At 44.3% G+C, this 144,179-nt stretch overlaps 2 protein-coding genes across 4 annotated transcripts; one reads left to right on the top strand and one right to left on the bottom strand.

The window, feature by feature from the left end:
• Nucleotides 1-9,361: 9,361 nt before the first annotated feature.
• TRAF6 (TNF receptor associated factor 6) lies at nt 9,362-34,059 on the top strand. Its single transcript, XM_061203251.1, has 8 exons — nt 9,362-9,441; nt 13,360-13,566; nt 14,988-15,308; nt 19,063-19,213; nt 20,141-20,299; nt 21,630-21,701; nt 31,157-31,234; nt 32,587-34,059. Exons 2-8 carry the CDS (start codon nt 13,532-13,534, stop codon nt 33,454-33,456), a joined length of 1,686 nt encoding a protein of 561 aa, XP_061059234.1. The 5' UTR covers nt 9,362-9,441; nt 13,360-13,531; the 3' UTR covers nt 33,457-34,059.
• Nucleotides 34,060-43,628: 9,569 nt separating this feature from the next.
• On the bottom strand, nt 43,629-124,381 carry PRR5L (proline rich 5 like). Of its 3 annotated transcripts, none has more exons than XM_061203250.1 (9): nt 124,222-124,381; nt 105,053-105,340; nt 103,274-103,354; nt 88,817-88,865; nt 77,033-77,090; nt 71,754-71,845; nt 67,900-68,040; nt 63,531-63,657; nt 43,629-43,912 (listed from the first exon to the last, which is right to left on the bottom strand). In XM_061203250.1, the coding sequence occupies exons 2-9, from the start codon at nt 105,214-105,216 to the stop codon at nt 43,905-43,907; spliced, it is 720 nt and encodes a 239-aa protein (XP_061059233.1). In that variant the 5' UTR covers nt 105,217-105,340; nt 124,222-124,381; the 3' UTR covers nt 43,629-43,904. The 3 variants fall into 3 exon arrangements, with proteins under 3 accessions (XP_061059233.1, XP_061059231.1, XP_061059232.1); XM_061203248.1 differs by lacking the exon at nt 43,629-43,912 and adding an exon at nt 53,388-55,192; XM_061203249.1 differs by lacking the exons at nt 43,629-43,912; nt 71,754-71,845; nt 77,033-77,090 and adding an exon at nt 53,388-55,192.
• Between the last annotated feature and the right edge of the window lie 19,798 nt (nt 124,382-144,179).

Raw genomic sequence — 144,179 nt, 5'->3', positions numbered from 1 at the left:
TAGTCTTTCACCATTAAGTATGTTAGATGTAGGTTCTTGGGAACACTCTATCAAGTTGAAAAAGTCCAAAGTGCTGATGAAAGAAATCATAGAAGATGTAAATAGAGACATACTATGTTCATTAATTGAAAGATTCAACATAATAAAGATGTCAGTTCTCCCACAAATTGAAGCATAGGTTTAACACAATTCCTATCAAAATCCCAGTAAAATATTTTGCAGATAGGCAATATTATTCTAAAATTTATATGGAAAATCAAGGGAACTAGAATAGCTAAAGCAATTTTTAAAACGAAATCAAAAGTAGGAGGAACTCATCTATTTGATTTCATGACAATAAATAACTACAATAATCAAGACTCTGTGGTATTATTGGAGAGATAGACATACAGATCAATGGGATAGAATAAAGGAACCAAAAATAGACCCACACAAATATACCCAACTCATTTATTTTACAAAGGTGCAAAAACAATTCAATGGAGGAAAGATAGCCTTTTAAACAAGTGATGGTGGAGTAATTGGACATCCAAAGGCAAGAAAAGAAAGTAGCAAGAAATGGAAGGGGAGGAGAGAGGAAAGAAGAAAAGAAGAAAGAAAGGAAGGAAGGCAGGAAGGAAAGAAGGAAACCTAGTCTCACACTTTATACAAAAACTAATTCAAAATGGATCACAGTAAAAAGACTAAGAATATAATTAGAAAATAAGCAAAAGACATGGAGAGACATTTTGCCAAAGAGAATGTACAGGTGGCAATAAGCACATGGAAAGGTGCTACACATCATCAGCCATTAAGGGAGTGAAAATTACAACCACAGTAATATATCACTACACATCTATCAGAAAGGCTAATACAATAAACGTGAATCACACATACATTGTTGGTGAGAATGTATAATGATAGAGCCACTCTGGAAAACTATTTGGCAGTTTCTTAAAAAGCTAAAATACAAATACCATATGACTCAGTGATTGTACTCCTGGACATTTGACCCAGATAAATTAAAATTTATGTTCACACAAAAAACCTTATAGGAATGTTTATAACCAATTCCAATGCAAAAGTTTCCATACTATGTGATTCAATTCATGTGACATTCTTGAAATGGTAAAATTATAGAAATGGAGAACAGATTAGTGGTTCCCAGGGTATAAGGAGGGTACAAGGAGGAGGGAACTAGGTATGGCTATAAAAGGGCAACATGGGGGATTCTCGTGGTGATGGAAATGTTCAGTATCTTGACTGGATCAATATCAAGATATTGCGATATTGTGCTATAGTTGTACAAGATGTTATCATTGGTGGAAATTGGGTAAAGGGTAAATGAGATTTCTCTGTATTATATCTCACAATTGCATATGAATCTACAATCATCTCAAAATTAAAGTTTATTTTTTTAAAGATTATATAATGACAAGCAAATGTAATTGCAAACTTCGGCTGGACCCTGGATGGAAAATCAAACCAAAGTAACAGCTCTAAAGGATTATTGGGGTAGAACTGAGGAGATTTAAATATGGTTGTATGTTAGATAATATTTATTGTACAAGTTAAATTTCTGAGTGTGATAATAGCGTTGTGGTTATATAGGAACCTATATAACTGTCCTTGTTCTTAGTACACTGAATTATTTAGGGACAATATGATAATATGCAACTAGTTCTCAAGTAATTCATAAATAAGTTTTTTTGAAAACTCTCAAATAATTAAGGGGGGGGGGAGAAGGAGGGAAAAAGAGAGTGAGCAAGCCAGCCAGCCAACATGGAACATTCCTGAAAAATAAGCAAATAGGCAAGAGTGATGATGAGGGAAACAGCCTCCATAATCAGTAGTTATGAACTCTGTCCCATACTAAGAATCTTTAATGTCCTATTTGCCTAGACAGACACCATCTCCTTTTCTAGTCCTTTAGATAAATGCTGTAAACTTTTTATAAATCTTAAACATTTTACTGATCAGCTACTGTGACCTGTTTCAGTACCTTTAAATAGGCTTTTTCAAGTTTGCCAACTTATGTCTCCAAAGCATACCTTCCCCTCCTGTCTGGATGTCCTGGGGTCTCATCTTCCCCAGTGGAATGTCAGTAAGCTGCTAGGCAATTCCTAAAGGTGGCTTTAGATTGTACTCGTTAAAGTGTTGTGACGTTGATGAATGCAGGGATTGGGGTGTAGTGGTCCCCAGATCTGAGCAATAAGCACTCTCCTCCTTCCAGAATGTAGTCATATAAATAGCAAGGCCACATTTAAAAACTTTGTTAGTCATTTTTTTTCCTTCACAGTGGTTTCTTCAGGAAAGTAGAAGTGAGTTTCAAAACTGTAAAAGGGGACATTTTTTGTTTTATATTTTTTACCTTCTGTAATGAATATTTTATCTTGTATGTGAGTTTTAATTTCTTTTTAGAGTTATTGGGGTATGTGGTATATGTGTGTGTGTTCATTTGTTTTTTAAAATAATACACTAACCTAGAATCCTAGGGAGAATGAGTAAGATACATACCAAGAACTAGATGGAACAAAAATTGACAGTCGTTCTGGGAAGTCATTTGAAACAGAAGTCATAAATATCCATAGCCTTTGACCTACCAATTTCCATTGAAGAAACCCATCTTAAAGTCGTAATATGAGATGTGGGCAAAGATTCATCCACAAAAGTTCACTGACACGTTATAAAAGCAAATACCATAATAGAAATAATCTGATATTCAAACTTAGAGGAATAGTTAATTTATTACAGATGCAGGCATTTAGATAGGAAACTGCACATTTTTTAATATTATCTTGAGGCATTTTTAATTAATTAGGAAATGCTTGATGTAAGAAGTGAGATAAATATAAACTATTTTATGGGCTACAGAACTAAAGCTGATGAATCATTTCCAGTTTCCAATTGTGTTCCAATTTCTAATACTTTGTTTCCTCTTTGGAGTCTGTTATTTGGCACTTTCCTAATTTAGTTTTGAGGAATTTCCTATCAGAAAACAATGCCTCTCTGGTCATGGGCAAAATTATCTCTCGTTTATTGATTTCTAGGGTTGACCCTTTATATCCCTAGTTCACTGGTGCAGAAAACAAAAAATGCAAATGACCCTTAATAAATGCCTTGAGAGGAAATTACCACCACCATCCTCAAGAAACCATTTTGGAAATCTTCCAATGTGCACATGTAGAATCTTCAAAGATCATTATTAGTTTAACAGAATTCTTACATGTTGTACCCCCTACAGAAACCCCTTCAGGAAAGCCTAGAGGATTAGCTATCATTCAGAACATGAAAATTACTTTGTTGTAAGAAAGTAGTCAGTCCCATGTTATTCATCAAAGCAATGTTTTATTTAGAAAATCCAGAAAGAAATATATTCTGTTCTGGCAGAAACTGAGGTGAAAGTATGATATTTTTGGTGGATGAAATGCTGAAAGTTCAATTTGAAACTGAAAATTGTTTTGTCTTAACAATCACAAGCCATTAACAACGGCACCATATGAAAAGGGTAAACGTGGGCAAAGGCTTCAGGAACCTGGAATGTGTCCTACTCTATGTGATGAAAAACTTAGTGTGACAGCATTAACCCCCAAGCACACACACACCTTCCATTCCCTTTCATAGTAAAGCAGCTTTTAATTTACTTAATTTTGTCATTGTAATAATCCTCATTTAGGCTGTTTCCAACCTATGAAAGAATTGTATATTCTCCCCAAAGCATTTTTATTGAGTTATTTGCAACAAACTACATATCCTATAAAAACAATATTATTAATTGGGACTGGCTTTCCCTCTCCCCACCGCTGTCTGCTCCACAAAAGACTATTTGACTCATACTGTATCTGAAAAAATGTTTGCAATGAAAGAGATACAATTACGGAAAATAATACTGTTGCATAAAAGACACATTATTTCAACTTCAATTGTGGACAATTCAGGGAAACTAAACATTTATTTATTTAACTGTCTTTTGGGGAAATTATATTATAAAATCTAATGAGGAACACTGGAAATATATCTCCTGTTCTTCCCACCAAGCAAGCTCACACCACAGTTCTGAACACTTCCTCTTTCGTGCCTCAGATTTTCTCTGCTTTCCGCTGCCTCTGTGAGAGTTTCTACACCTGGCAACGAGCAGGAACTCACACACAAGAGACTTTTGAACTCAAGAGCCTTCCTGAATGGTAATCCTCTATTTGTTTCAAAATATAAATAAGCCAAACGCTTAAGTATACATTTTTGATTTTGTGTTCCAGTGCCATGATTAAGGTTTTTGTTTTGTTTTGTTTTTTAAGGATCCTAATGTCCTGAAAGGTTTAACATTCTTCCATTCAAACATCAACCATGCAAAAATCTGACTGAGAAATTCATTCAATATGCAGATGTTGTATAGAAGCAGAGTTAAGCAGGAATGTTATAATGTTAAAGCATAATTTTCAAAAACTTCAACACAAGACTGCCACAGAAATTGAGAATGAACACATTCTAAGATTTTATTCAGCCCATTAATTAATGAGAGAATTAGTAAGATGATAAAGCTGGTCCAGAGGAAGTTTGGAGAAACAGAGATATTAAAGTCAGTCAAAGGAATGCTGAAATTTACCAGCTTAATAGATACAAATTAGTTAATATCCCATAGTGCATTAACCTCAGGGGGTATGTTTTTTTACTGGATGGAAATCTATGAGTTAATGTATAACTTCAGTGTCTGGTCTCTAATCAAATAGTAAATAGCAAAGTCAAACAGGAGAATTCTCAGACATAGATAATTAATTATTAGGCGAACATGTTAAACAATGACACTGTTGCCTTCCTCTTACTTTATTTCAGGTTTTGGATGATTTTTCTTCATAGTAATGCTTTTTAAAGTGTTTAGAAGAGACTGTACCAAGAGAAATCATAAGGTATTGTTTACCTTGGTGAAATACTCTGACCCTTAGCTCTGTAAGTTCAAAAGCTGATTTTTTTCCCACCCAGTGTGCCTATACACTAACTCAGCTCACAGGAAGCAAATCTACAAATCAGACAAAAGCAATTTGTTTTCATTAAAAATATAACTCATGAATAGATCAGATTCTTCTATTCTATGGCTGGTACATTCTTTCCCCCAAGGAAAGCAGTAAATTGGGTCCACTTACCATCTCAATGTTGCTTGATGATCTCTGGTGAAACTAGCTAGGAAAATCTAGCTGCAATGCTGTGGAAATGTCCCCACCCTCCTCATTTTCCCAAATGAAGGGGGGAAAAAGATCTCCTCCTTTCTCCAAGAGCAGGAAAAAATGAGTATGGCCACAAAAAGTCTAGGTTCTTGCTTGGGATTTGGGAAGAGGGTGGAGAGGAATGGTGAGTACTTTTACTCCTTGCCAGTGGATAGGCTTTACCAGAGAAAACTCTGCTATGGACAATAGTGGGAAATTCCATAGATTCCAAGGTAGGTTCCAAAACTAAGCTTCTGCCTCCTAGTGGCTCAGAGTCTTGCTCTCAACCTAGACAGTGAAATGAGCCAAGGGCATAGTCCCAAATCCTGTTATTAGTGTCTGCAGTCTCCCCAGGAGCCTCCCCATACACACCCACATGTCCACAGGCCTCACTCATCTTCCTTTACTGCCCATCTCCTTCATTTCTCATCACCCATGCCCTCCTCTTCTCTGAGAACTTTCCCTTATTTTGGTGGAGTGGGGTGGGAGGAGAGAGGGAGAAACGGTGGAGGAGGCTACCCTGAAACTTATTGTACTTGGAGTATATTCCAAGACCGGAACCCTCTGTTGGGTAACCTTCCTTCCTGTGCTCCTCTGGCTTCACTTAGCTACTGTTAGTGACCATGAAATCATTCAATAGGTAAATTGTTTTTGCAACTCAATGATTAATGACATCAGGACATCTCCAAAACTCCTGCCTTTGAACATGGATAGCTAAGGGGAGATTTTGATCCAGGACACTTCCTCCCCCAAACTGAATGTACATGGAAGATGCCAGACTGGATCTCTTTGACCTTTTCTAGGTTCCATCATATCTAATGCCTCCTCTGACTGACTCAGTCTTTCTTGGTCTGTAATTTTATCCAAGGTTAACATATTCACTTTCTTGCTCTTCCTGCTTCTGGTGTGAGAAAGTTTCTGACTCTAAAGTGCTTTTGTAAGATGATATATTCCATTGCATACTCTTAGGTTGGCACGTGTAAATTTTTTTATGATAAGTTTAAATAATTGCGAAAGATGTAATTCTACCATACTGTATATTTTACAAGTCTGTACATATTTTTTGACAAAACTCTGCACATTTAGCTCATTCAAGTCTCATTCCGTTTATGAGGGAAATCTACTACACAACCTAATTAATAAAGCCAGTCCTTATTGACAAACCATTTCAACCAATCAGATTCACTCTCCATCAGTTTTCAATCAAAATAAATCTAATAATATGCATCATGAAAACCATCTCATTTATGAATTTTAACTCTAAAATAGACATATCAGATATCCACATAGATGGGTGGATAGACAAATGGCTGGATGTGAAAGAAAGGAAGGAAGGAAGGAAGGAAGGAAAGGAGAGAGAAATGATAGAGCACTGAGACTTGTTTTGAGTTTGTTACCTAAATAAAATAAGATGGAATCACTTAGAATATTTCTTACTGAATCTGTCCTTGATCACGAAGAAATTCTCCCTTGCCAGCTATGAATTATTTAATTGGTTCCTTTGAAACGCTGGAGACAACCTAGCCTAGGAAGTCACATTCTGTCATTTTCACAGCATCCTATTGGTTGCACCCTGTTCATTGTGCAAGGGGATCACATATGGGCATAAATAGCATCTTCAAGGCTGACTGCCACACACACATGATGGTTGTTCAATAAATATGGTTTGAACTAAAGAACTGTGTTCTACTTTTATCATTTAAAACTTAGAGAGCCGTCTTATTTCTAAATGGGGGACAATCTCTCACCCTCCCACCCCTACCTGGGACAGTCTACAAGGTGAATCTTATTTCAGTTTTCAAATAGAGTGTGAAAAACAGCAACCCAGAAATGATACCGTGATGATATTTTTGCCCACTTTGAAGACTTATATAGGACACTGGAAAATATTTTAAACTAGTGACAATTTCAGGAAAACTAGGTACTGTGGCTGCTGTACATATCAGATAACCCTACTGATCAGAATATTCAGTTCCTTCCGCCTGTATAGAGCTTCCTAGTTTACAAAGAGTTTTCACATGTATGATCTCATTTGAACTAATAAAGTCTCTGAGAAGGAGGCAGGATGGATTTTATTCCAACTTTACAGATGAGGATACTTGACCAGGTCCAATTTTAATAAGAGGCAGAGCCAAGAGGAAAACTTTGTTTTCTGATTCCTAGTCCAGTAGGGGTGTGAACAATCAGAAGAGACTTTAAGGAGGAATTTGCATAGGATAGGCTGGGTTGTGCTGCAGAAAAGACAACCCTAACATCTCAATGGCTCGAAACAACAGAGATTTGTTTCCTGCTCATGTAAGTCCAATGAAGGTGGATTGACTTTCCAAGGCAACTTGCCCTCCATACAGCAATTTAGCCAGCCAGCCTCTTACAGCTGCCCCATGGTTGTCACGTGGGGAAGAGGGTCTTTCAATGAAAATCAAATGCTTTGGTCTTAAAATGACACACACCCCTTCCCCTGAACAGCCTGTGGGTCAGAACTAGTCATATGGCGCCGTCTGACTGCAAGGGGACAGGGTAGTGTAAATCTCCTGTGTGCCCAGGGCGTGGGTGAGCACTAACACTCTCTACCAGTATAAACAGGGAAGAATAAATAGGATCTGTAGAAGTAGGAGGAAGCCCCTCAAGGACACGTGTGAAAATGGTGAAATACACGCACAATAACTAATCTTTCTGAAAGCCCAGTGCTGGGTTCTCTCACGTACATTTTTATTAGTTGATGCTGACAACAGCCTGGAAGGTAAATATTATCCCCTAGTTTATGGTTTAGGAAACTGAAGTTCATAGAAGTTACAAAACTTGCCCCAGAGCACATATTAATACGTGGAGGAAAGTCTACCTCCCTTGTTCTTCTTTTTCTCCATCTCTCAGTTTTATATAATGATCTCTTCACCATCACATAGGGAATTTATTTTTACAGGGCCCTGGGAATCAGTGGGGAGGGATGCACAAGAGCTGGCAATTCTACTGGCAATGTTTTATTTATTGAGCTGGGTGGTGAGCACACAGATGTGTGTATAATTCTTTTTATGTCTTAACTATTTCAAAACACTTTTAAAAAAGGGGGGAGGGCAGAGTGAGTTTGAAAACTTGTGACAGTTTTTTATCTTAAAAACATAAGTATTTTTTATGAATATCAGCAGCCAGAAAGCAGGAAATACAGTATTGTTAACATTTATTGAGCACATACTATGTCCTAGTTTTAAATAACTTATTAACATGTACTAACTTATGTTACCCTTCCAACAATGCTACCAGTGAGGTAGGTACTATCATTATCCTTATTTTAATGAGATGAAAAAATTGAAGTCAGATTAAGTAAATTATTTAAAGTCAAATAATTTATAAAGGGGAAAAACTAGATTGGAATGAAGCACTCTGGTTTCAGGACATGTACATATGAAACCCAACACCCTGTAATACCTCCCCCAAGAGGTGAAGGATGAGTCAGATTTGCAGAGGTGGGCCAAAATCTTTCACGCATCTTCTTGTTACATTCCTTAGAGGTTTACATGCAGTTAAACAGGGAATTAAAAGTAGCTTTCTTGTGACGTTGACAGAAAAAGAGATGATGTGTTTGGCAGCAGTTTCAAAGAAATATTTAAATATATGGGTTTGACTCCCTTGGACTGGTTGAAGGGGAAGGACCAGGTGATAACAGAGGGCTCTACGTATCATGTAAACTTCCTTGGCAAGGAGGGTGGAGTTAGGGAAGGAGTGAAGACTTTCCGAAGGTCAAGTCATCTCGCCGAGTTGGGGTTTTTCTCCTGCTTGGATTGGGAAACTATAAAAACACGGTTTGGGATTACTGCTGTTGCTGCTGCTCACTAGATCACAGTTACTCCGGGACAGATCTCAGTTCAGGATTGCTGGGTAAGGAATTCCCAGGTGGGATTCGCGCCCAAGCGAGGCGGAAGCGCAGCGGGAGAGCTCTAGATTGACAGCTGGACCTACCCACCCCTGCGCCGCAGCGTGCTCCCGTGGAGGACCGCCGCCAGGGGGCGCCAACGCCCGGATGGGCCGCTCTGTCTCGTCCCCTGCCTGCTCCCCGCCCCTCGCTCCCCCGGGCGAGCAGAGAAGGCGGAAGTAGGGGCGTCCGCGGTTGGGTCTCGGGCTCCCGGGGGACGCAGTAACGGCGGCCTTCAGGTCAAGAGACTGGCGTCCTGGCCCACTCGGCTTGGAATGCGGTGCCTTTCTCGCCTGGCACCTTGGCTGAGTGGAGTTCTGCGGCCGGGCGTAGTCGGCGGCCCAGCGGACCGGAGCGGTGAGTCTCCTTCTGACGGCTCCCGGCGGTGGCGGCCTCTCTCCCCACGGGCTGGGATGCCTCCTCCTCTCCTGTTTCTCACTTGGGGACGCCGCCCCTGGCCCCTAGCTTCCCACGGGTTGGGGACGCCGCCTCCTCTCCCCTGGGTTCCCACAGGTTGGGGACGCCGCCCCCTGTCTCCTCACCTCTGCTCCGCCGGCCCGTGGGGACCACCTCCCCGGCTCACTCCATCCCCCAGCTGGAATCTCGCGCCAACTTTCTCGGCCCGACTTCCTCCACCCCGCGCATTCCCCTTCCCAGAAAAGGAAATCGCCTCCTGTATTTTCCCGTCGCTCGGATGTTACCGGCTTAAAAAAAAAAAAAAAAAAATCCCCTTTAGGATTTCAGCGACTCCCTCTGTCACTGTCATGGGAGAGCTATTTTTGGGTTCTCTGTTGAACTCGGTAGACGTCCCAGGCAGCAAGTTTTTTTTTTTTTAAAGAAAAGGTTCAGCTGACACGAATGTTTCCTCCCCCGCCCCTGCACGCGGGAGTTCTAGCGATTGTTCCAGACGCTGGGTTGATAAAGCTGTTCCTAGTATTTGGCTTCAGGGGAACTCCAGCTGAGTTACGACTGTCTTGAATGTGAACAGAAAGCACCTACAAATTTTAGGAGCTTCATTCAACGTATAGTATTTGCGTGTTTTCTCTGGTTTCTTGGGAGTGTAAATCACTAAATGTCTTGCTACACAGGCATAGAAACAAGAAAAACTTGAAATTCTGAGTGTTGGCCTTGTGAACCTGGCCACTGGTATTTTATCCACTCCCCTGTGATTACTCGGGAAGGGAGAAGGGGCTTTTCTGATGTTGATGTGGGAGTGGGGTGAGGACGCTGTGGCTTCTTTTGTGACTCAAGGAAGGAATGTGTCTCAGGCCCTTGTTGCCCATGTGATGATCAGAGTTTCAACCTGCACGCACTATATACATTACAGTATTTAAGAATTGTAACTTGAAGTCTTTTCTGTGACAAATTTGGATACGTGATGCTGATAAATTTTTGGCCACTTAGATTTTGAAAGAAGTTCAAATCTTTGCCTCCTGGAGGAGAACAAATCATGCCTAGGAAGGGGAATGTCCCCTCAAATTTGTGTTCAAAAATCAGGCATAGCAGTTGACTCTTTTGCAGCACCTTGGCCCTTGCAGCCCTTTTGCAGGTCTTTGCAATTTTAAGAATAGATCTTAAGGATTTGGTAAATAGTTCTTGTTTCTAAAGCTAGTAGCAAATTAAAGGTAATTTCTCAGTGTTTTGTATTATGTGGTTTTACTTTAAAACTTAAAATTGACCAGTTGAAGACATAACTTACTGATTTCTTTAGCTTGGTACGTTTCTCTCATTAGTATCTGTTGATCTTAAAGGAACAAAGTTTTGTGTATCGCCCTACTCCCCCTCCCACAAGATATTTAACAGTATACTCTTTGGAGCATAATATATAACCCCATACTAATAGGTGAATTTAAGCCATGATTTCTTATAAGGTTATTTTTGATATTCATTTTGCAGTCAAAATAAGTTGGCAGTGGTTACATCCCACAATATTTAATTAAGGCAGTGCTTACTGTACTAGACTCACAATTACAAAGAGGGAATTACAGTCAGGAAGCTCTTAACGTACTAAGGAACCATTTAACCTTTGTGCTGTCTCTTCTGTTAATTCATATAGAAAGCCACATGAATTCTGAATGTTAGAATAGAAAAGAGGCCAAAGAAATCTTTATTTGAAGGTAAGAATATCTGTTCACTCTTATTTATTTTAGCTTATGTAAAGCCAAGCGTACCTCTGTAGCATCTCATGAAGTGGATACCTAAGGCACCATATGAGGTTTAAAAAAAAAGGTACTAATAGAGCATAGTATTTTCTACACGGTTGCCAGATCATCATCTTCTTTTTTTTTTTTAATAAATTTATTTATTTATTTATTTATTTTTGGCTGCGTTGGGTCTTTGTTGCTGCACGCGGGCTTTCTCTAGTTGCAGCGAGCGGGGGCTATTCTTCCTTGCGGTGGCTTCTCTTATTGCCAAGCATGGGCTCTAGGTGCGCAGGCTTCAGTAGTTGTGGCTCGTGGGCTAAATAGTTGTGGCTTGCGGGCTCTAGAGCGCAGGCTCAGTGGTTGTGGCCCATGGGCTTAGTTGCTCCGCAGCATTTGGGATCTTCCCTGACCAACGCTCGAACCCGTGTCCCCTGCATTGGCAGGTGGATTCTCAACCACTGCGCCACCAGGGAAGCCCCCAGATCATCTTCTATAGCTGACTCTAAGCACTTTTTGGGTTTTTTTCTTGGTGTTAATTAAAATAGTTACTCACTGTAGTTAAGAAAGTGATTTTCAATTAAGTCATCACAGTCCCTAAAAGTAAAGGGAAAAAATGTTTTAACTTGCCAAAAAGAAAGAGTAAACCTAAAAATACTGAATGGCACTCAGAATACTGCTTTAGCTTAATTTTGCCTTTGCAGTATAGTTACATGGGACTACATACTGTAGACAGAGTGACTACCTAAAAAAGTTTATTTGAAAGATGTAAAGCTTCTGTATTACTTCTTAAAGCATGAAAAATAATGGCATCTATATTTTTAAGAGTGCTCACTTTCATGTCTTGACACTGCATTCCTGCAGTGGAATTCCTTTTAAGGAATTGTGACTGATTAGACAGATTTTCTTAGTAACACATTTGCTATAAAAGGTCTCTAAATCTAAAGACCTTCAAGTCTTTTGGACTGGATAGCAAGAGGGCAGTGTATCAACTATCCAATAAACTGAATTTTAACTGGACATTTGGGGAGAAAAGGTAGACTTAGCTCAGGGACTTCTGCTTTTGTCTCCTGGCTAGCATTTTGATATATGCTGTACAACCAAACAAATATTAATTTCTCAAAAGTGATTTTACTCTAAAAAAATAAAATGGTTAAAGTTTCAAAAGGTAACTATACCTGGAATTATCAAAGGTATATAAAATGTGTTCTCTCATACTTACTCTGCTTTTGGGAGTGGGAATTATAAAGCCTTTGATATTGGATATCAAAACATATCATATTGGATAACCAGCATCTATCAGAAACTATACAAAATTATATACTTTTTGACCTAATAATTCTACTTCTAAGAAATTTAACTAAGGTAGTAATTGAACACAAAAATGTATATGGGAAGAAAAATAACAAAGGATATAAACCCTAGTATAGCATTACAGTGTTATCTATCAACAGATTTGGAGGGTATAACAGGGGCCTTATACCCCATCCTGGAGCACAGGCATAATAACTAGTTCTGCTGTTTGCCAGTATCTTGCCATCCCTTCCTTTTTATCAACTTGTACTGAGTCTTCCACGGGATTCTGTATTAGTTATAACAAGGCTTTGCAAACTGTTTTTAACTTTTCAAAAATACTATATCGAAACTAAAAAAGTAAAACAAAACGCCAGTTTTTCTTTACTGATTTTTTGGAATTCTGTCAACCCAACCTGATAACACTGGACAGCTCATGTTTAACAGAAGCTGTGGTCAGCATCTTAGTCTAGTATAATAAAAATAAATGGAAAGAAATTTTAAATTCAGCTTTATAGACAAAGTTGTCAAAACATAGACAAACATAGGATAGTACAAATTGCACAGGCTCTGGGGGGAAGTAGTCTTGGGTTCTGATTCTAACTCTGTTTCTTATTAGTTGGGTAATCCTTGGCAAGTTACTTAGCCTTTTAAAGCTTCAGAGTTTCCACTTTGATAATGGGGTGGGAGGGCAATAAAATGGTTAAATAACTCTGTAGAGCTACACATAATAACAACTCATTTTTACTTCCAGGCACAGTTCTAAGTGCTTTGCACATATTAACACATTTAATCCTCTCGGTAATTCTGAGGTGGATTCTTTTGTTACCCCCATTTACAGATGAGGAAACTGAAGCACAGAAAGGTTATATAGTTTGCCCAGGTCATACACCAAATGATGGAGACAAGAGTTAAACCCAGATCATCCGATTCCAGCATCTAAGCTCTTCACCACTTCATGATATTGCCTCTCCAGCCAGAACAGTGCCTCATCCTTTGTAGGTGGCCATCAAATGCTACTCAAAATCTTTTTGAGAAGAAGAAAAAGGTATCTATAGTGGTAAAAAATAGAGGATTACTGTCTTAACCCACTATTTGACATGGTGGCAGCCAGGATTTTTATATAAAAATGAGACAGGCGGGGGATACATTGTCTACCATATTGGCTGGAGGCTTACATTCTATTTTCTAGAACTCTGGTTGACGCTTGAACAACATAGGTTTGAACTGCATGAGTCCACTTATACGTGGATTTTTTCCAATAAATACTACAGCACTACATTATCAGAGGTTGGTTGAATCAGTGGATATAGAACCACAGACACAGAGGGCAAACTGTAACGTTATTTGTGGATTTTTGAGTGCTTGGGTGTCGGCACCCCTAACCCCTGTGTTCAAGGGTCAACTGTATATCTGGCACATAGTGGGAATTTTCCTTACGTGTAATTACCTGCAAGAGAGACCTGGTTAATTAGGCTGTGAATTGCTTTTAGACCTTAGCTTCTCACTTGTAAATTCTGGTAATGGTTTAGAATTTGAAAGCATCCCACCTACCATGAAAGCAATAGTTTTCCATAGGCAAACAAAACCTCACTTGTTTTTCCAGTCATTAGTAATGAAACATAGTCACTTGACACGACTGAAGGCACGAGGACATACAGATATACTTTTTCAATTCCGTTCTTTCTGCGTAATAGAAATTGCCACACTGAACATTTGGAGGTACAGTTGACCCCTTGAACAACACAGGTTTGAACTACACAGGTCCACTTAAACGCAGATTTTTTTCAGTAAAGGATCTGTGGTTATTGCCTCCGAGGATGTGGACCTTTGGGAACAGAGGACCAACTCGGATTTTCTATTGCGTGGGGGTCGGCATCCCTAACACCTGCCTTGTTCAGGGCTCAACTGTAGTCAATAGAGTTTTAGATCTAGAAGAAGAAACTGAGATCCAAATGGTTAGTTGCCCAAAATCACACATCTAATAGTTTCTCAGGATCATCTGATCCCTTGTGCATTGCTCGTCCTCGCACTGCCTGCTGGCCGTGCTGTTCTCTTCAGCTCTGGATACTTGAAGGAAGTTCAGCAGCATAATTAAGTTCTTCAGCAGCTGCCTAATGAACACCTGTTAGGCGAAAGAGCTCGTGCTGAGTACTGAGGAAATGAAAATTCTTGAAACTCCAGTCATAGAAAACAGACATTTAAACAGATAATTATGCTAATTATTACAGTTGAGGTATCTTTCTTCTTTTAACCTTATATTCCATCCTTCTACTAGATCATGAACTCCTTAACTTGTAAAATAGTAGTCATGAAGCAAAGCTGAAAAAACTTTGAAAGTTTTCTGTAAATAATATTAACAGAGCTAATGTTTGTCAACTAGAAGGTGGCTTGCATAGATAGCTATGATATATGTGTGTGTGTGTGTGTGTATATGTGAAGGCACTTTTTGTCTTGCTATTTCTTCAGAGCAGTCGATAATCACGTTACTATGAGTCTGCTACACTGTGAAAACAGCTGTGGATCCAGCCAGTCTGAGAGCGGCTGCTGTGCTGCCATGGCCGCCAGCTCCTGTGGTGCTGCTGCAAAAGATGACAGTGTGAGTGGAACGGCCAGCACAGGGAATCTTTCCAGCTCTTTTATGGAAGAGATCCAGGGGTATGACGTGGAATTTGACCCACCCCTGGAAAGCAAGTATGAATGCCCCATCTGCTTGATGGCATTACGGGAAGCAGTGCAAACACCATGCGGCCACAGGTTCTGCAAAGCCTGCATCATCAAATCAATAAGGTACGTGAGCATAAGAATGAACCTGTAACAACCAAATAGAACATTATTACATAGAACACAGGGCATCCCAAGAATAGTCTTATACATAAAAAGCTACTTCAGGAAAAAGAACACTGGACAGAAAACTGAGAAATTTACATTCTTATTCCAGTTCCTGCTGTAGTATGAAAGGTAATTACTATGTCCTCTCCTCCTTTGACCCTCAGATAAATAAACAATAAGTAGCTACTTCTACTTAAAGCAGTTGTATTGTAGACTAGAGTGTGTCTCTAAGCTTTAAGAAAATAATTTAAAATAATGTACCTTAAATGATGATCCTACTAGAATACGATAATCTCAACCATACAAATAATGCTGACTTTATGAGTAATCATTATTCTCATTTTAGCCACATTAAATTTTGTCTGCTACCTGCTGCCTATGGACAGCTGTAAAATAACCAGTATTTTTAAAGAAAGTATTGATTGATGGCTCTGCCTTCATAATATATCCAAAATTCAATGCCTGCCTCACCCTGTTCTGAATCACCATCAGCTCTCTCACAGGCCCCCCTACTTCCACCCTTGCCTTCTTCCAGGCTGTTCTCAATATAGCAGCCAGAATGAACCTGGTAAAATAAGTAAGATGATGTCATCTCTGCTCAGAGCATTGCAGCAGGTCATCTGGGAGTAAAAGCCAAAGCCCTTGTAAGGCCTTATATGATAGGTCCATAAATTTTCTGATCATTTCTCTATTAAGCTCCCCTCCCCTCTACCAATTCACTTTTTGCTGTTCCTTGAACTTGTCAAGCATGCTCTTGGGGAGTTGGCTTCAGCTGTTCTCTCTGCATCTTACTTCAGCTAACTGCTTAGTCAGTGCCCTTTACTCCCTCCAGTGTGGCTCAGATCTCACCTTCTCGTAGGTACCTTGGCTACCCTGTTTATACCGCAGCGTGCCTTCCCCCACCTCTCCCCACACTCTCTATCTCCCTTACCTACCTTTTTTTCTTTAACACTTTTCATATTTAAAAATACAGATAATTTGTGTGTTTATTGTCTGCTTGCTCACCTGGAGTATAAGCTCCTTGAGAGCAGGGGTTGAGATCTATTTTAGTTCTTGATATTTCCTAAGTGCTGGGAATAGCACCTGATACCTAGTAGGTGCTCAGTAAATCACGATTGCATCAACTGAATGAAAGTATATGGGGTTTCCACAAATGATTAAAATTCATCTCCTAAGAAATAGATACATTTTACTATAATTCAAAAGTTAGATGGGAATATTTTTAGGTGACTGAGGAGTTCTATACAGGACAAAAAAATGGAACAAGTGGGGGAATTTTAGGTTCTTCAACTAATAAGCATCTAGTCATATTGGTGAAATCATTTTTAAGTAGGTTAGCTGGCTATTCACTCATCTTGTAAGTTTTTTTTCTTTCGACTTTTAAATTAACTTTTTTTTTTTTCCTTGTGGCATCTTTGTCTGGTTTGGTATCAGGGTAATGCTGGCCTCATAAAATGAGTTTGGAAGTGTTCCTTCCTCTTCTGTTTTTTAGAAGAGTTTGAGAAGGATTGGTATTAATTCTTCTTTAAATGTTTGATAGAATTCACCGGTGAAGCCATCTGGTTCTGGACTTTTGTTTGTTGGGAGGTTTTTGATTACTGATTCACTCTCCTTGCTAGTAATGTAGTCTGTTCAGATTTTCTGTTTCTTTATGGTTCAGTCTTGGTAGGTTGTATGTTTCTGGGAATTTATCCATTGCTTTTAGGTTGTCAAATCTGTTGCCATATAACTGTTCATAGTAGTCTCTTTTGATCCTTTGTATCTGTGGTATCAGTTGTGATGTCTCCTCTTTCATTTCTGATTTTATTTGAGTCCTCTCTTTTTTTTTTCTTGTTAGTCTAGCTAAACTTTTCTATAAAATTTGAATTTGTGGTAACTACATCCATACCTGGGAATTGGCTTAATTTAAGTTACAAGGGAGCATGTGTCTTGTTTCAGTTTGGGGGAAAGATATGTTACCCAGTGGTGAATTGGCAATATCTCTTTAGGGTTGGTTTTCTCATCCTCCACACTATTGGCATTTTGAGCCAGATGCTTCTTTGTTGTGGAAGAATGTCCAGGTGTTGTAGGGTGCTTAACAGCATTCCTGGCCTCTGCTCACTGGATGGTGAGCAGTTGTGAGACCCAGAGCAGTTGTGAGACCCAGAGTGTCTCCAGACGTTGCCAGATGTCCCCTGGAGTCAAAATTGCCCTAGTTGAGACCACTGGTTTAGGGTATACATGAGAGCAGTGTTAAAGGCTCACCTTTTTTTTCTGTTTATAATGATTTTCAGTTTATATTGTATTTAGGTAGAAATAGGACCATATTATGGATCGTTGATTTTCCTGTAGGTGGAGGTGTACAGAAAAACCCAAGTGTCACCCATGCCCAGGAAGGTAGCTAATCTTTAGCAGTTTTTTAATAGCAAGATAATTCATGAAAGTAGTGGAACAGTGGTCTGAAAAGGAAGTAAAACCTACAAAAGGAAGTGTGAGGCTTTTTTTTTTTTCTATCTCCCTCTAAGCTAGAAATGACCACTTACTTCAACTTTAACGTTCTTAAAGGAATGGCTCGGAAATTTCTCATCGGTTATAGTCATTCAGAGAATCAAAAGGCAGCATCTCAATCCAATTCCATTTTCCTTTGGAGTGATTGCTAATGCGGTGGATAATGGTTTCCAGTTTACTTTGAAAGGTTCTTATTTTCTCTTAGATATCCATCACTTACGTTTGGGGAATATATTTCAATAAACTTGTTTACGTCCCTGGTTCTCAAAAAATATTCGACAGTAGAATAATAACATCATGCAGTGTGAGAGAGGCCCTATAAAGATTGACTGTGTCGGTCATCTTTTGTAGTTCTAAGGCATTTGACAGCAGACTCCCATTTTCAGCACCTTTACGTGCACAAGAACCACCACTGTTGCTTTACACGTAGGAGGTGTGCAACAAATGTTTGAGTGATTGACGCTCTGTAGCCTATCTGACCTGCCACATTTCGTGAGTGAAGATGGAAACATCCCAAAAAGTTAAAGGGGAATGACAGACACCCAAGCTTCCTGGGGATAGTTTTTCCCATCGTAAGATGGAATAAACCATTGGGAAGCAGGACATAGAGGTCCTTTAACTCCTGATTGCATTGTATGTACCCTAGACATAAAAATAAAGGAAACCTTTGTTGCCCATGAGCCAGTGTTGATGACTGTTCAAAGTAAACCTTAAAATGTGGCCTCGTGGGGCTACGTACTGCCAATTGGTTCATTTTTACTTATGACTAATAACTATAGACATGTTATTAGTGTATTCTGAGCAGCATATAATTAGTTACATCTCCCTAGTATGTTGAATAGCTGCTGATAGAACAGAGGCCTGCTAGACTGCCAAAATTCCCATCCTTAACTTTCACTTCATTTGTGGTGTTCAAAATATGATTTTATTCAATTAATTTCTCATTTTTTGGTTGGAATCTATCCCACAATCTAAAATCCCATACTGGTTTTTGATAGATAATCCATATGGTGCTAGTTGTATCCATTTCATAAAAGAATGGTTCATAAACTGTCTATAAAAGGACAGTTTATTTTAGTGATATTATACAATATAACATGTTAATTTATTTTCTATAGGAAATAAGTGGAGAATTTATATGTGGTGAATTAAAGTTGTGTGTATTTTCTAATGTGAATGTTTGTTTAAATCTACCAAATATATGTATTTTATTTGTTTCTTTTAGAGATGCAGGTCACAAATGTCCAGTTGACAATGAAATACTGCTGGAAAATCAACTATTTCCTGACAATTTTGCAAAACGAGAGATTCTTTCTCTGATGGTGAAGTGTCCAAATGAAGGTTGTCTGCACAAGATGGAACTGAGGCATCTTGAGGTATTAAAGTTATTTTCTAGCTGTTAGCATATAGGCAGGGAAGTTCCTAGAGGATAGGAATTTTGCTGTGTCCATCTGGATATTGCCAGTGCCTAGCATATAGTGATTGGTTAGCAAATTCTTGCTGAATTAATACCAACCCTTTCCCTTTCATTATTGAGTATAAATATAAGTAGAAACCAGAAATTTCTTTTTCCGTCTACTCTGGCTTTGCCCCAGTGATGATAAAAAATAAATCAGTATTCTATAAGTTTTTTGGGTGAGCATTATCTGCAGTAAAACTGAAGAGCATTTTAAATACAAGTGTCACATTTTAATTCCATAGCTTCATTTCTCTCAGTTTGAAATAAGCAGCAAGTCCCATGTAGCCATCATCTTAGCGCCTTCGTCTTAGCACCCTCATACTTTTTTCTTTGGTTTTCTAAATTATTCATTTTATTATGAACTATAATATAGTTCTCCTATAGCTTGAGATTAACTGAGGCCACGAGATAAAAGAATTTGCTTTTAAATTAATCAATCCTTAGTGTGGTGGTTTTACAAGAAGTTAAATATTGCTTATGTTCCATTTGAAATTAAGCATTTAAAATATATTTGTAACTTGCCCCCTTTACTTAGCTCCTTTTGGAGGAGCGGCCTTTTCGACACTACTAAATTGATAATGAGAAAATCTGACTTCTTTCCAACTCTCTTCCCTAATTGGATACATGAACCTGAAAAGTCACATCCTTTGTATAAACTTTCAATTCACAACCATTCTTTGAAAAAAACCCATTAAGGCCTTCATATTGTGGTTCTGTGGTATGTACTAGACAAAGTAGGTTCAGTGGACAGTTCTATAGAAGAGAACAGTATATTCTTAGAAGAGATTATATTTAGATATCTTAAGGATTGGCAAATACTAATTGATAATTTTTTTCATCATAGGATCATCAAGCACATTGTGAGTTTGCTCTTATGAATTGTCCCCAATGCCAACGTCCCTTCCAAAAATGCCAACTTAATATTCACATTGTCAAGGAGTGTCCAAGGAGACAGGTTTCTTGTGTAAACTGTGCTGTATCGATGGCATTTGAAGATAAAGAGGCATGTACTAACTTGGATTTGTTAATTCCACTACTATTTTTTTTTAATGTTCAGTGGAGGGGGTTAGCAGTAGATGGAGATGTTTATCCAGTTCTGAGTCCGTATTATAAGTTGTGAGAAGACTGATTTTTAAGAAAGTAAGTTCAATAAACCATTCTAGTAAATGAGTGTAGAGTTTACATTTTCATCTCTTTCTGAGAAAGCATTGTTTCTGCTGTTTACCACAGTAGTAGATCTACAAGTAACAAAAGTTTTTAGGAAAGGTATATGCTGATCTGTTTCCCTATGTGATATTTTAATGACCAGTCTTGGATTAGAGACAAATAAATAAAATAATTACTGTGTAAGACTTATATTTTTCTCTTTAAAAAAGAGAATGAGTTGTTAAAACTTTTAGGAGATTAAATTAAATCCTACAAAGTGTGTTCCTTTGGTGATAATTCATCAAACACACATATGAATTCACTTTTCTGTACTTATGTTATACTTCAATTAAAACATTTATTTTTAAAAAGAAACTTCATGGCACTTGACAGCAGCATGATCATAGAATATTTTTCCCATTTATAAACTGGGATGTAGAGAGATTAAGAGATAAATTTTATATTAATATTATCAATGGCAAAGCTAGCACTGAGATCCTAGATCCTGGATCCGTATCCTATGTCCTTTTTACTAAAATAGTGTACATACAATTTATGTTCTTTTGTAACTATTAAGATACTTCCTTCAACTGTATTTTTTACAAGTTTATCTTGTTAATTTTCCCTACTTTCTTAAGAGATCAAGCATATTATGCTCATTAAGTTGATGAATTATTCAAAAAAATGTCAGCTAACTTGCTAGAAAGTCTGAGGCATAATTAGAGCAAATTGGTGTCTTCTTAAACTTCAGTAAATTAAATGGATCTAACCAGAAGAGTTAATTATTTCTTAAATTTTTTGTATTCTAGAAAACAAGGCTCATCTTTCTGGGGCCTTTGAGAACATGGGCCTCCTGCCCTAATCATGCTTCTGTTCTTTACCCTCCTGATAAGAGTTTTAATTGAATCATGCTGCTGCTGGAAGTTTTTGGAAAGGTGTCTTTGGAGAATTATAATGTTGTTAAATGATGCCCAAACAGTCACAGATGCATCTTTTGTATACTGTCATATTCTTTTAAAGAGCTGGAGGGTGAGATGAATCTCATTACTACACTGGCAAAGGGAGAGAAAATAACCTTTATAGATTATTCTCACATTTTTGTTTTACACACATCAAAAAAAAATAGGTTGGTTTTACCTTTTCAGGTTTTCTCACTTTTTTTCTTATATTTCTTTAATAAAATTTAGATTCATGACCAGAACTGTCCTTTGGCAAATGTCATCTGTGAATACTGCAACACCATGCTCATCAGAGAACAGGTACAATGATTCCCTTTCATAAATCAGTATTTCCATAAATAGGTTAAAGAAGTGAATTAGGTTTTTAATTGAAAACTTAAATCAATAAGGCAAAATGAACACAGGTTGAAGAAGAATTAAAACTGTGAATTTTAAATGCAAATCAGAATCACAATGAGGTATCACCTCACACACTATCATCAAGAAGTCTACAAATAACATTCTGGAGAGGGTGTGAGGAAAAGAGAACCCTCCTTCACTGTTGGTGGGAATGTAAATTGGTGCAGCCACTATGGAAAACAGTATGAAGTTTCCTTAAAAAACTAAAAATAGAACTACCATATGATCCAGCAATCTCACTCATGGGCGTATATCCCCAAAAGATGAAAACTCTTAATTGAAAAGGTACACGGGGAATTCCCTGGCGGTCTGGTGGTTAGGACTCTGTGCTTTCACTGCCGAGGGCAAGGTTCAGTTCCTGGTCGGGGAACTAAGCTCCTGCAATCTGCACGGCATGGCCAAAAAAAAAGCAAAGGTACATGCACCCCAGTGTTTATAGCAGCATTATTTATAATAGCCAAGACTTCGAAACAACCGATTGGTTTAAGAAGATGTGATATATATAGATAATAGAATATTACTCAGCCATAAAAAAGAATGAAATACTTCCATTTGCAGCAACATGGATGGACCTAGAGAATATTATACTAAGTGAAGTAAGTCAAAGACAATTGCTTTATGTTACCACTTATATATGGAATCGAAAAAATACAAATGAATCTTATATACAAAACAAATAGACTCACAGACATAGAAAACAAACTTAGGGTTACTAAAGGGGAAAGGGAAGTGTGGAGGGATAAATTAGTATAGATTAACAGATACCAACTACTATACATAAAATAGATAAGCAACAAGGATATACATAGCACAGTAGGGAACTATATTCAATACCTTGTAACAACCTATAATGGAAAGTAATCTGAAAAATATAAATATATACATAGCTGAATCACTTTGCTATATACTTGAAACTAACACAGTATTGTAAATCTATATTTCAATTTTAAGAAAACTGAATTTTTTCAAATAATTTAATATAATGAATAATTTCAGAAAGAACAAAATACTCAGCCCTTGAGTACTTAAAATTCCTAAGTCATTAACATAATACCTGTGTTTATGTATATTCATAGAAGTTCCAAAGCCAAGTAATTTTTAGATAAAAATAATTTAAAATGCTCATTTAAACACCAAAAACTTTATAAGAAATATCAGTACGTCTTTAGACTCTGTGAAATAAGGATCTTAGGTATCCAGAAACCAGTTGAAAGAGTAAGAACAATGAAATAGAAGGAAACAAGTCTATTCAGTAGCAGGACGTTATTTGTAGCCGTGTCCCTGAGGCATGTTGGGAGATTTTGAGATTTCCAGGATCTGTAGCCCCTCTGTTCAGTTGCCTGTAGACCACTGATGGGGCATCATCAGAAGTAGTAGTTATATTAGAAAACTATTCATTTTTTTTATTAATAGAGAAAGGAAGATTCCATGTGATTGCTATCTTCTGACATTTGGAGGGTTTACCCACAAAATATGAATATTAGTCACTAAATATTTATACACTCATGAAATCTGCAAACCCAGAGATCATAATTGATTCCCTTACTAAGTAGGAACAAGCAAAACCTGTCCCTCAACTAAACTTTTCCATTCATTTGTTAACAGAGTCCTTTAGTTTTTTTTCCAACAGGGCCTTAATTTGAAGGTGTAAGTAACTTTTTGCTTGTGAAGTCTCACCTCCCGGGTTTTTCTTTTTGCTCTGTTTTAATACTTAAAGGAAACCACAGAGCACATCTAAAATCCAGCAAAAGTAAAACTTAATGTAGGAAAAAAACCCTAGGTTTAGAGTCAGAAAACCTAGATTTTAACCCTGACTGTGCCACTAACTTGCCCAGTGATCTCTGACAAGAAAGTGGACATTCTAGATCAGGGATCAGCAAACCAGCCCACCAGCCAAATCTGGCTGCTGCCTGCTTTTTTAAATAAGTTTTATTGGAACACAGCCATGCCCATGTGTTGTATGTGGCTGGTTTTGTGCCACAATGGTAGAGCTGAGTACTTGGGACAGAGTCCATAGGGCTTACAAGGCTGAAAGTATTTACTATATGACCCTTCACAAAAAATTTTGTTGACCACTATTCTAGATTATGCAAAATGAAGGATTGGATTAAATGGTCTCTGATGTTGTTTCTGCCTGAAATATCTATGATTACAGCTAAACTAAATTTCTAAAGGAAATTTAGTACCATTTTCAAAGAACATGATTCTACATAATGGATCTTACCTTAAAGAATGTTTTTTTAGAGTCCCCAAATCAAAGCCTGAGACTTTCTTTAAAACTTTTATTAAAGTGCTTAAAATATCCTCTAACATCTGAGTCTCCCCATTGTAGTCAAAGCATGCACAGGTTAACAAAAAGTAAGAAGATTTATGAAAGGTGGTCATGAGGGAAAGACAGGGTGCAGTCAGTGGCTCTAACGTATACAGTTTACTGAATAGGGATTCAGTGGCCTGGACCACAGTGAGAGTCTTAGTTGGGTCATGGTTGACATCAGAAGGTACTTTTTCTTTAAAATGCCGCTAGAGGGTGCCAGTTCCCCGGCAATAGGAATAAATTCATTTTCTTGAAATGAATTTTGAGTGATTTGGGGGCATGGTATGAGACGTTGATATTTCCTTTCTTTGTGACTTTTGGAAATAAATAGCATTTTTTTTAAGTTGATAAAATACATTTTATGTTGATGCAAAGCCAGTCTAAATCAGCTAAGTCTAAATTATAAAATAAGCTTAACAGCTGCAAAACAACTTTTATATATATGCATTAGCCAATCTAAATTAATCCAGCCAGGTATTGCTTTGAAGAGGCCCTTGGATACCTGGAGTTAATTTGAAAATGAAGAAAAAATTGCTTAAGAACATCATATTGCAGTTCCTGTTCAACACAGCTATGTATTGGATTGGCCAAAAAGTTCGTTCGGGTTTTCCATAAAATGGTCAGAAAAACCCGAACGAACTTTTTGGCCAACCCAATGTGATACCTGTGAATTCACCTCCTCCCAAGAGTCTACAGCTACACATGGAACAACTTCCTCTTATAAAAACCTGAAGGCTGGCTGAGTAATAACTACACATTAGGCAAATGAGAAGAAAATCACATCAAAGTGGGTAGGAAAGGCTAGGAAACAATCTCACCATATACCCACAAGCAGGAGGGAACTCAAACCCTGGAGCTTCTCCCTGAGGACTGAAGGGTCCAAACCCACTCCTCAGGCATTTCAACTATTAAGACATACACTGGAGAGATAAGCTCCCCAAATATCTAACTCTGAAAACCAACAGGGCTCATGTTCCTAGACCCACCAGACTCTAGTGATCTTGGAAGCTGCTCTTTTTTTTTTTCTTTTTAACATCTTTATTAGAGTATAATTGCTTTACAATGGTGTGTTAGTTTCTGCTTTGTAACAAAGTGAATGAGCTATACATATACATATATCCCCATATCTCCTCCCTCTTGCGTGTCCCTCCCACCTTCCCTATCCCACCCCTCTAGGTGGTCACAAAGCACTGAGCTGATCTCCCTGTGCTATGCAGCTGCTTCCCACTAGCTATCTATTTTACATTTGGTAGTGTGTATATATCAGTGCTACTCTCTCACTTTGTCCCAGCTTACCCTTCCCCCTCCCCGTGTCCTCAAGTCCATTCTCTGTGTCTGCATCTTTATTCTTGTCCTGCCCCTAGGTTCTTCAGAACCTTTTTTTTTTTTTTAATTCCATGTATATGTGTTAGCATATGGTATTTGTTTTTCACTTTCTGACTTCACTCTGTATGACAGACTCTAGGTCCATCCACCTCACTACAAATAACTCAATTTTGTTTCTTTTTATGGCTGAGCAATATTCCATTGTATATATGTGCCACATCTTCTTTATCCATTCATCTGTCAATGGACACAGGTAGCTTCCACATCCTGGCTATTGTAAATAGAGCTGCAATGAACATTGTGGTACATGAGTCTTTCTGAATTACGGTTTTCTCAGGATATATGCCCAGTAGTGGGATTGCTGGGTCGTATGGTAGTTCTATTTTTAGTTTTTTAAGGAACCTCCATACTGTTCTCCATAGTGGCTGTATCAATTTACATTCCCACCAACAGTGCAAGAGAGTTCCCTTTTCTCCGCACCCTTTCCAGCATTTATCGTTTCCAGATTTTTTGATGATGGCTATTCTGACAGGTGTGAGGTGATACCTCATTGTAGTTTTGATTTGCATTTCTCTAATGATTAGTGATGTTGAGCATCCTTTCATGTGTTTGTTGGCAATCTGTATATCTTCTTTGGAGAAATGTCCATTTAGGACTTCTGCCCATTTTTGGATTGGGTTGTTTGTTTCTTTGATACTGAGCTGCATGAGCTGCTTGTAAATTTTGGAGATTAATCCTTTGTCAGTTGCTTCATTTGCAAATATTTTCTCCCATTCTGACGGTTGTCTTTTCATCTTGTTTATGGTTTCCTTTGCTGTGCAAAAGCTTTTAAGTTTCATTAGGTCCCGTTTGTTTATTTTTGTTTTTATTTCCATTTCTCTAGGAGGTGGGTCAAGAAGGATCTTGCTGTGACTTATGTCATAGAGTGTTCTGCCTATGTTTTCCTCTAAGAGTTTTATAGTGTCTGGCCTTACATTTAGGTCTTTAATCCATTTTGAGTTTATTTTTGTGTATGGTGTTAGGGAGTGTTCTAATTTCATTCTTTTACATATAGCTGTCCAGTTTTCCCAGCACCACTTATTGAATAGGCTGTTTTTTCTCCCTTGTGTATCCTTGCCTCCTTTATCAGAAATAAGGTGACCATGTGTGCGTGGGTTTATCTCTGGGCTTTCGATCCTGTTCCACTGATCTATATTTCTGTTTTTGTGCCAGTACCATACTGTCTTGATTACTGTAGCTTTGTAGTATAGTTTGAAGTCAGGGAACCTGATTCCTCCAGCTCCGATTTTCTTTCTCAAGATTACTTTGGCTCTTTGGGTTCTTTAGTGTATCCATACAAATTGAAATTTTTTGTTCTAGTTCTGTGAAAAATGCCATTGGTAGTTTGATAGGGATTGCATTAAATCTGTAGATTGCTTTGGGTAGTATAGTCATTTTCACAATGTTGATTCTTCCAATCTAAGAACATGGTACATCTCTCCATCTGTTTGTATCATTTTTAATTTCTTTCATCAGTGTCTTACAGTTTTCTGCATACAGGTCTTTTGTCTCCTTAGGTAGGTTTATTCCTAGGTATTTTATTCTTTTTTGTTGCAGTGGTAAATGGGAGTGTTTCCTTAATTTCTCTTTCAGATTTTTCATCATTAGCGTATAGGAATGCAAGAGATTTCTGTGCGTTAATTTTGTATCCTGCTACTTTACCAAATTCATTTATTAGCTCTAGTGTTTTCTGGTAGCATCTTTAGGATTCTCTGTGTATACTATCATGTCATCTGCAAACAGTGACAGCTTTACTTCTTCTTTTCCAATTTGGATTCCTCTTCTTTCTTTTTCTTCTCTGATTGCTGTGGCTAAAACTTCCATAACTATGTTGAATAATAGTGGTGAGAATGGACAACCTTGTCTTGTTCTGGATCTCAGAGGGAGTGGTTTCAGTTTTTCCCCATTGAGAACGATGTTGGCTGTGGGTTTGTCATATATGGCCTTTATAGTGTTGAGGTAGGTTCCCTCTGTGCCTACTTTCTGGAGAGTTTTTGTCATAAATGGGTGTTGAATTTTGTCACAAGCTTCTTCTGCATCTATTGAAATGATTATATGGTTTTTATCCTTCAGTTTGTTAATATGGTTTATCACATTGATTGATTTGTGTATACTGAAGAATCCTTGCATTCCTGGGATAAACCCCTCTTGATCATGGTGTATGTCCTTTTAATGTGTTGTTGGATTCTGTCTGCTAGTATTTTGTTGAGGATTTTTGCATCTATGTTCATCAGTGATATTGGCCTGTAGTTTTCTTTCTTTGTGACATCTTTGTCTGGTTTTGGTATCAGGGTGCTGGTGGCCTCGTAGAATGAGTTTGGGAGTGTTCCTCCCTCTGCTATATTTTGGAAGAGTTTGAGAAGGATAGGTGTTAGCTCTTCTCTAAATTGATAGAATTCTCCTGTGAAGCCATCTGGTCCTGGGCTTTTGTTTGTTGGAAGAGTTTTAATCACAGTCTCAATTTCAGTGCTTGTGATTGGTCTGTTTATAATTTCTGTTTCTTCCTGGTTCAGTCTCGGAAGTTTGTGCTTTTCTAAGAATTTGTCCATTTCTTCCAGTTTGTCCATTTTATTGGCATATAGTTGCTTGTAGTAATCTCTCATGATGCTTTGTGTTTCTGCAGTGTCAGTTGTTACTTCTTTTTCATTTCTAATTCTGTTGATTTGAGTCTTCTCCCTTTTTTTCTTGATGAGTCTGGCTAATGGTTTATCAATTTCATTTATTTTTCTCAAAGAACCAGCTTTTAGTTTTATTGATCTTTGCTATTGTTTCCTTCATTTCTTTTTCGTTTACGTCTGATCTAATCTTTATGATTTCTTTCCTTCTGCTAACTTTGGGGTTTTTTGGTTCTTCTTTCTCTAATTGCTTTAGGTGTAAGGTTAAGTTGTTTATTTGAGATGTTTCTTGTTTCTTGAGGAAGGATTGTATTGCTATAAACTTCCCTCTCAGAGCTGCTTTTGCTGCATCCCATAGGTTTTGGGTCCTCGTGTTTTCATTGTCACTTGTTTCTAGGTATTTTTTGATTTCCTCTTTGATTTCTTCAGTGATCTGTTGGTTATTAAGTAGTGTACTGTTTAACCTCCATGTGTTTGTATTTTTTACAGATTTTTTCCTGTAATTGATATCTAATCTCATAGTGTTGTGGTCGGAAAAGATACTTGATATGATTTCAGTTTTTTTAAATTTACCAAGGCTTGATTTGTGACCCAAGATAATGATCAATCCTGGAGAATGTTCCATGAGCACTTGAAAAGAAAGTGTATTCTGTTGTTTTTGAATGGAATGTCCTATAAATATCAATTAAGTCCATCTTGTTTAATGTGTCATTTAAAGCTTGTGTTTCCTTATTTATTTTCATTTTGGATGATCTGTCCATTGGTGAAAGTGGGGTGTTAAAGTCCCCTACTGTGATTGTGTTACTGCCAGTTTCCTCTTTTATGGCTGTTAGCATTTGCCTTATGTATTGAGGTGCTCCTGTGTTGGGTGCATAAATATTTACAATTGTTATATCTTCTTCTTGGATTGATCCCTTGATCATTATGTAGTGTCCTTCTTTGTCTCTTCTAACAGTCTTTATTTTAAAATCTATTTTGTCTGATAAGAGAATTGCTGCTCCAGCTTTCTTTTGATTTCCATTTGCGTGGAATATCTTTTTCCCTCCCCTCACTTTCAGTTTGTATGTGTCCCTAGGTCTGAAGTGGGTCTCTCGTAGACAGCATATATACGGGTCTTCTTTTTGTATCCATTCAGCCAGTCTGTGTCTTTTGGTTGGAGTATTCAGTCCATTTACATTTAAGGTAGTTATCGATATGTATGTTCCTGTTACCATTTTCTTAATTGTTTTGGGTTTGTTATTGTAGGTCTTTTCCTTCTCTTGTGTTTCCCGCCTAGAGAAGTTCCTTTAGCATTTGTTGTAAAGCTGGTTGGTGGTGCTGAATTCTCTTAGGTTTTGCTTGTCTGTAAAGGTTTTAATATCTCTGTCGAATCTGAATGAGATCCTTGCTGGGTAGAGTAATCTTGTTTGTAGGTTTTTCCCTTTCATCACTTCAAATACGTCCTGCCACTCCCTTCTGGCTTGCAGAGTTTCTGCTGAAAGATCAGCTGTTAACCTTATGGGGATTCCCTTGTATGTTATTTGTTGTTTTCCCTTGCTGCTTTTAATATTTTTTCTTTGTATTTAATTTTTGATAGTTCGAGTAATACGTGTCTTGGCGTGTTTCTCCTTGGATTTATCCTGTATGGGACTCTCTGCGCTTCCTGGACTTGATTAACTATTTCCTTTCCCATATTATGGAAGTTTTCAACTATAATCTCTTCAAATATTTTCTCAGTCCCTTTCTCTTTCTCTACTTCTTCTGGGACCCCTATAATTCGAATGTTGGTGTGTTTAATGTTGTCCCAGAGGTCTCTAAGACCATCCTCAATTCTTTTCATTCTTTTTTTATTCTGATCTGCAGTAGTTATTTCCACTCTTTTATCTTCCAGGTCACTTATCCGTTCTTCTGCCTCAGTTATTCTGCTATTGATTCCTTCTAGAGAATTTTTAATTTCATTTATTGTGTTGTTCATCATTGTTTGTTTGCTCTTTAGTTCTTCTAGGTCTTTGTTAAACCTTTCTTGTATTTTCTCCATTCTATTTCCAAGATTTTGGATCATCTTTACTATCATTACTCTGAATTCTTTTTCAGGTAGACTGTCTATTTCCTCTTCATTTGTTTGGTCTGGTGGGTTTTTACCTTGCTCCTTCATCTGCTGTGTGTTCCTCTGTCTTCTCATTTTGCTTAACTAACTGTGTTTGGGGTCTCCTTTTCAGCGGCTGCAGGTTTGTAGTTCCCGTTGTTTTTGGTGTCTGTCCCCAGTGGCTAAGGTTGGTTCAGTGGGTTGTGTAGGCTTCCTGGTGGAGGGGACTAGTGCCTGTGTTCTGGTGGATGAGGCTAGATCTTGTCTTTCTGGTGGGCAGGACCGCGTCCGGGGGTGTGTTTTGGGCTTCCTGTGACCTTATTATGATTTTAGGCAGCCTCTCTTCTAATGGGTGGGGTTGTGTTCCTGTCTTGCTAGTTGTTTGGCATGGGGTGTCGAGCACTGTAGCTTGCTGGTCATTGAATGGAGCTGGGTCTTAGCATTGAGATGGAGATCCCTGGGAGAGCTTTCGCCATTTGATGTGACGTGGAGCTGGGAGGTCTCTGGTGGACCAGTGTCCTGAACTCGGCTTTCCCACCTCAGAGACACAGGCCTGACACCCGGCCCGAGCACTAAGACCCTGTCAGCCACACAGCTGTTCTCCCAGGTACCAAGCTGATCCTCTCACAATCATTTTACACTGAATCAGGCTTTTTCAAATGCCAATCTGATCATCTCATTCTTCAGCTGCAGATATTTCAATGACATCTTATTGTTCCTAATTATTCTTTCCAGTGGTGGACCAACAGTGGGGCAGGGAGAGTGGTTTGTCCAAGCTAAAATCCAGCTGGAGGATGTCCGTAAATATCATTTTAATCTTTGTGGGCTAACTGGTTTCTGTTGCAACTATTCACTCAGCCATTGTAACAGAATCAGCCACAGACAGTATATGATTTTGTTTAGATGAAGTGTAACTCTTCATTTCAAGTGTGATCTTGTCAAACTAGACTATGATATGCAGGGGAAAACATTTTTCAACCTTTGTTTTGGTTTTCAGATGCCTAATCATTATGATCTAGACTGTCCTACAGCCCCAGTTCCATGCACATTCAGTGCTTTTGGTTGCCATGAAAAGGTAAGGTTTTTTTTTTCCTTTTAATTCTTGAATATAGATCAAGAACATTAAGTTATATAGTGTAGTGGAGGATACCAGTGGGATTGGAGATGGCCAACACACATTGTTTATGTGGTCTTAAGCTCCAAGAAATTGGGACTCAGAATATTGATTTGGGGAAGTAGTTGGTGATGATAATGGGAGGTGTGATTGTGATCATATAGAGTGTACAGGAAAGAGAAGTAGACCAGGAAAGGAGCTATGAATGAACAGTCTCAGACATTGTTGAAACAGGCAAGGAGAAGATATTGTTATGATCTCCAAAATTAGTTTCAAGACCTAGTGATCAGTTGTGTCAAATGTCTGAGAAGGGAGCATTGTTTATGATAAGTTGATCTTTCTGGAGAGTGCGATTACACTTCGGCTTTTCCACTGTGCCTTTTTATCTGACTTTTTTTACAGTAAGTATGTGTTTAATAATTAAAAAAATAAAATGAGCAAATAGTGTATAGTATGGTTACACTTTGTGAGAAAATTCTGTATTGTTTGTGTGCGTAGAGACAAAGACTTAAAGGAAATGTATCAAAATGTTAATGGTAGTTAGGTGAGATGATAGGTAACTTATTTTCTTTTTGATCATCTACACTTTCTATTTTTCTATAATATACATGAATTACCCTTACAATAAAAATTGTTATATGATTTTTTTTTTCATATAACAGGCTATTCTTGATGATCTTAGAGGAGTATGAAGACAGGGAAGATTCCACTTTGCAAGAGATTTGTAAAAATAAGTGAGGGATTGGGGGCAGGCAGTGCAGGTGGACTCCTCTTGGTTATAAAAGGAAAAGGGAGAAAATGATATTAGCTAGAGGGAGATACAAGATCAATAGAGAGGTTTGCCCCTTTTTTTAAACAGGAAAGACTTTACTAATTCTATTCTGAGGGGAAGGGTTAAGAGGAGAGAATGTTTGAAGATAAAGGAGAAAGGGGATAGCTAAGCAAAATCTCTGAGGTGTTGAAAAGGGGCAGGTGCCAGTTAGAGCCCAGGTGAAGCATTAATCTAGGACAAGAGGAGAGTCAGCTCTGAATCAGAAAAGAAGGACGAGTATAGATCCTGATACTTTTACAGGTGGGAGGGAGGTTTTTTCTGAGTCCCTGAACGAGTATTCAGCAGATAGCCTCTCGGTTTTTCAGGGAATTAGGAGGCAAGATCATCTTACTGGATCGAGAATCTGATGAAGTCAAAGAAGGTTGTAGGGGATTGAGGGAAGTGATGACATGACTTAAAAACCTTTTATTTGGCTTGGCTAGGTCCCTTTCCTGGTGCTCACGTCTCTGTTCCTAACCTAAGGCCTGTGCTTGATTTTCAGATGCAGAGGAATCACTTGGCACGCCACCTGCAAGAGGATACCCAGTCGCACATGAGAATGATGGCCCAGGCTGTTCAGACTTTAAGCCTTGCGATAGCTCCCGCACCTCAGCGTGGCATGCTGCCATGTGATTCTACCTCTCTGCCCCGGGTTTCCTCTGGGTGTCACTCAGAGGTCCAGAATTTCCAAGAAACCATTCAACAGTTAGAGGGTCGCCTTGTAAGACAAGACCATCAAATCCGGGAGCTGACCGCAAAAATGGAAACTCAGAGCACGTATGTAAGTGAGCTAAAACGAACTATTCGAACCCTTGAGGACAAAGTTGCTGAAATAGAAGCACAGCAGTGCAATGGAATTTACATCTGGAAGATTGGCAACTTTGGGATGCACTTGAAATCTCAAGAAGAGGAGAAACCTGTTGTCATTCACAGCCCCGGATTCTACACAGGCAAACCTGGCTACAAACTATGCATGCGCCTGCACCTGCAGCTACCGACTGCACAGCGCTGTGCCAACTACATATCCCTCTTTGTCCATACAATGCAAGGAGAGTATGACAGCCACCTCCCTTGGCCCTTCCAGGGTACGATACGCCTTACCATCCTTGATCAGTCTGAAGCACCTGTAAGGCAAAACCATGAAGAGATAATGGATGCCAAACCAGAGCTGCTTGCCTTCCAGAGACCCACAATCCCACGGAACCCCAAAGGGTTTGGCTATGTGACTTTTATGCATCTGGAAGCCCTAAGACAAAGAACCTTCATCAAGGACGACACGTTATTAGTACGCTGTGAGGTCTCCACCCGCTTCGACATGGGCAGTCTTCGGAGGGAGGGTTTTCAGCCACGAAGTACTGACTTGGGGATATAGCATCCCCTGATTTGTTTAAGAAACAAAAAACAGAAAAAACATGTGGAGAAAACTTGCCCTGTTTTCAATAACATACAAACAAAAAAAGCAATGGGGAAGATATTATACCCACCAGTGAATGTGGTTAGAGAGGCCACTTACCACTTTCCTGTTAAAAATATCTGAAGCAGTTTTCTCAGGAATGTAGTGTTCCATGCCTTTTCAAAATTGTTACACTCAAAGTGCCTGTGGCCTACTGCAGCAGTTGTTTGTCTAGTAGGATATCTCTTTGTTTTATTTTCATGGGCTCTTGCTCCAGGGGGGTTTATTGTCAAACCCAGGGTTGGAATAGTAAAGCTCAAACCTTTTAATAATAATGGAAGTTCCATAAAATTTCCACGTATTTTTATAGTGTTAGATGCAATATATTAAACTTGAGAATCACTACCGCCTCGTGCTGGTGCCAGCAAGAAGAATTACTACTCTTGAGTTCTCATTTTATTTGACCTCCTATAGATTTCAGAGGATTTGAACCATAATCCTTGGAAAGTTTAAGTTCTCATTAACCCTGTTTTTTCCGCCTGCAGGGTGTTATTAAGGATATTCAGGGACTAGTTTAAACCCTAAATATAACCTTACTAAGTGTGGATGTGTTGTTTGTTGAATAATTCTTGTTTAATTGTTTCATTGTACCTTGCTTACTTATTTCCTTGAGGCTACAAAGTAGCATCTTGTCCAGAGTTGAGAACTCTGAGAACCATATGGAAACCGGCTGCTGGGTGTTATGCTATAAATCCCTTTTGTCTAGTCCAGGCAGAGTGAATTCCACAGCCCTACCTATGTTCTCTGTTGCCTAATGGTGTAGGACAGGGAGATGCACACACATAATCACCAACATAAAAATTTTAAATGGCTCAAGTAGTCAACCAATAGGGCAGCTCATTGGTGGTGAGAAAAGCTATTTGAGCCAGAAATTTTCAGCTCTTTTGAACACCTTCTGGTTTAGTTCAATTAATGGAAGAAAATTGCTGTCCTAAACGCAGAATTTCTTAATACTTGGGAGATCATTGGTGTACCTGAGAGGTCACCAAGCCAAGGTTGGAAGTCATAGTGATTATATCAGGACTTGGCTGGAGTGGGTGGCTTTAGTCCAACAGTTCATACCTGAGGAGGATCATGTGGAATGTATTGAAGTGGCCAATTGTTACGAATAGGGAGAGATGGTTTTTGTGCCACTATATATTTGTTAAAAGCCTATAGATGTTAAAGATTATGGTGAAATGTAGTTCTCAGGGAGTCCCACAACTAGTATAGGCTCTTATAAAGAATCTGAGAGGACCCATACACCATGCTGTTTACACAAGATTGTTTAAAGTTGTCTGAGGTAGTCCTGCAACTCCAGAGAGGCCAAATCAGAGCCCCTGACCGGTGTTCAAGATCAGCCTTCATTTCAAGAGGAAGCCAAGAGACCGTGCAAAAGAATGGTCTCGGTTCCGGGCAGACCCAGCAAGTGTCACTCTGACCTTTCCCTTTACTTTTCTTTCTACTCTCCTTACCCACCCCACATCCAGGCTCCTGCTCTGGTGGGTTTATTCTATAAAGTGGAACAAAAAAAGGTCATACAGGGACCCTGTTCCCAGTGCCACCATCAGTGGCACATACCCGTCACTAGCTCACAGTTTGCTTGCTGGCAGTTTGTTCCATGGCTACTGAGCTCTCCAACCAGCTCCTGAGAATCACTGCAGCACGACCCTCTAGGTGAGGAACCCGGCACCGCTGCTGTTCCTGTGATTGTTTTCCAAAAATAAATAACTGTCGAGTTCCATGTAAAAAATAAATGGCAGTTACTCTTGTATAGAAAAAAAAAGCCTGAAGGAAATATACTAAACTCTTTTTGATGACTTATTTTCTTCTTTGTGCTTTCTTACATGTTTTACAATAAACATGTCCTTTTCTCGGAGAAAAAAATGTTGCCACAAAACATTCAACCCTAACAGAGAAGGAAATATTATTTAAAAGCTTCCTGGTCAAATTTCTATTAAAAGCATGGCTGTGCATTAGGTACTGAGGTGAGCCATTTCCTGCTTTGGTTATGTTATTTTTTTCTACTAACTTGGGAGCCTTAATCCAAACAAAAACAGTTTTTTGCCTCACTTCAACTTTTAGCTTCAGGTTTCCCTGAAGGAGTTGGATTAGCTGTTTCTAAGGTCCATGCCAACCATAAAATTTTGTTTTAAGAAATGAAGTGCTAACCAGCAGAAAGTTGGCAATATTTACAAGAGGATTTTGCCAGTAGAAAAATTGCTTTAACTTATTTTTTTTGCTGACATAATACTTCAATTTAGTATCAATTTAGGGTCTCCTTTTAATTTGAACAATTTTTTTAACCCCCAACATTTGGCATTTTGTAATAAACCTGCCACTTATTTTATACTGGTCGTTCATTGTGAATATAGAATAAAAGTAATGGTCAAACTATCTTTCCACATAGAAACTTTTGGTGACTTCAACTCAGAATCAACTCTTAGCTGCAAAGTGGCTCTCTTCCCTTCATTTTTCAAACCTCCTGCCCCACTCTGAAACATGCTGGTTTCTTTCACCCAGTTGGCTAACAAGTATTCGAGCTGTGTATTTATGTTTTATTAACCTTTTAACATTTATCTTTGGACATTGCTTTTAGACATTGTTAAATTAAAAATAAATTGTTTTTTCTTTTCCCAGAGATGTCCAACCCAATGTTGGATGAAACTTGCTGCAGGTCATACCCTTTGTTATTGGAAAACAGAGGATGTTGTGGTAGTTTGGTAGTTTTTTACTGTCCGTTAGCGGTTGCAGCAATGACAGTTTCTGGCTATACTACAAAATGATTAAACTTTTATTGGGGGGAATAAAAATAGAATAGAAAAAAGTGAAATAGGATGAAAATTGAGGGTTTTTTCCCCTAAAAGATGGACTAACATAGAGATGTTGAATGATCTCTAGCAATTAGTTTTTGTGGCAGGTATAAAATTATAAAATTGTCCCCCATTGCTGTTTTTATACCATAAGTCTTAGATAAACTAAGAGCATGTTTATGAATTATGCATGCAGTTAAGAGTACATTCTCATCAAAAAGGAGCAGTTGCTTGTCATTCCTTTATCCAGGGAATCCTCAAGTCTCTGGTGACCAGAAAACATTTTTAATTATTAGAGAGGTTTTTCTAACTTAAGGCTTTGAAATAGCTTTCCTTAATTCAGTTACTGCTGTTCTTGTTTTGCCTCAGTTAAATTCTACTCACTGTTTTATGAGAAATACCATCAGGTGTTTTTGTGATGCCTAGTTCCATAGAACCTAAGCAGTGCAGTGCCTTGAGGAAATGAAAAAGGGACAATAAATAGTCATTTGTGTTTTTCCTTTGAAATACATTTTAAAAAAATTCCCGGGTGCATATATATGATAAGCTGTAGTTAGTTTCACAGTTGCTATTGTAGAGTCTGTAGAATGGAGTTGGCACTTCCAAATTCCTAGTATCCAAAAAGGTGATCTGATGAAATCAAATCAGATGCATCTCTGCAGATCATGATGTTCAGTCACAGCCCTCACTTTTAGTCAAAGGCAAACACCTGCAAGGAGATGCCCAGTTGCTTCGCTAAGATGCGGTCTCTCAAAGGGAGAACCTCCTCTTGATAGAGCTTCCCTGTCTCTGCTGATGAATTGCATTTATCCCAGCTTTCTCCCAGATAGATTTCAGGATAAAAGCTAAATAGAACGCCACTGGGAAGAAGGGCAGATGGATTTCTGTATTCCAAGAAAGAGATGCTATCAGTGACCCTGAGGGGAACATCAGCTGTGAGCGGCAGGGGCAAGGTTCTGTCCATAGCTGAAACCCCAGACTTAGCACAGCGCCTGGCACACAGCACACACTCAAATATTAACAATGAACATTTAGTGAAAATACTGGTTGAGGTGCACCACTTTTTGGCAGGTTATTTGTCATGTAAGTTTTCGGTGATACGGAATAAATGTTACTTTTATTTTGCTTTTTTCCCCCAGCATTTTATTATGAAATTTTTCAAACATGCAGAATTGTTGCAAGAGTTGTACAATGGCCATCTACCACCTGGAATCCACAAATAGCATTTTGTTACATTTGCCTTATCACTTCAGAGATGCTCCTTTTAATGAGACTTCTTAAGGTGGGTTCTCTTTAAAAATCGCACTGCTAAGATAATTGAACACCTTTAATTGAGTTGCCTTAAGCTCGGGGAAACATGATATTTGCATTATAGCTAAAATTGTAGTCCTTACTTTAAGCTAGTTTTAAACTTGTAAATCTGTCATGCTGAATTTCAATCTTATTTATTTTGCCTGAAGGGATGTTTTTTATAATAGAATTATTTGAAAGTCCTTGATCAATTGTACAGAATATTCTAATGTTATTTCCACACTTGATTAATTATCCAATTAATTTCTCTGGTGAGAGTGCAATTTTGGCCCCATTTTGCTTATACAGCGTTCCAGGATTATGTTCCCAGAGGGCTTGAAGAGGCAGGGTTATTTAGCGTATAAACCAGTAAATTAGGAGCTAAGAGATTTAGATTTTATTCCTGACTGACCACAGGTAAATCACTTCTCTTCGTGTCCATTTATCTACTTGTAAAGTGGGGAGTAGTATTTGAAATTTAGATATTATTAAGTAATGGGTAACATTTATTAATGCTTGGATCTATTAAGAAAGACACTTTACTTAAAAAAAAAAAAAAGAAAGAAAAAATACACTGTGAATCCGGGGAGGCTCTCATAATTCTCTAACTGTATGACAAGCTACGGAATGAACTCTGACTTTTGAAAAATTGAAGCATGGGAAACGGTCAAAGTGTCTTATCAAAAACCCACTGTTGCTTAGAACTTACTATTGCCACAGAATTTGTGAGTGTTTTCCTAATCCATCTGAACTCTGAAAATAATGTGTTTTGTGTTTGGTGGGGGGGGGGGGTTGGTGAATACAAAGATGGGAGGAGGCGGACATTCAACACAGAAAGATAGAAAATCAGTGTTCAGTTTAAGAACAGGTTGTGTGGAAGGGCCGGGCTTAACGCAGTCGTCCCGATTCACTGCCACACCCTCCTCTGCTCCCCGAGCATCAACCCACACTGCACACAGCACCAGCCCTGCTCCTGCCAGCCCGGCCTCAGGTGGCCTCCATCAGGTCGATGCGATGAAATTACAGGGTCGGCCAAGGGCTAAGCAGGGTCTCTGTTCTCCATTTAGCAGATAAGTGTGCTCTGTTCTTTCTAAGCCCAGGTGATGAATGTAGATTCACGTTTATCTCCAAAGGCACTTAGAGTTTTTACCTTAGATAGCATCGTAGTAGTGGTTGCAAAGATATGACCAAAACAGTGCTCCTTGATTGGGATCTTGCTGAATATTAATTTAGATGAAAACAAATGCCAGACTGACACACCTAACCCCTCCTGTCTATTGTTACAATGCAGCTTATCTAGTGTGGAGACAATGCTTATTCTTCACAGTCATTGGTTCCAATATTAGAATTTTCTTAAATGAAAGGAAATTGGTTAGTGGTTACTTCATGTCAATTTTGGGGAACAATTTAAGTTTTGCTTATGATTTTCAGAGGCATAAGCAAGAAGTGACTCAGGTCAAGTTAGCCTTGCTTGTCTTGCAAAATAAGCTAAATTAAGCTTTTCTTGTATGACCAAACTGGTTGTGTCTGCTCAGGGAGTTTTCAAGTGTGGTCTTCATTTGTGTTTAACAACGCATCTGTCTTCTAGTCCATTCTTACGGATGTCAGTTACGCTGTTGTCACATTTTCAAAATTAACTTTTGTAATCAAGGGACCAGCAGGAGTAGGATTGCTTTCTAAAGTGACAGCTGTAGCCGTGGCAGAAAATGATGCATAATCACAAAATGTTTGCTTGGTCTGGGGAGGGATTTGTACATTTTAATATAAAAGTGGGTCAGCAAGTCTGATCTTCACAGAATTTATACTGCTGAAAGATAAATAATAAAACTGCACTGAAAAGTAGATCTCAAAATCCTGAAAAATAATCCTTCCCCTCCTTACCCCACCTTCCTCCTGGCTGCTCTATCCTGACTGGCAGGGGTTGATGTAAAAATAGTGAGCTTCTGTCTGAGGAGGTCTGGCCTCTTTGTCTCAATCCCAGGTTCCTTTCCCCCGGCTGGTCATTTCTCTTGAGGTGTCTAGCTAAAGTAGACGAAGCCCCACCAAAAGTGCTTAAAGATGGTAACTAGTCGTTCCCTTTAGACTAGTTAGGAGCCTGAAAGTAAAATTTTTTCCAATCTAATCTGAAATTCCTTTGGAGCCATTGTGAAAGAAGAGGAAAGAAGGCAGGTTTATTGACTACAACTAGACCGATAGAACAGAAATCGACTGTTTATTAATGCTTTTAGGATCAGTTTTGCAATCTTTTTTTTCTCACTACCCACAGTAAATTAGATAGATAGAGATAAATGAATAAATAATATGTACACCTATTCACCTGACACGAAAGGTTTCTGAAACACTTGCTTTTACTACACCTGATCCGTTCTGACATTTTCTGTTCTTCCTTCACTTTTAAAATGTAGCCCCCAGAACACAAACGACTTTAACAGAATGCAGCTTGCCTCATGAGTCAAGATCTGAGGGTTTTAAATAGCCCAGAAGGCTAGAGGCCAAATCCATTCACACACACACACACACGCACACAAGTGTCCACTGGGGTTAGCGGGGCCTTCCAGCCTGTGCCTTGCTCTTGTTCCATCCATCCCAACCCTGCAGCCTCGCCTCTCAGGGCCTGGTCCTGTTGCTCCTGCCTCTCTCTCCTTCTCTCAGCCTGAGGGAACCTCATGGTTCCGTAGAAGGAAAGCTCCATTTCCTGTTTCTCCAAGATTCAGGTCCTCTCCTGCTCCACTGCTCCTCTAAATTCTATGGACTGAAGCTTTAGTAAAACAAAACCCAGAAAGATTTACAAAATCCTTAGTTGTTTCGTTTTGTTTTGCTTTTGCCATATACCTCCCTCCCCTGAGGCAAAGAGGTGGCATGCTACCTGAAAGAGGCAGGTGGGGTACAGGGAGAGGAGGGGAGGATTTCTTAATATCTCAAAGAGTTGCTGGCAACACTGAGTGTCTTCTGAATTAGACTATGAGCTTTCAAGGAAAGGAATCAGATGGGAATCAGAGATCTCTAATATGATCCTGGCCTTTGTTAAAGGATAATTTTCAAAAAAGAGTCAAATTACAGTTCTCATACAGATATCAAATGAGCATGTGTTAAAGATTTTCTCTAACTCTTAATGAGGGAATCAGGCAGATGCTATAACCGTCCAAATGAGAACCCAAAGAACAGACACACCTAGAGACCAGGAATATTTACATGAATGTCCAAATGGAAGCAAACCCAGCTTCTTCCTTGGTGTGGGGCGGGGGGGGGGGGGGTGGGGCAAGTCAAGCAAATCTCTCCCCACAGGACATAATTTCTGTTTCTAGAAACAAGAATCATTTTGCATTGCTCTCGGTTATCTACAGGACAGCTGTAAAGTGGCTTCCTTAGAATGAGACTCTGATAACCGTGAAGGGTGTGCTTTGGACTAGACAATGCATAGTGTTCCATCAAAGCACAAAATGCCCCTGCACCCTGCACTAACAAGAATTCCCTGCAGTGTGTGAATGATGATTAAACACATCTGTGGGGCCCATTCCTGCCTAGAATTGGACTACTCCAACTGGTGTGAGATGACAGCAGGTTCTAGCTTCTACAAAACTCCAAACTGGGAGACAGGCCTGAGTAGAGCAAAGCCAGCTGGAGCCTCATTTGGCAGTAGGGGGCAGCAGAGCTTCATCCCTAAAGCAAGCAACCTTCAGAAGGAAATCTGTAAAATAGGATTAACCTGGAGTCCTTGCACTTTTAAGGAGTCCATAAATTCCCCTAGATTATATGCAAAAAGGTGTACTTTGTGGCTTTTTAGGGGAAGAGAGTCCTTAATTTTTTTTGCTTTAAGTCTGATGAATGCTACAAAGCACTTTCCCCCATATTAGAAATTACACACCCCAACTATCATATTCACAGTTTGGTTGCCAAATTAGCTTCAAATTAGAAACACCTGAGGAATTATTAGGTCGACCCATACAAAATCACCTTTTTTGTAAGGTCGATAAAGAGTTGAGTATCAGCAATTTCTCGAGGTTCAACTTATGTATTCAGATTCCTGGTCACCCCCACTCCTCTGCCCCTGTTCTGATACAGCCAATGCGTGGATGAACATTTGAGATCAACTGCCATCTCCAAGTTGAAGTTTAGGAAAATGGACTGTTGGACTCCAGCACATCCCAAGGCCTCAACCTTTAAGCCCGGTCATCTCTGTCCTCGCTGAACAGTGAGAATCAAGTCAGCATTAGTACCATCGCCACCACACAGTTCACTGGGGGCTTTCACAAGGTGTCTGGTCTGAGGACCATCAGCCTCAGAATCTTCTGGGGTGCTTATTAAAATGCATATCATTGGGCCCTGGCCAAACCCCCAGAATTAGACTTTTTGAGTGGTGGGCTGGGGAATCTGCATTCTAAACAGGCTCTCCAGGTGACTCTTCACAGGAGATGGAAGGAGAGCGTATGATCTGAGGTCTACCAGCTAAATCAAAGTATAATTGTTAAGATGGTAAAATCATGGCTCTCATTCAAATATAGAATATGTCAAAGGTTTTGTTCAGCTCATTAATTTATGACAGAACCATTAGATGGTAAAGCTGATTCCAAGAGCATCTGGGTAAAAAGAGTTTATGTAATCTACCAGGAAAAGCATTTTCAAAACAACAGAAAAAGAATGTTAGAATAAAATGGCTAGGTTACAGAAGAAACTGGTTAATGTCTTGCAAGCTAATAAAGCCATAACCTTTGGGGTTATCTTTCCTACCAAATAGAAAAATACAAATTAACATGTAACTTTGCAGTATCTGGGCTATGATCAAATAATAAATAGCAAAGTCAAACAGAGAAATATTCTCCCAGAAAATTAAATAATCCTCAGGCAACTTGTTAAATAATTCCCCAGTGTGACTCTGAAAGGACATACAGCCCAACTTTTTGCCTTATTTTCAAGTTTCGGTTAATTCTTTCTTGCAGTGAATAAAGACAGCTGAACATAGAACGTGTGGACTCCACACCTCTGGGTGAAAAAATTCAGGCTGGAGCAGATATATTCAAAAACAAGAACCAGTTAATTCAAGGGAGGAGAAAACTGACAGATACTCAGAATTCATGTGTAACCTCCTTGGATTTATTTTATTTATTTATTTATTTATTTTAGACATTAGCTACAATCACTTCCTCCTGCTTTGAAAGTGATTTGTCATTTTTGTAGTTACTTGGCTTACAAACTAGTCATTCCCTAATAATTTCTCTTAGAAGTTTATCTTATAAGTTGACTGAGGTTTTCAACATTGTTCTTTTGTTCTTCATCTAAAATTTCAGGTACTTAATTTTTTTAAACATCAGAAATATCCTCTGATTTTTATGAAACAGTTGTCCATCTGGGAGATTAAACTTTGACCATTAAGAAACATGAACTGAAATAGAAAAACCGTGGGTCCCAACCCAACCTCAATATTTTCTCATAACTTTTTTTTTTGCCTTTAGAGAGAGAGTTTAGGAATGAATCTCTCTGTTCTAGATAAACATCTGAAGTTCAGCAACTTCTTCATTTCAGTTCAGTTCAGTTCCTTCTACTAATTTCAAGTAAAACTAAAATTTGGTAGTTCTTGTAAAGTAGTCTTTCAACGGTTTATCTCCAAGTGAGATTACAGATTTTTTTTCTTTTTTGTACTTTTCTGTATTTTTCCTTTTTCTAAACTATATCTTTTTTATTAAATTAATTTTATTTTTAAAAACTCACTTCATTGATCAAATTTGCCACTCTAAGTTATTGATATAACAGCATCTACCATTTATTGGCTCTTTAAATTTTGGAAAAAGAAGTTTTATTTTAAAATAACTTAATTGAGATATGTTTTACTTATCACAAACCCTACCAGTTTCTAGATATTTACACAGCAATATTCATAGCAGTATTATTCACAATAGTCAAAAGATGGAAATAACACAAATGTCCATTAAGGGATTAATGAATAAACAAAATGTGGTACATACATACACTGGAATATTTCTCAGCCTTAAAAAGGAAGGACATTTTGACACATGCTACAACATAGATGAACTTTGAAAACATTATCCTGAGCAAAATAAGCCAGTCACAAAAGGACAAAGATTGTATGATTCCACTTACATCAGGAGCCTAGAACAGTCAAATTCATAGAGATAGAAAGTAGAGTGGTGGCTGCCAGGGGCTGGGGGAGGGAAATGGGGAATAATTGTTTAATGGGGACAGAGTTTCAGCTGGGGAAGATGAAAATGGTCCGGAGATGGATGCTGGTGATGGTTGTACAACAGTGTGAAGGTACTTAATGCCACTGATCTATACACCTAAAAAAGATTAAAATAACAAACTTTATGTATATTTTACCACAATAAAAAAAAAAGAAAAATGCAGTTTCAGGTGTGCAGTTCAAACAACTTTTAGTAACTTTACCAAGTGGTGCAACCATCATCATAAATCAGTTTTAGGACATTTTCCTCCCTGCAGTAAGACCCCTGATGCCCGTTTATCGTTAATCCCCACTCCGATTCCCCACCCCAGGCAACCATTAATCTGCCTTCTGTCTATATAAATGTGCCTTTTCTGGACATTTCATATAAATGAAATCATACAGTGTATGGTCTCCTATGTCTGTCTCTTTCACTTAGCATGACATTTTTGAAGTCTGTCCATGATGTAGCATGTGTCAGTAGTTTATTCCTTTTTTGTTGCCAAGTAGAACTTCACTGTGTGGATATATCTCGTTTTGTCTTGCCATTCATCAATCGACAGATGTTTTGGTTTCCAGTTTTTGGCCATTACACAGAAGGCTGCTATGAACACTCATGATTTTACCTAACCCGGAGACAGCCTGGACCTTTTCTATGCCATCTGTATGCATGCATGTGTGTGTATGTTAAGTATGTATATATGTGTGTATATGTGTGTGCATGCACATATATATTTTTTTTCTCTAATCTTGCAAGATAGGCATAATTAGTTGCATTTTGTGGAAGAAAAGAGAGGTTAAGTAATTTGTCAAAGGTCACCAGCTAGTTTTGCTGGGCATAGAAAAAGGTCTGTCTGCAGTGGAGCAGGACAGAGGAGAAAGAGAATGAAACTACAGATAGTGGCCCTGGTTTCCCTGTGGCGTTAATTCTCTTCCTGTGCTCACCGGCTCTCTGGGGGCAATTTGGGGGGCCGAGCCTCAGGGCAGCTCTCACACACTGGTGGGGAGCCTCAAGAGGGAATTTCCCTCCAGTGGAACAACTTCCCTGTGGAAAATCAGGGGCTTTGAGGGGCCACCCAGCAAGCTCTCACTTTTCTCAATGACTGTAATTTGGTTTAGTAATTTAGATTACATTTTCCAAAGAGTGGAAGAAGAGTTTATCATAGTGGTTAAAAGCAAGGCCTCTGGAGCTGGACTACCCTAGATCCACATTCTGGTGTGGCCCCTTATTAGCTCTGCCACCCATCCTCCCTTCCAGGCATCTTAGCATCTGGGGGAAGACCAGTGCTAGAATTGAGTTGGGAAGGATTATCTGGGGTTTTCCTGCTCTGGTTCCCACTACCCACATATGCATGGATTCAGAGACGAGTCTCTCCTTTTCCCTGAGAACTGCTGAACCTCCCCTTAAATTCCAAGGGAAGGATTTAACAGAGTTAAATCTGAAACCCTGGGAGATGGCACTCCTTAGCAGCAGCCTATTGACTGAATCAAGGATGGATACATGATTCTTGAACTAGACCAGATTCTTGAGAATTTGGACTGAGAAATTCAAAGAAGTCAGGCCACAGTAGTCCATGAACTGGAAGGTCTCTGTACCTTTCAGGGATCATGTGTATAGAAGAGTAGAACATTTATACAGAAGTGTGTGTGTGTGTGTGTGTGTGTGTAAGAGTCGAACAGACTATCTTAGGATCTTAGTTCTTGAAGGGTTCCCAGTCCAGAATTCCAGGGATCCCCACAGAATTATCTTCCCCTTAGGTTACAATGTACTCCTGTGCTTTCAGGGGCCTCTCCAACTGGTTCAAGTGAGCATACCACAAGCAATATGGTGCTTAGAAAGCAGAGCAGTGATTAAAATCTCTTTGGCAAGAGGTCAGACCAAACTAGATTTAAATCTTGTCTCTCTGATTTTCTGGTTATGTGATCTTAGGAAAATTGCTCAATCCTCTGAGCTTCAATTTCCTCATCTAATGAGGATGATAAATTTTATTTCATAAAATTTCTCAGAGGATTACACAAAACAACGAATGTAAAATACTTAGGCTGGTGCATGGCATATAGTTGGTGACCAATAAATGATAACTTATGTATTATAATATATATCTTTCTTTTGAATTGACCTTTTATCATTATGAAATTTGCACAATTCTAAATTAGCAAGGCCAGATTTCTTTTGCTAACATTTATGTGGTATATGCTTCCAACCTTTTATTTTCAATCATTCTCTGTTCTAAGATTTAAAGTGTGTCTCTTATAAACAGCATATTGTTACTTTTTAATCTGGTCTGACCTTCTCTGCCTTTTCACTGGCGTGTTTAGTTCATTTACATTTGATGTAATTTCTGATATCATTGTAGTTTAGTCTACCATCTTGCTACTGGGCATGACCCTTACTCCCAGAATGTGGCCTTTCTTGGGCCTCAACCAAAAGCCTAGGATGTTTGCCAAAGCCCCTCCACTTTGGTGGGACTTGAACCTCTGTCTCCTCAGCATTCTGCAACAGCTGAAATCTGTTCAGCTCTTTAGGGTCCCAGTTGCTGTTTTCTGCTGGGTTTCTTGGAGATCTCACTGCATGCTCAACTTAGGAGTGAGCCAACAACTTGAGGGGACCTAGTATGCAGATTTCCCATTTAGTCCTCTCCATCATTCTCCCTTCAAGTTCCAGCTACTCTGGCAACGTGAACCTCTGATCTCAGCACAGTAAGACTGCTGCTTGCTGCTGTCACCCACTCCCTCTCACTCCCACCTCTATCAGAGATTTTGGGAAAAACCCTTGGAAAAACCAGGATGAATGTGAAGTTTTGCCTCATTTGTTTCCCTTCTCTTAGGGATCGTAGCAGTTCAGATCCTGCCTGCACTGGGTGCTGTCCAATTCCTTTGAACAGTTGCTTTATATATTTTATCCAGGTTTTATAATTATTTTGGCAAAAAGATTCATCTGATACAAGCCATTCCCCTATGGCCAGAACCAGAAGCCGTATCTTATTTCCACCTATTGAGCCCTTCTTCTCAAAACTGCCTTGGAGTGGGCAGCAAAAGTTTCTGTTGGCAGGCAATTGACTTGATCCTAGTTCAGTTTACAGAGAATGGAATGACCTCATAACTTGGACCCCAGACAAAGCTATCTGAGATATATAACTGATATCAGACTGAAGTTAGGTATTTGTTAAAAGTTATGTGTTCCTGAGAAGATGAAAGAATTCAGGAGACTGTTAGGTTCAAGATACTTACATTGCTTAGTATTCTTCTCAAAGGTGATTAGACTTAGGCCAGAAAAACGAGGGAAATTAAGAACCAATTTAATGAGTGACTTGGTGAGAAGGGCATACTTCTGAAGGTAGACTGAAGAAGTAGGCAATTGTCTTATACTTCTTTTAGGTTTTGAAGTCATTGACTAAACAATCATAAATAGCACCCAGTGTCTCTTGGGGATGCTGACAAGAATCTAGTACACTTAGCTCATAATTTCAAGAATGCTGAGGAACAATCACCAAAATTACTTGAAATACTACGGTTTCCTTAGGTGGAGGTGAGAAGAATCACTCTGAATGTCTGCAGGTCTGAGTCTCACGTCCAAAGGAAATTTCTGGTAATGCATAACCTTGGTTAACTGGGATGGTTACTGTCTTCTTTAGCAGGCGTGTAGTTTTCAAACCTGGTTCATCAGTCTGGGTCTAGTCAGGGGCAAAAGCCACATCCATCATTTTAACAGAGAGCATTTAATAGAAAGAATTATTAATCAGGTATTGAACAAGTAAAACGGCGAAGAGTGGACACCGAGGAATCACAGAAGTAACTGCAGGAGGCAACGACCACCCTTAGAAGGAAGAGCTGGGGATGACTGAGATGTAAAGGGTTGGAGGATGGCCGCTGAGAGCTGGGCTGCAGACGTCTGAGGGGGGCCCAGGCCAGTGGTGCTGCTGTCTCTGAGCAGGAATGTTGAGGCGGGTTCTGGTGGGGAGGAAAACCTGCAAACTGGAGGTAGCTACTGCCACTGGACCCAACTGTCAGTGCAATGCTGACAGGACAGGAAGCGGAGACTCCACCAGCCTCCCAGGCTCCCTCTAGCGTCCCCCACTGTCAGAGCTAACAGGGACCCAGCTAACAATCAGATGTGTGATGTGCAGGATCCCAGCCCCAGAATCCCCAAATATAGAAAAGTCTCGAAGCTGAGACAATAGCTTAACAACCACCACACCAGGAAGATTGAGGCTTAAGTGGAGAAAGATTTAAAAGAAAAAACTATAGCTCTAATATTTTTATGTTAGAAAGCAAACTGCATATTTGGTATTTTAGACACGTGATATTTAAGAGAATAAGGTCCGTTAGAATGACAGTTTTATAATTCCACTTTAAAATGTATAATTGAGTAATTAATTTAGACTTGCGATTTTTTTATGGTGACATCTAAAAGTTTAAGTAGAGTATGAAAACATTTAAAGTTTCCCTTATTTATAAGTTTAATTTATTAGTTTCTATAAGAATTTAGGATTGGGGAACATTTTGCATGCAGTCAGAAAAACTGAAGTACTTTAAAAAGAAATTAATATATTAAATTTATAAATGCATTTAAAAGCGTTTCAAGTGCTGAGCTAAGCTTGTAAATAGGACCAAGCATTATGCAGAAGGCTCCTCCAAAGTTATTGCTACAATCTGCTAGACTTATAAATAGAATAATAAAATTTGTAGGATAATAAAATTAAAAGCCTGAAAAAGTTTAACTTGTATCTTAAATTGAATATTGATTCTAAAGACAAAATTATTAATTGTATTACTTATTAAATGATTACTAATTATTAAACTTATTAAAATAGTATTTTAAAGCCAAAATTAAACTCATTAATAAAAATATCCATTGAAATCTTTCCTACATAAGAAATCCACTTTCCTGGGCCCCCCTCCCCACTCTCTGCTCTCAGGTTTTCTAGAAATAGCTACAGAAGACCAAGAGAGGCAGCTTTGTTTCTCTGCTTTTCTGGAAACCCTGAAACCAACTCACCTTGCAGCAGGCAAAGGAGATTATGCCCCTGGCTTATCTGTTTTGCTTTCTCATTGTCTAAAGCTGGGATACCCCCATGGAATAGATAGGGATGACCAGTGGATTTGAGGTGAAAGAACCTGGGGTTGAGTCCCAGCTCCACTGCTTAAAGAACCCAAGCCTCAGTTTCCCCATCTGCAAAATGAGGGGACACCTGCCTTGCAAGGTTGCCACGAGGATCAGCACGGTGTGGGGCACACCAGGGTGGCAGCACTGGAACCTCCCCTGTGCTGGATCCTGAGGGCAGGGGGCTTAGGACAAGGAGGTTCTTGCCTGAGCACAGGGGCCTAGGCCGCTCCTTCTTACTTTGTGGCAGGAGGGTTTCTTCAAGGAGATGGCCCTGCGACAAACAAGGGCTTTCTCTCTCCCTCAGGCACAAGGTCCAGGCTCCAAAGGAATTTCTCACCACAGACAGAAAGGGGAAAGGCCAAGAAAGAGGTGGCTGGCTCAGGAGCAAGGTAGCAGCCCTGTGGACAGAGGTAGCTGTCAGCAGGGCCACGGCAGCCACTGGCTGGAGCAGGAGGGGGCAGGGATACAGGGACGAACTCAGACCTGCCTCCAGCCCCTGCCTTGCTCACAGGGTCACCTGGCCGCGCAGCCTCAGTTGGAACATCCCTAGAGAGCATCATGGGGAAGGTCCCCACGGAGGAAGAAAGGAAAGGGGATGAAGGTGCTTTCTATAAATGCCTGGGAGGGAGGGGGTAGAGATCAGAATTATCACCACCCCATTAATTCATTCAATGCGCAAGACTTGGATCTCTCTCTGTATTGCTAGGCTCCAGGCATGCAAACAGAAATCCTACACATCCTCACCTTCCTAGGACAGTACCTGAGAGTGTGCAGAGGCTTCTACCTGGATGAGGGAGAAGGAGCAGCAGGGGCACGGCGGAGGGTGTGGAGGTGGGAGGCAGCTTCCTGGGATAACAGACAGGGAGCAATGAAGGAGGCGGGAAAGGCAGGTGGGGATCAGCTTGGGAAGTCAAGTTCAGGTGTGTGGATTTTATTGGGAGAAGTTTTAAGCAGGGACTGCATTTTAGAAAGATCAGTTGGGGGGTGTCCATAGGGTGAAATGGAATCTGGAGACCAATACAGGGAGTACCAAGTCATAGAAGTGCATTCAAGGGATGATGTGGGCCTGACAGGCATATGAGATGGGAAATAAGATTTGAGTGAGGGACTCCAGAATCATGGTCACCATGGGAGTCTGGGCCAGTGGGTAGAAATCAGGCTTAAAGGCCCCTGGGCTAGGCGGGCCAGTCTCCCTGGAGACCAGCACCCACCCGCCCGACGCAGCCTCATCTTCTCGGGGTCTCCAGCATACCAGGTGGCTGGCCTTTCTCCCACTGAGACATCAGCAGAGGGGGCAGGAGAGGCCTTGCCCACAGAAATCTTGAGATAAAGATTATCCAGGTGGGCCCAATGGAATCACAAGTGTCTTTAAAAGTGGAAGAGGGAGGGGCTTCCCTGGTGGAGCAGTGGTTGAGAATCTGCCTGCCAATGCAGGGGACATGGGTTCGAGCCCTGGTCTGGGAAGATCCCACATGCCGTGGAGCAGCTAGGTCTGTGAGCCACAACTACTGAGCCTGCGCGTCTGGATCCTGTGCCCCACAACAAGAGAGGCCGCGACAGTGAAAGGCCCGCGCACCGCGATGAAGAGTGACCCCCGCTTGCCGCAACTAGAGAAAGCCCTCGCACAGAAATAAAGACTCAACACAGCCAAAAATTAAAAAAAAAAAAAAAAAAGTGGAAGAGGGAAGCAGAATGGACGCTGGCATGAGGGATTCAACCCATTGTTGCTGGTGTTGAAGATGTAGAGGCCACGAGCCAAGGAATATGGGTGGCCTCTAGAAGCAGGTGAAGGCGAGGAAATGGATTCTCCCTCAGAGCCTCCAGAAAGGAATGCAGCCCTGCCAACACCTTGACTTTTAGCCCAGTGAGACCCAGGTCAGACTTCCAGCCTACACAACTGTGAGATTATAAGTGTTTGCTGTTTTAAGCCACTTATTCGTGGTAATTTATTATGGCAGTGAGCGGGAACAAAAGCAGGTTGTAAAGCCGGCTCCAATTTTAGAGAGACCTTCTCTAGCCACCTGACCTAGGGTCACCTTCGCATCACCCTCTAGTCACTGCATTTTGCCATTTTATGTCATCCAGTGTTGTTCATTTTTTGAAATGCCTGTGTTGACCCGATTGCCAGCCTTCCCGCATTCAGTGGTAAGCTCCAAGAGAGCAGGCACGCAGGTTATCCACCCATCACTGCATCCCCAGCACACACAAGTGCCTACAAAGCAGTGGCAGTTCCACAAATGTTTGGCCGGAAGATGAGTGGCTGGCTGAGTGAATACAGGTGGTGCGCCAATGGCATGAAATCTACCAAGGCAGAACGCTCAGTGTTCATAGTTAATACTTCCAGCCTCTGAAGGCACAATAAAAAATGTGAACGCTCTCCTTGACCTCCTCCAGGATCTTCAATCAGTTCAGGTCACACCTCTCTGAAGCCTCTTACAAAGCCTTCAGAGGTCTCAAGCTAACACTGCTGCAGCCCTCCCAGGAAAATACTGGGTTGGCCAAAAAGTTCGTTCAGGTTTTTCCATAGGCTCGTATGGAAAAACCCGAATGAACTTTTTGGCCAAACCAATATACGTGGAGAGCAAAATATTATAAATTGCCTCTGCGGGATATATGTATATGTATAATTGATTCACTTTGCTGTACACCTGAAACTAACACAACATTGTAAATCAACTATACTCCAATAAAAATTTAAAAAATAAATAAATAAATTGCCTCTGCCCAACAGAACCGAAGGGGCACATACGAGGAGATGGTTCACGAGTAAATACGGTAAGTGCTCCCTCCAGGTCAAACACTCAGGAAAGAGACCAAGCTGGCTTCAGAAGAGGCCTTGCCTTCTCAGACTTTGTTCGGTGTTTTCCAAGCTCCTTTGCAGACAGGCTGTTCCTCCAGGAAATGACTTGCCAATCCAGACAAGGATGGCAAGCCAAGCCCAGGGGAGACTGGCTGAGGTCAGGCTGCTGCCTAACCCTGGGGTGGGGGCAACAGGAAACGGAACATGGCGCCAGGGAAGGCAGGCTCCTCACAGGAGGCAGAAAAGATCTAACGGACGCTCTGCGCTTGCAAATTCAATCAAGACACGCAGCCTGGGAACAGGGCAGCATGTACAAAATGATGTTTATTGACTCCATTTTGGAAACAGACAGCATGAAAGGCTTTTGGTTTCTGAGCCCACTCGGAGTTTAAGAGTCGTGATCATTTCCTGTCATTAAACCTCAGCCACCGGAAGATGCTAGCTTAAATAACGAAAACTAATCTTCATCTTGTGAAGGGGAGAAAAAGTGGTTAAAAACACTACGGTTGGACTTCCCTGGTGGCGCAGTGGTTAAGAATCCGCCTGCCAATGCAGGGGACACAGGTTCAAGCCCTGGTCTGGGAAGATCCCACATGCCGTGCAGCAACTAAGCCCGTGCGCCACAGCTACTGAGCCTGCGTGCCACAACTATTGAAACCGGCGCACCTAGAGCCCGTGCTCCACAACAAGAGAAGCCACCGCAATGAGAAGCCCGCACACCGCAACGAAGAGTAGCCCCCGCTCGCCACAACTAGAGAAAGCCCGTGCGCAGCAACAAAGACCCAACGCAGCCAAAAATAATAATAAAATTTTTTAAAAAACAAAAAAACAAAAAACAACACTACGGTTGTCGCTCTTGCAATAGCTCTGATGGCTAGAATGCTCATAGACATCAGCACAATTTTTGTATGTACAGTGTGAAATACTGTACAAATATCAGGTGTGTACATCAAAGGTAAAGTTGTAAACTGGCTAACATTCATTAGCAATTAAGTACACTGGGTCTGTACTGACACTCCCATTCTCAACCTAAGAGCTTACATATTTAACTGATGACTGCTGTCCCCATCAGGGGCATTTAGTGTGTGGAAAAAGCATTTAAAGACATATATATCATTCAGGTTGTAAACTAAAAAAGCAAACCCAAGCATGACTAACTACTTTGCCTGGATCAATAAATACTAGTCCCAAGTGCTAAGTGTACCAATAAGGACAGAAGCCATCAGTTAAATAAATCATCATGTTGTTACCTACTGATACCTGTTAGTGAATTTGTGGACTTTATCCAACGCATACACAGATTATTTTTTGTTTGAAATTCTCAGAAGATCTCCTTTGGACATTTCTCTTCCATCAATCTCTTAAAAGGATGAAAACGAAACAACTTTTTAAACAAAATTTCCAAATCAAAAGCCATCAAAAGCATGACTCTAGTCATATTTCAAATCTTCACCCAGAAGGGAAATGCTGTCAAGGTTTAGATGAGCTTAGAAGGTTTCCTCCTCTGCTGGCAGCTTAAACTGTCCTCATTCTCTCCCGGCCACCTCCTGCCATATTGGAAGCCAAACTGGCTCATGTCTCTGACATTTCATAAACAAAGTTTCCAAAGATTAACAGGATACCTAGAAGGTGCCAGAAGGGCCCAGAGGCCTTCTCTTTTTTCTGGAGCTGTTATCAGTGGGGCCAACAGGCAAATACAAAAAGAACAGGGAGGTCAAAGGAGATAAAAAGCCCAGACCTGGATGGAGGGAGGAGTGCTGAGGATATATATAGCACAGTACCAAAGCCTGCTGCCCCAAAAAACATTTCAAGGCCCCACAGGTTATACATTCCAGGCACTTCTTTAATCACAGGGAATGGACATCTCTCCAAAAGGTCCTGCCCACATCTTTCCCAGCTTCCTGCACTGTAGAGTGCTGAGACATCCCATTTGCTAGAACTCTCTGCTCATGTGGCAAGCTGAGTCTCTCTATCTCAATGCAGCTTTTCCTATAAGCCACAACACTCACAAACACAGGCCACACTGGATTCAAGTCCAGCTGCTTCCAGAGCTCTGTGGCCTCTGAGCCCTGCCCACCACGGATCACTTTCACCCTGGACCACTTCCAGTCTCCTTTCCTAGGGGGTTTGCTATTTTTCAGTTTGAAGACACACCCCATTGGAAATGAGCGGTGCAAGATCCTACGTGCAAATACTTGCAAGCAATTTATTTTTGAAACGATGCACATTTAAAAAATTCAAGTCAAATCCAGGAACAGACTGGTTGGTTGGTATCAGCTGGCCCCTTCCCCACAATAGGAAAAGGGGAGGTTTCTGAAATGAGAAAGGGAGGAAGGCACCAGCTACTCCACCGGGAAGGTTAGTTCCTTGAGTCGGGGAGGAAGCCTGAGAGGGGAATGCTGAGGCTTAATCAAAGACGGGGTTCCACCAGCACTGTGGCCCTCCTGGGCCAAAAGCCAAAGGCAGCACATAGGGTCTGGATATAGATGAGGATGGACCCTCACCCACCAGTGGGGCCACTCTTTCCCAGTAATTCTGAAACTGAAATGAAAGCTGCAGTCCCAGAGTCAGGCTTGGGAAGGGCTGCAGTCTACTTTTACTCCAGACAAGACGGAGAGAAGAGGTACCTCTCTATTGCCTCTTTTCACCCATCGGCCTCTGTATCACAAGGACCCTCAGGGGGAATGCCACATGCTAACACATCCTTGCTGGCTGTGTGTGTGGGTCGGACGACTTCCTGCTATAGGAATGCCAGGGGCACTGCGATATAGGGCTGGGAGGATCAGATAGTCCAATATCTGAGGGGAAAAGCCCAGAGAGGAGGATTTGAGTTGAGTCAGGCAGGCAAGGCTGAAAGTCAGAAGGTGAACATTAGGCAGTTGGATCTGTGTGGCCGCCAAGAAGTAGGTGGTCACAGTCCCGAAAATGGAGAGGCTCACGACGGGGATTTGCCCTAGGGCGCTCAGACTAGCCTGTACCTGGAAAGGCATAAGGCGGCATTGCCCAAAGGAAGAGCTCCGCTCGGCGGTCCTCGGGGATGAAGCCGCCCTCATCCTGGTGGCCAGGCAGGAGCTGGGAGGTCCCAGAGGCGGGCATTCAGCTGAGGGATGCACAGTTCAGCTCTGAGTCCTCCTGGCTGCCCGCTGTCACCTGCTCCGGCTCATCGGGGCCGTCAGTGATGTTGGGCTCACTGGAGCACTGCCGGTGGGGCGGCGGGAAGCTGGGTGGCAGAAGCAGGCACTTGTCCTCGCCGCCAGGCTCCTCCCCTAAGCCCGAGTGCATCCTGGTGGCCATGGCCAGCAGCTGGATGTCCGAGTGGGCATTGGCCACCGTGTGTCGCCGGACACTGCCACACTTCTCTAGGTAGGCCTCCCCCTCTTGCTCCGTCAGAGGGGTCAGGGCCATCTCGTTCAGGGGCCGGCTGACGGTGGTCATCGGGGAGGCGTAGTTCAAGAGCGTGACCTTGGGCCGGGCCCTGGAGTGGCGCCTGGCTGCAAGAGAAAGACCAGCGAAGGTTGTGATTGCAGAGGGGATAGTGGGAGTCAAAAGCTCCTAATGAATTTGGGGGAAGAGGGAGGTGGTGGCTCCACCTTCAGAGAGAGCTTTAGATGAAGCCCTGAAACGTAAGGGAAGAACTGGGCTACGTCTAAAGCCTTCTGTTGTAACTTTGCTTGTTTATGCCTGATACTGCCCCCCACAGTAGGGGTCACCAAAGGACTTTCCATGATTGATTAGGTCCAAGGGAGTCTCCCCCGCTTTCCCCGCTGCTGCCTGAGCTTCACTGGATTTGCCCTCAATTCCCTTTCAACCGGTCTCCTCTGAAGACCCGGGACCAGCTGCCAAAAGAAGCCCTCGGCTCTATTCAGCATGACGTGCCCTCTGCAGTGTCAGCAGAGGAAGTGGAAAAGGCCTCATAAGCTTAAGTCCAGAGGAACAGGTAATTGGGGGGGGGGGGGCTCGGCTCGGCTATCAAAGTGAGGGCAGTGGGACGTCCTCCAGATCGTCCTGAAGCAGGACTATCAACGCTCCCAGCAGGTCAGTGTTCTGGATTCAACCAGCCTTTCACAGCACCAAAGAATGGGTGACGCTCCGTGGATGGCCCCACTGAGGAAGACAGAGAGAGGGCTGGACAGGAATTATTATAAATTATTATTTATTATTAAATTATTATAAAACTGCTGCTTCTTGAATTCTCACCACATTCTAGAAAATATGCTCAACCTCGACATGCTTTTGTCTTTTGAATCCTCCTTAAACTGAACCTAAGTTATGATCGTTTTCTCATCTGTAAAGTGGGAGACAATATGAATATCAGAGAGGTAGTAACTAGCCTACGCTCACACGGAAAGAATGTAGTAAAGCTGGGATGCAAACAAGGTCTGTCTCACTCCAGACCTCACTCTTGCAAGCTGCCCACGCAAAGTACACACAGTGATAGTAGACTGAGCATCTCGTGGGAAGGACAAGCCAAGTACGTGGGGTTCAAATCCAGGGAGAAGAGTCCAAAGGAGGAAGCACGTGTACCAGCAACACCCAGTTCTGAGGGCCTCTCATCTCTCGCCTTCACAAGGACCAGGCCAGTCCAGAGACCAACAGTGTGGCCGGAGTAGGGACCAGGGTAAGCCTGCATCCCCAAGGTCCCAGGGAAGCCTCCTCTGCAGGCACTGTCCTCTTCTCCCGCCCAGGCACTGCGTCTGCATCACGAACTGGATGAAAGACCCCAGCGAGGCAGAGGAGGTGAGGATGGAGGGCTGAGGTACAGTGGGTTCTGGTCAAAGCCTTTTCTCCTTTTCTTTGGCCCTCTTCCTGCCAGTACACACGTCTCCCAGCCTTCCAACCACCCACCCCATTGCGTGTGTCACTGCTTTCCCCAGCTCCCTCATCCCTGGGACCCCAAAGACCCCTAACACATCCCTCTCTCAGCAGGGGATGCCGTGGGGAGAAATGAAGAAGGGCTGACCGCGCTGGTGCTCCCACCATCCCTGACAGGATCACAGAGGGGGAGGGGGAAACAAGTCTCTAAAGGGAGACCAGACAGTGCTCGCTGGTCACACACTGGCCTTGGGGACACTCGGCCCATGCTGCTCTAGTTTACTCTTAGTTCTCCCCATGGATCTGGAGGCCCTGATACATGCTCTCAGCACGTGCGCCTAGATGGGCATCGCAGTGAGGCTGCCATGTCCAGCTGCAAAGCTCTCAGCAGTTCCCATCACTGGACGATTTTCCATGTCCATATATGCACATATGTATTTACGTATATGTGCATATGTATATACATACGTGTGTCTATATGTATACATATATATATATATACACACACACACACACACACATAGGTATAAACAATGACAAGAGAATGAAATCCTAACCCTTAGGACTAAGTTCACCAAGACTACTGGCTCAGAGCCCCAAGGGAGCTGTTTGGTGCTAACAGCAATTACTGATATTTCTCAAAACCAAATAATAATACATAGAGTTTAGAGCTTACTGAGTGTGTTCCCATCTGCCGTCTCACTGTTGAGTCCCAATCTCCCTCTGAAACACTAGGACGGCTCTCATCATCCCCATTGCTCGGATGAGGAAGACTGAGACTTGGCCCAACCCTCTGAGGCTCTAAATGGCAGTGCCCAGACGTTCCCCACTACACACTACTGCCTCTCAGGGCTCCGCCGCTGCCCTTGAGCCGGCCCACTCTCTGAAGTCAGGTAACAGCAAACACGGCCTCCAGTAGAGCCAGACAGAGGCTGCGTCATCAGCCCCTTCTCTGGGGAAGAATGAATAGGAGACAGAATGCCAAGGAGCCACCAGGACAGAAGAATCGATGCCAGACGTCGGCAGAGGTCTTCTCTGAAGCATGGGTGCCCGTACGTGCCAAGCCACACATTTCTATAATGTTCCCACATTTTTACAATAACCATGTATTACTTTTATGATCACAAAAATCGATAACTATAAAGCAGAAGCACCGGAAGAGTTCAAAGAAGCAAGGACCTCATTAAAGAACCATCCTTTAAAAAATGCCCTTGAAAACAATTCATTTCTCTCCTGCTGCTGTTAAAAGCAAGCACACTCTAGGTTGGCAGTGGCAAAACCCAGGTTGTGGCCCTACAACCAGCCTGGCAGGAGACTGGGCTGGACTGTTCGGTGAGCATTTACTACGTGCAGATCCAGGAAGAGGAAAAAGCTAGGACAAAGCCCAGGCCCAGGACATGGGATGAGGTGAGGGCCTGGGGGACAGATGTGCATGGTGGACACACACAGAAGCTCTGGGGGAAAGAATTCGTTTGATGATTTCCATAGTAGAACGAGCTAGCAAGGTGTCTCAGATGGGGGCTTGGGCATTGTCCATCTCTCTCACACCGTTAGTTCAGCACCCCAAAGGCCCTGGAGGGTTCAACAGGCAGCAAACTGACAGGAGAGGCCACTTGGGCTGCTGCGGAGAGACAGAGCCAGAGGGAGGGCGGCCAGCCTGGAGGAGGGGGTCCCCATGACATCTGCCCCCTCTTTCAGCAAACACATCTTGAACTTTGTGCAAGATGCTGTGCGCACTGCTGAGAGCAAGAGAAATGTAAATCTGATATGGGGCCTGCACAGGGGCTGGAGCGCAGCGGGTGTGTGCGTTGGAGAGGTGTAGGGTCTCAGGCGCAATCATTAACTGAGCATCTACTCTTCACTGTATCAAAAAAGGAGAAGCTTCACTGACATGATCTCCTGCTAACTATTCTGCAGAAAAGAAACCTGAGGTTGAGATGCTAAATCATTTTACAGTTACGATTGGTGATGAAGCTGGGATTCAAACCCAAGGCTGACAGCACAGCCCTTGCTCCTGACCTCTGGGAGGCCTGCACGCAAATCAGTGTCAAGTGGCAGGGAAGGGCTACAGACAGAGCACTCTGGGGATTCAGAGGAGGAGGAGTCATGAAGAGGGGTCCTTCTAGATGGGCCTGCTCCTTTGAGAGGGATGGACAGACTGCACCCCAGCTGGCGGTTCATTTATTCCCTCCCTCGGAGGAGAGGTCTATGCCAGGCCTGGGATACAGGTAAGCCACATGCAACGAGCTCCCGGTCTAAGGGGGAGACCAACAAATAATCAGGCCATGACTACACACCATGGCAAGGGCCAGAATGTGGTCTGGGGTCCAGAGAAGGGAAGGGGAGGCACACACAACTCCTCACCTGGGGTGATTCCACAGGCCCCAGGCCATCCTATCTGGGGCCCATAATACAGCAGGTGGCAGCTCTGCCTGGGCCCTGCCCTGAGACAGGGCGTCTTCTTCCTCCTCTGTGCTCGGCCCTCTGCAGCTCAGAGACCTTAAGTAACTTACTCCAGGGCACACAGCTGAAGCCCAGCCCTTGTGGTTTCCAGGGCCCTGCTCCTTCTGCGGCTGGCCTCACCTCTCTCCGTAGGGCTGTTCCCTGACGCTGACTGAGAGGCCTCCAGCTCTTCCTCCTGCTTTCTGGGTGGAATGTTTTGGCTCCTAAGACTGGGTGTGGGCACAGCCGAGACCACAGTGGCCGCTGGGCTGTGTGAGTCCCCTGGGCAGACAGTGTGTCCTTACAAAGCTCCCACCAGATTCCAGAGCCAACCCCAGGACAAGTATACGCCAAGCTGTGTCCCCGGCGAGGTCAGACCCCGCTAGGGCCCCTTGGGAGGCCTTAAAACTGAAGCGTAGGCCTGGAGCTGATAGTGGCCTCCCCACACTGTGGCTGCTTGCTCTCTTTTCCCTCTTTTTCTTATTTGCATCAGGGAAAGCTGGGCCCTGCCACTCAGAGAAGGAAATTTCCATTAAGGGACTGACTAAGCTGTGGATCTCCTGCTGGGGCCTAAAAACTGGTCCCTCCCCTGCAAGGGGGCCCTTGGAGCAGGGAGAGGGGCTGGGCCCTGCCACCTCCTGTACCCACTTCCAGGCCTCCTCCTGCCTGTCACATGGGGTATGGCGAGGGGAGCCTTTGTTCCCTCCTCACTCCCCAGGCGTCCCGCTGAGCCCTGGCATTCATCCGCCTGCTCCGGAGCCAGCCATGGCAGCTCCTTTCAACCCCCCAGAGAGAAGCAAAGCCTGGAGGAGGCGGTCCTTTCTTGGGGACTCAGTTCCCAGGCCTTTGATCTCCCAGGCTCGCCGGCCGGGCCTCACCGGAGTGGCCCCCACTGGACGTGATCCCTGCCCACCACGTCCACAGTGGGCATCCCTCTTCAGGCCCCGGCACCTGAAAGCCCATGAATGCCTACTGGTCACGGGGACAAGTTACAGTATGTTGAGGAAAAGGGCCCTCCCCCTGAGGGAGGACACAATGGAGAGACATGGGTGGGAGGCCAGGCTTCCATGTGGGAGAAACCGCGCACTACCCAGGCCAGGGCAGCAGCCTGGAAACTTGGGAAACCAGAAAGGTAGAAACATGGGCCTGGCCTCTGACAAATCAGCCTGGTTTTTTTTGTTTTCTTGGTTTTTTTTAAGATTTCATTATCTTCCTCCTCATCCCCACACTCCGTCTGCCCGAGAAAAGTGACAGCTTTGGCAGGGAGGACACACACACACACACACACTCACTCCATCAAGGCCTTGGGCTCATCTTTTCTCTCTGAAGCAAGCCTTGCACATCTGCAGGGAGAGGCTTAACTCTCAGACCCATCGGCCTGGCCAGTAGGAAGAGGGCCTGCCCTTGAGTCCCCAGATCAACCTGTGTGGGCACGTGGGTGCAGTGGGGAGCCCCCTGGAAAACCACTTCTCTGGCTCTGGTCACCTACCCCATGTGACCCAGGGGACGTTTCTTACCAACGCTGAGTCTGAGGTCACGAGAGCAGGCACCCTCGCAGCAGTCCGTGAGGATGATTACATGCCAAGCCCTTGCTCAGGGCCTGGAAGGTGACGAGCACTTGATAAGGGGTGGCTTTGGAGATGACGGTCCCAGCTGCCCTTGACCCCTCCCACCGAGTCAGGCCCAGAGCGGACATGGCAAAGCCCTCCCGAGGGTCCAGGGATCTCTCACGTCCACTCCATCTCCTCAGTCTCTACCTCAGCCGGTCGTCATAACAGGCAGCTGCCTCTTCCACAGGCAGGAGATATGTCATTGCCTCCAACTGACTGAGGCCCAGAGACTCCCCTCTTTATCTAGAAAGGGGTGTCCTCGATAAGGAAGGGCACCTTCGTGGCCGTGTGAGCTTTCTGGTATCCAGGGGTTTGGGATGACATGTCGGCCTTGGATACCTCTTGGGCTAAGGAGTGTGTGGACAAAGAATGTTGCCTGCGTGTCAGTAAACAAAGGGGTTGTGGCCATCAAGCCATCAGCCACAGAAGCTGCCCCCTGAGGGGATTCAGGATGGAGAAGAGCAGGATACTGGCCCTAGAGAGTTAAGGTGGGTATCAAAGGAATGATTTCAATGAGCCCAGACTCTTGCATCTTCCCATATGCAGAAAAGCGCAAAATTCACTGACTTGAGATGTTTGTTTTCCTTTAACAGTATTCTTTCAATGTTCCGACTACCTGGTCTTTGTTGCTAAAACTTCTACATATCCTGGCTCCTCCCTGACCTCATTGGAACAGTCCCTCAGAGCTCTCGAGAGGCTGTCTTCTGCACGTGAGTCCTCAGTTTGTCCGTCGAATAAAACATAATTCTCAACTTTTAGGTTGTATATATTTTTCAGTCGACAACAGAGAGGGAAGGACCAGCTCCTCTGCTGTCCCTCAGTGAAATCAGTCACCTCCTAGGAGTTGACGGGGTGGGTGGGGTGCGGGCGGAGTGTGGGGAAAAGCTGGTAAAGTGCAAACAGCTCGGGGCCTTGGAAGCCTGTCTCCACTAGCCAAGCGACCTTGACCTTCATTTGTGCGTGGGAAGGTGGTATCCAGCCCACCCGCACAGTGCCCAGGATGTGGTCTGTGTCCCGGGGCTTCCCCTGCCATCACCCACTCTGAAACTCTAAGGCCATCTCAGTTCCTCCAATGCTTCACCCTCCTGCTCCCCGCCCTCTTCCCCCCAACTCCAAAACCCTCCCAAAGATCCTTCCCTTTGCCTGGGACAGTCTTCCTTTCCCGTTTACTCAGCTAACTTATATTCATCCTCCAGGTCCCATTGCAGATACCACTTCCTCCAGGGAGTCCTCCCTGATTTCCCAGTCCAGGTGAAGTCCCCCTGCCGTGGGCCCTGGACTTCCCCACTCAGAGCACTCGTACACTGATGAGTCATCATCTATTGTTTGTGACTTCCTCACCAGACCCTGCATCCCAGAGGGCAGGGGTGGGTCAGTTTTGTCACAGATATACCTGCAGCACCTCACAAGGCGCCAGGGACAGGGTCTCAGTATACATTTCCTGAAATAATAATATAATAAAAAAATAATCAAAAGAAGGTCATTTCCTTCCCTCTCTGCCCCTACTGTGACAACGCCCCAGAGCAAAGGATTGTCCTTGGTATAAGAATAAAACCTCAGGCCTTTGGTTTATAATTTGATGAAAGTATGTTTTAGTCTTATTGTAGCCGAAAAGTTGAAGGTATCCCTTCTTAGAGCAAGTCCTCACTGAACAAACTTCCAAATCTATTCTTGTTCCCGGCTCTAGGCCCAGTGGATGGTGGGCTCCGTGCCATGGCCTGGCTAACCCGCTGGCATCTTGACATCTGCCCGAAAAACTCAGGGGCCAGTTGCCGGGCCAAAGCAGGAAGGTGGCGCCCAGGCCTCCTCACAGGGAGGGCAGGGGACTGTTTTCCTTCAGCCGGGTGGAATGAGGGAGGGAGGGAGAGAAGGAGGGAGTGTGAAGGTCCAGGCTCGGGCCAGCACCCTCCGATCTGTGGTGGCTGTGGTTATACTGGTGTCTCCAGAGAAGCATAAAGGGGCCCTGAAAACTGTGGCCGGCCCTGCCTTTTTTCTGCAGTCCTGAGGCCCAGGAAGGGGCAGGAAGCCTGCTGGAGGCTGCTCCTCCCCCCTTTTCTTTGAAGCTCAGCTAGGTCTCCATTCAAGCAAGAAGAGGGGGCAAAAGGTTCCAGATTTGGGGAATCCCTTTCCACCTCTGCACCTGTCTGTGGGTGCTGGTCACCCCAGCCCCAGGTACAGATGCCGCCCATCCATCTAACAAATATTTTTTTTTCAGTGCCTACTGTATGCCAGGCACCATTCTGGATGCTGGAGATAGAACCACAAACCAAAAGTTCATGCATTTGGGGGATTTTCATTTCAGAGGGTAACTGAGCCATATCGTTTATGATATTCTGTAGCTATTTTCCCATCTAGGCTGTGGTCTCACTGAGAGAAGGAACAGACCCAATTCATCTCTAGATTCGCTAGCGTGACTAGTACAGAGCCTGAATGCTAGCTTTACAGCCACTGAAAAAGGCCACAACGGGATCTGTCCCCCAGTCCAGGAGCCCCTGTCCTTGGTGTGAAGGCCCTGGCGGTAACTATAGAAATGTAGTGGGCAGCCAGCAGCTGTATCTCCAGCCACACACACAATGAGCTGGCTTCACATTCTGAGCTGCTTTCACAGGGAAATTCATCACTGGTGGTTTTTCCACTCATGGGGGGATGGGGTGCAGTAAGGCAGTTTCTGGTATGAGATATAGGAAAATTAACATCGCAGACACCGAAAAAGATCAAAGCCACCGATCAAAGATGCGGATCAAACAAGCGCCACCACGGAGGTGTGGTAACAGCGCCTTGGGAGGAATTGCCAAGAGGGGAGGTTACCGAGACACAGGCCAGCGGGAAACATGAGCGATGGACATGCAGAGATTTGCACGACCCACATGGGAAGCAAAGGGCTTGGGGTATAATCGGGGCTCGGTAAAACAGCTGGTACCATTGCCACGGAGGCTCCTGGCGGCTTGAGAGCCGTGCCCCTTACCCAGTGTGTACGTGGGGCCTGAGACGCTGCGGTCCTCGCTGATGCCGAGGAAAGGAGAAACCACCTGCTTCACCAGCTCCTCCAGCTGCAAATAACCCTCGCTTGGGCCTGTGGGCTCGTGAACACTCTGGAAATAAACACCCAAGAGAGACAAAGGTCAGTCAAAGTCACGATGCCCAGCTGATTCTGACTGCCCTCCTACTATATTCAAGGCAGGCCGCATCCTTGTGGCTGAAATGAAGGACAGCCAGGACTGAAGCCTCAGGCCCTTGTCATGGGTGGCGGTGACCGGCACTGCGCACGGAGAGCACCGTGGCCTCTGCGGTTGGATCCCACCCCGATGCTGGGCCCGTGGGAACTGTCCCCACCCCAGCTCCGATGCCGGGCCGTGGGAACTGTCCCCACCCCAGCTCCGGGGCTGAGGTCGGAATGGCTCCAACCACAGCACTCTCACCCTCCCTGTCACAATGACTGTTTCACACCTGGCACACAGGTGCTTTAGATAAGCACTTCACGTGTATCAGAGCACAGAGGCCTCCCGACAACCCTCATCATCTGCCTTTTACACATGAGGAAAGTAAGACCCAGAAAGCTCATGTAACTTGCCCAGGGAAACACAGCTGGAAAGTGGCAAAAACCTGGGACTGGAACACAAGCTGCCTGGCTCCAAGCCCATCTTACTGCCCCTTATTAATTAGCTAGAAAAGAAAGGGGGACAGAATATGGAGAAGTCCAGAAGAGTAGAAGAAAGGGAGTGTCATTGTGGAACTAGACACCCATTTAGCACCAAGATGAAGGATCAGTTCAAAAGCCCAGCGCGACAGGAGTCCTCAGAGCTAAAAGGAGCCAGAAAGTCACCAAGGTTTTCTAGAAAACCAGCAGACTCCAAGGGAATTCAATTTCTCGCTGGAAAGGCCTAGAAGCCACGTGCTCATGTTGAGGGGCTGCAGGGGAGCAGAGACAAGGCTCTGCGGGGCCTATGCTCAGCCCAAAGGGTTGTCCCATCAAATTCTCAACACGGAATAGATTTTATACCACCCTCACTTGAAAAGCGAAAACTCTCCACTGCACTGGAGTTTTGGAGGCTGGGCCATGAATAGGGAAGGGCCAGTCCTACAGGCTGGAGATCGCTGGGTGAAGGGTAAGCCCCCAAGGAAACTGGCTGACGTGGTCCCTCGTCAGCTCCATCACTGTGCGAAGGAGGTGGCTGGGGGCAGTGGGAGGGAGGGGGAAGCTTAAGGAAACACAGAGGAGGCTGAGGAGGGGGCTATGGTGCAGAAGACTTGGAAGTTAGGGCTGGGAAGGGCTTGGAAAAGAAATGAAGAGAAAATGCGAATGGGGCTGCCTGGCGCTTGAAGGGGGTGATGATGGGGAGACGACTTGGTGGTTTTTCACGCCCCCAGGTTCCAATACTGCTTAGCAGGAGCTGAAGCATTGGGAAAGGCCAGCAGTGGAAATAAGATGCTTCACACACAAATCTGCCCAAATGGAAGGGGATCCTCCAGGCAGTAGAAGGGAGAGGGGAGCCGTATTCATGCACCCAGAGACCCACCCCTGGCCTCAAAAGTGGACCAGTTTCAGCCCCAAAACCACCTTGGTTGGGTTTCAGAGCTGAGGAAACTTTTTGTTCTCATTTTTTTATGCCTTGATATTTCTCATCTGCCTTCTCTCCCTAAGCCTCTCCCCCTCTACAATTCCTAAGCACTAAACAGAGAGGGATGACAGAATAAGGAAAAGAGGAAGGAGGTGGGAAGAAAATGTTTAACTAACAAATGCATTGATTCGGAGCTGGATGGTTTTCTCCCTGGGCTGAGAACTTGACTTGCACACAGCCCTCTAGGAGGCAGCTGCCCTCAGCCCTTGGCCTGGCTGCTGGACCGGCTACGTATCTGCAAGGCCCAGTGCAAGAGGAAAATGTGGGGTTCCTTGTTCAAAAATTGTTAAGAGTTTCCCGACGGCGACAGGAGAGAATTAAACCAAGCACGGGGCCCTGCTGAGACTGGGGGATGGCCCGGCAGGGAGCACACCTGCTTGGCTTGGCAGGTCCCCTAGGAAGGGACCATTCTAGGATGGTCTCAGACCTGTCTGCCCCTGCCAGGGGGAACCAGATCTCCACCGTGGTCAAAATCTCTGGCTCAGCCTCTTCCTGGACAGCCTAAGGACAGGAGCTCATGGCCCACAGCAGGAAAGTTTGAACCCCTTATATATTTTGGGGAGGGGGGGGTTTGTTCAGGGACATTTTGGAAAAGCACTGGAAAAGGGAGAGATGGCCTGAGAAATGGCTCTTTTCTCCATATGAGTAGGCAGGGAAAAACCAGCCCCAGATCTCATGGCGCTGTGGAAAGTAGGGGCCCAGGGAGAGAGCAGAGCAATTCTAACTACTGGGGCCTAAACTTCCTGCAGCGGGGATGGTCCCAGGGTAGTACAGCCTGCACGTTCCATTCAGATCCAGAAGCTGCCGCCCCTGCCACCCGAGGAGCTGGATCTGGACTGGGGAAAAACCTGCCTTTGTCACTGTCACACTTGCGCCTCTGGCTTCCTAGCTCCCAGAGTGTAGAAGAACATGGACCAGGGAACCAGTCCCAGGAGGCCCTCGGGGAAATGATGCCAAATGTCCTGTGTTAAAGAGACCATCTCAGAAGCTCATGGGGCGGCTCCAAGTACCCTGGGAGACTGCGGGAGGGGAGGCAGTGGCAGCCGGGAAAGGCTAGGTGGGAAGGTAGAAACAGCAAGAGCTGAGGAATGGGTGACAAATCCAGCTCTCTCACAAATCAGTACGTGACCTTGAGTTAGTTTGCCAACCTCTCTGAACCTCCATCTCATCTGTGAAATGGGAAAACAGGACTGTTTCCTTGCCCGACTTCCCAGAATATAAATGGAAATGGAAGTGTGGAAGCCCAACTTTCCTTTCCTATCTTCCTCTCCGAATCACAAAGGGCTCCTTTTCTAGACTCCTTCTTCAGGACCCAAGCCCTATTTTATGCTTCACAGACCTGAGCTGCATACACATACTCTTCTATCCCCATTCCTTCTCCTTCCTTTTCATAAAAATACTTGACCTGGTATTCTAGCCAATGACACCCCCTCTCGTTCTGTTAGGTAACTCTTCCTCCTCTCTGACCTCAGGAAAGGGGGAGACGGCCCAGAAGGACGGCCCAGCTAGAGAACCAGAAGAAAACAGCAGCTGGTGGGGAGGGAGAGATCAGGGGTTCCACGCCTGACGTTCCACCCCTGCCGAGACGGCAGCCAGGGATCCTCACCAGCCGGATCAAGAATGAAACTGTCTTCCCTGAGGACGGGCTCAGAGCTGAGGCTGCAGCATCTGAACTTGGTACAGAGGTCGGAGAGGCACAGTAGCCACCTTTTTGGGGATGTCCTTAGGCCACAGGCTTTGTTTCTTGGAATTGTGCACCCCTATCCATAGAACTGGGCTTACGGAGGCCATGTTTATTCTATGTGATCCTACTCAAGGTCATAGCCGATTGCGCAAAGGGGAGTCATGTGGCCCAAGCTGGGCCAATCAGTCTTTCCCCTGAATGTACACAGTTCTAAATCTTACTACCTTGTGCTGCGGGACCTCAGGCAAACACATAAACTTCCTGGGTTTCAGTCTCCTCATCTGTAAGATGGCACTGACAACAGTGTCCAGCTCGTAAGGTTTGGATTATTTGATTCAGAAAGCAACACACTTTAAGTCCTTGGCCCATGCCTGGCAGGTAGCCGGGAGCCAGCCAGGGTTAGCTCATCTTCCTGTCGTTGATTTAGAATTGAGATTAAGAGATGCTAGGAATCATCTGGGTCATCTCCTGGTGGAAACATGCAAGCCGTGGGATGCCACGTTTATCGGTGCAAACCAAAGCACTGAACGCAACTCTGCAAAGAGGGAGAGAGAGAGAGAGACCAAGTCCAAGAGGGCCAGGAGAGGCAGCGTCAGAGAGAAACCAGGTGGACCACCAGATACGAGTAGAGACCAGTAAGTGGAGAGAGGCTGGCAGCTTTGTGGCCTGACGTGGTCTCACTTGTGGCTGTAGCCCCTGAGGACCTTTCCTGTGGGTTCCTGGTCTGGCTTGAGCTGGGATGCAGTGGGTTCTGGTCATAACTTACAACTCGAGGCTCCCTGACGTGACCGGATGGGGGAGAGGGGTATCCACTCCCTGAAGGACGAGACAGCGCTCCCCTTACTCCCCCCGGGATCCCAGCACCCAGCACAGCGCCAGGGACCCTGACGGTGCACCGTGGACACACAGCAAATGGACAACTGAACTGGAACGTGACCGATGACACTAAAGGACACTAAACTGAGCCAGGGTGCTCTGGCCACAGGGCCCTTTCCCCCTCAACCTGAGGTGATGTCTCCGCCCGTTCTCACCTGCAGGATGAGCAACATCTGGACGATGGACGAGGGCAGCTGGGGCTGGGCCAGCAGCAGCAAGTCATCCAGCTTCACCTTCAGCAGGACCAGGTCGCGGAAGCCCAGCAGGGAGATCTGGCGGATGGTCAGCTCCTGGCCCTGGCAGGAGAGAGGCAGCAGCGTCGGGAGGTGAGAGCTGGCGGGATCTGCCACCAACCACATGGGGGCCAGCAAAACAAATGGATGGTTGGAGGGAACGAGGTGTCTGCAAGGCCCAGGGGGGCTGTCAAACAGTCAAAGCCTTGGCCCCTGTCCTTCAGAACAAAAGCTTCATTTACGATAAGGTGTGACTCGCTGATTCGAAAAGATCCATGCACCCCAATGTTCATAGCAGCATTATTTACAATAGCCAAGATGTGAACACAACCTAAATGTCATAGACAGATCGCTGGATAAAGAAGGTGTGGTATGTGTATATAAATACACACACACACACACACACACACACACACACACACACACACACACACAAAGGAATACTACTCAGCCATAAAAAGGAATGAAATTTTGCCATTTGTAACAACATGGATGAAACTGGAGGGTATTACGCTTAGTGAAATAAGTCAGACAGATAAAGACAAATGTTGTACCTTATCACTTATATGTGGAATCTAAAAAATAAAACAAACTAATGAATATAACAAAACAGAAACGGACTCATAGATACAGAGAACAAAGTAGTGGTTACCAGTGCGGAGAGGGAAGAGGGCAGGGGTAACACAGGGGTAGGGGATGAAGAGGTACAAACTACTAGGTATAAAATAAATAAGATACAAGGATATATTGTACAGCATAGGGAATATAGCCAATATTTTACGATAACTTTACATGGAGTATAATCTATAAAAACATTGAATCACTGTGCTGTACAACACTGTAAACTAATATTGTAAATCAATTATGCTTCAGATAAGGTGTGACTCAACCTGCCTAGATGACCCAAAGATGATACGAGACACGTACAGTGGGGGCCGTGGTGTGCTAGTGGTCAGGAAGGAGGAAGATGAGGAGAAACGAGAGGGGAGATCAACAGCACCTCCCTACAGTCAAGGCTGCTTCCTCAGCTTCACCCATTCAATATTTGCTCAACTATCATATGCCAGGCAAAGATGGAAATATAGGACCTGTTAGACTCTTCTGTAAATGCAAGAAATACAGGAAGAAAAATCACTGGGAAAGTAGAAGAAAGGGACTTGTTCAACCATGTAGGCTGGGGGCAGAGGATGAAAACAGTAACTAATCATCGTAAGAGCTGACCCTTACTAAGCTCTGACCATGTGCTAGGCTTGATTCTCAATATCCTAGATGTAAATGGCACATTTAATCCTCACGACCACCTCTGAGATAGATACTATTCTAAAACCCGCTCCACAGATGAAAAACCCTACACCCAGAGTGACAGGAATTTACCCAAGATAGAGCTGGATCTCAAACCTAAACTATTTGATTTTAGAGCTCCTAAAGTTTCCCAAAACAGAAAGGGAAAGGAGGGCCCATTTCCTGGACTCTCCTTTGCACATATACATACAGCACACAACAAAAATCACCTTGGTAGAGGTGAGGTATCACTAGGGTCTCCTCCCAAAGACGACATAGCTTCCCATCCCTCAAGTTAACCAAGGTTTAAGGAAGTTTTGCAATTCCTGCAACTCCTTAGGGTTTTACAGAAACATGGGCAAGAGTGGTTTTGCCATCCCCGCATCCCCCTACCCTCCAGTCCTAAGAGATACACACCACCCATGCTTCACAGGCTCAGTTTAACCACTCCTTGATTGCCTTCCCCAACCAGCTCCAATGACAGTGGTCCCCCCACTTTTCCCAAGGTCCTACAGTGTCTATTCTTTGCACCACATCCCAGCACTCGGCACTGACTTTCTATCATCTCGTAGGTATCTGTGCCCTCGCTTCATCGCCAGGACTCCTTTCACTTTACAAGACAGAAAAAGGCAGGCAAAGTTCCACACCCTTGAACACAGTGGGCACGCAAACACATTGTCCAGTGAGGAAGCAGGTCTCACACAGACACTTACACAGCAAGTTGTGAGAAGGACCTAGCTGGACTAACAGACACCTCTGGGGGTGTTACTACCAGTAGTAAGAGTCCCTAACTCAGGGGTTCTCAGAGTGGGGTGTCTGGACCAGCAGCAGCACTTGGGAAATTGTGGGGGGGGGAGGGGCAGACAGGGGCAATAGCAACTCTTGCCAGATCTTAGAATTTTTCAAGAGAAGCAGGACAGTATCATCCTCAGACTCATGCAGCTGGGCTCCTGCCTGGATTTGAGGCTAAGAGGGCCCCTCTTGGCCCTCCAATGACTGTACGGGGCCATGCCCACTCAGATCCCTCCCTCCCATTCTAAATCCATCCGGGTATCCGCACCTTGGAGTTTCCTGCCTAAATGGTCCTAAGGGGGACCTAGGTCTACACCCCCTCTCCAGTAGGACTGCCAAATAAAGCAGAGGCTGTCCAGTTAAATTTGAATCGTTTTTTAGCATAAGTATATCCCAAATACTGCATTATTCATTGTTTATCTGAAATTTAACTCAGCATCCTGTATTTTGATTTGGGAAATCTGGCAACCCTACCTCCCTGGTGTGTCTTCTTAAGACCCACTATTGGCCGAGGAGTGAGTATTGCAGAGAAGGGAGAAGTCTGTGGACACAGGGAGTGAACCATCCACATAAATGCTTCAAATCCTCTCACAGGGGTGCAGGGTGGAGCTGAGGATGGGATGAGAAGAGCAGTGTGCTGCAGGCCAGACGCTTCTACTGGAATTGTTAGGGGCAAACCTGAATTGGGAAATGGACTCTGAAGGCACAACCTCCCAATTTTTAACTATTTGACATGTATTTAAAAGAATTCCAACTTCCTTTAAAATACCACTCAGAGCAAACAAAGCACGTGGGCCCTTACCTCTGGTACAAGGTAATTCCTACCTTTGCTAATGGCTGTATTATTGCAGCGCCCACGCCTGCACTTCAACAAACCTGATTAGATATGATGTCTTAACCGCAGTGGGAGGAGCGCTCATGAGCACATAGCAGCATAAGCGTGTGACAGAGACATGTATTTTGGAGAAGAATATTTATTGGTCAGTCTGCCTGAGGGGCTGTCCATTCTGACCCGGCACTGACCAGTCCTGCTAGTAGCCCCTTCAAGAAGGTAGAGGGAAACCAACGCAGGTGGTAGAATGAGCTGAGCTCACAGAATAAGAAGCATAAGAGATGCTACTCGGTTTTACTCTAAATTCTTCATTCTGCAGGAGATGAAACAGAGCTGTGCCTAGAAACAGGAAATGAGTTTGCCCAAACCCAGCTACTGATTCCAGGTCCACAGTTCTTCCTGCGACATCATGGGCCTTCTCGTATTCAGGAATCCCTTACAAAGGGCAAGGAACACTGTCCCTTTCCCACAATTTGGGAGCCACAGAAAACGTGCCGGAAAATTGTGCTTCAAGGAAGGGGGGGTGGAGAAAAGAAAGAAAAGGAAAGAAAAAGTCTCCTTCCCCCATCTTCCCTACTTCTGAAAAGTAAGAAGAAACAAACCACTCCAAGAATATACAGACATACTCAAAACCAGGAGCGAAGAGAGCGCCTACAAATTGCTAGGTATGCAGGCACTGTTCGTTGCTTGAGGTTAGATGCTGAATATAGAACAGAGTGGCCTTCCAAAGATGTCCGAGGTCCTGAGCCAGCTCAGGCAGCGCCCAATCCCCTGGCTTTCCCCCATTCGCTGGCAGGCCCCAGGGGGCAAAGGCCAAGGAATAAGACAGACTGCCCAGGCCGGCAGGAGGATGTTCCCCAGTAAGACTGACCTGAACTGGATAGAATATTGCCTGCAGGGTGGGGAGAGTCTCAGTGAAGAAGTGGTCCCAGACTTCAGCCAGAACCTCAATGCGATTTTCACCTACATGAGGGCGAGAAGATGGGAGGGGAGAAAGAAAGAAAAGAACTTGGTCATTACTTGCAGGAGAGGCCAGGAGACAGTTCCATGTCAAATGGAGCATGGGATGGTCGTGAGAGGAAGCTCATTACCTACTTTTGATCCAGAAGTGTTACTACAGTAAACATGGGATTGGATGGGAAAACTCGACCGAAAATATGCAAATATGCCTTCTCTCCCTTAATCCAGAAAAGGGAGCTGAATTTTGAAAAGCACGCCATAACTGCTATCATCACAAGAATGGTTACAACATTATCAGGCCCTCTCCTAGATTATTTATCTATAAGCTATCTCATGAGTAGATGCTATTACCCCATTTTACAGCTCAGACAGGCCAGGTATCTGGGCTCAAAGTCACACAGGTAGAAGGCCAAGCTGGGATTCCAGAACCCGTGCTCTTGCCCATATAATCCAGAAAGATCATGTGCACAGTTATAAATTATTTTGTTTTTCATAATCACTAAGACACTGGCTTTTCAGTCTAGATTTGAGCTGTCACTTGAGAGAGACGGAAAGAGGGCTCAGAAACTATCACCTCCACCCACTGTAACCGGCAGGGCATTATTCTCTGAACAGTCACCTGCAAAACACGGGACCCACCTCCTGACGCTGTGCCTACCCTCATCCCCCGGATCAGGAAGCCCGAGCCCTGGCCAAGCGCCACCCCCAGGCTAGATGGACATAGGTCACCCAACGCCACAGGAAGGCTGTTCGAGGGACTTTGCACCTGCAGGAAAGGCAGGCACTGGCAGGGCAGAGCTTGCACGGTGGCTGCTGTTTAATGACCTAGATAACAGAGCTGACTGGGCACTATCTCTGCTCAGCTGAGGCAGGGAAACTGGGTCAGCCAAGATTAGACCCTGAGAGATGCGTTTGGCAATGCACGGCCAGTTCCACTGAATTGATCTTGAAAGATTCGTTTAGTGTTGTCCATCTATTAATTTAATGGACAACAATAGCAGTGGCTGGGAGAGAAAACAGAATGAGGGCATGACTAGTAGCTAGCGGGGCCAAAGCTGTGCAGATTTTGAAAGGTCAGAGTGAAATACACTGGAGAGAAATGCAAATCCACAGCAGCCTCTACTTTCCCTCACCGCGTGCTAATTACGCGTTGTTGGAATCGCTCATTTACTTCTTTCTCTGTCTCCTCCACTAGAATGGGAGTGAGGGCCCTGGCCCTGTCTGTCCTGCTCACCATTCTATTTCTAGCACTTAGCTAGACACATCAGTAAATCAATGTTTGGCAATCTTTAAATGAATGAATGGCAAGTATTGAGTGCATAGGTTTTTGCAGATGCTAGGGCTGGTGAGTGGAAGGAGGTTACCTTTTAACCCAGATATGGGACAGGACAGAGCAGGACTTAATAGCTAGCTCCAACACTTTCCTTTGCTCTTAGATAAAGAAACCACAGCATAGGCAGCCTGGCTGGGGAGACTCTGCTTCCTTCTTCTGTGTCTTCATCCTCTTCTGTATTCCCCTTGTATGTAACTTTTATTTCAGCCCCTCATGCTCACCATGCCCCCCTCCATGCCACAGGGCCTTTGCATGTGCTAGTTCCTTTGGCTAGACTGTTCTCGCTCTCCTCTCTTTGCCTAACATACATCTGTTTATCTTAATATTTTCAACTCCAGCATTACTTCCACAAGAAAGTCTCCCCCACTGGCCAAATCCCCCTGTTATGGATTGTATTCTTAGTACTTGTCCCAGTTGGGGTTTTATATCTGATGGTGATTTGATTAATACCTGTCTCCACTACCAGGTAGTGAGGGCCTCGAGGACCTGTAATCCTATGAAGTTTTGTTCACCACTGTGTCCTCAGCACCTAGCAAAGTACCTGGTAAACAGTAGATAATCAGGGACTTCCCTGGTGGTGCAGTGGTTAAGAATCCACCTGCCAATGCAGGGTATACGGGTTCGAGCCCTGGTCCGGGAAGATCCCACATGCCATGGAGCAACTAAGCCCATGCACCACAACTACTGAGCCTGTGCTCTAGAGCCCGCGAGCCACAACTACTGAGCCCGTGTGCCACAACTACTGAAGCCCGCGCGCCTAGAGTCCGTGCTCTGCAACAAGAGAAGCCATTGCAATGAGAAGCCCGTGCACCACAATGAAGAGTAGCCCCCGCTTGCCGCAACTAGAGAAAGCCCGCGCACAGCAATGAAGACCCAACACAGCCAAAAAAAAAAAAAAAAAAATAGTAGATAATCAATAAATGTTTGAATGAATGCATCAATCACCATTCTCTTTTCAAAGGTAGGCTAGTTCACTGCAGGGAGGAGGTCAGGAAGTCAAGAGGATGGTCTGAAATGTTAGGGCATCCTGGTGCCTAAAACCAAGGTGAATCCCAACACCTGGAGAGTGTATCTCAAAGGAGAAAAGGCTCTGCCAGCTCCTTCATTGATGGCCCTTATCCTAAGTCTTCCATCACAAAGACAAGCAGAGGCCCTCCCAACTGGCAGGAAGTGACAGAGAAGCCTGATGCTCAGTGCTGGTGCCTACTTACTCCCCTTCACCTCCAAGATGGACTACTCATCAGCAATGAAGTCATCCTTCAACCTGGCAGCAGGAAGGCGCCTCTCCTGGGAGCCTGGGTCTAACTGCCTGCTGCAAATTTCAGAGAGGAGTGGAGGTTTTGGAAAGTGTTCAGAGAAGAACATCAGAGAGACACAGGCTAACAAAGCAGAGTAGCCCCGGGAAGAAAGAGTTAAAGGAAGGAGGTGACTCCATCTCCAAGAACAGCCCACGAGTCAAGGCCTTAGCCCCCTGCAAAGATGAAAGGGGTTTGGATGGGAGGTTCTAGATGACTGTCCTATAAAAACTGTCCTCTAGTTGCCACAGAAGTTTAGATCACCAGAGAGGTATATAGAATAGGTATGAGAAACTTCTTTAAAGCCAAGGTCACTAAAGCTCTAGAAAAGATTACGGAAAGTAACAAGGCATATTCTGTCCACGAAAGTGTACCACATAATGAGGGGCTACCTCTGCCCCTTCTGCAGCCGTCAGGTAGAGTGGCTATGTACAAGCCAGGTCAATAAAGTAAAGGTTGTTCAGTGATAGGATGGATCCAAAACTCTATTTTATAGCCAAAGAATCCTTTTACCCAAATAAAATCTTTCTTGGAGTTATAACACACAAAATGAAAAAGTAGAGATGTTCTGGTTGAAGATGTGAAAGACCCTTACAGGTTCCCACCTGCCCCTTCACTGTGCAGAAAGAACCTTGCCACCCAGACCCCAGGACAAGAAGAGACCCAGCAAGAGCATTCCGGCCCACTGCTCTCTAGTCGTGCTTTGGGGCAGAAACACAGAACCTTGGATGCCCTTTGTTTATCCTGTCTAGCTCTGTGCCTGAGTTTTCACTCTGAACGTAGCTATGTTAAGTGTCACTTGGATGACAGACAGCCAGCTTTCCCTTTTAAAGGTCCTTGACGCTCTGGTTTTGCTCAGCATCTCTTTCATAATGCTGGCTTTCCGCATTTCCAGGAGCACGGAATAACTCCAAATGACTTACTACGATGTGGCCGGAGACCGGGGAGGCAGCCACCTTTCACACTGGTGTACTAGCCTCACCCCAACATGCAAAAGGGCCACGAAGCTCTTGTCAAAGCCAGTCGCTCAAAAATAAGGCCTCGGGTTACCGGGTGTTTCTAAGGTTGAAAAAATCTCAACGTAGTTGCATTTGAGGGAAACAAGGCTGCAGGTTCAGTCAGTTCTTGAATAGACAGAGGTTAATTTCAAACCTCTCATTTTCCAAAGGTGTGGTGAGCACTCACTGTGTGCTGGGCACTGGGACCTTCCAGTGTCAATTTCTCATTTTTCTTCCTACTTTGTCTTTCTAGGAGACCCTTCACTGGACACAAGTGTCTCTCCCAGGGAAGGGGAAGAAAAAAGGAATGACCTACTGCCTGATGAGTCTGAATCTAGAAGTAAACTTGACCTACAGATGGAGGTCTCTAGGCTGGAATAGGAAAAAAAAAAAAAAAAAGAAGGAACCAGTTTGCTTACCTACTATGTGCCAGGTATGGAGCTACGCCAGTTATACTCCTTTTACTCCCTACGATCCCTAGTCCCATTTTATCATTTTAAACATTATTTTAGGGCTTCCCTGGTGGCGCAGTGGTTAAGAATCCGCCTGCCAATGCAGGGGACACGGGTTCGAGCCCTGGTCCGGGAAGATCCCACATGCCGCGGAGCAACTAAGCTCATGTGCCACAACTACTGAGCCTGCGCTCTAGAGCCCATGAGCCACAACTACTGAGCCTGCGCTCTAGAGCCCATGAGCCACAACTACTGAAGCCCATGCACCCTAGAGCCCGTGCTCTGCAACAAGAGAAGCCACCACAATGAGAAGCCCGCACTGCAATGAAGAGTAGCCCCCGCTTGCCACAACTAGAGAGAGCCCGCGCACAGCAACAAAGACCCAACGTAGCCAAAAATAAGTAAATAAAATAAATAAATTTTTTTTTTAATTATTTTAAAAAAACCAAGGCTCAAAGAAACGAGAAACTTGCCAAAAGTCAGCCAAGAAGTAGGTGGTAAGCTGCATCAGGATCCACAATGGTGGGAGCTGAGATTAGCCGTTGGTGGAGTCACGGGGTCGGCCGACTCTTGCCCTTGGCCACCTCCCAGATCCATTCAGTGCCTTTCTATCCTGTCAGCTCGACTCTAACATCTTCTAAGGCTGGGACATTTTTCTTTGTTTATTAAATCAGCCCCATTGAGCAGGTGCCTGCCTAGCCTTCTGTCCCTCAAGTGGGTTGGCCTCCTGACATGCACCACCTCAAGAAACAGTATTATACAAAGGCCAGTAGGAAATAGCCTGGATCAAACCAGAGGGAACAGCACGGCAGGATCTGCGGTATAAGTTGTCCCTTCAAAGGAGACCACCAGCATGCATCCCATGAAAACCCCCCTTAACGGGGTCTCCAAAGAGGCCACCCTAATTCCCCCTCAGTTCTCAAAACACAGTCCGACTTGCACCGCTGGGAGTGGCTAACTCAGGCGGAAGTGCTGCCCCCCTAGCTGGAGAAGGGGCGGCCGGGGCGACGCACGCGCTTGGAGCCTGCCTCTCTGGGACAGAAGCATTCCAGCTGTCCAAGCATCAAAGGCTGAGTCAGAGGCCCGCTGGACAGGGGCTGCCTTGTACTTGCCTTCACACAGCTTAATCTTCTCCTCCACAAACAGCAGTCCTTTTGCTAGAAGCTGGTTCTGCCGAAAGAGAACAAAGGACACAAGAGTTGGGCTACTTCACCGCGTGACAAACCCAGGTCCACTCCCAGTGGGTGAGGGCACAGGGTTCCAGGCACTTGGGCACTGCTCATGCCTCCAGGCTGAAGAAGCCTTCTATCCTCTAGGAAGGCCGAGGCTTCTGGAGGCATCAGTGAGACAGCCCGAAGCAAAGGAAGGAGATGAGAGCCAAACCCAAGTGCCATCCCCATCCCTCCGACCAGGGAATGGGCTGCCCCAAGCTTGGCTGAATTCTCTGGAAGGACTAGGGTAGACACCCAATGTCCTTCAAGCCCTTCATGTAAAACTCAGAAAAGGGAGCATGGAGGCAATGGGAAATTATGCAGAAATAATGGATTTTTTTTTATAAAAATGATTTTTTATAAAAACGATAAATCTCTCACACTAGCGTGAAAGAGACTGCCTGCAAGATTTTAAGCAGCAGTGAGTGTGTGTCCGTCAATGAGCGTGTGCGTGGGAAAGTTGTGGAAAGAGGGAGTAAGAGGAAGTCCCTTTGCAATTACAACTAACAACCGCTGAGTGTTTTGCATGTATCAGAGGGTTTATATTCTTCAGCTTATCTAATTCTGACCCTCCCAATAGTCTGGTCAAGTTGGTGCCATTACCCTGACTTTACTGATGGTCGGGGAAGAGGCTGGAACACAGGACACAGAGCTGGTCTTCCTGGCTCCACAAGCCATGTTCTGTCCACTCTGCTTTGCTGCCTTCCAGCAAGTCTTCCCACCCAGACCCCTCCTTCCCTCAGAAGGCTACAGCTGGTCCCACACGACACGGGCAGCCTCTCCAAAGGCCACAGAAGCTCAGAGAGTAAGGATGCCTCCCCCACTCACCTCACATCCCTAGATTAGCGAAGGCCTATGCTTATAGGGTAGGGGACACACAGGGGTATATATCCTACCCAAAACCTAATGCGTTTCTTAGTACTCTCTTTTATAAAACCCTAAAACCCTGTTACAATGATGGTGAGAGCACACATGGCAGAGAAGAAAGAACCTGGACATCAGACAGGGGTTCAAGTCCCAGCTCAGCTACTTTCTAGCTGTGTGATCTTGGACTTCATTTCCCTGAGTTTGAGTCCCTTATCTACAAAATGGCATCACAACAGCAATAGCATAAAGTTCTTATAATAATTAATCATTATAAATACACACACACACACACAAACACACATGGTATTTTATGTTCCCAGTAATCAGTGGAAATGGGTAGTGATGACAAGAGTTGCTCTTTTAGCCCAACTATCTTCACAAAAGGAGTGGGAGGTAAAGAGAGTCAGTAATGAATGGACCTACATCAAATATATTAAAGTATTTGATCAAAGGTACTATCACATTCCTGTGACTAATACATATACACCAAATTTTATAGATCCTATTAAAATTCACAAGCTATAACCTAATTTTAAAAGTAATTGGCCACCATTTAGTTTCAAGATGGAACCCCAACTCAAAGTTAGAGTGACATCCTATAGGAGTCTACCGACTCTGTTAAAGGAAAAAAAAAAATCAATTCCTTTACTAGGAATCATGGAACAGACAGGTACTTAAGGTGAAACTCTGTGTTCTCTACCTTCTAGCCAAGCACACGAATCCCAGCAGCAAGAAAACACCACAGCACCAAACTGAAATGATCCAAGACTTTGCGCCAGCTGAGCTGGGCAGGAATGGATGCTGGAGGTGTTTCCAGATGGCAGTCACTCCCCCTGAATGGTTCTGAGCAAAAATCACAGTTGAGGTCTGAAGTATCTGCCCGGGTCCCTTTCACTGGCCCAGAGGAGGGCCTCAGGGAGTCCCCTTGGCACTCCGCGCAAGGACTCCTGATGCATTGTTCTCTGTCACCACCTCTACTGCCAACACTGACACCTCAGACTTCTTCCAAAACATCTACAAACCCTCCTTAATTTCATGTTTCCGAGATGCACCTACAAATGCAAGAGATACTCCTCCCTATGATGCAGGCTTCATAATTTTGTTCCATCACTGTAATAATCTACATTTTAAAGGTGTGGGGGGCTAACCAAGGCACTGAAAGAAATAAAAGCCTAGTCGAGGTTATATCATGAGTTAACAACGGAAATTAATTCAAACCCTATATCCTATGTGTTAGGATTTTAGGTCCTTAGGAGTGAGGACCACTTAACTTAGTCCTCCTGGCTCTAAGAACAGTGCCTAGAACATAGTAGAAGCTAATAAATATTGAGTATATATTGTCTGTTTTGATGCTAGAGACCATTTTTTGGTTTTAAGAAATCAGGATAAGAGATAGAATATTTGTAAGAGGAGAGAAAGTGATATAGGTCCTTAAAATTCGAATACCCCTGTGCATTTGTACATCTTGCTCTTATTTTACAAATGGCATTTATTTTCATTTGATAAAAACTACTTTGCCTCTTAAGAGATAAACTTCAAAAAGTGGCCTAGGTTCTCCTTCCTCCTCTTTTCTATGTCTTCCCCCTTCAAGGAGACATTTGGGGCAAAAAAAATTTTTTTTTCAAGGAGAAGAAATTATTTGTGTACTATGGAGAAATGGAAAACATTCATTTTAAAATTTATCATGATACACGGCATAGAAATTCTGTAGCTTAGACCAAAATAACAGTAACAAAAACTTAAAAGGGGCCTTAAGAATCATCTAGTCATTCTCCCCTCTCCCCAGCCCTGTGGTCCAAATCAATTGGTCACATACAGTTTCAATCATTTTTAGGTGGACATATTTTTCAGGAAGATAAAGCACCTTTCAAAAGCATCTTGAAAATGTTTATACCCCTACGCTTTGTAGATTTTGCTCTTATTTTACAGTTGAATAAACTGCAGCTAGAAGTACGGTCTCCATCTTTTACTTGGCACGTGCTAAGTGAGTTAGGATCTTTTGGGCCAGCCTGGCTCACAGCCCCGCTTCTCTGGAGAATCGCCGGCTACCGACACAGTGGTGCTGTGCCCCATCTTGCATGCTCGAACCATTTGAATCCAGCCTGCATCTTCAGCTTAGCTGATTGGCTTGGTGCCTGCCCTCCACCCCACCTGGGTCTCAAACTGAGCCAGTCATTTTCTCCCCTGGGAATGTGTAGTCACACAGGCCCCCTATGCCCCAAAGGGCCCTGTAATCCTGAGGGCCCGGTGCTCTGAAGGGCCTCATGCTTGGGGTTTAATGCTCTACAGTTGCCATCTTCACTTCTTAATAGTTTTAGCTTTGAATCTGTGTTTTGTAAGTGAAGCCTGCTGGGGAAACGGAACACACCCCAGGGGCTCAGCCTCAGCTCACTCATGGTCCTGCCTTCTACAGTCACCCCAGGAGGGGTTTTCAGGCCCCTGCTCCCCACCCCCTGCTGCTTCCCACCCTGCTGGTCTCCCCTGCCCTGCCCCACCACTGTCATCGTTCTATTCCCAAGGTGGTGACAGGGTTGCGTCGGCAGGGGCCCAGGCCCTGGTGCTCTGCGGCATCTTGGGGAGAGGCCTGGTGGCAGCCCCCCTTCCCTGCCCTGGGCTGGCAGAGCTCTGGCTTGAGTGCTGATGACTCAGCTGGGGGCCTCTCGACCACCCCTGAGCTATGTACCGAGAGCATGAAGGTTACAATCTCTTGGGGGCCCCCTGTCCACGACGGGTTGCGGCCACAGGTCCATGGGAAGGGGAGTGCCTTCCTCACCCTGGTGGGAGCCGCATTTGCATTCTGCACTGGGCCCTGCAAATTACAAAGCCCACCCTGTCTGCTGGTCACTTCACCTAAGGACACGCCAACTGGACATCTATGGGGCTTAAGGCTACTGAGACCTAAAAAAAAGAAAGAAAACAGAAAAGAAAACCAGCCTCGATTTAGACAGCTATCTTGCATCGTTTGTCTTTCGAAGTGTCTGTTCCCTCTGGCCTCACCTGCCAGTATTCCCAGCCCCAGACAAACGCCTGACTCTGGAAGCTGCTGAGAAAATGTATGGGAACAGAGCTGGAGAAGTTCCTGACTTTTCTCTTGTCCCACTCCCTGCCTGATGGCACCAACCGCGTCACCTCCCCCGCCCAAAGGCTTCAAGCCAAAAAACATTACAAGTTAACATTACTAGTTAACATAACTAGCTAACATTACTAGTTACATTCAATAGCAGCCACCTAGGAAATGGGCCCATTGTTACTTAACGCAGCCCCCATAAATGAACTTGGACGGGGAATACACAGCACTCTAAGGAAGTGGCAGAGGATCCGGAAGTAAAAAACAGCTGACCTATCTGTTTTTATTAAGACATCGAAAATGGGCTGCCAACAGAAGAACAAGGCTCAAAGGAAAAAGTGCAAAAAACACGGATGTCTGTGGAAAGGCATCCAAAACCATGCAGCCTTCAGTGGGTTGGAAAGACCGAGCTCATCCTGGGTAATCACGGAGGGTGGGCAGGAGGAGGCGAGGAAGGCAGAGGAGAGGGTGGGCTGCTGTAGTGCAGGGCTTGTCAATGTCAACCACATGCATCTCCAGTCAAGCAAGCTCCTCCTCAACCCGGCCAGAAGAACTCAGGAAAATGGGGAACCAACAAGCTAGGGGGTGAGGAGAATGATGCTATTCCCACACAAGGTAGGAATTCTGTAAATGCTTAAGGCTGCTAGCCACCTGTCGCTTCTAATGCTTTAGCAGTGATGATAATAATGAGAATACAAAGAATGACGGTGGAGTTTTTTATTGGTTTTTACTCTTTGTCAGGCACTGTATTATACCCTTCTCATGCACTATCTCACTTTACCTTTGCCACAAACTTATCCCCTTTATACAGATGAAGAAACTGAGGTTCAGAGAAGCAACTAGCAAATGGGAGACCAGAATTTGCACCCAGGTTGGCTGGAATCCAAAGCCCAAATCTTTCCCTGAGGATATTACTCTGGTTTACTTCAACAATGATTAAAAAAATACTAAGGTGAACAGCTATCATTCATTCAGTGCTCACTTTCTGTACAAAGCACTTGATATATGTCATCTCATCTAGTAACTGCATCAACCTTTTGAAGTAGGTACTATGATTACAACTAGATGACCACTAAGAAGACTGAGATTCAGAGAGGTTAAGTAACATGCCTACAGTCACACAGCCAGTAAGTGTTCTAGCAAGGACTGGGATCCAGACCTTCCTGGCAGAAAGGCTGGTGCTTTTAGGCATCACACTCTTCTGCCCTATCAGTTAGAGAGGTTTTCAGTGCCCTTGCCCACAAGGGAAAGTAGACGAGATCCATTCGGTTCAGATACTGGGGGCAGTTGGCTTGGCAATTTCAGGCCATGTAACTGGGTTCCACCAAAGCTTCCATCCAGCTGGGTCATTGCTGCTGCCCAATCCTGCTACTAGCTTCTCAACTTCCGCCTCTCCAAAAGTACTTTGCTGGGGTCTCCCTCTCCACTATCCATATGTGATGTCTGGCAAGGCATACACCTGGCTCCCAGGTGGATGCTATTCCCAAATGAGACATTCTTTCCCATCCCAGAGGTGTCTGGCAGCATGTCACTCTGCCTACTGAGAACTTGTATTAACCAATAATTCCATTCCAGGCATTTGTTTCCAGGGATAGCAATGTCTGCAAAAGTTGCTGTTGTTGGCACCAAGCCAGTGACGGAAATCATGGGCCACCTCCATTTTTTTTCTCTTCTGTAACTTTGAAAGTACAGCCATCATCTCTTAGGATGTCTACATTTCCTGTGAACCTGGAGGCCTTCCTAGATAAGCAACAAAAAGTCTTATACACACAACTCACCCCCCAGGACCAGAGAGTTCTTAATAAACCAGTCCTGGGGTGTGTGTGTGGGTGTGATGAGACCAGAGAGAAAGCCCCAGATGGTGAATGGAGAAAATTTGAAACTTGGTACAAGTTTAATCTTCATTTAGCACCATTTCACTGGTAAAAGGGTAAAATTCACTAAAAGGGTGAATTTGGGCTTTTTTCAAAGTTATTTTACAAGGAAGCAGGAAAATAGTCCCATGTCTGTTTTGCTGGATACTAAAAAAATTAAATAAAATAAAATTTAAAAGCACTGAAATTTCTCTTCTCTGGGGTTTTCAGGGGATATCTTCAGGGCATTTTTAACATTTAAAGTATAATCCAAAAGATTTTCTTCTGTGGCCAGATGGCCTGGGTTTGATCTCCGCTCTACCTTTTACTAGCTGTATGGTTGTGGATAACCTTCCTTTACCCAGGTTCAGCTGCAGTATGTGCGAAACGGTAATAATGAATTTTCCTCATCAGCTGTCAGGAGGAATACGTGACTTAGTGCAGAAAGGATGCTTAGAGCAGTTCTCAGACTTGAGCACACATGAGAATCACAGAGGACTTGCTAAAACACAGGCTGCTGGGCCACAGTCCCCTCAGTTTCTGACTCAGTTCATCTGAGGAGGGGTCTGAGAATTTGCTTTTCTGACACATTCTCAGGTGATGCTGAAGACGCAGGTCCAGGGACCACACTTTGAGAACCAACCGCTCAGAACTGTTGAACAATGCCTGGCACATAAATGCTTGAAAATATTAGCTGTTACAATGATGGTTATTTTTGTCTTCCTTATAGCTGTGAAACAGCCTCCGAGAAAGGTCGCCCATTGCTTTCCAAGGCTAACAAATATTTCTCAGACCTCCCATCTCGGTCTTTACTTCTTGTGGCCACTGAGTTGCTGGATGTTTCCACGTATTTGGATGTTTCCACTTTTCCAGCATCTACCCCTGCCTTTCATCCCTCCCCTCAATGGTTCCCTAAATCTGTCTCCTGCCATTTCCGGCCTAGTCTACTTGGAAGTCACCCAATTTCATCCATAATGGGTTCCTGAAAACACATACCCATGTGGACCTAGACACTTACATGATATCAGGGGGAGTTCTGTTCCCACAGAGCCAAAAAGGATGATAAAATCCCTAATTACACCTCATTTTCAGAGCTAGTCTTCAGGTGATATACTTGCAGCATTTGGTACCTACATGTTCCCTCCTTAACAACTGAATGTGTAATAACCTCAGTCCAATGAGGCTGAAGAGTTGCCATTTCAGCATACCCATTGATTTCCATCCTTCTCTCAATTATATTAAGATCTGTGGTTATCAACTTCAAGACTCATTTTTCCATTTATCTTCATAAAATTGGAGGAAAGTCCAATAAAAATATTCAAATAATTGCATAAAATTCAAGTAACTGCCGAGGAGACTAAGTATGGCAAAGAGGGCAGCCTGAAACATCCAGGGGTCCTCCTGGCAGCCCCCAGACTAGCACCTTTTCTCTCCCCTCTCAACAGCCAAGGGGGAGCTTTAGGCCACCCCAATGTTCACAGACACCCCAAGGCCTCTCTTCCAAGTACTGGCCAAATCCAAGATGCAACTTCTGACGACCTTCTCACCTAAAGACATCATCCTCTCCCCTCTTGCTTGTCTCCTCACTGGTGCCCAGCTCTTCTTGTTCAAAGCCCCTCTGTATACTGGCCCCAATTTTACCTTCAAAGCAGAGTATATGGGAATTGTGCCTTACTACCTTCTGCCCACCTAATTATCTCTTTTCCCATTTTGGGAATCCCGTTTGTTTTAGAAGCCTTCCCAGGTGGATTAAAGAAGATTATTATTTAATCATCTTAAAGAATTAAGATAATCTTTAAGATTATTATTAATCTTAAATAATAAGATTATTATTAATAATAAAGATTAATAATCTTAAAGAATAGTAAACATTATACTGGGCCTGTTTTTAAGCCTTTACCATCCACTCAGGGTTTCAGTTAACACAATGCCGTGTGTTCCCTATACGGCATCTACCTCCCTGCACTTCAGTTTCAAACTCCATGGTGACCAGGATGCTTCCGTGGGTCTCTCCTTCAACTCCTTGCCACATGCCACATGCCCTTAATGAATCTTCTCTGATAATGATGAGCTAAGGGGAAAGTAGCCTCTTGTGACTGCCACAGATATGAGCAGTAGATGGAAACCTTTACATCAAACCTTTACATCATCCGTGCCCTACTGACAAGTATGGTGGCCACATTTCCCCTTTTCTTAGGTACTATTTTATTCAAAGCCACTGACTACACACTGAGTCTCTGTATCAAGCAAAACTCTAGTTCCACCAAAAATAATTTAACTTTCTGGGCTTGGGGAAAAGCTTTCAATAGACACACCACAGCCAGCAGATGCAGAAGCACAGAAAGTATGATCTGCCACCTCTCCCATCCCCATGCCCCGAACCACCAAGGCACCTAATCAGGTAAGAGGAAAATGCAGAGCATTTCCTGTCAACCATTTCCAAAGATAAAAGGAACCAATTATCCCGCAGAGCTGTCTCTAGGATATAGAGTTCCTGTCGGAAACCCCAATTTTCCTTCCGGGTGCAATTCAAAACAGACGGAGGAAAAAGGAAAATCAATACTGGAAGTGTCAAAGATTTTTCTGGCCGCTGTCTTATGGAAATCTATCTGTGCTTTTGTCAATCAAACAGCCTGTCTTCTCTGTGCGCAGACACAAGATAAGCACCATCTTTCCGCCTGCTCTGCCCCTGCCCTCACCTCGGGTCATTTTCATTATTCTTCACTGAAGACAATCTTTTCTGTGAGTCTTTCTTCAAAGCTGCAAAATGAGAATGTTCGCTTTCAAAAGCGGAGCCACAGTGATGGCTTTCACAAGTAGTAATCTCTGGGGTGGAGGGTCTGGGTCCCAGGAGACAGACATCATTGCTGAGTCCAGATGTCCAGGCCGGGGGGCGGCCATCTCATCCTCCACACGGAGGAACCCACTCGTCACCTTCCCCAACAGCCACGTCCATGGCATTTGGGTCTTACCTGTCCACCCCCCTGGTTCGGTTCCTCACTTGTCCCCAGACCTTCCTCCCTCCTCCTTGCTGGAGGAATGTTCTTTCTGGAGCCCATTCTGACTTCCCCTCTTGAAACTACCTCTGATAGTTGAGTGTGAAGGCTAAGGTCACCTCTATCAGCCTTGCCTCCTGGATTTCCCTCTTCATCTGAAAAGCTCTTCTTGGTGTGGCTTTGAAACCAGCCCATTTTCAAGGGTGCCTAGTGAAGGACTTTCCAAACCTGAGTCTCTCTTGAACCACCTTCACCACTTGGTCACAGCCAGGGCCATGTACACTATTATTCTTTGTATACTATTTTTCTTCAATCAATCCACTTTTTAAAAACATAAATATGTTTATAAAAGAAACCACAGCAACACCATTTACCATAAATAGAATGTAACTCAAGGATCAACTCAATGCCAACAAAATGATGTTATGTAATCCTAATTAGACACTGCTTCTAGCTGAAGACACTAATTTTGAAACCTGCTCTCTCTTCCTTAAACAAGAGAGATCACCAAGTCTTGCAGAAGTGTAACAGACACAAGGGCGCAAAGCAAGACTCTCCCTGGGACAAGCAGAAGTGCTAAAGGAAAATAAGGAAAGGAAACACTTACCACAAAGGCAAATGTTATTTAATACCATTGTGTGCAACTCCTAAAATCTCTCATGTATCTGTGGTGGACAACCCCTCCCTCTCTCCCAATAAAGTTTATTGAGCATCTACTATGTGCTAGGTAATTTCTAGGGACTGGAGAACCAAACACATTTAAAAAAAGGCTCTGTGCCCACATGAGACTTAAAACCTACATTTTAATAAACAGTGTCTAGGATAGGCTTTTCTCCAGTCTAGCACCTTAAACTAAGGAAAAACCCAGATTCAAAACTGTGAAAACCAGTTCAGACCCCACACCCCCAGAAAGAGACTCAATATTCACCAAGCAGTTTCTCTGATTAAGCACTCGATAAAAAATGATATGTGGTTACCAGCTGTTAAGTGTCTGGCATACTTTGTAAGCAGCACTTACTGCCCCCAAAACCTCAGGGCTTTCCAGATAAATAAATCCCCGCCCAAATGCCCTTCCCCACCCACCCGAGGGGTAGCCCCCAAAGCCAAGACATGACTGACATTTCAAACTTGACTGAAACCACACAGAACCCTGTCTATTTTAAATGTCAATGAGGAAGGCAGCTGGGCTGGCAGGTTTCACCAGGAGGGATTGAAAAACCACTTCTCTGTAGTTGGATTTAAAACTCAATCACTAGAGACAGCAAGAGAAGAGAGTGAGGACAAGATTGACCTTCGAGTCAAGGGCAACTGAAATGATTCACATTTGCGACTAATTATCTCTTTTTTAATCTTTGTCCCTCCCTGGACAGGGGTTTTCTTTCAAGCAGCTGAGACATTTGACCTGATTGAATTCCAGGCTTCTGCTGGGTCTTGCTTTGTCCAGATTTAGAGTGGCCAAGTGGTCATTTTCTGGTGTGTGTGGGTGTGTGTGTGCGTGTGAGAGAGAAACAACTGACATTTGTCATTCTTTTAAAGTGCACATAAAAGTTTTAGCTTCCTGATTTATGGAAAGAAAATGGAAGGATGCCTGTGTTGTTTTTAAAAGCTAGAAACTCTTTAAACTGTCTTAAAAGTATGCTCACCTGGGATACAGAATAATATCACCAACCTGAAACCAATTTATTATGGATTTTTATGTCACCTTCCCATTAAAAGGGATGGATTACACTTTAGAATAACAAATATGTATACAGTTGACCCTTGAACAACGCGAGGGGTTAGGGGCACCAACCCTCCGTGTAGTCGAGAATCTGCATATAATTTATAGTTGACCCTCCGTATCTGAGGGTTTTTTGTATCCACAGATTCAACCAACCATGGATCCTGCAGTACTATAGTATTGACTATTGAAAAAATCTGTGTGGGGACTTCCCACCACGTGTCTTTGGATGGAGTCAGGAAGGCATCTCGTGTCAGTGGATTAGAAACCATCCTGACTAAACCTGGAATCTTGAACTCGTTAGCTGCATAACAACAGTGTCTAGGCAGGAGGGATGTTAGTTTATCTGATTCAATTTTATCTTTAACAGAACAGACCGAGAGGCTTAGTGACAAGAAAGAACTTGGCTAAAGGGACATAGCATTACACTCAATTAGGTACCATACACGGAGTGGGAGGGAAGTGGGAGGGAATGGCACTAGGAAAGCAGTTCTCAAAGTGTGGTTTGGGGTCCCCTGAGGGATCACCCAGACCTTTTCCACACAGTCAAAACGATTTCCTTAACAACACTAAGCTGTTATTTGCCTTGCATCCTCCGTGAGTGTACTGTGGAATTTTCCAGAGACTAGGTGCAATATTTTCCAGACGGGCAATATCACAATAGACTGACTATGAAGCAGATATGAGGATCCAGTCTGCATGCAGAGATTTGCAGACATATAAAACAATACCACTCTCCTATTTTTTTATTTTCAAAAAGTTATTTTTCATAAAAATGCCATTTATGCTAACATGTAGTAGGTTTATTATTTGAATGAATTAAGGCACACAGTAAATTTTCTCAGGTTTAATTTCTAATATGGTGAAAATACATAGAGATAACCCAAACAAATGATCATTTTTAAGAGCGTAAAGGTGTCCTTGAGACCAAAAAGCCTGAGAACCGCTGTCTGAGTCTATAGTCTCCATAAGAGCAGGGACCACGCTTGCCCTGTATGCCTCCACTGCCACTGCACGGCAGTGCCCAGCACGTAGTAGGGCTGCACTGCAATGCCCAGCACGTAGTAGGAACTCTGGATACATAATTTTGAAGGCATGTCCAGGTGTACAGTATCGGTCACCCCTTTAGGTACATGTACCCACGTGCACAATATAACACATGCTCAGACCCACACAGCTTACCTGAAAATAGTCTGTAATGAACGATCCAAGTTCACTCTTCAGCAGCCGCCTGGAAAGAGAGAAAAACCGTCAAGCAGCCCTTGCTGTTATAGTTCCTGGAGTTCACGGGTGCGTGGTGAATTGCCGTGCTCACCAGTGGCACAGGGGCCGAGGCCAGGCCTGAGCAGGAAGTGTGTTTTCCTAGGCCCTAGTAATACCCCACCCCCACCAAGGTCATTAGGGAATTGGGGCGGATGGAACTCCTAGAAGGCATCTGCTCCTTAGTTCACTTTTACAGATAAAGCATCTCAAGAGGGCAGCCACAGGAGATGCCAATTCTAACAGAGGTGGAGGCAGGCAGGGGCACCTGGCTTCATGTGCAGCAAAAAATAAGGAAGAGAAAGGCCATGGTTTTGTAATTCCCCCTCATTTGCAGACTTTACGGTTTAAAATGCATTCTTCTTACATTCTTCGCCCAAGGATTGTAAAGTATGTGTGTGTGTTGGGGAGCAATTATTATCTCTCGTGTATAGATAAAGAAATTGGGGCTCAGAGAGGTCTCCCAAATAAGTCAGTGGCAGAGTTAAGATTCAAATCCAGACCTTCTGCAAATTCAACATCTCTTTGCATAACCCTACCCAGTCTCGCCCCCAAATCCATCGGAGACATTGAGCTTGGTGCCATGGTTTCGGTGGCCTTACTGCCCATCCCAAAGGGACTTAAAAGTCCTTCAAAGGAGAACAGATCGATTTTATTATCCAGCACAAACATTTATTCAGCTGCTCTTTATGAGCCAGACGTTTTTCTAGCACCAGGCTTGCAGAAGTGAACAAGACAAGGTCTTGCGAGGTCTCTGCTCTCAAGGAGCTTACATCCTTGGGGGGAGGGGTGTGGAGAGCTAGCAGGTTAGTCGATACACTCCCGAGGTAAGTGCAAAGAGTCTTAAGTGCTTAAAAAATAAAAATAAAAAATGGCGGTATTGGCAGCAGACCTCCTTCTCCCTGAGAGAAATCATGGGACTATCCCTACTGCTCTTTCTTTAATTTGATCCAAATAAGGTGAGGAAGCTAAAACCAAGAATCCAGGGAAAAAAATCTTCAGGACTTCCAATAATTTCATTTACGCATCCCACCGGACACGGTTACTAAAGAGCAGACACTCAAGCTTCTGACAACACCTGCTGGGTTTTAACTCCTCAAAAAATGCATTCTCACGTGTCGCTGTAGGATAAACAGGAAGTTACAACAAGATGTCACAATGTGCAGAAGATAGACACAATAAGACCGAGTCACAAGAAGAAGAAACATCCATGATCTAAATTTCTGCACCAGAAAGAGCCCTGGAAAGCTGAAAACTCGTGCTGAGCAAGGAAAATACCTTCCTTTTCCCAGGACAGAAAATGTATCTGCGGGGGACACTGCATTTTGAGATCCAAGTGAATGGCAGGCTCTCGGAAGGCCATCCCATCCACAGAACCCAGGGGTTCACCCAGATGTGGGTGGGTCTGACAGAGACAGGGAAGCCTTCATCGGTCACTGGGCCAAGAGCAGGTGGGTCGTGGCTGGTCTTCGAGGCCAGAGGCTTCGCTCAGACGGGACACAGAAATCAAGTGGGCAGCCCCAGAGCGAGGCCCTGAAACAGGAAGAGGCAGGGAGGCTGCTTCTGGCTGCTGGAAAGAGAAGCACCTCCCAACAAAGTCTCCATGGCCACTGGGAAGTCTCAAAACCATAGGTGAAGAAGCCAAGCTTCATCAAAAAGTGGAAAAACAAGTCCTCATAATGGGCTACTACTAACAGAGTTTCTTAAGCATATCTTGGGCACTCACAATGTTGAGGTGTCAACACAGCCCTGAGACTAACATGCAGGCTATGGAATTGGTGTCCCGAGGAAGCCACGCTGGGAGGACACTGTGTTCATGTAGACGCTTCAGGTAAAATGGAAAGAGAGACAGAGGTCGTCAGTACAGGTAAGCCTTCAGGGTCAAGAGCTATGGAAACCCACTTGGAGCAAGGCGGAGGAGTAACAATCGTGAACCGGGGCTGGACGTGATTAGACAGGTGGTACCCCAGGAGCATCGTGATGCTACACAACTGAGGAATCCAAGAGGTCTCCTCCCCTACCTATCAGGGAGGGCGGAAAGGCTGCAGACTGCAGTGACAGGAACGGTATATCACCCTTATGTTACAGCCGGGACTGCAGCAAGTCCCGGCCAAGGCCAGAATTCTGCAGAGCATTACAGGAAGACAAAGCTTGAGGTAGAAATCAGCTGATAAAGGAGCAGAGGTTAAAGAGTGAACTTGTTGCAACTGCCAAGACAAAGGCATAGCAAAAAGGACCCAGAAGCTAGCAGCAGCCATACTAGGGGCAGCAAGATGGTGATGGGTAAGAATAAAGAAGCAGGATATGAAGAGGTGCTCCCACCACACTGATAAGAGTGGTCCTCAGTCCTTTACGGAAGTGGAACCAGACACAGGTGTGGCAATCTGCTTTATATATGTTAAATGTAATAGACTATAACCAGGTATTGTAAGAGAATTCCATGTTCAAAACCCTCTCTACTAGGTATCGTTGTACAGAATTATCAGAACAGAATAGACCCTAGCTGATCATTTAAGTCAACATTCTATCGTCCTGGGTGGGTAAATCAGTAAGCTGCCTTGTTCCTTACAAAATCCTGTCTTATTTGTGTCTGCACATGTTACGAGTTAGACAAGGTCAATACATACATGTACAGCACTTCCGCTGCGGTGAAATATGGAATCGACGTAAATGTGCACCAATAAAGTGCTCATAAAAACCTGGTTCATTCATACAATGAAGTTCTAAGTAGCCATAAAAAAAACCAAAAGGGAATAAGGAAGTGCTCTTAAGTAATGATATGAAAATATCTACATTACGTTTAAGTCAAAAAGAAGCAAGATGCAGGACAGTGTGTATAATGTGCTACCTTGTGAAAAGGGAAGAGAAAATATATGTATTTTTTATTTACACGATAGCAACAAATTCACTTGTCAAATCGGCTCTAACTTGCTGTTCTGTCATAGCTATGATTTGGTTTCCAAGAGGCCCTTTGAACTGAAATATACAGTACCTTGATTTTTAAACACAAAAAACACACATGCATTTTCAAAATTATATGTAAATGCACTGGGTTGTGTCTCCTCCTCGCCGTCTTCCCAAGTAGGAGGCTGGAGAAGGTTGAAGCTGTTACTGGAAATTAAGTAGGGCAACAAAACACTTTAGCAAACTTTATCCCCTGAAGTTGGGAAACGCTGTGCTAGAAACACCAAACCACCTCGTTAGACTCCAGTCTGTGGACCTCGTATAAAGTGTCAAGTATCCCCAGCTGCTTTTCCACAAATATTCCTCATATATGCGTAAAGAAGCTCTGGAAGAATAACCATTAAACTACTGTAATAAAAGTTATCTTTGGCAGGGGAGTAGGAGCTGGGTTTCTGGAGTACAAGGGAGGGAGATTCTTCAATGTATATCTCGTTATATATGTAAATTTTTAGTACACTGTGAACACATCCTACTCAAAAACATTAACAAAAATTTTTTTAATTAACAATAACCACCATCAGGGTTACCAACAGATGGCTTGAGGCCAAGAAGGAATTGTGGGAGTGCGTTCCCACATCAAGGGCACAATATCAGGAAGCAGACTGTCCTAGGGGAACAGAGAATCCCACAAGTCCTGAGAATCTGCCAATGCAAACCCACCCCAGGCTGGTAACCCGAGAACTTAATGCAGAGAGAGGGGGGTGAGGAGAGGGCAGAGCTGGCCCAGCCAAGCTGAGAACAGTCTGCGGCTGAGTCACAGTGCGAGATCCACCATCTATTTCTATATTCTGTGTTTACTCTGCTTGCACTTGGTTTACAAGGAAAGGGTACTTCTCAGAAACTCTACCCTGGTCTTAGCTGAACTGAGAGAAAGGGATTTTCCGCCCCTCTACCTTGAGGTACCATCTCCAGGGGGAAATCATCAGTAGCTTCCCTCCAAAACAGGAAAGGGTGACTGATAGAACATCGGGACCCCATGAGTTAATTCATCGAATCACAAACGTTTACTGAAAACCTACTCTGTGTCAGATGTGGTGTGAGGTGCTAGGAGAGAAGGATGGAAGAGCTCAGACAACGACTCCTCCCCATCGGGACCCCTCTCTCAGGAGACAGGGGTACCATCTTGTCCAAAAAATGGAAAGTATCAAGGCATTAGGGATGCACAGACCTAAATTCACAGAAGGACCACTCACCCTATAACCTTCCTCACTACATTTGCCAGTTTAGCTTGTAAAGCACGAGAAAGAAGAGACAAGCAGAAGAAAGACAACAGAATCAAAGAGCCCGTGCCTTGTGGTTCCCTAGATACGGAAGAGATGGAAATCCTGATTCCCGAAACCTAGGACATATGTTCCTTCTGGGCACAGAGGCACAGAACCCGGCAGCCTTCCTTCCACTTTTTCCATCCTTTCCTAGGGTCTCTTCCCAGGAAAGAGGAAAGTAATTACATATTGGAGCAAATAATAATAATAAACAATAAACAAATTGCTCCTAGGATGGAGCCTAGCTTTTTTTCCCAATTAAAGTTTACTGAGCACTTACTAAGTGCCAGGCACCATTGTCAACAACGTGTATGTATTTCCTCATTTAAGCATAAAACAAAACCGTTTTTTATACACAAGAAAATGGAACCTCAGAGGTTACTGAGGAGGGCATGCAGCAAGCTCAGGATGGAGAGGAGAGAAGTCTCACTGAATGTGAGGGTCTGGAGGCAGCCGCCTGGGTCTGAAGCCTGTGGTCAGCAGTAACCTTTGCAAGTTAACTGTACAGTTTAGTCCCTTGTACCTGTTTCCTCAACTGGAATTTGGGGATAGTAAGGGTAGCCACTCCACAGGATTATTGCAAGGGCTAAACGAATTAACCCTTGAACGGTGAGTTCCTAGAACAGAGCCCGGCATACAGCAAGCCTCGGCAAGTGTCACCACCACCATCATCACCACCATCATGACCATGATCATCACCACCACCACCACCACCATCACCACCACCACCACCATCACCACCACCATCACCACCACCATCATCACCACCATCACCACCACCACCACCACCACCACCACCATCACCACCATCACCACCATCACCAACACCACCACCACCGTCACCACCATCATCATCACCACCATCACCACCATCAGCTATTGAGCTAGAAAGAGAAGGAAGTGGGGACCTGAGAGTAATGGGAAGTGAATGCTTATGTGGGACTCAACCCAAAAGGGAAATGGGTCATGAAGTTCAGTCAGAAGCCAAAAGGGCGGTAATAAGGAGAAATGCGGAACCACTCACACACTGATCTGTACTATCTCACCCCCTTTTCCTCCAGGCTGACTGGGTGAGACACCACCCCAGATGACAGGATTTCCTGTTATTACACAGACCATCATCTCACCCCGCACCATCTAGTCAACTCAACTTCCCACTTCTGTGGGCTTGAAGGTAAACGAGGCACAGCCCAAGCTGGATTCTAGCTGGTTATGAGGTACAGGGAGGACCAGATGGCAGGCAGGGAATGGAGTGGCAGAAATGATGTAGAGAAATCACCTTAGATGCGAGCCACAGTCTCTCTTGTGCACAGGGAAAGCCCCAAGGCAGCAAAATCCCAAAGGATAATGAAACAGCTTGGAGACAGGTGCCACAGGGCTAAAGTTTAGCCAGCACGAGTGGGGAAACCATATCAGTTGCGAAGTATTTCTGTGCCATTTGGCAATCAGGGGCTGCCGCAAGTACCCAGGCCCTTTGGTGGGATCTAGCCAGATGTCCTCATGGTCTAGGAACAGCAGGGGGCCTCAGGGTCCTGTACCTGACGCTATAGCTCGTCAGTCAGTGCCTATCCAACCTGATCATTAAATCCTCCTGAGATCACCCACCTCGCTTCTGCAATAGGACACGTTTCAAGGAGGTGTCGTCTTTTAAGCAGTAACACAGGGAAACATCCCTTTCCTCTGCTGGCCCATTCTATGGGGGCCCATCGGGGGTTATGTGCATAACTCAGATAAAATTCTAGGATTCTCACACCTCTCTGTTTTCTGCACCCCAGTGGGTGGCAGTGGGGACAGTGAAAAAGATGGAGAAAACCAACAAAAAGCATTTCCAGAGTTCCTAATTATGTCGCAGGTACTATGCTAAGCGGATGGCACAAAGCATCTTGAATTCTCCAATAGCCTCTAAGGTAGGAATTTATTTTGCAGATGAGGCAACTGATGCTCAGATCCTTCCCTGAGGCCACACACTGGCAGATCCCAACTCAAACAGAGGCCCACCTGAACATCAGGCAGTGCTACCCCCATCCCCACAGGGGCAGGCAGGTAAGGTGAGTGAGGGAAGCAGACGGGCACAGACAGTGGGGCTGCAGCAAACTCCACCAAAGCCAGCAGCCAGGCCTCGCTCCCACTGACCACTTCCAGATGCAGCATTGCCCGATGTAAACCTTCCAGAGAGGCCTGGATCTTTAGGTGGGATGTCCAGATTTCCAAACACTGTGCAGGCCAACCCCCTCATGGGCCAACCCTGGAGGTTTCTGATTCGCTACTTCCCTTCAACTCTTCTTCCTGCCCCCAAAGATGAGTTTGTTTCTCAACTAGAGCAGACACAAGGTATCAACACATGGCCAGGCAGAGCGACCTGGGCCGAAAAGAGAAGATCTCGCCTGCAGGCCTCCCAAACGAGGGTCCTCAGAAGACAGTGCCCCACTCATTTGATGATCTGCTCATGAATCTACATCCAGGAGCATCAGGCCTAAATCTGGACAACGCCAGGCATGTGCCTCTTGCAGCCCACTTACTGTGTGTTGAGGAACACGGGAGGCTCAAGTTCAAGTCCCAGGTCAGCTACTAACTAGCCCTGTGACTCTGGGCAAGTTATTCCAGTCCCCTGTGCCTCTATTTCCTCATCTGTAAGATAGGGATACTGTGGCACCCGGCTCACAGGGGCGTGGTGAGTTTTACAAGAGTTAACACACAGAGCCTGGCACGCACTAAATAAATGTTCTGCTGACGTCTACTGTTATTATTACCTCACAGAATCTTGACTCAGACTGGTCCCTTCTGCCAGCCCGTGGGCTCCATCCGGGCTCTCCTCTCCTCTCCTCCCCTCCCGGCTCAGCCCGCAGCTGTGGGTCCCAGTACAGTCAACAGACACCCTCACAGAGCTGGAAGCATCTGAGGTGGAGCTCCCTTCCGGGCCTCAGACAGCCAACTGACTCAGAACCAGGATGTTTCAACTCCGACCTGTCAGAGACCAAGCTCAATTCTTGGAATCTCCTCTTTCTTTGAAAATCTCTGGGGTTTCTTTCATGACACCTCCCTCCCAACAAGAACAGAAGCAGGGTGGTTGGAGAGAGAAGGAAAATGCGAGTTTCCTGCCTCAGGCCAGCTGCAGATAACTCATCTCTGGTTTCCGGAAACCTCATCTCTGAGCATTTATTTCTGCTGAGGAAAAAAAAAAAAAAAATTCCCCCCGAGGAAGAAGGAGGGGTGAAAGGGTATGGAGAGAGTAGTGGCAAGATTTTTATATCCTCACTTGTCCTTTCTACCTGATTCCCACCTGCTCATCCTGCAGATTTCAAAGGAGGCATGGCTTTCTCCTAAATTTAATCCTGTGCCCAGCCCCTCACACTCCCCAGCACTCTGGGTTCTGCCACCACCCCACTTAGAACATCCTATGATAACTGCCTATTCAGTCCCCACTCTCACTCTGCCGTAAGTTCCCCAAGAGCAAGAACAACCCACCTCAATGGCTGCCCCAGAACCTGGCCCAGTACCTGGCAGAGTCCACAAATATTCACTGATGAAATGAAGAAAAGCATCAATGACCCCTCCCTCTACACGTACCCCCCACTCCCACCAGACAACCAAAAAGTGAAAGCACTTTTAAGAAACTACTTGCATAGGTTCTTATAAGAACCAGTACAAATAAATCATAGCTTTCTCACGCTTTCCTAACTTTCTATCATCAGTGGAACAGTTGCCGAAAGGCATGTTTAGCAAGAGCATGCTTCTGTGTCAGAGTTTGGCCACTCTCGTTCCTGGGCAAGCTCATGAAACCCAAACCTCTGACAGAGACTTGTGCCCACTGCCAAAATGCAGCCACATTAGAATTGAGGCTGGAGAGGGGCGTTCAAAACCACATCGATGCCCCATAGAGAATTTAAACCAAGAAGACACTCAGGTCCAGCCCACACCAGTGCAGACGGACACTCAGGGCAGTCAGAATTGTAGACTGTGATGACGAGGGATTTCACTAGAATATGTCTATTCTGAGGGGTCATTTTCAATAGAAAAGATCCTGATTTATGGTCTTCATATTGACAGACCATGAGCCCTGACTTTAAATTGGGGAAAATTGGCCACTTGATTGAGGTGTGACATTTCTGATGAATTTGTTCTTAAAAGGTCTCCGCACCTAAATAGACATTTCTCCACCTAAGACATACAGATGACCAAGAAGCACATAAAAAGCTGCTCAACATCATTAATTATTAGAGAAACGCAAATCAAAACTACAATGAGGTATCACCTCACACCGGTTAGAATGGGCATCATCAGAAAATCTACAAACAACATATGCTGGAGAGGGTGTGGAGAAAAGGGAACCCTCTTGCACTGTTGGTGGGAATGTAAATTGATACAGCCACTATGGAGAACAGTATGGAGGTTCCTTAAAAAACTAAAAATAGAATTACCATATGATCCAGCAATCCCACTACTGGGCATATACCCAGAGAAAACCATAATTCAAAAAGACACATGCACCCCAACGTTCATTGCAGCACTATTTACAATAGCCAGGTCATGGAAGCAACCTAAATGCCCATCGACAGACGAATGGATAAAGAAGATGTGGTACATGTATACAATGGAATATTACTCAGCCATAAAAAGGAACGAAATTGGGTCATTTGTTGAGACATGGATGGATCTAGAGACTGTCATACAGAGTGAAGTAAGTCAGAAAGAGAAAAACAAATATCGTATATTAACGCATATATGTGGAACCTAGAAAAATGGTACAGATGAACCGGTTTGCAGGGCAGAAATTGAGACACAGATATAGAGAACAAATGTATGGACACCAAGGGGGGAAAGTGGCGGGGGGTGGGGGTGGGGGTGGGATGAATTGGGTGATTGGGACTGACATGTATACACTGATGTGGATAAAATTGATGACTAATGAGAACCTGCTGTATAAAAAAATAAATAAAATAAAATTCAAAAAAAAAAACTAATGAGGAAATAAATGCTAATGAGAAATGGGGTTAAGATCATGTGGAGTTAGATGACAAAAATCCTATATCCTGGCTTCTGCATCAGGAGGTAAACTGGCTCACTGTGACCAAAGGTTGTTTTTAAATTAATATTTAAGAAAAAGCATGAAATTTCAGACTGCTAATTTTACCATAATTACCATGCATGTTACCATAAATGTCCTTATATTTTTAACCTGTTTAATTTATTATTTTTGTAAAAAACCTTTGTGTAAATTTGGTGATCCAGAAATATGTGCAATTAACAGCAAAGGCGATAGTGAAGGACTCTTAGCTCCATCCATAGGGTGTGGACAATGTATCAATAGCATATTCTGTTATGTTCTTTCAACAGCTATATAAATATACCAGTGAGATTAGACCACCGCTTCCAGGGTTGTGTTCAGAAGCATATCTGTTCTTGGCAATAATAATGGGTGGCGTGAGAACCACATTTCCATTGTTAGCTTGAGGAACACTATATAAGGAGTCTTCTTGTTTTCTAAAACACATAATATACACAAGCATCTTGTATCCTTTAAGTTGCTAATTAATGTGGACACAAGTGCATGGAAAGGCATTATCTCTGTACCTCCAATAATTTTCATTTCAATAAAAATGCAAACTATGGCTGGACACTTTCCAGTCTTTTTTTCAAAAAACAAAAAGGTCTCTTCATCCTTCTCCTGTTCTAGTAATGTGTTTTAGAAGTTGAACACCCTTAGTCCAGAGCTCTTCCTCAGAGATACCCCAAAGTCTATCTGCTTAAGTTTAAACTGAAGTTCATTTTCAAGACATGGAGACACGTCTTAGAAGAAAAGATCAATTGTTTGTAACGACTGCATTTCAGGACCCAGTTATAGAAAACATACCTTCCTGGTCATCCTTTGCATTGGCTAGTATTTACACGAATTCACATTTCCTAGGGAACACACTAACTAACTCCACAGTTAGAAAGATGGCCAGGGCTGGCTGGGGTGACCGGGGAAAGCTGATTTAGGCTTTGACATTGGACTTGGATAATCCATCAAAGTTTATTACTGTTTGGCTGGAGTAGAGTGAAGAACTGAGAGAGTCATTTCCTCTTGTTCTTTCCTCTGCAGAAAGGAGAAACAGCTGGCTCTCCTGGTAAGAACTTAGCCTCACCCACACTTCCAGGCCAGCACATTCTTGGAAGGGCCTGTCCTGGACCTCTCTAGTTCAAAGTCAGCTCACCCCATCCAAACAGCTAGAGAACTTTGTATACAGTACTGTTCATGGGGCAATTCATCACACTGCCCTGTGCTCTCACGCATGGTACTCAGCCAGTATTTATCACTTCATTATTGCTCAATTTTCACAATAGGAATAATAATGGCTAACATCTATTCGGCACCGGATCTTGTAATAATGACATTTTTAGCATTATCTCAGACCTCCCAACCACTATGATGTTCATGTCATTATTATCCCCGTTTCATAAAAGAAAAAACAGAGATTGATAAATGAAGTAAGTTGCCCATGTCACACAGCTGGTCTAATCTTGAGCCCTAGTCTCTCTGTATCCAAAAGCTACTCCCTTAAGAAGTTAAACAATTCTCTTGAATCTGGCAGGGATCTTCTTGCACATAGAACTGTCATAATTGATTGAAAAATGGGCTTGAGATTAATAGCCTTCTCTCCTTTGGCACCTTCTTCCCTCATCCCTACCGCCTCTGCCCCTCACCCCACCTGGTCGGGCCTCAACGCTGGCGAGTTTGCCGTTGTGTTCTGCGAACAGGTCTTTTCACAGAAAAAAGAGAGTGAAGAAAAACCAAAACCTGTCTATTTAAATGTAACCAGAGAGTAGTATGTCTGTTTTGATGTTTTAATTACTAAAATAAAGGCAGCTGTGTTTATTTCCATGTTGGCTCTTGCAGACATGGGTTCACTTTATTTAACTTGGGACGACCAGGTCATACATATGCCTGGGACGTGTTTCATGTTCTCAGTTATACTCTGAGTGTCTGTGCTGGGAAAGCCCATCTCCGTTCTAACCACCATCCTAAAGAAGGACAGAGGGTAGACAGTCCAGGACATAGTCATCGAAGCTCTGGTTTTTGACAGCTTTGAGTTATTCTGGGCTCAATTCACATCCGGGCAATTAGTTTCAAACCCCAACCATATGTGTTTCTCACTAACCTGAAAATTGCTCAAAACATAGAGAGGAACATCCAACAGCCCCCACTAAACCCAATACTGGAAAGGAGTGTTGGAGGAGTGCTGTGATCCTTGGAGGGGTGTTAAGAATCACAGCACATGGTAGAGATGGAGTCCCGGAGGCCTTGGGAAAGGAACAATGGCAGAAAGAAAGATCAAGACCATTGGCTTAACACTTCTTCCAGCCTAGAACCTCCCTCTCTGACACTACGATATAGTGCAAAGAGCACAGATTCCACTGGGGGCTGAATTGTGTCCCCTCACCCCCCAAATTCATATGTTGAAGCCCTACACCCACAATGTAACACTATTTGGAGATGGGGCCTTTGGGAAGTAATTAGGTTCTGATGAGGTCATGAAGGTAGGACCCTCAACACTCATGTTGGGATTAGCCCTTCTTATGAAGGGACACCAGAGAGCTTGCTCTCTCCCCGTCGTGTACACAAAGAGGCCGTGAGAGGACACAGCAAGATGGCGGCCAGGAAGAGTGCTCTCACCAGGAACCCAATCTGCCAGCACCTCGACCTTGGACTTCCCAGTTTCCAGAACAGTGAGAAATAAACATCTATCGTTTAAGCCTCCTAGTCTATGGTTACAAAAACCATTCGGCAGCCTGAACAAACTAACATAGGTGTCTACGTCAGACAGGGGTTCACATCCTGACTCTATCGTTCATAGCTGCGTGACCTTGGACAAGCTATTTTGTTTCTCTTGCCCATCATTTTGTGGATAAACTATGCACTGAGAACAATGATTGTCTCTCAGGACTGTGAGGAGGGTTGAATATGATGTATGTGAAAGGTGCCTGGCACTTTTCCTGGTACCTCTATCCAAGTCAGCTCCCTTCTCCCCCACTTGGGTGTCCTTAGCGCTAGAATCTGGGACACGACACCCCATCAGCGATGCCGCCCCATGTATGCTATGGCCGATCTCATAAATGGGCAGCCTGTTGGTCAAATTCAGCCCACAGATGTGTTTTGTTTGGCCTGTACCAATGTTTGGGGACATTTGGATTACTTATCAACATTTAAAAGACAGAAAATTTCACATAAAAATCTCAATTTCTGGTTCTTCTTGAGAAATAAGATGGTATGTCACTGGACCTGCATTGTTCCGGGCTGGGGGGATCCCCTTGGACAGAGGGTGAGCTCTCACCTCCACTCTCCAGGCCGGCTTCACCCACTTAGACCTGCTGGGTACCTGCGGGCTTCTGAGTGAGCAGCCCGGGGTTAATAGGGCTGTTGAAATCTAGCGTGGCCCGTATTTTTCCTAGCTGTCCACAAAGGTTTTAAGTACAATTTCAGGATCAGTCCCCTGATGTGAGGAACAATTAGCATGTCCCCGAGTCACCGTTTTATTTATTTATACGTCTATTGTGAGCTAAGGAACGTTCACGGAAGAGACCGAGATCTTAGTTCTTGGAGTAAGATTCAGCTCTTGCAAGCTGGGAGGTTGGCCGACCCAGCTTTGTCTTTGTCACTCAACATCTCAGGGCCTCAGTTTCCTCCTCTGTAAAAGGAGGGCTTGGGTGAGATGATCTCTATTGTCTCTTTCCATATTTGTGTAATTATTAGGTGAAATTCAAGTGCCTGGCTAGAAATTTAACACAACTCTGTTTGCTTCCGAGCTCTAAAGGTTTTAATGAAAGCAGAGCTCTTAAAACACCTCACTGACCCTACACACAGGTCTTAACTAAATGTAAACAAGACCTGAATAATGGCCTTTTTTAATGTTCTGCCCATTCCAGGGTTAGGTCTTCACCCTTGATGTTCTGCACTTAACATACCCAAGAGGAATGAACACCAGGGCATTAAAAGACCTGATGTTCAACCTCCTGTCCTGGGAGACCTCAGGGCTCTGGGCCCTGCTTGCCTCTCTGCCCTCATTTCACCAAAACACAAACCCAACCGCACCACCACCCAACCTCCAGTACTCTGTGCACGTGGGCCTTCTTTCAGTTCCTTGCTCATTGCTACCACTGGACCTTTGCACGTGCAGTTGCCCCCACCTGGAGCCCTCTTCATCTAGTTAATTCCCACCGATCCTTCAGATGACAGCACAAGTGTCACATCGCCATTCCTGGCCTCCTTGGCAAGATCAAGTCCTACTACCATACACTTTCATCACATCAGCTGTGTTGTAGTAGCCATCACAGGTGCATTATTACATTTTACATGTGTCATCAGTTGACTAATGATTATCTCCTCAACTGAATATAAATTGCAGGAGAGCAGGGGCCACATCTGTCTTTGCTCATTGTTGTCTTTCCATTGCCTGGCTAATACGGAGGCACTCATATATTTGATGAATGAATGAACAAGTAGTGGACACTACTGGGAAGATTCTTGAAGACATTAAACTCCTCAAGGACCATGTCTTATTGAGGGATTCATCAACAAAACCTAACAGCAATGACAGTAACGATGATGATAAGAGCTCCAAGTACCAAATACTTGGTGTGTTCCAACCCTGTTCTTACAGCCTATTTATGTAGTAACTCAATAACGCACAAGAATCTTGTGCATTGGAAGTAGGTGCATTTCCTATCTCTGTTTCACAGAAGAGGAAACCAAGGCACAAAGAAGTTGGCAAGCTACTTAGTAAAAGGAAGAATAGTAATAAAATCCTAAGCAGTCTGCTACCAACTGCTAGGCCATCCTTGACTAATATGGCACCTAATAATCAAGCGGGGCACAAGAAATGTTTACAGAATAAATGGCAGCTACCAGATGTCAACCCTCTACCCCCTGCACCCCAGTGACCCAAACATACATTATATACATGGACAAATGGACGAGCCCTCTCTGGAGCAGAAGTCTAGACAGATCAGGGCCTCAGAACTTAACAGTTACAAGAGTCTCATTAAAGCCAACAGAAGCAGCAATAGGAACCAAGCAGAAAACAGAACTTAAGGTAAAGCTCCTGGGGGTGGGGTAGCCCCTTCCACCCCAGCTCAGGCCCATGGTGGGAGGGTCCCGGCCTAGCCAGCCACATACCTGATGTTTTCGTTCAGTGTGTAGAGCTCATTGCTTTGCAAGCCGCCCCCTTTAAAGACATTGATCACGGCAGTCTGGACACTGCAGGGAAATAGAAACGACCCCTGGTGAGTGGATCTGTCTCCCCGGGGCCATTTCCACAAGCAGCTCAGAGCTGAAGGTGGGTGGAAGGGCCGGGAAGCCTGTGGCACAAACACGGCCACGTTTTCTATCCCTGGAATCCGTCACTTCCATCTGAGGGTCCTTGGAGAGGAAGGGAGACTGAGGCCAGGAAGACCCAAAAGTAGGCCCTCTCCCCCCCCTGCACTTTCTCGCAGGCTGGCAGCCCTGCTGGGGAGCAGCCTTAATGAAGGGCAGGCAGTGGGATCTTCTCTCAGGAAAGTGCGTGACCACCACCGCTGGGCCTGAAAGAATCCCCAGTGGCATTACCTGCAAGCAGGAGCTGACCCAGGTCTGGGGTTCTTTCACTTAGGAGACCTGTCTTCACAGGGCAGCCTGGAGACCCAGGGCCAATAGGAAAGGAAAACTCCTTGCCTTTTTTAAATTTTTAATTTAAAAAATTGTTCAAATATGGATTTTAATTGTCCTTGCCTTTTAATGGTACCCTCTGGGAAGAACTCCAGAGGGGCTGGCCTCACTTCCCCTTCCACTCCCACTCCTGCCACTGTCTAGGCAGAAGAGTTAATCCGTTGAGGGGCCCAGGTAAGTCTTGACTCCACGTTCTCTGGACCCCAGCCCAACATTTCAGCAAGGAGCTGATCACAAGCTTGTCTTTACCAAGGGTTCCAGGCTTTTTTAAATGAACAAGCCTCCATTTAACATCAAAACATTTCGGACACCCCCTCCCTCCCCATCATAAGGGTTGGGCATTCATTGAAAAAATCCATAATGATCCAAATGACAAAGAATTCCATAATGCTTTAAAATAATGATGCATTGATTTATCCAAAGAGGAACCACACAGATTTGAAAAACAGCTCAGAGAAGGGCGAGACAGAGAACGGATTCAGTCTCTACTCAGTGCTGGGTGCACAGAAGTTCCGCTGGACGCCTTACAAAGGCTAAGTGTCTCCTCTCCCAGCCGCCTGTGGCTCCCAGGTATGGATCACCCCTGGTTTACGCTGCTTAGTTAGCTTTTCACAGATACTGTCTTAGCGCTCCAAACAGGTAACAGGTGACTTGAGGTTACTTATATGTTCGCACCCCCGGGTCCTCTTACAATTGGCGTGTGACTAATGGGCATGAACGGTAACTGTAAGTTCTCATCCAACTGTCCCGGGCTGGTTAACTGACTCTGAGAGCCCAGAGGCCCCCAGTGGTCCGCTTTCCCTCTACTAAAACAAGGAAAGCTGGGGAGAGGGAGGGGGAGAGGGACAAATTAGGAGTATGGGATTCACAAACTCCTATACATAAAATAAATAAGCAACAAGGATTTACTGTACAGCACAGGGAACTATATTCAATATCTTGGAATTACCTATAATGGAACACACTCAGAAAAAAAATAACTGAATCACTATGCTGTGCACCTGAAACTAACACAACATTGTAAATCAACTAGACTTCAATAAAAAAAGAAAAAAATATCTTTTAAAAAAGGAAAGCTAACGGATACAGTTGCTGTAGGGAAAAGCGCTGTCTTCATCAATCACCCCTATACTCACGACCTTCTGGAGCTGAGATCTCAGGAGATGCTGAAGCTCAGCCAGCCCCGGCCCTGCTCTGGTGCTGGCGGTGCCCCTCCGCCCGCGCCCCTCTGCCCGCCCGTGCCTCCTGTACCTGTTCCAGGCCGAGTTGGAGCTCAGCTGCAGAGCCTGGCGGGCTGCCTGGAAGCGGGGCAGGTCGCTGAGCGCCGGGGAGCTCATGAAGCGCGGTCTGGGCCTGCGGAAAGAGCCCATCTTGGGGAACTCGACAGGCAGGCTGGGGGCGAAGCCACGGGTCATAAGTCCAGGTGAGGGGACGGCTTCTCCTCTGGACCTGAAGGTTCCGACTGCCCACCCGGAGGGCTTCTCCCAGGACTGCTTTCTGGCCCTCAGGCTTTCTCAAAACCACAACGTTAGCCAACACCTGAAAAGAGAGGGCAGCTTTTGTTGAAAACGCCTAGGCTGAGCAGACCCCATCTTGGAGGAAGTTGGCTGGGGCTTCCTGGCCAAACTATCCTAAAAACAATTCCAGGACCCCACAGCATTATCTCTACCCTGCAGGGTCCCATTCACAAGTGTTTACAGGCCTCTTGTTAGCTATAACAGTGTGGTCACTTCCCAAAATGGGAAGCCAGCAACAGTGGGTTGAGGCCAGTCCTACAGAAAAGTGATTTCTAAGCTGTACTTGACTGTGGTTCCCATGCACGCTCATCAGAGTTTGGGTGCTGGCTGGGTTTCTGTAGACCCCATGATGCTGCGCGTTAAGAGATGGCTTTTTAAAAAATGGAGAACACAAGAGCTCCTTGTCCTGGCACTGAAGACCGTCCGTGACACGCCCTGACCACGGTAGCCCATGCGTATTGCTCAGTATTTCCCAAAGCGTCAGTGCCTCTTCACTCAGGCTCATCTCCTCACCCTCTCTTACCTGCTGTTCATTCATTCATTCCATCAGAACATATTTATTGCTTACTATTTATTAACCATGCGAGCTGTGGAGCATCCAAAGATTTCTAAGACCTAGTCCCTGCCTTCCAGAGGCTCATGGTGTATGGGAAGATGACTGGTCATGTATTTGTTCACACAATAAATATTTATTGAGCACCTACTATGCTCCAGGCACTCAGGTACTGGGGATACAATGGTGGCCCTGGAGAATGTGGTCCCTGCCCCATGGAGCTTACAACTGGCAGGCAATGCTCCATGCCAGGCTGACTCCCTCCCAGGCTTTTGATTGTATCTACTGTTTCCCTTGCCCAGAACCCCCTCCCTCTTCCTCTCTGCTTGTCTAAATCTAATCTACCCTGAAGGGTTGGGTTCAAGGATACTGTCTCCTGGAAACCTTTAAGGCTTCATGGTTAATGGCAGTGACTTTGAGTGAATCTGGGTTTGAGTCTTAACAAGGCCACTTCCAAGTTGTGTGACTTTGAGCTCATTAAGTCTGAGAGTCCACACCTGTTAGCACTGCCAACTTCCCAGGACTGATGAGAGAGGAAATGAGACGGTGCGACATGCCCAGCAGAACAGCAGACCCAAGGCTCTCAAGCATCAGCTGTCTCTGTTCAGACTCACCTCTTTCTTTCCTCGGCACTTTTGAACCTGTCATTTCAGTCTTTTAATCTTTAGTGAGCCTCAAGTCCGAACTGATGACTTAAAGTGAGTTTTGAAACTGGTCAGAGTGAAGGACAGAAGGAAACCACCAAAGGTCATAGTTACTTTTTCCTTCCAAGGCTTTAAGGTTTAGCCCAGAAGTATTCTCACTGGCACCTCTCTCACCAGCTTACTCTGCTATGACCCCGAAAACAATGCTGAAAGAAGAAGACTTTCCAGCCATAAATGCCAACTTTCAGGTTGGCAGGAGGAGTAAGTTTTGCAGGCCCAGCTGCAGCGCCAGGAGAAGAAGGAACCGAGGTGCCTCCTTCTAATGAAACACGCTGCTCTGGTCAGAAGGGGAGTGAGGCTGCTAGACGGGCACAGAGGCCGTCCATCCAGAGGGTGCGGGCGCTGCTAACACTGTCTGCAGACAATGGGCACAGTGACAGTGAACTTGTAAAACCAAGAGCCAAAAAAGCAATGACTCGGCCCACCTCTTACATTTTTTTAAAGGAAAGCAGACTTGTGTCCCATTTTCTTTTACAATCGCCTGCCCTTCGACCCATTCTCAGACTGAGCAAATAGTGACTAAACTTTACCAGTAAATGCTGGGGAAGTTGTAACAAGCACGCTCAGTTTCAGAGGGTCTCAATACTTCCCCAAGCACCCCTGGAAGGTGGAAAGATCTGTGCAAATCAGTGAGTGAGGCAAAGAAGTAATACAACCACAGAAGCCCCTTGGGAAGCCTGAAACTAGCTGGCTTTGGGATTTGATTTGCCTGGTAAAGGTCACACTATTAAGAGAGGCTCTGTTTCACCACCCTTCTTTAAATGGGCCTGCTAAGTGCAATTCATCTGTGTAATTACGGGCTATTAACTCCTTTTATGAGCATCCTAAACTCCAGGTGATGCAGTTGCCTCCCACTCAGGGGCACTTGTACAGGGAAGTAGAAAGGTGAGCAGAATTGATCGATCAGGTGTTCAGCTTCCGGCTTCCTGCTGAAACACCACTTCTCCAGGAGGCTGGGCGACACGGAGGATCCCAGGGTGGGCTCCTGTCCCCACCCCGGCCCCACCCGACTTCTCAGTTAGCGCCCCCCACCAGGCCTCCTGCTCCAAGCCGTGTGTGCGTCCAGCAAGACGCATGGGCAGACCCATGCCACCCTCAGATACAGACAATCCAAAGCTGTCTGGGTCTCTACCATTCTCACTTCTGGACGGAGCCAAGAGGACTCCCCAGAGCACACAGAGGAAGCTACTAGGCGTGTTGGCAAGAGTGGTCTAAAGGGAAAAGCTGACACACCCTGCATCCACCTGCTACGGTGCTGGCTCCTCAGACATGGGTTTGTCCTGACCTAAATAGGACAAATCAGAAAGTGACAAGACGGATGGGGCTTTGGGGTGAAGCCAGTCCAGGTCCCCATTTACAGGTGACAAAAGTGAGGCCCAGAGGAGCAGGGAAACATCCAATGTGTCTGAGGTAGGAGAGAGCCAGGACTGGCTAGAACTCAGGTTCCCTGACTCCCACCTAGGCCATCTGTAAACTCCTTGAAGATGGCCATCGGGACTTACCTCTGTTACCTCAAGCCTAAGCGCAGTGCTCAAGATAAAAAAGAAGGAAAGGACAGCAGCTAATAAGGCACCACTGCCTGCCTGACGTGATGACAAGCACTGTCACGGTAGGGAAACTTAATCCTCATAAAACCCCATCTGAAGATCAGAGAAGTTAAGGAACCGGCCAGTTAAGTCACACAGCTAATAAGCGGCAAATCACCGACTGACAAATGGCCTAATTCTACAGCTCATTCCCACTTTGCCAGGCTACCAAACGCAGCCAGAAAATCAGCATCGAAGCTACCAAGTTAGTCAGGAACATCTAGTCACAAGATTTCTTATCAGAATTCAAATCTCACGCCCAAGAGATAAACAGGCATAAGGAACTCTAAGACCACGTTTGATGCCGACAAGAGGAGCACGAGGAGAGAAAATGAAAAGAGAAAGCATGACTGCCTTAGTTAGACACCCCTCCCCTTACTACCTGCGTGACCTTGGCAAGTTTCTTGACCTCTCTGAGGCTCCATTTCCCCCTGCACGACATGAGCTTGCTAGCATGACAACCTCAGGGTTGAATGAGGATAAAATGAGTGCATATTTGTAAAGCACTTAGAGAGAACAGCACGTGGCAAAGAGCAAATGCTTCGTAACTGCTTGTTAAATAAATAAAATAACTTGTTGTTATTTCTAAATCTCCAAGCAATGACAGCAGTAGACACAGAGCAACACTTCCTCTAGCTTATGGCGACCTCACAAGCATCTGGAAAATACTCCACTTGGGAGCAGGCCAGGCCTCTGACCTCCCATGGTGGTCACAGCGCATTAGGGCCTTTGGTAACTCACGATGCTATTTATTGAGGCATGATGCCTCTCAACTCCTTTCCTGCAGCGTTCTTTCCGGGTTGCAGCGGGGGTGGGTGTTGGTCACAGAGTGAAGCAAGCTAAGAATTACCAGCCCTTTGGCCCAGCAGTTCCACTTCTAAGAATACACCCTACAGACACAGTCACGTGTCCCCAAAGACTGGCAGATATGCTCATTCTTTGCAGTAACGAAAAACTGGAAACTACCGAAATATCCACCCAAAGGGGACTGGTTAAATCAAGTATGGTACCCCCTAAATGGAAGAGTTAACACACCATTAAAATTAATGCGAATGCCTGTAGTTCTGAAGGAGGAGTGGTCACTAGAAGCTTTGGAATCAGACAAACCCTGGCATCAATGCTCGTTCTGCCACTCACTGACTGTATGAGGCAGAAAAACCGGCCCCCAAAGATATATTCACTTTTTAGTTCTTAGAACCTGTGACTGTTACCTTGGGTGGCAAAAGGTGTGATTAGGTCAAGGACCTTGAGAGAAGGAGCTTAGCCTGGATTATCCAGGTGGGCCCATAAATACAATGACATGTATCCTGATAAGAGGAATGCAGGAGACTGGAGACAGAAGAGGAGAAGACACAGATACACACAGAGAAGATGTGAAGATGGAGTCAGAGACTGGAGAGATACAGCCACAAGCCAAGGAATGCTGGCAGCCACCAGAGGAAGCTGAGAGAGGAAAGAAATAGATTCTCCCAATGCAGCTAGAAGTTGGTATACTGGGAAAAAAAGAAAAAGAGATTCACCCCTAGAGCCTCTGGAAGGAGTGTGACCCTGGGACACATTGATTCTGGACTTTTGACTCCAGAACTGTGAGAGAATACATTTCTGATGTTTTAAGCCACCAAGGTTGTGGGAATTTGTTAGTGCAGCCAACAAAAAGAGAATATACTCACTCTGTGTCCCTGGACCACTCTAAACTGCAGTCTCTACCTCTAAAACATGGGAACTTGGAGAGTTGTGGTGCTGATGAGAAAGATTATCTACGAGGTACTTGGCATGGTTCCTGGCACTATGCAGGTGCTACCACAGGTGCAGTGGAGGTTCAGAGCAAAGGGGCCAGAGCCAGGCCCCGTGTCACCACTTCCAGCCAAGGCAGGCGATTTAGGATTGGTGGGGGGGCTGGATGAGATGATTCAAGTAAGGCTTAAAATAGTCTTGGTATGCACCAAGTGCTTGATGTATGCTACCTATTGTTTATTTTTATTACTGCCACCATCACTGCTGTATTAGCCTGCTCAGTCTGCTATAACCAGATACCACAGATGGGATGGTTAAAGCAACAGAAATTTATTTTCTTGCAGTTCAGGAGACACAAGTTCAAGATCAAGGCGTCAGCAAGGTTGGTTTCTCCTGAGGCCTCTCTCCTTGGCTTGCAGATGGCCACCTTCTCCCTGTGTCCTCACGTGGCCTTTCCTCTGTGTATGTGCATCCCCTGGTGTCTCTTTGTGTGTCCAAATCTTCTCTTCTTATGAGGACACCAGTCAGATTGGATTAGGGCCCACCCTAACAAGCTCATTTTAACTCATTCACCTCTGTAAAGGCCCTATCTCCAAATACAGTCACATTCGAAGGTACTAGGGGCTAGGTCTCAACATATGAACTTGGGGGGGACACACTTCAGCTACAACCACCACCATCATCATTGTCACCACCACAAAACCTTCTTTGCCTAAAGTCTCTGAGTTACAGAAGCCACAGCATCTCAGTAGATATTCCCTTGTGAAGGACCGATGAGGTTAACATTTAGAAAAATGTGCTTCTAAGATGGTTTAAGGGGTTAAGTTTTGGGTGCTGGAAGCGTTCACTTCAGTAACCTGGAAAGCTGGGGTCCTGTGTCCATGAAGCGTGAGGCAGTTAGAGGGTTACTGGGTGCTGTCACTGGCCTTGCTCTCCCAGGCTCACTGCACAGGGGTCTCTTTGGAAACCTCTGCACACACGATCCAGAATGTGTTTCTTGGAGAAAAAGAATGTGGTTTCTTGCCTTCTCCTCCCAGCTTCCAGGAGGGCCAGGGCACGGGGAGGGGGGTGCAGCTTACGGGCCGGGCCAGTGGGCAGAAGGTGGTACACTCAGTGGAAAATGCAAATGAATTCTACTAAGGCTCCAACTCTCAACTCTGAAAAGGGAAGTAGGACCATGGCACAACTTAAAATAAAGAAGTGGGTGGCTTATAATGACTCTGAGGCTTCCAGGAAAAAGCCACTCTGAGTGTAAATAACAAAGAAGTCAAAGAAAACTGGGTACTCAGTCTGATGTGGCTGCCCAGAAAATGGAAAACGAGGAGAAACCAGTTCCCAGGGAAACCAGACAGAAAGCCCATCTGACACATCTGCCCCCCCACCCCACCCCGCCCAGGAGACCCTGCAGGCAGGAAGCCCAGCGTGGAGCTCCTTCCCTGGGACACAAACACAGAAATGAAGAGGCAACGTCCTTAAGCAGCGTCAGGATTTAGATACTGTCATTCAACTTCACCCATCCATTCCCTAACTGTGGCCAGAGAGATCTTTATAATGATGAGAGCGGAGAATGATAGCACATTCGCTGAGAGCGAAGTAAGGTGCAGGCACTTGACATGTATTATCTCAGTGTTTCTAAAATAAATTTAGGGGATCTTGACCAAAAACCTTTAATGATATAGATTAGAACAGAAAATATCAGAGTGCACTGCATTTGGGAGACCGTGTATATTACACATGTATTCGTACTGAGTCTAAATGTACCAGTATTTCCTACTGTCTGTAACATTCAAAATGTTTGGAAAGCCCTGTGTGCCATCGCCATCCCCATCTTACAGAGAAGGAGATGGAGGTGCTGCTTAGGACAAGAACCCAACAGCCCAGTGCCTGTGATGCTTAAGGCCGATGTTGCTTCAATGACTTCAAAGGCTCCCCACAGGTCTTAGAATAAATCCCCAAACCCCAACCTCACACTCTCACCTCCCTTCACTCTGCATGCCAGCTCACTGACTTTCCTTCATTTCCTCTAATACCACCACTCCTTCCTGCCCCAGGACCTTTGCACATGCTGTGCCCTCTGTGTGAAATACTTCCCACTCACTTCTCCAGGCTCAAACCTGCACACCCTTTATTGTCTAAACTTCCTTTGCTCAGAAAGGCCCTCCTTCCCCTCCCCCATGATCAGGTCACATCACCCCATAGAGCGCCCTCCTCACCTCCTTTGTTGTCATATCACAATCTACCTCAATAAATCACTACAGAATTATTTTTTATTGTTTTTATGAGGTCCATAAGGTCAGGGACTATGTCTATCTTGTCTGGTGCATCCCCAGAGCTTGGTATAGTGCAGGAATTCCATAGATATTTGATGAATAAGCAAATGAACCAGCCCCCTGAGAGGTACTATTGCTGGGAGACACAGAAACTATAAGCAAGTGTCAGCTGAGGATACCGACACCTCACATTACATACGGCTTTACTGTATGAAAACATCCTGGTATTGAAACCTGACAAACCTGGGTTCAAATCCAGCCTCTACAATTTATTAACTGGGTGACCTGGATAAATGGCTCAACCTCTCTGAATCTCAGTTTCCTCATCTGTCAAATGACTATGATACTTACCTCGATGTTGTGAACATTAAATGAGACAGCCCAGACCATGGCCTGGCCCATAGTAGGGGTCCCCCAAATTGTAGCTAGTATTAAAATTTTTATAGAACACTGCTCTTCACGAAGCCCTCATAGGTCCCAAAAGGTGACACCCAGCCATGGTGTGGGGCAACAGGCACTCTCACGCCCTGCTGGAGGGACAGCAGTCTGGGGCATCTGCTATGGAGGGAAATTTGACAAGGTCTACCAAAATAACAACGGCTGTACCCTCAGACACAGCAAGTCTACTCCCAGTAATGTTATTCCAAGCATGTCAAGTGGCTTATGGAACCAGGGTTTTTGCTAGAGCCTTCTTCATAAAAGCAATGGGTTGGGAAGACCCTAAATGCTCAGCAACAGAGGACTGACTATGTCAACTATGGTATCCCATACTCTGGAATCTAAGAAAGAAGGGGAGAGCCGGGGATGCTCTCCAGGGGACACTCTGAGTGAAGCGTGTTGAAAAGTTAAGCATAGAATCATTTGTATATTAGGCTCCCATCTACATAAAAAAGATGAAAAAGAGTATTTGCATACTTCATTGCATGAGCATAAAGTATCTCTGAAAGGACAAACCAGGAACTGGTAACACAGGTTTTCCCCAGGAAAGGAGCTGGGTGGTAGGGATACAGAGGGGAACACTTTTCTCTATAAACCCTTTTGTACCTTTTGAATTTTGAAACATGAAGATGTATTACTTATTCAAATAAATAAGTAAAAACAACAGTGACCGCCTCCTACTTCCCTCCCTCCTCCTAAAGTAAAAATCAATAGAGGTTATAGGATTTGTTCAAAGTCACTCAGCTATCAGGGGGAAGTCAGGATTCAAACTTGGCTCCTGATCCCCAGTGCAGCCCTCTATCCATAACTATCCATTCACTCATTCATTCAACGCAAATTTATTTATTCAGCACACTTACTCTATAAAAGGAGCTGCCTTGTTAGGGATACATGGGTCAGAAAATAAATCCTGGTAAGAAAAGAAGATGAAAGGAAGAACCAATTTCTTTCCGTCTTTGCATCATGCATCACAAACAAGCCCAAAGGGTTGAGTCTGGAACATCCCAGAGAGTGGGCAGGACCAACCCAGGCTAAAGGAGCCAGCCATTGCTCAATCCAATCTGGTTTTTGCCATCTCAGCATAAAAGCCCAGCAGTCCCAGATCTGAATTTTCAAAGAGAAGCTCCAAATCCAGACTTTTTAAAATGTTGAAATCACTTGATATGTAAGTATTGGCAACTAATTCACCAGGCCGACTAACACTTTGGGGGCCTCACATATAGGTTGGTGACCTTTATTTTCTCCCATCGTAGCTATGACCACCAAACCTTCTCACACCTTTTACCCAGAGCCTAATGGGGGTGTAACGTAAGCCAGCACTACCCAGCCACTGTGGCCTTGGGTAAGTCACTTCCCTTCCCTAGATCTATTGACCTCTCAGCTAATTAAGAGTTTGGCTTTGCTGATGGCCATGATAACCTCTCAGCATCACCAGCCATGCATTCAGTCCCTACCCTGTAAGCCACACGAAACCGGGTGCCTCTGACAGACTTGGAGGGGGATCAGACCCTGACACAGTGCGTACGCAGAACCAGCCCTCAGCCGATGTATCAGCTCCCACCTCTCACATCATCTAGTTGACCAGACTCTTTACCAACCAGTTCTCTCTCTTATCTCACGCTTACCCCATCATCGACTCCTCGGTAGAGCCACGAGCAACCCCCCACCCCCATATCACACACACACCCAGGTATACTCTTCACCAGGGAGAGCCAGCAGCACCTGGGATTTCACTAAAAGAAACACACACCAAACAGAACCCTCTAAGCCAACCTAGGAAACCAGATTTGAACTACCCAGCCTCCACCCATGGGATGGAAACCAAGTCAGAAGTAGGTTTTTAAGAGCAGTTGGACCATTTTGCAAATCAATTGCCTGCCACGCCGATTTTACTATTGTTGTTGCTCCTAAGAATATACTAACCATCCTCAGAGGCTGGTCGTGACGGTGGGATGGTGCCGAGCCTCTACGGGCATTTATCGCCTTAGTTCATTTCCACCCTAAACCAACCTACAGGAAGTAGGTTTTGTTATTCCCATTTTGCAGAGGAAGAAACTGAAACCTGGGAATTAACTTGCCCAAGGTCAGAAGACTACTAAGTGGGACCAAAAGTCAAATCCTACCTGATTCCAGGGCCTGAACTCCCAACCCTCTGTTTTAACAACATTCCCGTCTGCCACACAGTCACCACCCATGCCTTCCCTTCTCAACCATCACCAACAGCTTCTTACCAGGTTCAGGCAGCCTGTATGCTCTGTCCCTTACAGGAAGGAAGCTTCGTGTCTTCACGGTACCTTCAAGCGAGCTGAAGTCATTGTGTTTACTTGTTCACTGTCTGACTGGCCCTGAGAACACGTAAGTTCCTTAAAGACCTGTAAGACCTTGCTTGTCTCGTTCTCTGCTGTATCCCGCTATGAGCACAGTGCTGGGCACACAAAAGGTGCCCAGTAAATAATTTTGAATGATGGGATGAAATGTGGACTTCCGAGCCAACAGAAAGAGCAGCCCTCCCATTTCTGGGGGACCAGAAAAATGCCCTTCCTTCTGCCTGAACTGGGGTCCGCCTAAGCATTATTGGACCTGGGTCACGCGGGCACAGAGTCCTGGGTCTGCATGCTGGTCAGTGGATCCTACAAACACAGCAGAGGAAGGTGACTGCTGCAGAGCACAGCACGCTCGTTGGGATTAAGGACCAAACTTCGCAACTTTGAGGAGACACAAGACAGCCGAGAGACAGACACTCCCACAAACAAGAAAATGTTAAAGGTCAAGTTTGGACTATGGAAAAGGCTCAACAGGAAGAATGAGGCAACTTTCTCAGCACTCCGCTGGAAACCAAGCGCAGACAGAAGAGTCTGGGAGTCTGAATTTGTGCAAGAGTAAATATCGGCACAAACAGGATGCAGGCGCATGTTTCTCTCTGTTTCAAAGTGTTGGCTAAATGTCCACAGGACTCAGAGCACTGACAATTCAGATCCATCTAGAAGTAATTATTCATCCCATCATCATCATCACCCAGGCCTGCAAACCACAGTATAATCACCAGAAAAATCCCCTCCTGTGATACAAGTCAAGCAAAACCATGGGGAATAACCACACATCTTATCTACTCCTCTATAAGCCCCACTTTGAGGAGGGAGTTCCTTGGAGTGCAAATTGTTTGGGTGTGGCCTATAAATGCCATCCAGAGCAATTCTGCAGTGCCTCCCAGATGATAAACCAAAAGGCTAGACACCAGCAGTAGCCGAGACCGACCGTGATGTCAGCAATTACATTGCTGACATGGAACATACATAAATCCCTGGGGGGTGACAGAGCGGTCAAAAGCTACTGTCTGGCAGCCAACAAGAGTTTTCAGTGTGGGGAAATGTGCTCTAGATTAACATGTGCGATTTATTAAAAATTAGCTTCGCTCTCCTGTTGCAGAAACAGGATGGAGTGCTTTTTCGTAAGAAAAGGAGATGAAGGGAAAGGGCACTTCTTCCTATGTCATGGGGCCAAGTGTAAACAGCACTGGATAAAGAGTCAGAAGCCTGAAGGGGCTCTTGGGATCTGATCATTTCAGGGAGGTCATGAGTTCGATTCAAGTTCATGCAACCACCACATGTTAGGAGGTCCGCTGTGTGCCAGGATCTAAGTAGAGGAAGCCATACGGGGCAAAGAAGAATAAAGTATCTGCCCCCAAGGGGCTCAGGGGCTCGCAGGAAATACTCAGAAGTAATGTTATAAATGCAAGTCAACACCGAGGGCTGTAACTGAAGATGGACGGTTGAGACAAGATTGACGCAGAAAGGTTAAATCACCTTCTCCAGTTACAAAGTAAAGTTAATGAAAGGTCAACCGAAAATACATGCTCTCCATTTTCTTGTCTGTTTCTCTAAAGAATATGGGCGCTGGACACTGGAAAGGAAATTTGGGGAAGGAAAAGCAAGCTTTCATAGGTAAAGCTCAACGAGTATCCTTTTTTTTTTCATCTGTGACAGCAAAGGATGGGACAAAATATCGCATTTTAATAAATAGCTAGTGAGCACCCACTACCCAGGATGAAAAGATGAGCCAGACGTTGTCCTACCAGTAATAAAGAAAAGAGAAAAAAGGAATAGTAATTTGGTCACGATGAAAGAAAAACACAGGAAGGCCTAAAGCTGAGATGGCAAACTCAGTGCCTACAGGGGCCAAGGCAGAAAACACAACCACGTTTAGAAGGCCAGGTGGGGACCATACCAAACTAAAGAGAACATTCAGTCTTCTTTTTGTTTTTTTAAAGAAAAGCTGGAAACCTGTGTTTATATGTCAAATCTCCCAATTTTTAAATACTGGAAAAAATAATCATTTTTTTTTCAAAACACGACTCAAACCAAATGAGACATTTCTGATGCCAAAGTTTGGCTCCCGGGCTGCCAGTTTTTGACTGCAGAAAAAGACGCACAGCTCCTAACTGCCAGCGCCGGAGGAATAATGAGGGAAAAGTGTGGAGGTCACTTAGGCAGACCTGTGGGAAGATGAATCCAGTCCTGGGAAAAATAAATAAAGTAATTGAACAAATAAAATAAAACTCCAGGGGCCTGTGGTATAACACTCACCACTGACGTCTGCACAGCACTTTATACAGTCAGCCTTACATATCTGCGGGTTCTGAGCCCTTGGGTACAGAGGGCTGAATGTAAAGAACGTGAGCATCCTTGGATTTTGGTATAGGGAAGGGGGGAGAGGTCCTGGAACCAGTGCAGATACTGAGTGATGACTGTAGTTTCTAAAGCTCATTTTCATGTCATCTCAGTTGATCTTCCCAACAACCCTCGGAAGTAGGCATGATTATGACCTCTATTTTAGAAGTGAAGAGTTTCTGGTTCGGAGGCCAGAGGAGCAACTGGTCCCACAGCTATGGAAGGATAATAGCACCAGGACTCAAGTCTGGGACTAGTACTTTTCCAGAATTTAAGAGAAGAACTCCAGACTATTGTATTTTCTAGACATCTTCCAGGTGATTCTGATGTACAACCAGGATTGATAACACTGTTGTAGGGAGAACCAATGTTCTCAACCAGGGGTGATTTTGCCCCCCTCTCCTCCTGCAGGAGACATTCAGCAATGTCTGGAGGTATTTTTTGGCTGCCATACTGGGGAGGTGTGAAGGGTACTACAGGCATCTAGCAGGTAGAGGTCAGGGATGCTGTTAAACTTCCTCCAATGCACAGGACAGCTTCCCACAACAAAGAACTGTCCAGCCCCAAGTGTCAATAGGGCCAAGGTTGAGAGACCCTGGTCCAGACTCTAGTGCCTGGCTACTTAACCAGCAACCTGAGAATCAGCGGAATCAGCATCACCTGGGAGCTTGTTAGTCATTCAGGCCCCAACCCAGACCCACTGAATCAGGTTCTGTGGCTTAACAAGATCCCCGGGGTGATTCGTATGCACTTGGAGAAGCACTGCTCTAGACCACACTTCCTTGGCCATCACAGAGTTTTAGAATAGGAAGGAACCTTCACGGGAGACCAATCTCATTATTTTGTAGACAGGAACACTGAGCAACTGGCCCAGGGTCAGACAGCTTGCCCACAGCAGAGTCAGGATCAGGTTCCAGATCTCAAATCCCTGACCTGTGTTGTCTTCAAGATGCCAGTTAGGACCAATGCGTGCCCTTTTTGAACAACTCTCCCCTCTGCAAAGTTGATTCCAACCTTTGGGGGTGTCTTGGGGGCTTTTCTGAAGCCTGAAAGGAATCGATTATCCTGTTGGTCAAGTTTTTTTTTTTTTTTAATTATCTCAGAACACTGCAAAGGATTACCATGTTCACCCACTACTTTTGCCTCCAAATATTTTACAATGAAAGTGGCCATACAGCTGCACAGTGGTGGACTCCAGTGGCCAGCAAGCTGTAGTGGAGTTCTCCAAAATGACAGTAGCAGCTGACGTGGTCTCCCCCAAAGACATCTGGGGAATGATGCTGAACCCATTCCAGAGGAGTATTTAGAGTTCAACAGCAAGCATAAAAGGGTTTACGTGGAGGATTTACACAGCTGAGGTCACGAGCAGGTTGTAACAGGGTTTGAGGCAGCTTAGTTCAGAATAATACAGACACACATCAGAGCCCTTGCTGGATGTTTGCCCCCAGTCCTTGGGAAGAAGAGGAAAACAAATTCCTTCACGTATTCTCCCAGGCTCAGCTTAAATGGACATATACTCTAGTTCCTGAATGGCCAAGGGAGCCCCTAAGTGTCCCCTTAATCGTAGTATTTGCTAGAAACCTAACCGCTGTCACAGATGCCTTCAACAAAACACAGAACTCGTCCTGTGTCCAAAAGAACCAGCAAAGTTGAAGGAAGTTCTGTAAGAAATGAGAGAAGCAAGAAACTGGAGGTGTTGCTGGTGTTTGGCGATCATCTAAAGTGAAAGCAGAACACTGATGAGTGCCTGAGAGAATTCTCACATTTACACCCTAAAATTGAGGTGAGGGAAAGAGAATGAAAGCCTAGAGGGAAATACATGCTTTTTGTAGCATAGGATTATATGCAAAATAAATTGTACAAATAATTATGAGAGGCTGTTTGGGCAGTGGCAGGGGTAGATGTTGACCTGGCTTTTCCATAGGCCATGGTCAAGAGGGAGAGAGATCTTTTGGTGTATTCCACTGCTCTCCAGAACCCTTCTGGGCACAGTTCACCATAAGCACAGCAGGGCTGGGAAGAGGGGGCGGGGGCGAGTGAGGCATCTCTCTCAGGGCCATGCTCTTGATGCCTCACTCGCCTCACCTTAGTCCCAGCCCCAAAGCACACGCACCACCCACTTTGATAAAGAACACTCATATTTTTGACTCAGAGCTTCCACACAGAGTAAAGGTGGCTGATTTTCATTCTAAGCCTAACTTTTTACTACAGAGAAAAATAAGCGAGCCATACTCCACCCTGAAAGCCTAACATAGGTGTCTCTACATTTCTGACAAAGAACTCGGTTAACTGACTCGCTCTCCAGCCAGCCAGAGCCAGCTGAACCTGGCTATGAGCTTCTGCTTTTTAACCAAGCCAGTATATAATAATATCATTTATTATCCTGTTACAGAAATGTAATATTTTTTAAAGGGAGGAGGCAGAGAATGTCCTCCACACATTTGAAGAATATATAAAAAGCCCCCAAACTTCCAGAATATGTTAAAGCTGCAACTATCAGAGGGCCAAAAAAAAAGAGAAAGAAAGAAAAAAAGTCAGCTTAAATTTAATAGACCATTTAGATTCCTAGTTGATGGTAATTAGAGAGCCAGCAGTATTTCTTTACATGGCTGCTAGACAGAGCTTAATCCAATTTAGATAATCACTAACCTTTGCTTTTTTTTTTTTCTTCCTCTTTCTCTGTCTCACCTCTAAATGAAATCCAAGGATTGATCTACAAAGGCCATAAACTGGCAAAACGTAAGAAAAGAATAAAGAGAGAGATTGGGTGACTGTTACCTCAAAGAGCCAAGTCCCATTAAAATGGAAACAGGTCTCACGGACTCCCTAATTTACATCAACTATAACCTGGGGTTTCTAACAAGGCCTCTTCACAACAGAAGCCATGCCAAGGGAGGTGGCAGTACTTCCTCCCCCATTTTCCCCTCTCAGCACCTTGTCGGGCAGGCTAATTGCCAGGTCTTGCCCAGCAATGTGACAGCCATCCCCAGCCAGACCAATGTCAGTAATTCTTAAATTCACAATACCTTCTGGGCCTCTCTCCTTCTTCCATGGGATAACTAGTGTCAGAATTATCCAGACTGTCCCTTCAGTTCCTCCATTGTTCACCCAACTCCTGTACCCTCATTTTAGTGCTACCACACTGCTCTGATCCAGAAACTTCCAGAAACTTCCATGTGAACAAGTAGGACCTTCTTGAGTACTTGGGACCCTGGGTTCTTCATGGAAGGCCTTCAAGGGTAGATATCAAAATGAACTAGAAAGAACAAGGGGCTTTAGTTAATAGCTGTGTGACATCAGGAAAGTAATTAACCTCTCTGAGCCTTCATTTTCACATCTTAAAATAGAGAAAAGAATAGCTACCTGCACAGTTGTTGGGAGGTTCAGATAACATTACCATGGCTGGACCTGGCTCACAGTTATTGCCCAGTAAATAAGTTGGCTCGTTTAACTGTACAAGTTTCAAGGTAAACCTTGCCTTGGATCTCCAGCCCCTGACAAAAGCGTAAATAACTCAAGTTCACCTCTGATGCCCCATTATTGCTTTGCATCATCTATGCTCCCAACCTCCTTCTTAGCTCCAAAGGGGAATCTTCCCTTGTAAAACAGTACCTTCTGCTTAACAGGGTACCACCGTCTCTGTTCCAAAATTACTAACCTCATACCCCATACGAAGCCCACAAAATATTTTATTCCCAACTTTCAGCAACTGAAATATTAATTCCCACTGACTTGTTCACAAATGATAGTTTCTATAAGCATTGCTTTTAGCAAGCATTTACATTTTGCACATACAGAGGCAACTCTAGGGAATAAACTTTCAATGATGAACGCTAAACACAGTAGGGATCTTTCATAGGGCCTCACACTCTATTTCTCAAATCAATTCTGTATCGGTCTAGCTCTGCCAAAAAAGATGAACATGAAAAAGGCTACAATTCAAGAAAGATTTCAGTATATTTTACCTTGTACAAGGGCAATACAAAAGGAATGACCACAGTGGATTATATACATGCACACCTACAAATTCCCTAAGACAGAGAAATCATTAAGAAATCCACAGGGCTTCCCTGGTGGTGCAGTGGTTGAGAATCCGCCTGCCAATGCAGGGGACGCGGGTTCAAGCCCTGGTCTGGGAAGATCCCACGTGCCGCGGAGCAACTGGGCCCGTGAGCCACAACTACTGAGCCTGCGCGTCTGGAGCCTGTGCTCCGCAACAAGAGAGGCCGCGATAGTGAGAGGCCCGCGCACCGCGATGAAGAGTGGCCCCCGCTCGCTGCAACTAGAGAAAGCCCTCGCACAGAAACGAAGACCCAACACAGCCAAAAATAAATAAATAAATAAATAAATTTATTTTTTTTTAAAAAATCCACAAAGCCCTTATTGATTTCAATTTTCTACAGATGAATGGTTTAAATGTTGCACATACATTGTCGATGAATGAATTGAAGATTATGACATTAGCTCTGGATTTCCAGCATGAAATTTTCAGATAGCAGCGTGACAGTTTTCTAAAGACAAGACTGGGATTATTTTTTTTCAGTTATTGAGCCACTCTGTGATATTATGTGACATTTAAAGAAAAAAGCCACCAAGTTAATCAACTATAAGATGATCTAATTAACAACTGAGGCCCTGAAAGGAAAGACATCTCCAGAACAGGCTGGCACTACAAGGCTGGAGTAACAGATCTGGAACCCATTCTCAGCTCCACCCCTGTGTGTGTCGCTTTGGACAAATTACTTAAGTTCTCTAAGCCTCAGTGGGCTTATCTATGTAATGGGGATATGATAGTACCTATTTCACCATTGTTTTGGTGCAGATTACATAATATTATCAGAGTCTGTTAGTGCAGAGTTTAAGACATATTAAGACCACAAGAGGCGCTTGCCCCCTCCCCTTTTTTAAAATAAAGGGAACATTTCTGTAATGTTCAAACACAGACCATTATTGAAATTTCACCCATTGAAATAAATACACATCCATGACCCTCTGGATCTGAAAGAAACGAGGTCTCCTCATTGAGAAATAATTTTGTCTAAACTAAGCCCTTGAGAAAGAACCCAGTCAAACAAGCCTATTTCTAATGCCTTTCTTTTTTACACTACTGATGGTTCTGGCTGTTAGAAGCTTCAGTAAAATACTGAAAGGACAATGGTTGGAGCTGAAAAAACCAAAGACAACTTTGTGGACTGACCAAGCATTGTTTCCCTTATCTGCTACAGTCTACAGAAAAACTCAGAACAGCACCCTTGGTCAGATTCTTGGGCTGAATGCAACCAGAGAAGACCGGCCAGCCAGGTTCCACAGAGAGGAGGGCTGCACTTTCCTCAGTGTACTAGGAACCTCACCAGGGGCTAAATTTAAAATGTGGCTAAATTAGTTTCTGCAAGTTCCACCTCTCCTCCTGACCCGCTTGCTGCTTCATGCTGTCAGTAACAGCGCCTTCCAGCCAGAGAGCAATTTACCAGAGCGCAGCACCGTGAAATATTGCAGCATGTAGGCCAGTGAAATGTCATGACTGCACCCACGGTGGTCACTAAAGGGAAGTAAAAAGGGCAGTCTCTGAGGCTTGATCAGCGAGCAGCCTTTGATGGGGGAGGGGCAGGGGATGGAGACAATCTGGAGTTGGCGTCCTTGACTGCTTTGGTCCTTTGCAATGGGTCATTTGGATTTGCACGTATCGTCTGGGCAACGGGTCCAGAACTCTGCCCCAGCAGGGATGCCCGGAGACTCCGGCCCAGAACTATTTCCAAGCGGGTCTCCGGAGCAGACCTGCCGCTGAGCCGCTGAGCCGCCTCGCGTGAGCCTTCCGTCTTGTGGGGCGCATCGCAGTAATTGAAACCTTGCACTCCGCAGACTGTAGTGCGTCTATAAATACTCACCGCCTTACTGCTGACAAACAAAACGCGGGCTCCCGGCACCGCGGGGGAAGAGGCGGTGGCATGTGACCAAAGGCAGGTGGGTAGAACAAGGGGAAAACCCTGTTGCCAACCACAGAGGCACCCCACAGCCGATTCCTGAAGCACGGTTTGCAAGTAACACAACCTGGTCTGCCCTCGGACGGCCGCCCCTCGGAAAAGGGTCGAAGGCTGGGGACAAGAGGGTGCCGGCTGCAGGGGCGGAGGCTCCAGGGCGCCCCCTGTGCGCGCAAGGAGCTCTGCGCGCGCACAGTAGGCGCACAGGGGAAAGCCTCTCCAAACTGAGGTCTGGCGGGAAAGGTGAAGCAGAAAGGGGATGCCGCCGGCGAGGAGAGCCGCCCGCTCCGCCGGGTCTCCGCAAGCTGCGCCCGGGCCCGCCCCAGTCGGCAGAGCGCGCACGTCCAGCGGCGCTCGGGACAAAGCGGCTCACTTCTCTGGCCTCCCCTCCCACGCCTCTCTCCGGAAAAGGGGGGAATGGCAAGAAAAGATGGGGTGTTTCAGGGCGCCGAATCGCCCGCGCCCGAGTAGGGGCAGCTCTTTAGATTTGCCCCTCAGGCCAAAGAGGAGAACGAGAAAGACCGACAAGCAAACTTTCTTTTTCGATCTCCTGGCACAGCCTGGGTCCCAGGATCGGCGGCGTCCCGCGTTCCACCCCACAGCGGTCCCTAGCCCACCCTAAGGTGCGGACGCTGGGCGCGTTTCCCGCCCCCCCCCCCGCGCCCCCCATGGTGGTCGCGAGCCCCTTCCTCTACACCCGCCTGCAGCGTCCGATCGGAGAATCCTTAACCACGCGGGGGCCCCCACCCGGTTGCCCCCAAATGTAACGCTTTCCCCAAGGCCCCTCCCCGTGCCCCGCCGGATTGTGCCCGGTGTGCCCGGCGATTTTGTTCTCAATCCCGTGCCACTGCTGAGCCTAAGACTCCAGCCCCTCCCAAGTCACCTCGAGTCACGCACACCCGCAGCTCGCCTCCGCCCCAGACTCCGCGCGCCCAGGGAAAAGTTTCCGGTCTTCCCGAGAAAGTTTTCTCACCCGAGAGCAGTGAGCGACCTGGATGGCTCTCGCCGCCGCGCTCCGCTCAGCCGCCTTCTCTACCTCCTCTCCCGGCTCTGCCCTCCGCGGGGTCCGGTCCAGACTCAAGTCCTCTCCGGCGTGAGTCCACAAACGCGGCGGCAGCGGAGCTCCCGGAGCCGAGCTGGTGACACGTTTCCCTCCTCTCTCATCTTACGACCTCCTCCTCCTCCCCCTCCTCTTCCTCCTCCTCCCACTTTTCCTGTCCTGTGCTCATCGCTTCAGTTTCTCTCCAACAGCCCCCATCCCAGCCCCACCTCACCCCCTCCCACTGCTCCTTCCCAGCAGCAACTCTCACCTTGCTAGGGAGGGGGGCAGGGGAAAGGGGGCGCCTGCGCTTAGATCCAGTTCAACAATTTCAGGAAATCCAACGCTTTAACTTGAAAAGCTGGGGAGGATGCAACAGGTCATGGGAGCTTGGCTCTGCTTTCCCCTCGCACAAGACGAGACCCCTCCACCTACCTCCACCCCTACGAAGAGAAACTCTACCAAGAAGCCAAGGGAGTGACTCTAGGGCGCACTAGAGGACTAGAGCCTGGGGCTTTTGTCGTTGCTTTAAGGAGCAGTCCTGAGGCTGATTCCAGGAGAAGTTGTTTTAAGTGCATCAATGAAAATGTAATTCCAGTGAAGTCTCTCCCTTAGATTTGCAAAACTCTCTTAAAATTCCCCACTTCTCTTTCCAACTGCAGGTTTAGTGAATTGGAGGGTCCTTCAGAGTTTGAAACAGCAGAAAACCAACCAATCCCCAAATTAAAAACAATGAAAAATTATTTTCAAAACTTTTTTTTGGCAGGTGTTAAGAATTTGATGCAGCTGTTTTCAGGACTCACTGGCTTGCATAATTTCACCCTATGGCTGAGCAGGAAATACTTTACAAATGCTGCCCCGTTCACACATCACACTTAGGCTTTGAAACCACAGTGACATTTGCTGAAAAAAGATGTCTTTTTATGTCAAAACTGAGGGAAAAAAATTCATGTTTATTTTGATCACTGTGACCTTACAAAACCGATGTAAGGGTGGCTGGTCAGAGTATGCCCAAGGAGGGTTTCGTGAAGCTCTGGGTGCCCCCCCGCACCTTGTCCAGTGATATCAGATAAAGCTAAAGTATTCTCAGCAAACCCCAGGACGATGAAGAGACTTTAAGCCTCATCCCAGGAATCACAGACAATGAAAGGCACTGGACAAAGCACGTGCCTGGGAAAGAAATGCTTGAGAGGGCAGTGGTCAACGAGGAGACTTGGGAGATGCATTGAAAAGCAGCTGTGTTGAGCGTTTGAGAGCCAAAGCCTGGAGCCAGAAGGTCAAGGTTAGTCGACCACCATCTCTTACTTAGTTGCATGATATTAGCCAACTTACTTAACCGCTACCCCTTAGTGTGCTCCTATGAAAATGGGGATAAAAGTAGTAGCTAGCTCAGGATTGTTATGAGGATTTAATGAATTTCATACAGAGAAAGTGCTTAGAATCTCTGCTGGGATTCAACAGATACTAAGCTATTATTATTACTATTATTATCCTGCAGGTCTGGGAGGACCTGCAGGATAATAATAGTGGAAAGGGAGTCTTCGTTCAATGAGGCCTACCCTGTTCAGTCTATTTAAAATTGTAGCTCACTCCTCCCTCCCAATCCCCTTCATTCAACTCTACTCTTTCTTTTTTGCATTGTATCTATCACCTTGTAACATTTTATGTGATTTACTTTTTAAAAACATTTATCGTCTCTCCCACCACCTCTTGCTTCTGCGCTAGAACATCAGCTCTACAAGAACGTGGATTTGCTCTGATATTACTCAAGATCCTAGGAGAGTTCCTGGCATATAGTATCTCCCCAGTAAACATCGTATGAAAGAATACGTGAATAGATTTCATTTAGCAAATTTATGCTATGCTGACTGCATGTGGTGGGTTGGGCTCTGTGCAATAAGAAAAAACTTAATCACCAGGCTATCCGAGGATAAACGTGGCTCCCTTTACACTCCCTGTAAGGAGAAGTATTCACAATATAGGCGGTGCCAGCTTGGTGGGGATGCCATAAAAGAATATTCAGGGATTGGAAGGGAGGTTTAAAGAGGTTAAACTCTCTTCTAACCCTAAGGGTTGCTAATTTTGTGAACAGAATTTTCTTAAAATAAGAAGGAGCCAACATTTTGGTGCAAATCGGAGCTTTGCTCTAAGGACCATTAATACCAATATATTATACTTGTCACCACCCACATTTTTACCAAAATTCTAACTAAATATCAGTGGAACATTGCTTTTTCTTATTAAGAAATAGAATTTTGTTAGAAGAAACCAATACAGATCATGCTACTTAAATATTCATTTATGGAGGAGGAAATTCTAGTTCTTTATTAGATATATCAGGTACACAGCTTACCATGGCTACAGTCTCTGAAATGGAAGTTGGCCCAATCAAGGTTCCTGCTGAAAGGGTAGGCCTTAGGCAGCCCCGGTGGGCACTGACCCAAATGCAGCCAAACTCTGTGATAAACTCCTCTGAGAAACCCTGGCCTGAAAAGGTACATTGGGCCAATCAGATTCCATTTCAGGAATGTGAAAACACACACACACACACACACACACACACACACGTACCTAGTATCCAGAACAAAAGCTGAAAGGTCATGACTTTATCTGAACTCTAGTTTCTAAAAACTGTCTGTAGACTAACTAGATATATATTAGATGTATACTGTTTGAACCCCATGGTGTCAACATTTTCTAAATTACTTGCCAACATGTAAAAAGCAGCAAACTTCATGCAAAAATGTGGATTTTCAGCTTGCCTTGAAAACTCTGGATGACCTGGCATTGTCCATGGTGCAGGCCCGCACAGCCACAATTAGGTGGTGCGAAGGTGCTTCTTTCCTGTTAAACAGGGCATGCACTTTCCAGTTTGCCACAAGCCCAGCCACTCCCTACTCTCTACTTCTCTTGTTCCCAGCCTGCTTCACCCACTTCCCTGCCACCCAGATGCAGCTAGAAAAGGGATGCTGGCATATAGTTGGAGGGGCAGGGGTGGGGGAGGGGGGCAGAGGTCTGAGTCAGCAGAAATTATGTAAGAGGATGGCATTGGTTCAAACCATTTTTCTCCCAGCAAGAGAACCCCTTTATAAACAAACTTTGCATGGAATTGCAGAATTTGAATACTACTGAGGTAAAGGAAGCTATGGGGTAGGTAGGGAGGCAAGTGGGCACGGGGGGCAGCAGAGGCCCTCACTAGGGCTGCCTTGGGATCAAAGCCACCATCCAGTTCTTGCTCTTCCAGAGGTCTGTTGTTCCTACTTTTCCTTTGTTCCCATGACAATGCCTACCCCTCCCAGTCCATTACTCATTTCTACCCCCCAAAGCCTAATCAGACCAAGTTTAGGAAGGGTTAGATGACGTGTCTAAAATTATACACAAACAAGGAAGGACAGAGCAGGGACCCTTAATGCCAATTCAGGACTCTTGTTCTATACTATACTCCCTCTTGGGCTGATTAACTGCTTTCCTCTCTAAATAATAATTAAAATTACTTCAATTTGCAGAAGCATAGCATGTAGTAGCTTAAGGGTCTGGTATATAATAGGTATGAAATAAATATCTGCTGAATTTAGGTGTTTAAGCTCTGATCTCCAGTTCAGACCTCCTTCCATGACACCTCAAGGTCTCATATCGTATCATAACAGTATTCCAATGAAGAAAAAAATCATCAGATCATTCCATAAGTTTTCTCCTCTTTATAGATAGAAAACTGGAGGCCCAGAAAATCCAAGATCCTTTGCTAATGGCTGGTACAGAGCTTGTGAGGAGCACAGGTAGGTGCCCAGGCATATGCAGTTTCGAACACATAGTTTTTCAGGTCCTTGGAGCTCAGGTCATAAAATAAGTTAATGTAGTTACTCATGATAAATGCCAATCTAGATACAGAACTTGCATAAGCCCTCAATATATGTCCACAGCACTGCACCATCCATAAAAACAGGACCATTTGAAAAATAAGCTCAGCATCTGATCTAACACTGGGGTATAAAATCAGTGACCTTTGGTATAGCAGGAGGACTTAACACACAAATGAAAAATCTTGCTCTCCTTCTGCCCTCTTTTTAACTTCCACAGTAAGAAAAACTGAGAACCTTGAAGTTTGTTTTCGAGAAGAATTTTGGATGATACAAAAAAAAATTGTTTTTGTTCGTTTCATTCTTTGATAGCAATGGGCTGTTTCTGGTATGTTGCAGTTTTTTCTATCAATTTTATCTTTTATTATTGGGAAGTGCCTCTCCATTCTAAAGGGGTTGGTATTTAATTCAATCTGAATGTGTTTTGAGAATAACTTGAATGAGCAAATCTTAAAAGTGAAAAGAACTTTAGCAATCCTACGTGAATTTTCCCCAGATAATCCAGATTTCAATTATTCCTTCCCACAATTCCAAGTCATTCAGTTGGTCGACAAATATTGAACCATCACTTATTGGTGTCAGGTACTGGGGATGCCACAGTGAGCAAAAAAGACAAAGTCCCTGCCATCAAGAGGCAGAAAACAAACAATAGACGTGGAAACGGACACATAAAGGTAATTTCACATAATTTCAGGTACTGATCTGTGCTATGATGAGGACAAAATGGGGTATTAGAGTGATTGGAGGGAAGAAGAGAAATGCTTTCTCTTTGGTTATCATGGATGGTCTCTCAGAGAAGGTAGCTTTGGAGTTGAGATTTAAATGATGACAAGAGGTAGCCATAGGAACAGAAGAATGTTCCAAACAGAAGGAAAGGTCAGTGTAGAGGCCTTGAGTCAAGAAGAAGCCTATCAAGTTAGAGGGATAAAAAGAAGGGCAGTATGGTTGAAGCCTAGCAAACAGGTCCAAGAAATAGATCAGGGTCAGATCATATGGGACCTGGTAAGTCATGGTAAGAGTTGGGTCACAGTGGGAAGTTATTGGAGGGCTTTAGGTAGGAAGTAATGTGATCTGATTTCTGTATTAGAAAGATCCCTCTGGCTGATATGTGGTTCATAAACTATGAAAAGGGCAAAAGTGAGGGCTGGCAGTCCCTTAAAGGAGGTGGCCACAGTAGACCAAAGGAGAGATGATGATGCTTGAATTAGTTTGAAGCAATAATGTTTGTAAAACATTATAGAATTAAAGATGATGAGACTTTCTGATAGATTGGATGTGTGAAGTAAAGACAACCATCATGGGTGGTACTTCCATTTCTTTGTTTGAGCAATGGGGTGGATAGTGGTACCATTTACTGAGATGGCAAGGACAGGATGGAGAGTGAAGTTAGAAGGAGAATTAGTAGTTCTGCTTTAGCCATGTTATGTTTGAAATGCCTGAAGTGAGAGCCAAGCAGAGATGTTAAAGAGACATTGGAATATATGAGATGGCATTGAGGGCTGGAGAGAGAAATAGGAGACCTTTCAGTGTATGTAGATGGTACTGAAAACCAAGGAACTAGGTATGATGCCTTGGACAGTATGAATGGAGAAGAGAAGCCGGGAAGAATAGAGGAGTCTAGTGAAAGAGGAGGAACCAGCAGAATAGAAAGAAATGAGTTGCTAATGAGACAGGGAAATCCAAGGGAGTGTGATATAGAAGCTTCGAGAAGATATTCCAAGAAGGAAGGATTGATCAAATATGTCCAGTGCTGTCAAAAGGTCGAGTAAAATGAAAACAGAGAATAGCATTTCTTTGGCAAAATGTAGGTCATTGGTGACCTTGATAAGGGTCCTTTCAGGGGAGTGGTATGGAAGGAAATTCCATCAGAGTGGGCTGGGAAGAGAAAGAGAATTGAAGAAATGGAGACAGGGAATACTAACAACTTTTTCAAAGAGTTTTGCTATGAAGGGGAGCAGAGAAATGGGGCTGTACCTGGAGGGTGCACGGTCAAAAGATAGTCTGCTGGTTTGATTGATGGTTTATTTTTAAATGGGTGATAGATAGCAAGGCATGTTTTAAAGGCTGATGAGAATTATCCAGTAGAGAGGGAAATCGATTTATATCCCTACACACATTTTGGTGGGAGGGGATAGGGAAATAAATGCTCTTGTTGAACGCATTCTCCAAACGTGGCACCATTTAAACACATTTTAAATGCAATAAATTGACATGTTGAGACTATGACGAAAAGATGTTAGAGGAAACCATGTGGAAGTAAGATACTGACGTGCACAGGGAAGGTTCTCACATCAGAGCTTCTGCATTTCACAGCTGCAAAAAACATCAGTCACTTAGACCACAGTGCGAATGGTATCTTTTAGAAGTTGTGCAATATGGCAGACTTAACCTTAAGATTGTTTGGGCTAGATCCTCTACCAACCAACCATTGGTGCAGACCCATGCCCAAATTTTCTTTGCAGATTTAAGAATCTGACTACATACATCAACCCACTCACCACTGGCACCTCCAAAGATACTGTCATTGTATTGCCCGATGCACCTCTCAGAAGGTCTTTTGCATCCAGAGGCAATGGAATACATTCATGGTAAACCATATACCCCGGTTTTCATGTCACAGTGTAAAATCTGCACACACCCAATCCATCTCTGCACCTTCAGGCAGAACTGAATTGGAAAAATTCCAAATAATCAAAGTTGTTCCAAACATATTTTTTTATTTTCCTCCATCATTGTAGCAGGCATTTGAGAATGCCTGCCCAGACCATACTCCCTTCTCTAAGAACCATCACACTCAGATTCTGAAGGATCGGGCAGCAGATCATCCTGTGACTTGTGACAGGTGACTGGTCCTGGGAGTAGGCAGATGAGCAGTGCCTATCAGACTGCCCTCTAAAAATTCAAACTAAGGTGCCCAGATACCATATAAGTCAGCTCATACCTCGCACAGCAGGAGCTGTCTCCATATGCTCCTGGCTTCCTGGAAATGCTCACACCACTCTATGCCTTCAACATGAGAAGCCAGGGCTCAAGATCACCATTAATCCTCCAGACTGTCGTCACCACATTTGGTCTTTCCATTCCCGTTTCTGACCTGTCTCCCAGCCCTTCCCCATTCCCCAAAAGCTTCTGTTGTGTGCTCTGGAACCCGTAGTCCATCATCAGCAAAATCCCCTTTATGTTCAACTTCTCTGAACATTTCATTAGCCTTTATGCCATAACCTTGTAGTTCTCAAGCATTTTGGTCTCAGGACCCCCCAAAAAACTTTTGTTTGTGTGTGTTATATCTATCAATACTTACTGGATTTGAAACACAACATTTAAATTAACTTATTAATTTAAAATAACTATAGTAAAACCATCACATATTTTATGAAAAATAACTTTACATATATGTATCTTTTTAAGTCACAGGAAGAATGACATTGTTTTACATTTCTGCAGATCTCTTTAACTTCCAGCTTAATGGAAGACAGCTGGATTCTTCTATCCACTTCTGCATTCAATCTGTTGTGTTATCACACATCACGTAGCCTCTGGAAAATTCCAGTGTAGACTTGTGAGAGAATGAGAGCTAAAAGGCAAATAATATCTTAGTGTTACTATGAAAATAGTTTTTGACTTATGGATCTCTGACAGGGTCTTGGAGACTCCCTGGGGTTCCTGAACTACACTTTGAGAATCACTATTGTAAATGAACACTGGTTCTCCCCTGAGGGCCTTCCCTCCTCCAAAGTCCTCTCAAATGGTGGTGTTTTTTCTCCCTTTTTCTCCTTGTATCACTGAATTTTGAGGGAGAGTAGTTGTTCTCCTTGTTCCTTATGCCACTTCCAGACCATAGTCCCTCCCTGAAAATCCCATCAAACCATCAGATTATTCTACCCACTTTCCCTCCTTGTTGTGGTCATTGCAGTCTCTTGGGTTATCCTTCTCTTTCCTTGAAGCTTTAACTCCCAGTTCAAGGTCACTCTCTTAGGTATTGCTCTTGGTGCTTTCAATGTCCATTCAATGTCCATTGAAGAATTATCTTGGTGATTTCAATATCCATAGATAGAATCCTTCCAATATCCTCAACGCTCAGTTCCTTGACCCCTGCTCCAATGACCTTGTCCTTCACTCTACCACAGCCACTCACTCTCTTGGTCAGCCTTGACCTTGTCATTTCCTATTGCCTGCCACTCTCTCTCACTCTCTAACTTTCCACTTCTCTCCCTCTAGTTCCCTGACTCCCATAATTCTTCAACTCCCTGGGATATACTACCTTTTCATGGCTCTCAACCCCTCAGGTCCTCACTTCCCTCCTCATTCAGATTAGATTCCATTATTATATTAACTTCTTCACATACACCCTAGACTCCCTTGCCCCTTTCTCATTGCATTGCTTTGCTAAGCCAAGGTTGTTCAACCCAATTCTCCTCTACTCAGTGCCTACATCAGTATAAACATAGCTGGAGAAATACAGGCAACCGTGTGTTCACACCCACCACCCTCTTGGGCCCCTAATGCCACTCAGCACCCACACCAAATGTCTCTAGTCTTTTACTGTCTCCCACATTCCAAAGTTTTCTTCCTCATCCTCACTCTCATCTGAGAACCTTCATTCCTTCTTTGCATGATAATATAAGAACATCTAATAACAATTTCAATAATGCTTTGGACTGAATGATTGTGTCCCCCCAAATTCATATGTTGAACCTCTAGTTTCCAATGTGACGGTATTTGGAGGTGGGGCCTTTGGGAGTTAATTAAGGTTAAATGAGTTCATGACATTGGGGCCCTCATGAAAAAACTAATGCCTTTATAAAGAGAGAAAGAGACACAAAAGCGATATCTCTTTCTGTTTCTCTGTATTTCTCTGTCTCTCTCTCTCTCAAAAAAGAAAATCCATGTGAACATACAGTAAGAAAGCAGCATCTGCAAGCTGTGAAGAGAACCCTCACCAAGCATCAAACCTGCTGGTACCTTGATCTTGAACTTCCCAGTCTCTACAACTGTGAGAAGATGGATGTCTGTTGTTTAAGCCCCTCAGTCTATGGTATTTATTATAGCAGCCTGAGCTGACTGACACACATACCACCACTGCTGTACCTATGCACCTGCTAGACTCTGTAGCCATATCCCGCCTCCCTCCTATTGCTGGAGATGGACTGCCAGTGCCGAATCTGAGGCTAAACCCTCCATTGTGCAGCTGACCCCATCCCCCCACATCTCCTAGCGGGGTGTTACTCCGCTCCCACCCTTCCAGTTTATGTAGAACAAAACAGCTTGAAAGATTTTTCCATATTCATTGTCCCTAATATTTATTCTCTTTTTCTTTCTTTGACCCTCTCCAATCAGGCTTTCATCTTCTCCATTCTGCTGAAACTACTTGTCAACATTATCTATGATCTCCATGTCACATAGGAACTCAAATACTTGTTGAAGGAATGAATGAATGAATTCTCAGAGAGTGAGGATCTCCCAACAGAAAAGTCACACATGTGTGTGCGTGTGCACAAACACACACACACACACACACACACACACACACACGCACAGATAGAGGGGGAGGGGCAGAGAGAGGGAGGAGGACAGAGAGAGAGAGAACTCTTCCTGGCCCCAGCTCCCACAAAACCTGGCTTGGCCTTACGTCTTCGAGAGGCCTCTTTTATTTAAGAGTGGGGTATGGGTAAGGCTGTCCTTTGCAACACAGGTATCTTGACCAGAACATTCATCTCTCCTAGTATTGATATAACCCAAATCTTACCATCAAGAAATGCTTCCTTGTGGGGAAGAAGCCTAAACCTTGATTTAGACCTAGTAGCATTATTTCAGGGCAGTTCCTTAATCCATGAGAGTCTCAGTTGCAGACACAATCTGGTTTTCAGGGATTTTATAAAGTCTGAATGAAGTTTATGAGAGTTATGTGAAATATTTGGCATAGTGCTTGGCACACTGCAGTACATTTTTTTAGTAGCAATAGAAAAGTAACGAGGGATCATAGTCAAAACAGGAGATCTTGTGTGTTTATTGTCTATAACGTTTGTTTCCCTAGATAAATAATCCCAATTCCTTTATGATAAAGCCTAGTATTGAGCTTGATTCCCAGTTTGATTCACATATGTTTCAGCCTTTCTTTATTCTCTAATGTTTATTGTATTACTGCAATACAAATGTACTCTTGTATTAAAAAATACTGTTGAGTATAAAGGAGACTTCGACAAGTGGTCCAAGAATATGGAAATAAAATGGTAATCCTAAAACGTGATATTCACATGCTCCTCACTTCAAAAATAGATAAAATAAAAATAAGGAGCAGAATCACATAAATATAACATAAGGACATAAGATAGTAGTCTTCATTGGTTATATACAAAGACAAATGGAATAAGTAGGAGTGTGTTTATGCTTATTCATTCCTGTTGGGGTAGGGGAAGGGAAAGGAAGAGGGGAGGATAAGAAAGGGAAGAGTGTGGAAGAGGAGAAAGAAAAAGACAGGGGGAGAGAGATGGTTTTGGCCAGTGAAAGAGTTCTGGCCAGGAGAGTTCATCTAGGCTATAGTCAAGAGGCCTGATGAAAAAAATCCCTCAAGGCAATCTATCCCCCTTTCCTCAGAGTCCGTGCCCATCTCTCAAGTCTCTAACCACAAATTCAGTGTCCTGGGTACCATGATGCAGCCACAAGGTGTATCCCATGCAAAGTAAGCTTCTGGGGATTGACTCATGCTAACTAAATTCTCCAGAGCCTGATGTATAAACTAACATACTAATTAATATGTAACCAGTAATTTTGGTTTCTAGGACTCTGCCTAGAATCACATTGATAAATTTTCTCTTTTTCCTGCATTAGTAGGAAATTTATTCACTTTCCATTTTAATCTAAATCTTCCTCTGCACGATGGAATTCCCATTATACCCTAAACATTGCATCCTATGCCTCCCTCTTCCCTCCTCCCTCTCTTCTTCTTCCCTTCCTTCCTTCCTTCCTTTCTTCCTTCCTTCCTTCCTTCCCCCCCCCACACTCACACACACAAATGTGGAATCTACAATAACAACAGTTACAACTGACATTAATATTAATTGCAGACATACGATGTACCGGCACTGTGTCAGGTGCTTTGCAAGCAGTATCTCACACCTCAGACAACACTATGACATGGGTGCTACTATTACCCCCATTTTACAGATGAAGAATTGAGGCTAAAATGAATGCTTTAGTCCTTTCCCAAGGTCACCCAGCTTGTCAGAAGTAGAAATAACCACAAATTACAAGGTTTTCTTTCCCACTGTAAGTTCTTCCCTACCCTGAGTCATCTCGACCTCCCAATTTAGGGAGAGGAAGTTACAGAGCTGTTTGGGGAAGATAAATATTCTCATCCAAACCACCAACTGTAGGGAGGTTTTCTGCTGGACGTGGGAAAGGAGGAGAACTCTGCAGTAGGAGAAAGTGGGCAGAGCCAGGATGCCCTGTCCCTTTGGACAACTGTCCCTAGCAGCTGGGTCAAGGTGAGCCAAGCCAGCACATGGACGGCCGTGGCTCAGAGAGAACTCTCTGTTCATTCTCTGGCATTAAGTGGGGCAGTTCTGATCTGACATCACTCAACGTCTGTTCCACTTCTCCTAAGTATGGTACTCATGTTACCAGAGTTTGGGTGTTTCAGCCTGGCTTTCATCAATGAAGTCTAACTTAGGGCATTTGTCAAGCTCTCCTCTGAGGAAGAGTAAACCACAAGCTGTTGCTAGTGTTACTGGAAAAAGGTTCTTCACTCAAATAAATTTTGGAAATATCATGCACACAATGTCATAACATGCATCTGTATGTTAAGAACTTGGGGGCGGTCTGCAGGAAAGAAACATTCAGTTATGTAATTTCTTTTCATGGACTACTATTAACAGTTCAGGGATAGAGTTTTCCACAGAACACCATTGGGAAAATGCTGTCCTAGACAGGAGAATTGCACGTCAGTCAAATTTGCTTTGAAGAGGTCCCAGGACTAAATAAGATCAACGGGAGTTCTTAACAGAATCTACTCAACCGACTTTGCTTTCAGTTTTTTAATGTCTTGAATGACTAATCTATGGATACTATCCAAATTTACAGGGAAAATGTCTCCCTCCTTCACTTTCCACTGCAGAAACCAAATGAGTAACCTTCACAATCATTCCCTCTGACCTGCCTATGCATCTCATCCGGGCTGGAGAAAAGAATAAGAACCAGCCACCTCCTTCATGAGAAAGGCTGCTGAGACCCGATGGAGATGTGATCAAGGGCATTTGATCGTAAATTAGCGCAAGCAGCCATATTTACTGAGAGCACACCAGGTACCAGGCCCAGGCTAGGCCCCCAGCAGACAGTGGGTGACCTGTTTAATTGTACAGCCTGCCTGTGATGCCTCACGGGCCTGTCCATTTGGGGAATACCCAGAACCTGGCACTGTGCCTACACTGAGTAGACACTCAATAAATATTTATCAAAGGAAGGAAGGGTGGGAGGAAGGAAACAAATTGAGGTTTGGAGATGCTAACTTGCCCAACATCACACCTCTAGCAAGCAGGAGAGCCAGGATTTAAATGCCAAATAGCTGAGCTCTCCCACATCTCACCAACTGCCAAGCTTTTTGTTAACTAGCGCACAACCAGCTTTGAGGAGCTGGTGTGAGGCTCTGGCCATGTGTGCTCTGTACATTAGCTTTGGCATTACTGTAGCTTATGCAATCAAAATTGCACTTTTTTTTGGAGTGCCTGGTAATAACAGCTAAAATTTATTGAGCACTTACTATGTACCACTTACTACACTGAGAACATGACACAGCTCATTCCCCATGACATCCTAAGAAGAAAGTACAATTATAAACCCATTTTACAGATGCGGAAACTGAGGAGCAGAGAGATTTAGATGACAATCTCTAATTAAGTGGTGGAGTCAGGATTTGAGCTGAGGCAGTTTGACCCTCAAATCCCTGCTTTTAGCCTCTTTGCTACATCTATTCCTTTAGCCCAATGATAGACATCCCAAGAGAAGGAAAAGACAGAGGCAAGTACCACCCACAGCTGGATAATTAAATATATTTATTTTATTAATTTAACCCTGAAAAATGTTTACATAGTTCTAAGCACATCACCAGTATCAACTCATTTAATTCTTATAATACCACAAAACAGTATGAGGCTGGTACTATTATTATTTCCATTTTATAGATGAGAAAACTGAGGCACAGAGAGTTTAGTAACTTGCCTAAAGTCACACAGCAAGTGGCAGAGCTGGGAGTCAAACCCAGGCAGTCTGGATCCCTAGTCCTTAGGCTTAACCGCTACGGGGTGCTGCCCAATGGAAACAGGCAGGCACCTCATTTAAAAGTGAAATACCCTCCCAAGACCAGTGGCTAAAATGATCTTGAAGAGGAACTCAGAGCCATCTGCAGTCCTGGAAGTTAAACGGGGGCCAGGGAGCTTTAGATTTCCTGGCTGAAAATGTTCTTGCTCATCCTAGTAGAAATTAATAGCCGATTGTTTTTTGCATTCCTGCAGGAGGGGTGGGCCATTCTCCCTGGGCCCCTGCTGTTTCTGGAAGAGTAAGCTCTCAGCCAGCGTCAGCCAGGTAAAGACTGGTAGGTGAAGGGACCAAATCTGTTTGTCGAGAGGACCCGGCAGAGATGGGTCCGCTCCTGCTTATTCTGCTGGTCTAGGAGCTGGGCCCCTTCCTCCTCTCTTTGCAGGAAACCTGCCTTGGGTCAGTTCACAGCCCTTCTGCGCCTCTGACAGAGGGAGCTGGGGGAAGGAAAGGATGAAAGAAAAGATGTGAGTCAGGTTATTTGTTAGGAGAAGGGGCAAAAGGTCTTCAAAGGAAGCATGAGAAGCTGCAAACACAGCATCTAAGAAATGACGTTGAGCTATTAACAGTGAATCCTGCCTAGCACAGTAAGTCTGCCCTCAGCTGTGCTGGACAGGCGTGAGCGCCGAGACAGGGTGGGAGTGATGTCTGTCCGGGCACAGGGCAGGGGCTCAATGAATATGTGCTGAATAACTTGTAACATGAATATAAGTGAACAACCCCTTACAACTTTGGGTTTTACTTTTCTCTGGTCCATAAATGTTTGCCTCCTTTTTCTGTTTACCAGTATGACTGAAGAGATGCTATGTATAGGCTGGACCCCAGCCTCATTCCCAGCCACTCTTTCTTTTCACCCACCCCACCCTATGCCAAGTCACTCTAAGCTGCTTGCATTCTTGGAAAGGCAGGACTGCATTCAGGTCAAGGGTTCAGGTGATGGAGACAAGCCAGATTTCAGCGCTCATCCAGCAACATACCACTGTGAACGTGGGCACATTACTTAACTTCTCTGGGCCTGGAGCACCCTGTTCTCCTGCTCCCCCCTATAAATACCCACTTCCCCCTCCAGGGGCCAGGGCAGGATTGTCCTTCCCCTCCCCGCAGGGCGGCCTGCCCAGCACTTTGCACACCCTCCCCTCCACGTTGACCTCAGCGTGCTGCAGGGATCAGTTCACCTGCTTGGCTTGAGGCTGCTTTCTGAAACCTTTGATGCTAAAATTCTCAATTCTAATGACATTTATTATTTGGTCTAATTATAAATCCTGGTGCTGCTGTAAGGACAAATAGGGCCACCTGAAGTTCCGTCTGGGCAAGCCATTGATATAATCAATCAGTGCCTTGATCACATTGCCATGCTGTTTTTATTTGGTCTAATTATAAAATATACAAGTTTATATAAAACAAAAGTCATCTTTAATCCTACCATTACCACCCGGTAAACTCTTATACAAAAATTTATAGAACCCAGTTGGGACCATTTTGTATGTTCATTTATTCTTTCTTTCATTTATTCTCTCAACAAATGTTGCTGGCACCTCTTCTGCCAAGACCCAACAATAAGCAAGAGAGACAAAGGCCCTGCCCTCATGGAGCTGACATCTTATTGGGGAATAGAGGCAAACATACACATTTTCACTCTTCACAACCATCCAATGCGTGAGAATGAGAGTGGAAAAGGCAAATAAAGTAAGATTATTATCCTCCTCATCGTCATCATTATTAGTATTATTAAAATAGTTTTGAACTCATGCACCCCACAAAGGGGTCTCAAGCAACTAAGACCAGCTACATAATTTGCAGTGCAAACTGAAAGTGGCTGGCGGGGGGTGGTGTGTGTCTCTTGTTCAAAAGTTACTTAGAATTTCAAGACAGCCACAGCACAGCATTAAACAGAGCACCAGCCCTTCTGATCAGGGGGCCCTGAATGACTGCACAGGTCCTGAGGGCTACTTCTAAGGTTCCTGGACCACACTTTGAGAACTGCTACTGCAGAATATGACCTGCATCTTGCATCAGGTGGCTGACTTAGGGCCACAAGTATACACCAAAATGCTATAGAGGTAGCAGTCTGCCTGCCTGTGTGTGTGTGTGTGTGTGTGTTGTTTGAGCTTCTGGATCACCAGGCATAAGTGTTCTTGATCACTTGTGCAGGTTTTCCCCTTGGGTGCCTTCCACATAATCTGCCCTGCTCAGTCTATTACACACACACACACACACACACACACACACCCCTCTAGCTGAAAGTTTGCACCCCTTGTGTTCCAAATAGCTGCACACCCGATATTCAGATATTCATCATGGTTTCCTGTTTTGTGTTTTTATTGTGGTCGCAGGCTTTGATCAGCCGAACTGATGTCTATGGTCCCCATTTTCCTGTTTGGTGCCTAACACATAGTAGGCGCTCCATGCTTTTGCTGAGTTGAATTTTATAATTACAGTGGCCGGGGGGAAATTCTACTTACTAAATGCTGTTAACAACTGACGGTTGGCAACACAAATGCAGCAATTTGTCCTCCTTCCTGAGAACCAGGCTCTTCGGGAGATCAGCAACCCCATGACCAATGGGTGGACTTGTGCATTCAAATGATGATACATCATTTTCCTGAAGCAAGTGAGCAATATTACCTGATGTTCCTGAGGCTCAGGTATGTATATAGCTAATAAAGGGCCTAAGTTTTTATAGTATTTAGAAGGATGCCCTTAGATTCCTGGTAACAAATTAGTCTATTTTAATGAACATTATACACGTTTATAAATAAAATACAGAGCCATTTACAATTCTGGTCAAATCACCTCTCTGTCCAGCACAGAGGGAAGGGACTGTGACCTCTCTCTCACTCTAAGACAAAAATCACACAACAGAGGTATTAATCCTTCACCTAAAATAGACCTCCTTCTACTCATATGAGAAGTTAGTACTGCTGCAAGTACAAAGGACCCAGGACCTTGAGTTCAAATCTGCCAGTTTACAGGATGCGGAAATTGAGGCTCAGAGATAAGAAGTGACTTTTTTGTCCAAGATCACAGAGCTGTTTAATAGCAGCTCTGGGACACACACCCACCTCTCCAAACAGTTAGATAATGGACCATCCACACCAGAATAATGTGGGCTTTCAGGACAGTGTGGGTCCAGATTACTGAAAATTTAACCACTGCTTCGTCCGGAATCATTAACAAGTAAAGCCTGAAATATCTTTTCCAAATCCAGCTGGACGTCAAACCCTCCACTAGTGCCCTGAGTACCATCCCTTTCCCAATGTTCGTTTGAAACATCTTTCCTCCATTTTCAGCATCTTTATCCTCTTCCCTTCCACTGGCCCCTTTTCCTTCCCTCCAATGTGTATTTATTGCCTTGGGGAGAAGAAAAAACAAGACTTCATAAGGCTAGCTGCTTCTCGTAGTTATAATTCGATTTCTTTCTCGGTTGTTACTGCCAAGCTCCTGCAAGTGATATATACATCGAGGCCTCCCTTTTCTCACCTCCCTTGACTCCCGTAAGCCCTTGCAGTCTGGCTGCCATCCCAGCGCTTAACAGAAACCAAGGGTCAATGATGGGCTTGTCCTAAATCAAATGTCTTTGACTTGGTCGTAATTCTCCTTGACGTCAATGACCATGCTTCCCTAATAGTGATAGTCGTCGTGATAATACAGAAGCTTTTATACTTAAAAATAAGTCAGGTCTTAAAAAGCCATTTGTAAGTTCAGTATTTAAAACGGCTTTGGAGCCAGACTGCCTCGTTCATCTCTTGCTTGCACAATTGACTAGCAGGGTGCCTTGTGCCGCAGCTTCCATAGTGATAAACTGGGAACATAACAGTACCTAGCTCACAGAGTTTGGGTGAAAGTCCATGGAATATGTTTAGAACACTGTCTGGCACATATTACATGCTCAATAAATGTGAGTTGCTATTGTCGGTATAATATTTGTAAATCTAAGATGACCGAGAGGAGTTTACGTTTGCAATGTCCATTCACATACCCACCAAATGGAAGCATTGGTTGATGCTGTGACATTTCTGTTTCTCCTTGCTGCTGTCATACATCTCTCTCGGGTATATTTCCTTAAAACAGATCAATTTGGAAATCTATAGAGGCAATTGACACTCCTTCCCCAGATGGTCTCCATAAGTATCTTAGAGATCTATGGGATCCATACCCCCATCACCCAAGGCTCATTTTAATGAGGAACAGATTCATACGAACTTGAAATTTATGGAACACCCAGGCTTGCAACAAAAATCTCCAAGTGGGCTTCCCTGGTGGCTCAGCGGTTAAGAATCCGCCTGCCAATGCAGGGGACACGGGTTCGAGCCCTGGTCCGGGAAGATCCCACATGCCACTGAGCAACTAAGCTTGTGTGCCACAACTACTGCGCCTGCGCTCTAGAGCCTGCGAGCCACAACTACTGAAGCCCGTGCGCCTAAAGCCCGTGCTCTGCAACAAGAGAAGCCATCGTGATGAGAGGCTCACGCACCACAACCAAGAGTAGGCCCCACTCTCCACAACTAGAGAAAGCCCGCATGCAGCAACGAAGACCCAATGCAGTCAAAAATAAATAAAATAAATAAATTTATAAAAAAAAAAAAAATCCAAAAATCTCCAAGCAGCGCTTTCCACTTTCCGCAAGCTAAGCCCTTGCATTTTGCAATGCCTAGCCGGCTCCTAAATTTGCATGAGGCTTCTGGGGTTGATGCTCTGCTCCAGCCTCCTAATTGAGATTTTTTTCTGTTTTGCTCTTCATTTTTTCTTGCTTCAGGCTGATAACTGTAGAGTACATGAGCTCAACATTTTCCACATACTATATGATCCCCTCTTTATTCTATGTGTTGATGATTTGATGATGATGACAAGGATGGAAGATATTTCTTGAGTGCTTACTATGTGCCCAGCTCGGTTCTCAGCACTTTAAATGCATCATTGTCCCCCCATCCCCACTTCACCTCAAATGCACATGTAGAAATCTTTTTCTCACTTTCAATTTTTAAAAATGGCTTCTGCTTTCATTTCCATTATGAGTGAATCTCGAAGTAACATGTTTAACACTCCCTGCTTTTGTGCATATAGGAAATAAAAGATTTAGTAATAGTCATAAGACACCTCAAAACCAAGGACACACACAACCAACAAGCCATAAATAAGGGACAATCAAAAGGCTAAAGCTAAAGTAACTGCCCCGTTGACTCCCTCCTCTCTTTGGTGGCACTGGATATGCTTTTGTCCAGAGCACGACTTTGTTCCTAAGTATAAAATAAGCTGAAAGATGATTAGAGAAGCTTCTGTAGGATTGTTGAGTGTTTACCAAGTCCCAGGCTCTGTGCTAAGAGCTTTACACGCATTATCTTCTTGAATCTTCAAAACAATCATGAGCTGAGTATCGTTAGTGTCTCCATTCTACAGATAAGGACACTGAGGTTAAGAAGATAATCTGCCCAAGTCATATTGGGCCAAGATTCAGACACAGGTGCATCTGCCTTCAAAGCCCATGCTCTCAGCAGCTCAATTCCTAGGCTGACTTCTGCAGCAGTATGTTCTCCAAGTTCTCCCAGAGAGAAAAAAGACACCTGACTGCCAATGTCTTTTCTGCCTTCTCTCCCTTCTCCCATTCCCCGTGGGACTCTTCAAGTCCTGGAGGAGATCATTCACTTTCACGTTATCACCAATCTTGACTATAAACATTTTAAAGTCATCTCATTCACCCCTATCTCTCTAAAGACTTCCATAACTCCTGGCACGTAGTACATAACCAATATATATTTGTTGAATAATTGAACAAATCCCCTTTCTAAAGATTATTTGAAAAATGGTAATCATTTTATTCTTGAGGAATGATCTAAGAGCTTCAACCTTTAAGATTTTATGGGTTTTGGCCCATGCGATGTTGGAGCTCATTGTAAGCACATTGATGCAAAGCATTGGTTCTCAACCCTGGGTGATTTTATACCCTCATCTCCACCATGCCGGGGACATTTAGCGGTGTCAGAAACATTTTTAATTCTCACGACTGGTGGTGGAGGGGAAGGGAAGAGGATGCCAATGGCATCTAGTGGTAAGGATGCCTTTAAACATCCTACAATACACAGGAGAGTCGCCCATGATAAAGAACACAATCTGGCCCAAAATGTCAATAGTGCTGAGGTTGAGAAACCTGATATAAGGGTTTGTTCTTCTTAAAGCTGGTGTCCTGGTGGCTGAGATGGGGCAGGGGTGTATAAACCCTCTGTTTATCTGAGTGACAAGTACCATAATCCAGGGTCAGTATTGCCCTCTTACTTGAATGGAAGGAACGGGGAAAAATTGGGGATCCAGCTTGAGGATCCAGAGATGTAACTCCTGGTCCTAAAACCTGGAACTAACATGATTTAGTGCCATAGACAAGGGGCTGGGCTCAACTTTTCCTCTGTAAAAGGGGTGTGGATGGGGGTGACCCCTTTTAGTTCTAAAATCCTCAGGTTTTAACACATTTTGAAAGTTGAACTTTTCTTTCTTTTTTAACGTATCCTTCTGACTTCACATCCAATCCCAGGTCAAGTTTTATGTTTACTTTTAAGACACGCCTGCAATTTTCTCCTTTCACTTCTCTGTACCTCCTCTTCCCCACCACACACACCCACTTCCTCTACCCAGACCGTCATTGTCACCACCTGGATTACAGGATGAAATTCCTAATCGACCTCCTTCCCTCCAGGCTAAATCCTCAAGAGATTCAGGAGCTTGACCTGGAGGCCC

This window comes from Eubalaena glacialis, chromosome 10 (assembly GCF_028564815.1).
Source record: "Eubalaena glacialis isolate mEubGla1 chromosome 10, mEubGla1.1.hap2.+ XY, whole genome shotgun sequence".
Taxonomy (NCBI): Eukaryota; Metazoa; Chordata; class Mammalia; order Artiodactyla; family Balaenidae; genus Eubalaena; species Eubalaena glacialis.
The sequence above is the reverse complement of the archived record's forward strand: the minus strand, read 5'-3'. Positions and strand labels throughout refer to the sequence as shown.

What these genes read in the sequence shown, in the direction of transcription:
- PRR5L (XM_061203248.1), bottom strand. Translation starts at nt 105,216, where the DNA reads ATGACCCGTGGCTTCGCCCCCAGCCTGCCTGTCGAGTTCCCCAAGATG. An exon ending in TCATTACAGACTATTTTCAG is followed by an intron (nt 77,091 to 88,816) that starts GTAAGCTGTGTG and finishes CTCTTTCGGCAG; the next exon opens with AACCAGCTTCTAGCAAAAGG. An exon ending in AGGCCCCACGTACACACTGG is followed by an intron (nt 55,193 to 63,530) that starts GTAAGGGGCACG and finishes TTTCTCTTGCAG; the next exon opens with CCAGGCGCCACTCCAGGGCC.
- TRAF6 (XM_061203251.1), top strand. Translation starts at nt 13,532, where the DNA reads ATGCTACTCAAAATCTTTTTGAGAAGAAGAAAAAG. An exon ending in TGCATCATCAAATCAATAAG is followed by an intron (nt 15,309 to 19,062) that starts GTACGTGAGCAT and finishes TGTTTCTTTTAG; the next exon opens with AGATGCAGGTCACAAATGTC. An exon ending in CTTTTGGTTGCCATGAAAAG is followed by an intron (nt 31,235 to 32,586) that starts GTAAGGTTTTTT and finishes CTTGATTTTCAG; the next exon opens with ATGCAGAGGAATCACTTGGC.